Consider the following 144,179-nt stretch of genomic DNA (forward strand, 5'->3'; position numbering starts at 1 on the left):
GTAACTAAGTGGGAAAAATTAGAGGGAGACAAACCACGAGAGACTCCTAACTCTGGGAAACAAACAAAGGGTTGTGGAAGGTGAGGTGGGTGGGGGATGGGGTAATGGGTGATGGGCACTGAGGAGAGCACTTGATGGGATGAGCCCTGGGTGTTATATTATACGTTGGCAAATCAAACTTCAATAAAAAAAAAATGAAAAAAAAAAAACCCTCTTTCTTGCCTAGTTTTGAGAAATGTCAACCAGTGCGTTCAAAGAGCACCATCTTGTTAGATCTCACCACCCTAAGTTCTAAGGAGGAGTAAATAGTTGACTTCTTTCCCCCTTTTCCCACTGTCCCATGTCTGTCCTCTGCTGGCTCCTCAGAGTGGCAGCAGGACACAGCACAAAGACGTCGTCCTGGGCGCCACATCTCAGTGAACCTACAGCCATTGAGTTCACGATGCACGATTTTGTGATAATGAAAGACAAAATGTGACAAACGACTGTAAGGCGCATCCTAATTACCAGGATCCTAAAGTGTCAAAAAAAAAAAAAAAAAAGACCCCTGTATTCTTGGACTTTCAGGCAAAGGGCAAGGACCGCAAGGACCGCAAGCACAGCACAGATCTTTATTTATTTTTTATTTTTTTATTTTTATAAATTTATTTTTTATTGGTGTTCAATTTGCCAGCATACAGAATAACACCCAGTGCTCATCCCGTCAAGTGCCCCCCTCAGCGCCCGTCACCCAGTCCCCCCACCCCCGCCCTCCTCCCCTTCCACCACCCCTAGTTCGTTTCCCAGAGTTAGCAGTCTTTATGTTCTGTCTCCCTTTCTGATATTTCCCACACATTTCTCCTCCCTTCCCCTCTATTCCCTTTCACTATTATCTATATTCCCCAAATGAATGAGACCATATAATGTTTGTCCTTCTCCGATTGACTTACTTCACTCAGCATAATACCCTCCAGTTCCATCCACGTCGAAGCAAATGGTGGGTATTGGTCATTTCTAATGGCTGAGGAATATTCCCTTGTATACATAAACCACATCCTCTTTATCCATTCATCTTTCGATGGACACCGAGGCTCCTTCCACAGTTTGGCTGTTGTGGCCATTGCTGCTAGAAACATCGGGGTGCAGGTGTCCCGGCGCTTCACTGCATCTGCATCTCTGGGGTAAATCCCCAGCAGGGCAACCGCTGGGTCGCAGGGCAGGTCTATCTCTAGCTCTTCGAGGACCCTCAGCTTCCCAGAGTGGCTGCCCCAGGTCACGGTCCCACCAACAGCAGCACATCTTCCCAAGGGCACACGTGTGGCTCCCGGGGTCGCCTCAGCAGCCCCCCAGGACGGCGGTCGCCGGGTCCCCGAGCCCCCGGGGAGGGCGGGGCGTCCCGGGCGCGACCTGCCCCACACGCGGAGGCCGCCTGCGCAGCCCGCCCCTCGCTGAGTTTCGCTTTCGGTTCTGCGGGAAACGAAAGCTGCGCGGCCGCAGGGGGCGGGGCGGGGCGGGGCGGGCGGGGGCGCGGGCGCGGGCTCGAGCTGCGCCGGGAACGCAGGACCCCGTCCGGCCGTGCGCTCCCAGCGGCGTCTTGGCGAGCTCGCTGCAGGCAGGAGCAGAGAAGGCTTTTTCGAGGCTCCCTAGCATCGAACTTCGAAGCGGAGGTTTGGCTGTCTCGTGGAACTTGAGGCAAGTTGGGCGCTAAATTCTCATCCAGACAAGTCGTTAAAATTGTTCTGTAATTTGCCTTTTCCCTCTCAACAGTATACGATGGACCTCTTTTCATAGCAAAACATAGATACATCAACCTCATTTAGAAAAATTGGTACATGATACTTATTTAAACAATTCATAGACATTAGGTTGTTTCCAGTTTTTATTGGTATAGATGATGCAGCAGTGGATATCATTTTATGTACACATTCATGTGAATATACAAATATATTTGTGAAAAATTCCTAGAGGTGGAATTGCTCAGTCAGCGGGTGTATATATTGAGAAATTTGAAAGATTTTGTCAAAATGTGCAAATCAGAGTATTTTAATCTTGATCTTCCTCCAACCTCTTTGCCTTTTTTTTCCTGGAAGAGAACTAAATTTAGATCTATTGAAACATAAAACTTCATTCCATAACTCTTGAAAATATGGGTTTCAGAGTGTTGGAAAATTAAAGCAGTAGCTTTAACTGCATATTTTATAGCAGTGAGGTAGTTATACTTTGAAATTACTCCAGAAAAACAAAGCAGTTATTTTCTTAGTATTTTATTTAAAATTTTTAGAGGGGGGAAGGGGCATTGGAAGAGAGAGAGAAAATCTTAAGCGGGCTCCACCCTGAGTGCAGAGCCCAAGGGGGGGGGGGGGGCTCAATCTCAGGACCCTGCAATCCTGACCTGAGCCAAGATCAAGCCAAGATCACCTTAACCAACTGAGCCACCTGGGTGCCCCTTAAATAAGACAAATGTTTAAAAACATTTCTTTATAGTGTTATGTGGTGGCAGAGTGAGGTGGGGAGGAGGTTTAGATCTAGATACCTAGGCTATCTAATGTGTTCATAGGAACAAAATAAGTAGGAGGGAGTAGGAGAGCAGTTCCATCTTGATTTATGGAGCACTATCAAAGAACTTTAAAAAAAGTTTTTTTTTTCCTTTTTCACTATTAATAATGTGTTGTGCTTTTGGCACTTTTACACAATGATGGGCTTGCAAAGGGGAAATACTTAACATGTACACAGCCTCAAAGAAGATAAATCCTAATGCCTTCCACATGAGTTGATTCTTTTGGAGAGAGTAGTCTCAAGATTCATTCCGTCTTATTTGGGATTTCATCTGGTGTGCTCTAAGCGGTGTACACAGCACATCACCACTACTCAAGAAGCAAAACACATGATTAAGGATAAGGCCTAAATTTGTTGTTGCCATGATGATTTGGATTTGGAAGACTGTGATATGGTTTGTATCATGTCATAGGCATGTTAATTTTGTTCCTTTTAGGCCATTTAAAGACAGTCAGTTTTCCTGACTGGAGAGCCTAGTTGTGGTGAAGAGCCCAGCCCAGGTAGAGACCCAGACCACTCAGTTTTCCTGCATCACATTTTTTTGATGTTTCTTGGAAGACTGATTGATTCTGTGGCCACAGTGATGGTGGACTTAGACCTGCTTCTATCATTCACATCTCCTACTTATTTTAAGGATAAAAATTTGAGGGAGGTTGGGGGCCAAATTAGTTTAGTTCTTTGAAACCAAAAAGCATTTAAAAAATAATGGACTGTATTTAGAGCAATTTGAGGTTCACAGCAAAGTTGAACAAAGTTGGGAGGTACAGAGTTCCCACAGATCATTCCCTCCCTCTGCCACATCGAGACCATTATTAACACCTGGCACCAGAGTGATACATTTGCTGCAATTAATGAGCCTACGGTGACACCATCATTATCACCAAAAGTTCATACTTTACAACATGGTTCACTCTTGGTGTCATATGGGTTTTGACAAATGTATAATGACGAGTATCTACCATTATAGTATCATACAGAATAATTTCACTGCCCTAAAAATCCTATGTTGGAGCAAACTTTTTGAGTCAGGGCTTGAGTTTAAAAATTCAGTTTCCTTGAAATAAAACCATCTTTTTTTCTCTGGTTGATGCTTCTTGCCACCTTCTTAGTTCAACCGCATGTTCTCTGATCACTCTGCCTTTCTCCAACCTTCTTAGACCTCTAGGTTTCATTTTCCTTCCTTTTGTAGCCACACCTACCTGTTTCCCCTCTATGATCAGCTCTGACGATTGCCCTTTTGGAATCTGACCTGCCAGCTTACCCAAATGATACTCTTCACTGGGTTTTACTGCTATATTGGGCTGACATAAATAGTTTTGAGGGCTTAGTGGAGTATAGAACAATGTCTCTGGAAAACACAGGCTGGTCCTGTTCTACTCTGTTTCATCAGATTTCCCTCAGTGTGGTCTTAGAATCCTATTTCTTGCTCAAGGAATTGCCAGCTGCCATCATTTCTTTCTTAGTTTAAACCCTTCAGGATGAGCCTTATAAGACTATGAGACTATTTTTTATTTATTTAATTTATTAAGGGACTATTTATTTTTTAATATTTTTTATTTTTTTAAAAGATTTTATTTATTCACGAGACACACACACACAGACACAGAGGCAGAGACACAGGCAGAGGGGGAAGCAGGCTCCCTGTGGGGAGCCCAATGCGGAATTTGATCCCAGGACTTCGGGGCTACATCCTGAGCTGGAGGCAGATGCTCAACCATTGAGCCACCTAGGCGTCCCTTTAATTTTTTTTTTGTTTTGAGTAATCTCTGCACCCAACATGAGGCTTGAATTTACAACCCCAAGGTCAGGAGTCCCATGCTCTACTGACTGAGCCAGCCAGGTGAAGAGACTATTAAGACTGCTTATGACTGTTGAAAATAAATGCCAAGTAAAAGAGGTCATAATCTGGGTCATTTAACTTGATTTATTAATATATGCCAATTATATGTTTAGGTGTTTTCCAATTTCAGATTTTCACGTTTGCTTTACATTTTGTAAAAGAATTAAGAAAAAGAAATTCTAACAATTCTTCTCATTCTTAACTTGTTAATTTTTTGGAATTTGGAATAGGAACACTATTGCCAAAAAGTTCCTTTAAGAGATATTAAATCTGTCCCCTAAATGAATTATTGCTTATTTTAAAATTGCATATTAATTAATTACAAGAAGTTTGGAAATTAAGAGAAATAATTTTTTAAAAATGATTTGTAATCCCACCAGTGAGAATCACTTTTAATGACATTTTTGGCATATTTCATCCAGGCTTTCCTCTCTCTCTTAGTTCTATTTATGTTTAAAAAATTAAGTTAATACCATGTGATTTTTTTAATAATTTCTTTTTTATTCAGTGAAATATTAGTCATTTTCCCATCTTTCTTAGTCTAAAATGATTTTAATGTCACTATAGTATTTCATTTTATTAGTGTGTCATAATTTACTTAACTTTTATTGTTGAATTTTTTTTTTCTTTTGGCCAATGTAAGTAGTGCTTTAGCTCTTAGATTTGAAAGCATCCTTTTATTTTTTTTGTCAGTTGACAACAACAAAAAAAATCCCCCTTTGAAATATCATCTAATGTTAATTAAGGAGGAACAAAAAGATATTTAAAAGAACAGACAAAATGGTAATAGAGTGATTTCACTCTCCTAAATGCTGCTTTTCCTCATCAGTGTTTCATTTTATTTGTAAAACGCGTAAGGAAAATAGGCCATAAAAATGAATCTCTTAAATAGATCTTTATATGTATCTCTGATTATTTTTTATTTATTAAGTTTTTATTTTAATTTCAGTATAATTGACATAGTGTTTTATATTACTTTCAGGTGTACAATATAGTGATTCAGTAATTCCATACATTATCCACTGCTCATCACAAACAAGTGCACTCCTTAATCCCCATCACCTATTCCACCCATCAACTATTTTCTTAATCAGTATTAATTGGTACTCTTTCAGCTACAAGTAACAGGAAGCTTTTCCTTTCTTCCTTTTATTTTTTTAAGAGTTTATTTATATATGTTCATGAGAGACAGAGAAAGGCAGAGATATAGGCGGAGGGAGAAGCAGGCTCCCCGCAGGAAGTCTGATGTAGGTCTCAGTCCTGGGACTCTGGGATCACGTCCTGAGCCAAAAGCAGACGCTCAACCACTGAGCCACCCCGGTGCCCCAGAAAGCTTTTTCAAAGTAATTTTATTTTATTTTTAAAGTTTTTGTTTATTTATTCATGAGAGACAGAGGCAGAACATAGGCCAAGAGAGAAGCACACTCCAGGGAGCCCGATGTGGAACTCTATCCCAAGACTACAGGATTATTCTCTGGGCTGAAGGCAACCACTGAGCTGCCCAGGCTTCCCGCAAAGCAATTTTAAAAACAGCTGAGGAGGGGCACCTGGTGGCTGAGTCAGTTAAGTGTTTGCCTTCAGCTCAAATCATGACCCTGGGGTCCTGAGATCGAGTCCTGGGTCAGGCTCCTTGCTCAGTGGGGAGTCTGCTGCTTCTTCTCCCTTTGGCCCTCCCCCTGCTTGTGTTGAAGTGTTCTTTCTCTCAAATGAATGAATTAATGAATGAATTAATGAATGAATAAAATGTTAACAAAACAAAAACCAAATCAGCAGAGGAGAGCCTGAGTGGAGAAATTTGGTGGGGGGGCAGCTTGAGGGCTTCTCTTGGCCTCAGAATTCTGTCTCAGATTCTTTCCCATCTCTTGGTTCTGTTTCCTGTTAGTGGCTCTTCTTTGGCTGGTGGATTTTCTTTCTTTTGTAGGAAGGATGATCTGATTTATGTTTTCCCAGCTCAGAATGCCATCTGACAAGTCTAAGGGTTGATGATGATCAGCTCTGATTAGATCACATGACCATTGCTAAAACAGCCACTCAGGACACCATGAGGGCAGACCTGGATCATATTTGAGCCAGAGAGTGGGTGTGAGCAGTTGGGATGAGCTCTACCTAATCATCAAAGTATGAAAATGGAGATATTTTTTATTTTTATTTTTATTTTTTTATATGATAAATGTATTTTTTATTGGTGTTCAGTTTGCCCACATACAGAATAACACCCAGTGCTCATCCCCTCAAGTGCCCACCTCAGTGCCCATCACCCATTCACCCCCACCTCCCACCCTCCTCCCCTTCCACCACCCCTAGTTCGTTTCCCAGAGTTAGGAGTCTTTATGTTCTGTCTCCCTTTTGGATATTTCCCACACATTTCTTCTCCCTTCCCTTATATTCCTTTTCACTATTATTTATATTCCCCAAATGAATGAGAACATATAATGTTTGTCCTTCTCCGATTGACTTACTTCACTCAGCATAATACCCTCCAGTTCCATCCACGTTGAAGCAAATGGTGGGTATTTGTCGTTTCTAATGGCTGAGGAATATTCCATTGTATACATAAACCACATCTTCTTTATCCATTCATCTTTTTTTTTTTTAAAAGAAAAGGTGATTTTGCTACCTAAAGGCGGGGCAGTGGGCTGGCAGAAATGACAGGTGTTGACTGATCATTGTTGAGGTTGTAATACATGTTGCCAAATTTGTGTCAAGGCTGGCTGTAGCAGCTTTTACTCCCAATGGCAGAGTGTGGAATACTTGTAAAATGGGTAAGTATGGAAAGTTGGTTGGTACCGCTAGACCTGCATCCAAAAGCTTTGTATCTTCCATATCTTTACAAATAAGCAACATGAGGTTTTCACTAATGACTTCCTTAAATGCAAATAAAACAACCAGGAAATCATGCACTTTTAGAGAAACTAACACAGAACAATTTTCATGTAACTAATTAAAAGGTTGTCATCTGGCATTGAATCCTGTATGTCACTGGTCAACCCTTGACATCCTAAGCTTCTTTAGTACTTGCTGTCTAGAACATTTTCTAAAGCTTTAAGGCATATGTACATAGCCAGAAATCTTGTCGAACTGCAGATTCAATTCCATAGGCCTGAGTGGGGACTAACAAATGCTTTTTAATAGACTGCCAGAAAATGCTGATGTTGCTGGTCCGGAGACCTGCTTTTCTTTTCTCTTTAAAAAAATTTTAATTTAAATTCAATTTAGGGGAATCCCTGGGTGGCTTGGCAGTTTGGTGTCTGCCTTCGGCCCAGGGCGTGATCCTGGAGTCCCACATTGGGCTCCCTGCATGGAGCCTGCTTCTCCCTTTGCCTGTGTTTCTGTCTCTCTCTCTCTCTCTCTCTCTCTCTGTCTCTCATGAATAAATAGATAAATAAAAAATCTTTAAAAAATGAATTCAATTTAGTTAACAAATACTATATAATTAGTTTCAGTGGTAGAGGTTAGTGATTCATCAGTTGCTTATAACATCCAATGTTCATTACATTAAGTGCCCTCCTAATGCCTATGACCCAATTACCCCATCCTCCCCCACCTCCCCTCCAGCAGCCCTCAGTTTGTTTCCTATAGTTAAGAGTCTCTCATGTTTTTTTTCCCTTTCTGTTTTTATCTTATTTTTCCTTCCCTTCCCCAATGTTCATTTGTTCTATTTCTTAAATTCCACATATGAGTGAAATCAGATGGTATTTGTCTTTCTCTGACTGACTTATTTTGCTTAGCATAATACCCTCTAGTTCTATCCATGTTGATGTAAATGGTAAGTATTCATTTTTAGTGGCTGAGTAATATTCCATTATATATCTATATATCTATTTCTATTTCTATTTCTATATCATCTATCTCACTTCTTCTTTTTCCAGTCATCTGTTGATGGATATTTCAGCTCTTCCCATAGTTTGGCCATTGTAGACATTGTTGCTATAAACATTGTGGTGCATATGCACCTTCAAATCAATGTTTGTATCCTTTGGATAAATACCCAGTAGTACAATTGCTGGGTCAGAGGGTAGCTCTATTTTTAACTTTTTGAGGAACCTCCACACTGTTTTTCCAGAGTGGCTGCACCAGTTTGCATTCTCACCAACAGTGTAAGACGGTTCCCCTTCACATCCTTACCAACATCTGTTGTTTCCAGAGTTGTTCACTTTAGCTGTTCTGAGAGGCCTGAGGGGTATCTCACTGTGGTTTTGATATGTATTTCTCTGATGGGAAGTGATACGGAGCATTTTTCATGTGTCTGTTGGCCATGTGTAGGTCTGCTCTGGAGAAATATCTGTCCAGGTCTTCTGCCCATTTCTTGACTGTAATTTTTGTTTTTTGGGTGTTGAGTTTGATAAGTTCTTTATAGATTTTGGATACTAGCCCTTTGTCTGATTTGTCACTTGCAAATATCTTCTCCCATTCTGTAGGTTGCCTTTTAGTTTTTTCACCTGTTTCCTTTGTTGTGCTGAAGCTTTTTATCTTGACGAAGTCCCAATAGTTCATTTTTCCTTTTGTTTTTCTTGCCTTTAGACACATCTTCCAAAAAGTTGCTGCAGCTGAGGTCAAAAAGGTTGTTTCCTGTGTTCTCCTGTACGATTTTGATGGATTTCTATTTTACATTTAGATCTTTCATCCATTTTAAGTTTATTTTTGTGTATGGTGTAAGAAAGTGGTCCAGTTTCATTCTTCTGCATGTTGCCGTCCACTTTTCCCAACACCATTAGTTGAAGAGACTTTTTTTCCATTGGACATTCTTTCCTTCTCTGTTGAATATTACTTGACTATAGAGTTGAGGGTCCATTTCTGGGTTCTCTATTCTGTTTCATTGATCTATGTGTATGTGTTTGTGCCAGTACCACACTGTCTTGATGACCACAGCCTTGTAAAGTAGCTATATTATGATATGATATGATGTGATATGAGAACATTGTGATACCCAGGTTTGGTATTCTTTCTCACCATCGCTCTGGCTATTTGGAATCTTTTCTGGTTCTAAACAAATCTTAAGATTATTTGTGAAGGAAGCTCATGGTATTTTTTTTAAAGATTTATTTATTTATTTATTTATTTATTTATTTATTTATTTATGATAGACATAGAGAGAGAGAGAGAGGCAGAGACACAGGAGGAGGGAGAAGCAGGCTCCATGCTGGGAGCCCGATGCAGGACTCGATCCTGGGACTCCAGGATCGCGCCCTGGGCCAAAGGCAGGCGCTAAACCGCTGAAGCTCATGGTATTTTGATAGGGATTGCATTGAATGTGTAAATTGCTCTGGGTAGCATAGACATTTTCACAATATTTATTCTTCCAATCCGTGAACATAAAGTGTTTTCCATTTCTTTGTATCTTCAATTTATTTCATAAGCTTTTTGTAGTTTTTAGAGTATAGATCCTTTACCTCTTTGGTTAGGTTTATTCCTGGGTGTCTTACAGATTTTGGCACAATTGAAAATGGGATCGATTCCTTAATTTCTCTTTCTTTAGCCTCATTGTTAGTGTACAGAAATGCAATTGATTTCTGTGCTTTGATTTTATATCCTGCCACATTGCTGAATTGCTGTAAGAGTTCTAGCAATTTTAGGGTGGAGTCTTTTGGGTTCTCCATACACAGCATCTTGTCACCTCTGAAGAGTCAGAGTTTAACTTCTTCTTTGCCATTTGGACATACCGTTTATTGCTTTTTGTTGTCTGACGCTGAGGAAGGACTTCTAGTACTATGTTGAACAACAGTGGTGAGAGTGCATATCCCTGTTGTGTTCCTGACCTTAGGGAAAAAGGTCTCAGTTTTTCCCTATTGAGAATGATACTCGCTGTGGGCTTTTCATATGGCTTTTAAGGTATTGAGGTATGTTCTCTCTATCCCTACACTTTGAAGAGTTTTTAATCAGGAATGGATGCTATATTTGTCAAATGCTTTTTCTGCATCGAGAGGATTATATGGTTCTTGTCTTCTATTAATGTGATCTATCATATTGATTGATTTGTGAATTTTGAACCACTTTTGCAATCCAGAAATAAATCCCACTTGGTCTTGGTGAATAATCCTTTTAATGTACTGTTGGATCCTATTGGCTAATATCTTGGTGAGTATATATATATATTTTTTTAATAATAAATTTATTTTTTTATTGGTGTTCAGTTTGTCAACATACAGAATAACACCCAGTGCTCATTCCGTCAAGTGCCCCCCTCAGTGCCCGTCACCCATTCACCCCCACCCCCCACCTCCTCCCCATCCACCACCCCTAGTTTGTTTCCCAGAGTTAGGAGTCTTTATGTTCTGTCTTCCTTTCTGATATTTCCTACCCATTTCTTCTCCCTTCCCTTCTATTCCCTTTCACTATTATTTATATTCCCCAAATGAATGAGACCATATAATGTTTGTCTTTCTCCGATTGACTTATTTCACTCAGCATAATACCCCCCAGTTCCATCCACGTTGAAGCAAATGGTGGGTATTTGTCATTTCTAATGGCTGAGTAGTATTCCATTGTATACATAAACCACATCTTCTTTATCCATTTTTCTTTCGATGGACACCGAGGCTCCTTCCAGTTTGGTTATTGTGGACATTGCTGCTATGAACATTGGGGTGCAGGTGTCCTGGCGTTTCATTACATCTGTATCTTTGGGGTAAATCCCCAACAGTGCAATTGCTGGGTCGTAGAGCAGGTCTATTTTTAACATTTTGAGGAACCTCCACACAGTTTTCCAGAGTGGCTGCACCATTTCACATTCCCACCAACAGTGTAAGAGGGTTCCCTTTTCTCCGCATCCTCTTCTTGGTGAGTATTTTGACATCCATGTTAATCAGGGACATTGGTATCTAATTTTCCTTTTTGATAGGGTCTTTTAAAAAATTTATTTATTCATGAGAGACATAGAGAGAGAGGCAGAGACACAGGCAGAGGGAGAAGCAGACTCCTTGCAGGGAGCCCGAAATGGGACTTGATCCTGGGTCCCCAGGATCCCACCCTGGGCCAAAGGTGGCGACACTAAACCGCTGAGTCACCAAGGCTGCCTTTGATAGGGTCTATTTATTTATTTATTTATTTATTATTTTTAAGTTGGCTTTGCTTTTATTTTATTTTTTTTTATAAATGTATTTTTTATTGGTGTTCAATTTGCCAACATATAGAATAACACCCAGTGCTCATCCCGTCAGGCGCCCACCTCAGTGTCTGTCACCCAGTCACCCCCACCCCCGCCAACCTCCCCTTCGACCACCCCTAGTTCGTTTTGATAGGGTCTTTTAAAAAATTATTTCAAATATGTTTGTTGGAATTCGAGTACACATTTCAACAGAGCTTATAATTTGATAGCATATTTATACACACACCTTTATCAATTTCCTATTGTTCTGTGGTCTACTCTTAATACTAAAACAATATTGATCTGTTATAGACGCAGATACATATTGAAGCTGCCAAGATGGTGTCTTTCACTGAAGAGGAATTTATCAAGACACTTGAATGGGGAAATTCATAAATGATCTACTTTATAATTAAAGTATACAGACTAAGGTCTGGGCAGCCCAGGTGGCTCAGCGATGTAGCGCCGCCTTTAGCCCAGGGCATGATCCTGGAGACCTGGGATCGAGTCCCATGTCGGGCTCCTTGCATGGAGCCTGCTTCTGCCTCTGCCTGTGTCTCTGCCTCTCTCTCTCTCTCATGAATAAATAAATAAAATCTTAAAAAAAAGTATACAGACTAAGGTCTGTATAACTATGTGACCCATATACATTTTATTTAAAGTTATAATGATTTATTTTTACTCTTTATAAGTAAGGAAGATAGTTGGTGAAAAGCAAATGAAATCAAAGCAACTCTGGAGAAATCCCTGTTTAGATTTAGGGGATACAGAATTGACATGTAATTATTAAAGGAAATATTTTGTAAAATAATAAGAATTTACTTTTGGTTCTTTCTTGTGACCCACCTGCCCTTTATGTTCTAGATATTCAGCTTTAGTTCATAAATGATAGTTTGTGTGATAGAAATTCTGTTAAGTTCTTATTGACAATAAAGCCCTTTGAAATTCCTCAGTCTTAACATTCTCTTTCTTTATAGTATAAAGAAAAAGATACTTTGGCCAAATATGGGAAGTAAGGTTCCTTTTTTTTTTTTTTTTAGCATGTTGAGTTTCTTTTCTTTTTTTTTTTTTTGTATATTTTTTTATTGGAGTTTGATTTGCCAACATATAGCATAACACCCAGTGCTCATCCCACCAAGTGTCCCCCCCCAGTGCCCATCACCCAGTCACCCCCACCCCCCGCCCACCTCCCTTTCTACCACCCCTAGTTCATTTCCCAGAGTTAGGTGTCTCTCATGTTCTGTTACCCTCTCTGATATTTCCCACTCATTTTCTCTCCTTTCCCCTTTATTCCAGGAGTAAGGTTCCTAAAACACAAATACTTATGGAGCTATAGTCTGAATGAAGATGCAGGAGAAGCTCTAAGCAGCACAAGTTGTATGGAGAAATTAGTTTCCTGGGTTTGGCCCATAATGTATTTTTATATATGGAGGTTGTGATGTGGTATGGAACTCAGATCTTCAAATTATCAGTACAAGAGTTTGACTAAAATCAATTTTGCAGCTAAAAATATTCTGTAATTTTTAAAATCAGAAAGCAAATATTTTCTTATAATTGTTTACAAATCATGAATTACAGAGATGCTTTTAGAAAATCCAAATAGATTACATTTCAGTGATAGTGAATCCATAAAACGAAAGTTATAGTGACATCTAGCGGTAAAAACAATCCATGTTTTACCAATTTTTTGTGTGTTTTTTTATTGGAGTTCGATTTGCCAACATATAGCATAACACCCAGTGCTCATCCCGTCAAGTGCCCCGCTCAGTGCAGGGAACCTGACGTGGGACTCGATCCCGGGTCTCCAGGATCATGCCCTGGGCCAAAGGCGGGGCTAAATTGCTGAGCTACCCAGGCTGCCACCAAATCTTGATGGTATCACTTGTCTTCACAAATTCCATTCCTTTTTCTAAATTCTTCACCAAGCATATTGATATCATTCTCTTTTTTTTTATTTATTTTATTTATTTTTTTTTCATTCTCTTTTTTAAATACCCCTGAAGGGAGATATCCTAGTAATTTTGTAGCATGTTCTCTAAGAAGTTTTAGTCTTCTTTAATAATTCCATTAATGCATCCTTGTCTTCTTTGCTACAACTGCAATTCTTCCAGTTCATGTTGTTTGTAAGGGACTGGTTGTGACGTTCTTCAGTGAGTTTTTTCACAGACCTCCTATGTTCTAGTTGCTTCATTCTTTATTTCTGAGCATTCATCAGTTCTATCTGATCATCCTCAGCAAGCTTAGCAAGCATAGCCTTTCAAAAAGTTTACTCTTCCTTTTTGGCAGCCTGGAGAACTAGTTCCTTCATGGCCATTTATTCTATAAAATTTTGCTTCAACTTCTTTTGCTTTCTCAATTTCTCTTCTGCTTTCTCTTTTAGTTTCATCTTATGTATTTCAGCTTGTTCTTTCTGGTATAATTCTTGTCTCACTTGTTCCAAATCTTCACGTTGCCACAGCATGTCTTCCAGTTTCTGAGTCAGCATATTCTGAAGCTGTAGCCTTTTTCCCTCGTTTTCTTGAACTTTTGCCATCCAATCTTCTTTCTTTCTTTTTTTAATTTATTTTTATTTATTTTTATTTTTTTAATTCTTGTTTATTTATGATAGTCATACACAGAGAGAGGCAGAGACACAGGCAGAGGGAGAAGCAGGCTCCATGCACCGGGAGCCCGACGTGGGATTTGATCCCGGGTCTCCAGGACCGCGCCCTGGGCCAAAGGCAGGCGCTAAACCGCGGCGCCATCCAGGGATCCCTCTTTTTTTTTTATTTTTTTATTTTTTTTAGATTTTATTTATTAATTCATGAGAGACAGACATAGGGAGAGAGAGGCAGAGACACAGGCAGAGGGAGAAGCGGGCCCCATGCAGGGAGCCCAATATGGGACTTGATCCCAGGTCTCCAGGATCAGGCCGTGGGCTGAAAGCAGCGCTAAACTGCTGAGCCACCCGGGCTGAGCCACCCGGGCTGCCCATCCGATCTTCTTCACTTTGTTGCTGCATGTTGGCAAATTCTATGATTTTTCTGTTTTTTTCTTCCATCTCATCACACTTCTTCCTTCTTCTTTCTGAAACTCTTCTATGTACCTTTGAGTTACATTCATTTTGTCTAACTTTTGTTGTCTTTCCAATTGATCTTCTTCATAGATTTTCCAAACAATTTCATCAATCATGAGTGTCTCTTTCAGGAACTGCTCATACACTTCCTGCTTTCTCTTTTCTTGTTCTTCAAGTTGTTTCTCTAAGGCCAGATAATACCGTGTTTTTACTTTATTTCTTTTGTCCTCTGCATCAGTCTCTTCCTTTATTGTTCTCTTATGTTATTCCATCATGGTTTTGGCTATTTCAGCACACTGTTTCATTTGCTCATATTTAATGGTATCCTTCTCTGCAATCTGAGCTGCCCTTTCTTTATTCATGTAAGCTGCTTTTAATTTTTTCTTCAATTCTCTGAGCTTAATACTGTTTTCTCTTACTTGTCGCCTCATCTTTTTATCTGTTAGACTATCATGTTTTAGTTTTGCCAATTTCATAGCCAATTTTTCTTCTTGTTCAAGCTGGAGTTCCTCAGTCTTTTGTTTTCTTCTGCCTTTTGAATGGCCTCTTCCATATCCAACTCAAATTGTTCATTCTGTAATAATCTGAGGAATCTTTGTGCTCCACGCAGTCATCATTTTCATTCTGCATCACCTGGCCCCTGACATTATTCTATATCTTTCTTAGTGATTACAATTGTTTGCAGTGATTTATATCTACTGATTTCTGATGCCTTTCACTGAAGCTCAAAGTTTACCTTCTAGAAGCCATCCTGGCAGAGGAAAATTCCCCTCTCGGGCTCTAGTGGCCACCATCTCCCACTGCAAAAGCTGTGGTGGACCTCCTTTTTGGTAGGGTCTTTGTTTGGTTTTGAGGCCAGAGTAACACTGGCCTCAAAGAACAAGTTTGGAAGTTTTCTTTCCATTTCTATATTTTGAAATAGCCTCCATAGAATAGGTATTAGTTGTTCTTTAAATGTTTGGTGGAATTCCTTTGGGAAGCTATCTGGCCCTGGACTCTTGTTTCTTGGGAGGTTTTTGATGACTGCTTCAATTTCCTTGATGGTTATTGGTCTGTTCAGGTTGTCTATTTCTTCCTGTTTCAGTTTTGGTAATTTGTAGGTTTCCAAGAATGCATCCATTTCTTCCCATTCCTGCCTAATTTGTTGGCATATAGTTACTCATAATACGTTTAAAAAATTTTTGTATTTCCTTGGTGTTGGTTGTGATCTCTCCTCTTTCATTCGTGATTTTATTAATTTGAGTCTTTTTTTCTCTTTAATAAGTCTGGGTAGGGGTTTATCTATCTAATTAATTCTTTCAGTGAACCAGCTCCTACTTTCATTGATCTGTTCTACTGTTCTTCTGGTCTTTATTTCATTGAGTTCTGCTCAATCTTTATTATCTCTCTTCTTCTGCTTGGTTGAGGCTTTATTTGCTGCGCCACCCAGGGATCCCCCAATAATGTATTATTATTTATGTGTTTCTTTACTTTGGTTATTAATTGGCTGATATGATTGGCTGCTCCCATATTAGGAGCGTAAATCTTTATAATTGTTAGGTGTTCTTGTTGGATAGACCCTGTAAGTATGATATAGTATCCTTCTTCATCTATTACTACAGTCTTTGATTTAAAAACTAATTTAGGGATCCCTGGATAGCTCGGTGGTTTAGCACCTGCCTTCGGCTCAGGGTGTGATCCTGAAGTCCCAGGATCAAGTCCCACATCGAGCTCCCTGCATGGAGCCCGCTTCTCCCAATGCCTGTGTCTCTGCCTCTCTCTCTCTCTCTCTCTCTCTCTCTCTCTGTGTCTCTCATGAATAAATAAATAAAATCTTTAAAAAAATAAAATAAAATAAAAACTAATTTATCTGATGTGAGGATTACTACCTCAGCTTTCTTTTGAGGTCCATTTGCATGGTAAATGGTTCTCCACTCCCTCATTTTCAGTCTGAAGGTGTCTTGAGGTCTAAAATGAGTTTTTTGAGATACCATAAAGATGAGTCTTGCTTTTTCATCCAATCTGATATCCTGTGTCTTTTGACCGGAGCATTTGGCCCATTCAAATTTATTGTAACTATTGAAAGATAGGAATTTAGAGCCATTGTATTACCTGTACAGTCCCTGTTTCTGCAGACTGTCTCTGTTTCTTTGGGCTCCCTCTTCACTTACAGGATCCCCCTTCATATTTCTTACAGAGCTGGGTTGGTAGTCACATACTCTTTCGGTTTCTGTCTGTCCTGAAAGCTCTTTTCTCTCCTTCCACTAGGAATGACAAACTTGCTGGTTAAAGTATTCTTTGCTCCATATTTTTCTCATTTAGTGCCCTGAATATATCATGCCAGCCCTTTCTGTCCTGACAGGTCTGTGAGGATAGGTCTTCTGTCAATCTAATATTTTTCCTCGTATATTAAGAGTCTCTTGTCTTGAGTTGCTTTCAGGATTTTCTCTTTATCTGAAATTTGCAAGCTTCACTATTATGTCTGGGTGTTGATCAATTTTTGTTGGTTTTGGGAGATGTCCTCTCTAGCTCTTGGAAGTGAATGCCTGTTTCCTTCTCCAGATTGGGGAAGTTCTCATCTGTGATTTGCTCAAATATACCTTCTGGTCCTCTTTCTCTCTGCAGCCTCAGGAATTCCAATAATATGGAATTATTATTGTTTTTCTAACTAACACATTTCTTGGAGCCTCTCTTCATGGACTCTTAGTTATTTTTTTCAGTTTCCTTCCTTTTCATCAACTTGTCCTCTAAGTCACTTATTCTCTCTTCTGCTTCATTTACCCTAGCTGTTAGAGCATCTAGCTTAGATTGCATTTCATAGGTTTTTAAAAATATTTCAGCCTGATTAGATCTCATTTCTGCACTAAGACATTCTCTAGAGTCTTATATGATTATTTTCAAGCCCAACTGGTAACTTTATAATTGTAATCCTGATTCCATATCCAACATTTTACTTGGTTTCATATCCATTAGATTTGTGGAAGAGAGTATTACCTCTGGTTTTTTCTTAAAATTGTGGTGAATTCTACCTTCTAGTCATTTTCTCCAGTGCAGAATGATGTACAAGTGAGCAGAGTCAAAAATATCAACCATCACCCAAGCAAAATGCACACTAGACAGTTCTGAAGATGGTAAGGACCAGAAAATAAAATAAAAAAATACAAGTAAAAAGAAAAACAAATAAAAATGGGGGAAATAGTGGGGGAGAGAATATAATGTCACAGAGTGGACCAAAACAGTGATCCCCTTGATTGAGTGTATTTTGGTCCATTTGTTAGAAGGTACTAAATTCCAAAATTATAAAAAAAACCAAAACTTATATAGAAAGACAACACCACAAAAAAGAAAAGAAAGAGAAAAATGCAGGGAAGTGTGGAGAGAGAGAATATAATCTCACAGAGTGGACCAAAATGATCCAATTGGTTCTGAGTGTATTTTTAGTCTGTTTGTTAGAAAGTACTAAATTCCAAAATTATATTAAAAAAGCAATATATACATATATATATATATAAAATTAAAATTGAATATGGTGAAAAGTTAGCCAGAAATGAATCTATGGGGGATCCCTGGGTGGCGCAGCGGTTTGGCGCCTGCCTTTGGCCCAGGGCGCGATCCTGGAGACCCGGGATCGAGTCCCACGTCGGGCTCCTGGTACGTGGAGCCTGCTTCTCCCTCTGCTTGTGTCTCTGCCTCATTCTCTCTCTCTCTCTGTGACTATCACAAATAAATAAAAATTAAAAAAAAAAGAAATGAATCTATGTATAACATGTAATTGTGAAATATCAAAGTTAAAAAAGAAGAAAACTTAAAACTGAAGAATTGATAATACACTAAACTGAGATGAGAGAAAAGAAAAAAATATTGGAAAATTTTAACCTGAAATATAAACACATCATAAGAGAGAAACCTTGATTTCTACATACTATTTTCCCTCAGTCCTGGAGTTTTCCAGCGAGGCTTTGTCAGTAAACTTGTTGTTTGCCTGTTCTTCCAGCTGGTCTTCTGGGGGAGGGGCTTACTGGGCTGATTCTCAGGTGTCTGTGCCTGGGTGGAGATGCCCCTGCCCCTTGCTAAGTGGCTGGGCTCAGTGTATGCAGTTTGCCATGTGAGGTCTTTGTTCCTGGAGTCTTTTGGACCTCTTTTTTTTTAAATAATAAATTTATTTTTTATTGGTGTTCAATTTGCCAACATACAGAATAACACCCAGTGCTCATCCCGTCAAGTGCCCCCCTCAGTGCCCGTCACCCAGTCACCCCCACCCCCCACCCTCCTCCCCTTCCACCACCCCTAGTTCGTTTCTTTTGGGCCTCTTTTGAAAGTGAAAGGAAAAAGAAAAAAAATGCCATGTGCCAAACTATAGACTCCTATCGTGTCCACCCACTCAGATCCTGGGGGAGGGGGCAGGCGGGGGACACTGATTTGTGCAATTTGCAGAGCCCTAGTGGGGCTTTTGCCTGCTTGTATGCACACCTTTCCCACCCCTCCCAGCGAAAGTGGAGGATCACCCTGCTTCTGTCCATTGCAGGGCTCTTGGATGGAAAGTGTTTACCCCGACAGTGTGTGCCGGCTCTGCCTCTCCCAGAGAAAGGTGCTGTGTTCCAGTCCTTTGTAGGGATCCAGCACAGAGAGTGGTCACCTGATCCCTTGGCAGTTAGTGGTTTATGGCACAAGAAGCTGAGCCTTCTCCCAGACTTACTGACCTAAACCCATTTCCTGCTCCAGTGCTTGGGAACTCTGCTGGCTCAGGCACCCCTGTTCTTTCTGTGGCTCCAGGGATATTGAGACCCACCCTGTCCAACCTGCAATTCTGCCCCACTTCACCACTGAGCACCTTTCAGGCAGGGAGATAACTCACAGGAGCAGATTTCTACAGGTCCTGATTTTGAGCTCCAGGGCTGCATCATTTTTCTGTGGCGGCTTACAATGGCTCCCTCCCCCACCGTTTGTCTTCTGATATATCCCCTCCATTTCTCTTCTCCTCAGTCCTACCTTGCAAAAAGTGGGCACTTTTATATTTGTAAAGTTTCAGCCATTCTTTTCTTATATCTCAGGTTGAATTCATGTGTTCATGATGGCTTGATAGTTATCTAGCTAAATTGAGGGGACTAGCTGAAATGAGGACCCCTACAATTCCACCATCTTGGCTCCTCTCTATTATATGTTGTTTAATGTGTGCTCACTTTTATTTACTTGGTATACTGCTTGGCAGTCTTTCTTCACCTCATTTCCACCTGGATATTCTTTACATATTCCACTAGGGGACAGTGCCTACATACCCAAACTTAGTTTGGCTTAATTTTTTCCACTAGAACACACTACATTAAGAGCTTTGTGAACAGCACATCTGCCTTTCAGGACTCCTCATCATAATCAACTAAAACTCAGTGTTGTTGGGGAAAGTACACAAAGTGACTTGTCATAAGTTCAGATTTGTCATCAGTTGTGTTAATTCTGCCTTAACTGCTTGAGCTGTGGTATAAATTCTGTGCAGAGGGAATGATTCTTTCAGGCCTGTGTTAGACCATGTCTTCCTCAGACCATTAGCCTTGACTCCAAGTTCCAATTAATTACTTAATTAATAATAAAACCTTTAGGAAGCCTCCTCACCCCCAAACAAGACTGTTGCTAGCAATAACATGCTCTCCACTGGTCTCATCTGTCTTCCTCCCCATCACAGGTCAGTCACATCTGATCCTTGCAGTTTTCATTATTTATCTAAAAAACTTTATCATACACATATACATTGATTCCTAAACAACATAGTTTGAATATATTTTGAGTTTGAATATATTTTGACTCCTTGAATTTGAATATATTTTGACTTATTATGTTTCTAAGAGTCACCATATTATGACATGTACTGTAGTTCATTCATATGCAACTGATGAATATTATTTCATTGTATAACTTTATTACAGCATTGAATTGAAAGCTTGGATTTTTCCCCCCATGTTTTTAAAAAATATTTATTTATTCATGAGGAAGAGAGAGAGAGAGGCAGAGACATAGGCAGAGGGAGAAGTGGGCTCCATGCAGGGAGCCTGACGTGGGACTCGATCCCAGGTCTCTAGGATCAGGCCCTGGGCTGAAGGCAGTGCTAAACCGCTGAGCCACCAGGGCTGCCCTCCCCCATGTTTTTGCTATTATAAACAGTACTGCTAAGAACTTTCTTTTATATGTCTGCAGGGACATGTAAGAATTTATTTTTTTTATTTTTATTTTTTATTTATTTTTTTCATGTAAGAATTTCTTTTGGAATTTTTTGGTTGAAGTTAAGTGAATGTTTAACCTTAGAAGATGATACCAAATTGTTTTCCCACGTGATTGTACCATTTTGCATGCCTTCCCTGATAGTATATAAACGATCCTATTTATTCACATCCTCTCCAACACTTGGTTCAGTCAGAATTCTTCATTGTTGCCAATTGAATAGTATAAAATGGTATCTCATTGTGGTCGTGATTTGCGTTTCCCTGACTACTAGTGGCCAGTTACTTTTTATAAAAATTAAAATTTTGGAATTTTTACATTTTATTCTAATCCTGGTTTGGATTTACTTATGCAAATCTGCTTATATGATCCTTTGTACACTTTTCCCCATATTCTCTTCTCCAACCACTGATCTTTGTATATCACCTGCTTTGCCTCAGGATGCCCCTTATTTCAAACTATACCCTTTCTTCTTTAATAAACCTAATTCAAGACTCACTTTTTTCCAGAAAGCCTGTCCTTGTAAACATCGGTGAACTTAGGTTATTTCATTTAACCCTTGGGTTCTGATGGGTTGCTCACACCCCACTGGTTGGTGTATAAACTGGTACAAGGTATTTAGCAACATATATTAAGAATCTCAAACATTGTATACTTCAACCTTGTAATTACATTGCTTTTTAAAATTTAAATTCAATTATCATTAGTTTCAGATGTAGTGTTCAATAATTTATTAGTTGTGTATAACACCCAGTGCTCATCACACACATGCCCTTGAGGGTTAATACCCATTACCCAATTATCCTATTGTAATTAAATTTCTAAAGATTTTTATTTATTTATTCATGAGAGACAGAAAGAGGCAGAGACACAGGCAGAGTGAGAAGCAGGCTCCATGTAGGGAGCCCAATGTGGGACTCGATCCTGGGACTCCAAGATCACACCTCGGGCCAAAGGCAGGTGCCAAACGGCTGAGCCACCCAGGAATCCCCTATAATTACATTTCTAAGCATCTGTCCTAAACCTTGATAAAATGTCTGGTTGTTTCTGATGATCAGAATAGTTAGAGGGCTGCAGATTTACTTGCATGGAAAGAGGGGAACAAATAAGGAAATCTTGCATGTATGCCCCTGGGTAGACACGTAGAGAAGACAGGATAGTTTATGCTTCCCAACTTAGACCTGGGCACAGAACTGAAAGCTCTGGACAGAGAGCAGCTGCAGGCAGAGGGTGAAGCCCTTTCAGAAGGAATTTGGTGAAATCGAAGGGCACAGGGCAGTGGGAGGACCTGGGCATGTATCCCACTTCCACATCAAGCCCCTACTTGGAAATAGGAAGGAACCTTAATTCACTGATTGTTTTACCTTGCATTGCCTTGCAGGTATAGTGGAAATTCGGGAGTGGGCAGAGGTAGGGTACAGTGGTTGTCACCTTGTTCCAAAACACATAAGAGACTCCTCTTAAGATTCCAAAATATGCCTGGGAGCATTTATGGGTGGTTGAAGTCTGTGTTGTCAGGAGAAAGTAAAAGAGTAGGGGGGAATTTGGGTTACGTGGTTAATATGACCTCATTTATAGCTAAGTTTTGTTGTGTTAGTTTGCATGAAAAAACATCAAATAGGTAGAAAAAAGTTTCATGCCTAAAAATGTTCACCAAAGTGTATTTGTTATAATTGTAAAATATTGAAAAAGAACCAGAATACTCCACAATGTTTTATTGTTGTATCAGTCATCAAAAGGTATTTATGAAGAGCTTGGGAAAATTCATGTTATAATGTGAAATGAGAAAAAAAGTAAAATATCAGCCATGTAAAACATATTTAGGAAAAAGGACACCTAGGGGGCTCAGTTGGTTAAACATCCAACTCTTGATTTCGGCTCAGGTCACAGTCTCAGTGTCATGAGATCAAGCCCCGAGTGGGATTCTGTGCTGAATGTGGAGCCTGCTTGGGATTCTGTCTCCCTCTCCCTGTATTCCTCACCTGTTCTCTCTCTCACACACACACACAAAAATACATAAGAAAAAAGACTTGGTGCATACCAAGTAGTAGTTATCCTCAGATCCTAGGATAATGAATGATGTAAGTTTTCTTCATTTTATGTTTCTGAATTTTACAAATATTCTTTATAAGTTAGCATTATCTGAAAAATAACAACCTTAAAAATTGTAATAAAAATTAATATATATATATGTATATTTCTTTCCTTGGTGGAAAACCTTATATATGTATAAGGGGACTGTCTTCTCTAGGAACAACAGTGATTTCTCTCTGCAGCTGCCATGGTAATTCTCCAGAATACATAATTCAGTGGGACACATTTGAATGCTTCCACTTGAATTAAAATGAGTATCTAGAGGGGATCAGAAGCTTCGGGTTTGGAAGGTAAACAACAGATCTCAGCCTCCACCCATCATTCAGTTCTTTTCTACACTCTCTTTCAAGGGCTTGCCTAGCCTCTGCTTACATACAAATTACTGCTTCTGGAGTTGGCTTGCCAGCTGTGAGAAAGTTCTTTATTTTGAAATGAAATCTATTTCTTTTTTTAAAATTTTTTATTTTATTTTATTTTATTTTATTTTATTTATTTATGATAGGCACACAGTGAGAGAGAGAGAGAGGCAGAGACACAGGCAGAGGGAGAAGCAGGCTCCATGCACTGGGAGCCCGACGTGGGTTTCAATCCCGGGTCTCCAGGATCGCGCCCTGGGCCAAAGGCAGGCGCTAAACCTCTGCGCCACCCAGGGATCCCTGAAATCTATTTCTTAATAGTTTTCATACATCAGGTCATTTGACCTCCCCCACCCTCATGCCCCAAAGACAAGAAATATAATTAAATCTAATCGTGTCTCTTCCACATGATAGTATTTTCGATATTTGAAAACAGTTCTTTGTTCCATATAGATCCTTATTCATGTATGTGTTCATTCGTTCATTATTCATTCACTCATTCAGTGGTTATTTATTGAATTCCCACTATGCTCTGTGCAAAGTGTAATGGTAGCAATTGAAGATACACATTCCCTGCCTTCCAGATGTTCACAGTTTAGGGTCTCAGGTCAGATGCTGAAACTCTGAGATGTGTATGCAGGAGGTTTACTGGGGAGTACCCTTGGGAACAACAATTTGGAGAGGTGAGAAAAGCAGGGATGGGCAGAGGGAGGAGTTGTCCTGGCAGATACTTGCATCAGAGGCCTTAGCTGATCTTAAGGGGCTGGATGGCCCCTCAGAGCTATATCACCTTGAGGCAAGGTGATAAGACTTTTATACTCTCTATTGTCCAGTCACAGGATAGGGATACATTTCTTCTCAAGGGTAAATTACTGGACAGGGATTCAGTGGGGAGCTGTCAACCAGTGCTGCCTGAGAAATCATGTCTGCCCTGCAGGAAGAGTCTGAGTGGTGCACCACTCTCCAGTACTCCTCCAGCTATGGAGACATAGCTGTTCCCCACAGTAGAATATGGCAAACCAATTATTTGAAGAGCTCTGAGTACAAAGTGCACGGACACATAGACAATGTGGAGGCTCAGCTGAGGAGCCAGGACAGGTTTCCCAGGAAGTCAAGGGTATGGTTAGCAAGGAGAATGCCTGTGAGCAAACCTTTAAGTGGTAGAATTGACAGTCCTTAATGATTGGGCCTGGGGGTGAGAAGAAAAGAGATACCCAGGTTTCTGGTCTGGACCCCCTTGGTGAATGTTGTGCTATTTGCCAGAGTAGAGAACCTACGGGAAAAAGCATATGGCTGTCTGCTCTGAAGAAGAAAAAAAACGGAAACATGTGGGAGAGGTAAGGAATGTATAGTTTAGTTTTCAGTTTTAACCCTAGAGTTTTATAAGCCGAACATTTCTTTCCCTTTAAGATTTATCTTTTTGTTTTTTAATTTTATTGGTTAACATACAGTGCAATATTGGTTTCTTGGAATAGAATTCAGTGATTCATCACTTACATATAACACCCAGTGCTCATCACAAGTGCCCTATTTATTTATTTTTAAATTTTTACTTAAATTCAATTTAATTTATTTTTATTTAAATTCAATATACTTAACATATAGTATATTATTAGTTTCAGAGTAGAATTCAGTGATTCATCAGTTGCATATAACACCCAGTGCTCATTCTTTTTGTAATTTTTATTTATTTTTATTATTTTATTATTTTTTTAATTGGAGTTCAATTTGCCAGCATATAGCATATCACCCAGTGCTCATCCTTTCAAGTGCTCCCCTCAGTGCCTGTCACCCAGTCACCCCAACCCCCCCGCCCACCTCCCTTTCCACTACCCCTTGGTCGTTTCCCAGAGTTAGGAGTCTCTCATGTTCTGTCATCCTCCCAGTGCTCATTCCATCACGTGCTTCCTTCATGCTTATCACCCAGTTACCCCATCTCCTTAACCCCCTCCCCTCCAGCAACCTTCAATGTGTTTCCTGTAGTTAAGAATCTTTTATGTTTGCCCTTTCTGTTTCTAACTTATTTTTCCTTCCCTTCCCCTATGTTTTGTTTCTTAAATTCCACATATGATACATATTTGTCTTTATCGGACAGATAAAACCCTCTAGTTCCATCCACGGCATTGCAGGTAAGTGCCTTGTTTAATGCCTATCCCCCCATCTAGCCCATCCTCCACAAACCTCCCTCCATCAACCCTCAGATTGATCCTTTTTTTAAAAAAGATTTTACTTATGTATTCATGAGAGACAGAGAGAGAGAGAGAGAGAGAGGCAGAGACATAGGCAGAGGGAGAAGCAGGCTCCCCGCAGGAAACCCGATGTGGGACCTGATCCCAGGACCCTGGGATGATGCCCCGAGGTAAAGGCAGAGATGCTCAACCGCTGAGCCACCCAGGTGTCCCTGAAGGAGACTTTTTGAAATGGAATTTTATGCATTGTCTGGACAGACTGAGATTGGGAGAAGTGAGTTTTACAAGTACACTGGTATAACATTGAGATTTAGCTCTTCTCTCTTAAAATGCCAAAGTTTTCTTGCATTGGTAGTCTACTCTTGAGAAGAGATTGTGAGCAGAGAAGAAAAGACAATATTTTTATTCCTTTACCTGCCCAGAACAGCAAGGTTTTTATATTCATTTTTATCTGGTCTTTATCTACGTAAGAGAGTGAGAACTTCTCAATAGTAAAGGAGCTACATTTGGTGACAACTCTATAATATCCTGTAGAATCTCCTAGGGCCAACTTGGCGAAGCAGATACTGATGTTTTCAGTTTTGTAATGATCCATGATCCTTTGTAGGCACGTGTCTTGAAACCTTCTGAGGTGTTGGTTGGTTGGTTGGTTGGTTGGTTGGTTGGTTGGTTGGTTTGGCTGGCTGGCTGGCTGTTTGCTTGTTCGTTCATTCATTCATTGATTTTCAGCAGATTCCCAGAAAGTCAAGTTCTAACTACATATATTAGTCAATAGACCCTCAGTTTGTTCTTTATTGGTAAGAGTCACTTATGGCTTGTTCCCCTCTCTCCTTTTTTTCCCTCTGTCCCCTTCCCATATGTTCATCTATTTTCTTTCTTAAATTCCACACGAGTGAGATCATACATTTTTGTCTTTCTCTGAATGACTTATTTCACTTAGCATAATATGTTTTGCCTCCATCCACGTGACTTGTCTCTTTGGAATCAGAACTGATCACATGGATATGCTTTCCTTCTCCCTTATTCTTACCTAGCTGTGGTGTGTTTTCACAGAGCTCCCACCAAAGCTGACTCAGGTGAACTCTTCCTGGAAGTGTGCAGTCCTGAAGACAAGCCGGGCAGCCAGTAGCCTGGGGATTTTGGAGTGATCACTAATGGGTCAGGTGTTGGGGTTCCTGAGGTAACTTGCCAGTGCATCCTGGCTGAGTCTCAGCATTTCTCAGCAGAACCCACTGAAAATAAGGAAGAGAACAATATGAAGAGGAAGAAGGAGCAGCGAAGGGAGTGCCTCAGCGCCTGGGACTGTCCTCATGGTCATTAGATCCCTCACATTTTTCTCTTTTTGGCTGTATAGAAATACTTTGCTCACCTACTGTATTCTGAACCAGTAGAGCTTTGTGGTTAATGACTCCTGATTTCATGTGCCTCCATTTCTGCATCTGTAAAGTGGGCATAATCCTAGTACTGAGTACATAAGGTTGTTGGGAGGGGTAAATGAAATAATCTGTGGAAAGTGCCTCAAATTAATGCTTGGCATATAGTGGCACTCAGCATTAGTTCCTGCCTTTACTGTTGCACCTGTGTGCTAGTGTGTCTAGAGGTTCTTCTGCTGATTCAGGAGCCAAAATCTGTGAATATTTACTGTCCCTGGATTTTTTTTTTATCTTAATACCCTATCTCATATACACAAAAATCCTTTCCTCAGGAACTCTGAGTTTAGTGGTTTTACCTCCCTCTTAAATTACTCACTTTGTGAGGTCAGATGACCCCAAGTTGGGTTGGGAAAGGAGACTTCAGAGAAATGCTATCTTTTGGTTTTCTCACATCTTCATAAATTCCTTTTGGCTTCCAGCCTCTGGAGGTGAGCTTAGATTAGTGAATCTCTCCCAGAGTTTTCTTCCCCTGATATTTTTCAACTGGTGGGGACTAGGTAGGATCCTGTTCACTGGAGTCTGAACTCTAGTTCAGACTAGAGTCATATATGCCCATTCTGACTCAACTCTATAAGGAACAGCTTGAGTGGGAGGAACTCATAATGCTCCCAGTTATACTTTCTGTAGTTTCTTTCTTTCTCTTTGCTTTTATAACAATTGCTTGTACTATTCATTTGACATTGCATAATACTTTCTTGTGACAGCTCTCTTTTCCTAATGAACTATCAAAAGTTTTACTACTAGTTTGCTTTTCAGAGTCCCATGCTTTATCCCTCCTCTCCAATTTGGTTGCAAGCTCTTTAGTGAAGTCTTTGTACCTCTGAGAGAATTTTGTGGGATTTCATGTCCTTGTTAGATCTTAGAAAGACATTTGATTTTTGTTAAATTGCTTAGCTTGATCTTGTCCTCAGTATTTTTTTCTCTTTTCTATATAGGCCCTGTTGGTTTACACAACATTGGACAGACCTGCTGTCTTAACTCCTTGATTCAGATATTAATTATGAATGTGGGATTCACCAAGATATTGAAGAGGTAAGACTATTATTCAGGCTGATAAGCATATATATTACTGTACATTTTCACATATATAATTTTTAAGAGATTTTATTTATTCATGAGAGACACAGAGAGAGAGAGAGAGAGAGGCAGAGACATAGGCAGTGAGAGAAGCAAGCTCCATGCAGGGAGCCTGATGTGGGACTCGATCCTGGGTCTCCAGGATCACACCCTAAACCTAAGGCAGGTGCTAAATCGCTGAGTCACCCAGGGATCCCCCACATATATAATCTTTCGCAGTGACTTGTACTTTTTTTATATAAATTTATTTTTTTGGTGTTTAATTTTCCAACATACAGAATAATACCCAGTGCTCATCCCATCAAGTGCCCCCCTCAGTGCCCGCCACCCAGTCACCCCCACGCCACCCCCACCTCCCCTTCTACCACCCCTAGTTCGTTTCCCAGAGTTAGGAGTCTCTCATGTTCTGTCTCCCTTTCTGATATTTCCCACTAATTTTTCTCCTTTCCCCTTTATTCCCTTTCACTATTTTTTATATTCCCCAAATGAATAGACCATATAATGTTTGTCCTTCTCCGATTGACTTATTTCACTCAGCATAATACCCTCCAGTTCCATCCACGTTGAAGCAAATGGTGGGTATTTGTCATTTCTAATGGCTGAGTAATATTCCATTGTATACATAAACCACATCTTCTTTATCCATTCATCTTTAGATGGACACCGAGGCTCCTTCCACAGTTTGGCTGTTGTGGACATTGCTGCTATAAACATCGGGGTGCAGGTGTCCTGGCGTTTCTTTGCATCTGTATCTTTGGGGTAAATCCCCAACAGTGCAATTGCTGGGTCGTAGGGCAGATCTATTTTTGACTCTTTGAGGAACCTCCACACAGTTTTCCAGAGTGGCTGCCCCAGTTCACATTCCCAGCAACAGTGCAAGAGGGTTCCCCTTTCTCCACATCCTCTCCAACATTTGTGGTTTCCTGCCTTGTTAATTTGCCCCATTCTCACTGGTGTGGGGTGGTATCTCATTGTGGTTTGGATTTGTATTTCCCTGATGGCAAGGGATGCGGAGCATTTTCTCATGTGCGTGTTGGCCATGTCTATGTCTTCCTCTGGGAGATTTCTGTTCATGTCTTTTGCCCATTTCATGATTGGATTGTTTGTTTCTTTGGTGTTGAGTTTAATCAGTTCTTTATAGATTTTGGAAACTAGCCCTTTATCTGATCGGTCATTTGGAAATATCTTCTCCCATTCTGTAGGTTGTCTTTGAGTTTTGTTGACTGTATCCTTTGCTGTACAAAAGCTTCTTATCTTGATGAAGTCCCAATAGTTCATTTTTGCTTTTGTTTCTTTTGCATTTGTGGATGTATCTTGCAAGAAGTTACTGTGGCCGAGTTCAAAAAGGGTGTTGCCTGTGTTCTCCTCTAGGATTTTGATGGAATCTTGTCTCACATTTAGATCTTTCATCCATTTTGAGATTATCTTTGTGTATGGTGCAAGAGAGTGGTCTAGTTTCATTCTTCTGCATGTGGATGTTCAATTTTCCCAGCACCATTTATTGAAGAGACTGTCTTTCTTCCAGTGGATAGTCTTTCCTCCTTTGTCGAATATTAGTTGACCGTAAAGTTGAGGGTCCACTTCTGGGTTCTCTATTCTGTTCCATTGATCTATGTGTCTTTTTTTGTGCCAGTACCACACTGTCTTGATGACCACAGCTTTGTAGTACAACCTGAAATCTGGCATTGTAATGCCCTCAGCTGTTTTCTTTTTTAATATTCCCCTGGCTATTCGGGTCTTTTTTGCTTCCACACAAATCTTAGATGATTTGTCCAACTCTCTGAAGAGAGAAAGTCCATGGTATTTTGATAGGACTTGCATTAAATGTGTAAATTGCCCTGGGTAACATTGACATTTTCACAATATTAATTCTGCCAATCCATGAACATGGAATATTTTTCCATCTCTGTGTGTCTTCCTCAATTTCTTTCAGAAGTGTTATATAGTTTTTAGGGTATAGATCCTAACCTCTTTGGTTAGGTTTATTTCTAGGTATCTTATGCTTTTGGGTGCAGTTGTAAATGGGATTGACTCCTTAATTTCTCTTTCTTCAGTCTCATTGTTAGTGTATAGAAATTCCACTGATTTCTGGGCATTGATTTTGTATCCTGCCACACTGCCACATTGCTGTATGAGTTCTAGCAATCTTGAGGCGGAGTCTTTTGGGTTTTCTATGTACAGTATCATGTCATTGGCGAAGAGGGAGAGTTTGACTTCTTCTTTGCCTTTTTGAATGCCTTTTATTTCTTTTCTGTCTGATTGCTGAGGCTAGGACTTCTAGTACTCTGTTGAATAGCAGTGGTGAGAGTGGACATCCCTGGCATGCTCCTGTTCTTAGGGGAAAGGCTCTCAGTTTTTTCCCTTTGAGAATATTTGCTGTGGGCTTTTCGTAGATAGCTTTTAAGATGCTGAGGAGTGTTCCCTCTATCCCTACACTCCCAAGAGTTTTGATTGGGAATGGATGCTGTATTTTGTCAAATGCTTTTTCTGCATCTTTTGAGAGGATCATATGGTTCTTGTTTTTTCTCTTGCTGATATAATCCATCACATTGAATGTTTTACGAGTGTTGAACCGTCTTAGCATCCCAGGGATAAATCCCACTTGGTCATGGTGAATAATCTTCTTAACGTACTGTTGGATCCTATCTTGTTGATAATTTTTGCATCCATGTTCATCATGGTCTAGAATTCTCCTTTTTGGTGGGGTCTTTGTCTAGTTTGGATAAGGTGATGCTGGCCTCATTAAACGAGCTTGGAAGTATTCCATCTCTTTCTATCTTTCAGAACAGCTTTAGTAGAATAGGTATTGTTTCCTATTAAATGTTTGATTGTATTGCCCTGGGAAGTCATCCTGCTCTGGACTTTTGTGTCTTGGGAGGTTTTTGCTGACTGCCCCAATATCCTCCCTGGTTATTGGCATGTTCAGGTTTTCTGTTTCTTCCTTTTCCAGTTTTGGTAGTTTGTGGTTTACCAGAAATACATCCACTTCTAGATTGCCTAATTTATTGGTGTTTAGCTGCTCATATTTTGTGTTTAAAATCGGTTGTATTTCCTTGGTATTGGTTTTGATCTCTCTATTTCATTCATGGTTTTATTAATTTGAGTCTTTCCCTTTTCTTTTTAATAAGGCTGGCTAATGGTTCATCTATCTTGTTAATTTTTTCAAGGAACCAAGTCCTGGTTTTGTTCATCTTTTCTGCAGTTCTTCTGGTCTCTATTTCATTGAGTTCTGCTTGAATCTTTATTATCTGTCTTCTTCTGCTTGGTGTAGATTTTAGTTGCTCTTCTTTCTCCAGTTCCTTTAAGTGAGAGGTTAGCTCTGTATTTGAGTTCTTTCCAATTTTTTGAGGGGAGCTTGTATTGCCATGTATTTCCCTCTTAGGCCTGCTCTTGCTGTATCCCAAGGATTTTGAACAGTTGTATCTTCATTTTCATTAGTTTCTATGAATCTTTTTAATTCTTCTCTAATTTCCTGGTTGACCCTTTCATCTTTTAGTAGGATGCCCTGTCCCCTTCACGTGTTTGAGTTTCTTCCAAATTTCTTCTTGTGATTGAGTTCTAGTTTCAAAGCATTGTGGTCTGAAAATATGCAGGGGACAATCCCACTCTTTTGGTATTGGTTTAGACCTGATATGTGACCCAGTATGTGGTCTATTCTGGATAAAGTTTTTCCATGTGCACTTGAGAAGAATGTGTATTCAGTTTCATTTGGATGGAAAGTTCTTTATATAGCTCTGAAATCCATCTGGTCTGGTGTATCATTTAAAGTTTCTTTGGTGATATTGAGCTTAGAAGATCTGTCATTTCCAGAAAGTGCCATTTTGAAGTCTCCTACTATTTGTGTACGTATGTAGGAGACTACTTATGTAGTAAGTAGTCTAAGTATGTCTTTACTTTGGTTATTAATTGATTGATATACTTGTTAGCTCCCACATTAGAGGCATAAATATTCATGAATGTTAGGTTCTTGTTGGATAACCCATTAAGTATGATATAGTGTCCCTCTTCATCTCTTACTACAGTCTTTGGGATAAACTTTAGTTTATCTGATAGAGGATTGCTACCTCTGCTTTCTTTGAGGACCATTTGAATGGTAAATGGTTCTCCAATCTTTCGTTTTCAGGCTGTAGGTGTCCTTCTGTCTAAAATGAGTGTCTTGTAGACAGCAAATGGATGGATCTTGCTCTTTCTTCCAGTCCGAAACCCTGAGTCTTTTGATGAGATCATTTAGCTCATTTACGTTCAGAGTAAATATTGAAAGATATGAATTTGGTGCCATCATAATACCTATTCATTCCCTGTTTTTGTGGATTATTTCTTTGGACTTCCTCTTTCTTTTACAGAGTCACCCTTAATATTTCTTGCAGAGCTGGTTTAGTGGTCACATATTCTTTCAGTTTCTGCCTATCTCGGAAGCTCTTTATCTCTCCTTCTATTCTGAATGAGAGCCTTGCTGGACAGAGTATTCTTGGATGCATGTTCTTCTCATTTAGGACCCTGAATATATCCTGCCAGCCCTTCTGGCCTGCCCGGTCTCTGTGGAGAGGTCTGCTGTTAATCTAATATATCTCCCCATACAAGTTAGGGATCTCTTGTCTCTTGCTGCCTTAAGGATATTCTCTTTATCTTTGGAATTTGCAAGTGTCACTATTAAATGTTGAGGTGTTGAATGGTTTTTATTGATTTTCGGTGTGTGGGAGTACCTCTCTATCTCCTGGGTCTGAATGCCTGTTTCCTTTCCCAAATTAGGGAAGTTTGAGCTATGATTCGTTCAAATATGCTTTCTGGGCCTCTGGGCCTTTTGGCGCTCTCTGGAACAGCAATTATACATAAATTCTTCCTTCTGAGGCTATCATTTATTTCCCTTAACCTTTCCTCATGGTCTTTTGTTTTTCTTTTTTTTTAATCTCAGCTTCCTTCCTTGCCATCAACTTATCTTCTATGTCACTCACTCTTTCTTCTACCTCATTAACCCTCGTCATTAGTAGGACATCCAGCTTGGATTGCATCTCATTTAATTCATTTTTAACTTTGGCCTGATTAGATCTAAATTCTGCAGTCATGAAGTCTCTTGAATCCTTTATGTTTTTTTTCCAGAGCTACCAGGAGCTTTATAATTGTGTTTTTGAATTGGTTTTCTGACATCGACTTTTAATCCAAGTTCTATAACTCTGTTGCAGAGAGTGCTGTTTCTAATTCTTTCTTTTGTGGCGAGTTCTTACTTCTAGTCATTTTGCTCAGTGCTGAGTATGAGTGGGCTGACTCCAGAGTATCAACCATGACCTAAGTAAATTTTCACCCTTGATGATTTTGATGAGGTCAGAGACCAGAAATTGAAAACAAAGATCAGAACAAAATTAAACAAAAGGACCACTAAAGCAAAAAACAAATTTTAAAACAATTTTAAAGTAGTAAGTAATAAAAGGCCAAGAATCCCAAAGAAGAAGAAAAAAAGAAAAGAAAAAAAGAAGAGAAATAAGCAAAAGTAAAGAGAAAAAAGAGGAAAAAGAAAGGAGAAGGAAGAAAAAGGGTGGGGGACTGGGAGATGGTGGTGGTGACGAAGTTGTAGTGGAGGGAGAATATAATCTACCTGAGGGGTCCTAGATGGTGATCCTTTGGTTCTGAGTATGTTAATTTCTGTATGTTGGAAGATGCTCAGTCCCAAATTTATGTAAACCAGCAATACTTGTAGAAAGCCCCAACATTGACCACCAAAACATAAATGAGATAAAAGAAGAGGGCAGGATGGGAATGAAGAGAGAATATAGTCTCACAGAATGAACCAGCATGGTATTCCACTTGGACTGGGTGCATGCTGGTCATGTTTTAGAAGGTATTAACTTCTTCCATTGTAGAACAAAATGAGGCAGAGGAAACAAAAAACAAAACAAAACAAAACTTATCTTTATATCCTCCCCAAAATAAGTTGATTATGGTGAAGGGAATTTAGAAGTGTAAAATATATCTAAGACCTGTAATTGTAGAAATATGGAAGTCAAAAAGGAAGAAACTTAAAAATGAAGAAGTGGTGAAATATTGTAGTTAAGGTGGGAAAAGAGAAAAAAATATTGGAAACTTTTAGTCTGATATAAAAATGAGATGTGATGGAAAAAAGGAAAATATTTTTAAAAATTTTTTAAAAAGGAGGGGGTACCCTTTGGTTCTATATACTATAAATACCTGGAATTCCCCTGGAGCTTTCCAGCGCTGCTTGGTCAAGAATTTGTTCTTCCCCTGTCCCTCCAGCTGGTCTTCTGGGGGTGGGTCTGCTGTGCTGACTCTCAGGCGTGTGTACCTGGGGAGATGCCCCCACCACCTGCTGGATGCTGGGCTCAGTGGGAGCTGTTTACCCTGTGAGGCCTCTGTTCCCTGGGCCTCCGCCCCTCCCAGGCACCAGGTGACACCAGGAGGAACAACAACACTGGCGGCGGCCAACACTGACTCCAACTCTGGGGTCAGCTTCCCCAGTAACCACCCGCAGTCTCCCAGTCCACACTGGCCTAGATGCTCCCAGGGTGGGGGCACTGACCTGTACATCTTGGGGCACCTGGCAGCAGGAGAGTCCTCGCTGTTTTGTGCCCTCCCCACCTCCACCTGTACGCGGGGAGCTCAGGATGGTGAGCTTTGTCCCCTGGAGCCCTGGGATCCGGGGCCTGCGCTGCTGGAATCGCGCTCCGGGGCTGTGGCTCCTGAAAGCAACAGGGTGCAGACCCCTCGGTCTGGAGCCCCCACCTGACCGACTGGCTTCTTCCTGATGCCCCGCTGGGTGCATGCCCAGCCCTTTACTGAGATTGGCCCGTGCTTTCCTTGGGCGCACTTCCTCTAGTAGTGGCTCCAGGAGACTGGAGGCTTCACTTCCTCCTCCTGTGGTTCTGCCCAATTTCCCTGCTGAGCTTTTCTGTCAGGGAAGAATCCCGTTCGGATTTTTAAAGTTTCCACTTCTCTGGGGCTGGGCTTTCCTGTCCCGGAGGTTCTCGCGGGGCCCCTCTCCCACTTGATTCTTTTTTATTTTCTTTTTTTCCCCGCCTTCCTACCTTGTTAGGAGCGAAAACCCTTCTCTCTGTAGCATTCGACTATTCTCTCTCTAAATCTCAGGTTGAATTCCTAGGTGTCCAGGATGGTTTGGAAGTTATCTAGGTGAGTTTGGGCCAGGTGAGGTGAAGCCCCTATTCCACCATCTTTCCCCCAGACCTGATTGTTCTTTTTAAACTCTTGTCTCTGTGGTAAGGATCTCACTGTTGTCTTTCATTCTTCTCTCAAGCCCAGTGAGTATCCTTATAATTGTTACTTTACATTTTCCCTCAGGTGTGTTACTTATATCTGTTTCACTTAGATCTCTGGCATGGCCTTATCATGTTCTGCATTTGGGATAAATTCCCCTGCCTTCCCATTGTGTCTAAGTCTCTGCCTGCTTCTTTATGTTAGAAAATCCAGCTGTGTCTCCTCTTCCTGGAAGTAATGGCCTAAAGAAGGGATGTCAGATAGTGTCAAGGCATGCTGCTTCAGGGAGTGTCTCCTATGTGTGCTGCATGTTCTCTTCTGTTGTGTTTTGGCTGATATGTCCTTCAGGCCAGTTGTTTGAAGAGGTCTCTTTGTCTGCTGTAGGCAGTGTTTTGTCCCTGGCCTGAATTTTAATAGATTGTGAATTCAAACTAGGTGTGCCCTGGTCTGCTTGTGAAATGAGACCTGTCACCACCTCCCCCACAACTGAGGTCCTGCAGGACTCTCTAGTTGGGAAGTGTGGTATGGGATTTGTACTGGTCTTTTGGGTGAGGGGATCACCACATTGGGATACAGGCAAGTATGACTGGAGTGACGGAATATGGGGCTTATTGTAGGTAAGTTAGGCAGCCAGTGTTGTCACTGTGCTGCTTCCCACAGGTGGCTGTGTGTTTATGCTGAGGGGCAGGGGAGTGAAATGGTGCCACCTGGCTCTTTCATTCCTGGATGGTGTCTCTGTGCATGCTGTCTCTCAGGGACGTGCTTTGAGAAGAGCAAATACTCTTCCTCTTCCCACTGTATGCCCCATTAGGTCACTGTTTCAATGCTGTCTTCCACCAGGTTGTTTCCTGCCTTCTTTCCAGGAACAGCATAGTGAATTCCAGGCTCTAGCCCAGCCAAACCCTCTGATTTTTAAAATTTCAAGCTTTAAGTCCTGCTGATTGCAAGAACTCATGAAATTCTGCTCCTCTCCTTTTCTAAGCCAATAGCTTTGGGGAAATGTTCTCTTTGTGTGTTCTCCTGTGTGTTCCTCTCTATTTCTCCCCTTCCCCATCCCCTCTGCAGCACCTGCAGTCTGTTTCTCTCCAAAATCGCATCTCTGCACTTCCTGTATTCTTTTCTACCTTTAGTTATGGAGTTTGTTCTGTCTTCAGGTCAGATTTTGAGATGATCCAATAGTTATCTAGTTGTGTTCCTAATTGTGTTCTCCCTTTGAATTGCACGGGCAACTGAGAGATGCCTATTATTGGGCAAATCATTTTCAAAATAAACTGACATTACTTCATGTTTTCTTTTATTGCCAGAGCCTAGATCAGTATTTGCCTTTTCACTTTGGAGTACTTCAGCCTGGACATTTAGTGGTATGGCCACTTTGCTGTGGACCTAGGACTTCTTATCTGCCCTTCATTTAAGTGTGATTGTTGGGCAGAGTAGGGAGAGGGGTGAGGTAACAGTTGTCTGATTCTCCTCTTGAGAGGATATTCTGTATAGCCAATTTGCTAATATGGTGCCTCTCAACTTTATTTATTTATTTATTTATTTATTTATTTATTTATTTATTTATTTTTGACTTGAGAGTGAAATAGAGAGAGAGAGCATGAGGGGGTGAGGGGTAGAAGAAGAAGCAGACTCCCCACTGAGCAGGGAGCCTGATGTGGGGCTTGATTCCAGGACTCTGGGATCTTAACTTGAGCCGAAGGCAGAAACTTAACCAACTCAGCCACCAAAGTGCCCCTTATCTATACATTTAAATCATCTGGTAAACTTAAATATTCTGATAACTGGGCCCCACCATTGGAAATTTTGATTTAAAAAAAATTCTGATTTAGTTTGTCTGCAGAGTGGCCTGGGCATGGAGAGTTTCGAAAGTTCTCCCAAGTGATTCCAGTATGCAGCTCACATTGAGAACTCTGGGAATAAGGAGGTTCATGGATGTGCTTATTTGGCAGGATAACGGTACCAAGAGGAACAGAAGAGCAGAGGAGAAGTGTCCCCTTCCAATTGCTCTTGCTACTGGAGAGGATGCAGGACAGCCGTCAGAAAGCAGTGCAACCTATGGAGCTTGCCTACTGTCTCCAGAAGTACAATGTTCCAAGTAAGACAGCCCTCTCAGTTCTGAGAGACAGGGAGAGGGAGGAGGCTGGGGAGAGGGAACAGGGGGAGAGGGAGTGCCTCAAAGAATAGGTCAGGAGCTGTTCCCTCCTCTTCTTTGTTTTGGAGAGGTTTGTGAAGGGGTAGGTATTAATTCCTTAAATATTTGGTAGAATTAAGACCCCTGAACACCAATAAAAATAAATTTATTATTAAAAAAAATAAGACCCCTGGACCTGGGCTTTTCTTTGTAGGATGTTTCAAAATGACAAATTTCCTTTTTGCAGTTAGTTGAAAAACTGAACTCCTTAGGCAATTTCTTATGAGGCAAGTGTAGCAGTGATGAACTCCCTCAGCAGTTGTCTGGAAAAGCCTTATGTATTTTTCATTTCTGAAGTAAAGTTTTCTAGATTGGCAGTTTTTTCTTTTATCATTTTGAATATGGCATTCCATTGTCTCCTGGACTGTCAGGTTTGTGCTGAGAAATACACAGATTGCCTTATGGGAGGGGAGTTCCCTTGTAAGTGATAAACTCCCTTTCTCTTACTGATTTTAAGATTTCTCTTTGTCTTTGATTTTAAAAGCTTTACTATTGATGTGTCTTGGAGAATACTCATTTGAGTTGAATATGTTTAGGGAACTAAGAGCTTCATGAACTTTTTTTTTTATAAATTTATTTTTTATTGGTGTTCAATTTGCCAACATATAGAATAACACCCAGTGCTCATCCCATCAAGTGCCCCACTCAGTGCCCATCACCCAGTCACCCCCACCTCCCGCCCCCCTCCCCTTCCACCACCCGTAGTTCGTTTCCCAGAGTTAGGAGTCTCTGATGTCCTGTTTCCCTTTCTGATACTTCCCACTCATTTTTCTCCTTTCCCCTTTATTCCCTTTCACTATTTTTTATATTCCCCAAATGAATGAGACCATATAATGTTTGTCCTTTTCTAATTGACGTATTTCACTCAGCATAATACCCTCCAGTTCCATCCACGTCGAAGCAAATGGTGGGTATTTGTCGTTTCTATTGGCTAATATTCCATTGTATACATAAACCACATCTTCTTTATCCATTCATCTTTTGATGGACACCGAGGCTCCTTCTACAGTTTGGCTATTGTGGACATGCTTCAAGAACTTTGATGTCTAAATCTCTCCCCAAATTTGGGAGATACCAAGGCCGGCCGGCCTGCCTTCCTTCCTTCCTTCCTTCCTTCCTTCCTTCCTTCCTTTTTCTTTCCTTCCTTCCTTTTTCTTTCTTTCCTTTTAAAATTTTATTTACATTAAATTAATTAACATATAGTATATTATTATTTTCAGAGGTAGAGTTCAGTGATTCATCAGTTGTATATAACATGTAGTGCTCATTACATCATGTGCCCTCCTTATAACCCATCACCCAGTTACCCAATCTCCCCACCCACCTCCCCTCCAGCAACCCTCAGTTTATTTCCTAGATTTAAGACTCTCTTATGGTTTGTTGCCCTCTGATTTTGTCTTGTTTTTTTTCCCTTCCCTTCCCCTATGCTCCTCTGTTTCTTAAATTCCAAATATGAGTGAGATCATATATTTGTCTTTCTCTGGTTGACTTATTTCTATTAGCATGATATTCTCTAGTTGTGTCCATGTCATTGCAAATGGCATGATTTCATTTTTTGATGGCTGAGTAATATTCCATTCCATATATATCCATTCATCTGCCGATGGACACCTAGGCTCTTTCTGTAGTTTGGCTATTGTAGACATTCCTGCTATAAACATTGAGGTGCAGGTGCCCCTTTGGATCCCTATGTTTGTGTTCTTTGGGTAAATACCTAGTAGTGCAATTGCTGGGTCATAGGGTAGCTCTATTTTTAACTCTTTGAGGGACCTCCATACTGTTTCCCAGAGTGGCTGCACCAGCTTGCATTCCCACCAACAGTGCAAGAGGGTTCCCCTTTCTCCACATCCTCACCAATGTTTGTTGTTTCCTGATTTGTTAATTTTAGCCATTCTGACTGGTGTGAAGTGGTATCTCATTTGGTTTTGACTTGTATTCCCTGATGCTGAATGATGCTGAACATTCTTTGACATGTCTCTTGGCCATTTGTGTCTACTTTGGAGAAATGTATGTTCATGTCTTCTGATTTCCTTGCCAGATTTTTTGTGTTTTGGGTGTTAAGTTTGATAAGTTCTTTATAGATCTTGGATACTAGCCCTTTATCTGATATGCCATTTGCAAATATCTTCTCCCATTCTGTAGGTTCTCTTTTGGTTTTGTCTACTCTTTCCTTTGCTGTGCAGAAGCTCTTTATCTTGATGAGTTCAAATAGTTCCTTTATGCCTTTGTTTCCCTTGCTTTTAGAGATGAGTCTAGCAAGAAGTTGCTGTGGCTGAGGTCAAAGAAGTCCCTGCCTTTATTCTCTTCTATGTTTTATTCTTGTCTCACATTACGTCTTTCATCATTTTGAGCTTATCTTTGTGTCGGTGTTATCTTTGTGTAAGAGAATGGTCCAGTTTCATTCTTCTGCATGAGGCTGTCCAGTCTTCCCAACACCATTTGCTTAACAGACTTTTTTCCATTGAATATTCTTTCCTGCTTTGTCAGAGATTATTTGACCACAGAGTTGAGGATCCATTTCTAGATTCTCTATTCTGTTCCATTGATCTATATGTCTGTTTTGTGCCAGTACCACACTGCCTTGACCATCACAGCTTTGTAATACAGCTTGAAATCTGGCATTGCGATGCCCTTGGCATCGGTTTTCTTTTTCAATATTCCTCTGACTATTCAGTCTTTTCTGATTCCATACAAACCTTAAAGATTATTTGTTCCAACTCTGTAAAGAAAGACCATGGTATTTTGATAGGGATTGCATTGAACCTGTAACTTGCCCTGGGTAGCATAGACATTTCCACAATATTTAGTCTTCCAATCCATGAGCATGAAATGTTTTCCATTTCTTTGTATCTTCCTCAATTTCTTTCATAAGATTTCGTAGTTTTTAGAGTATAAATCCTTTACCTCTTTGGTTAGGTTTATTCCTAGGTGTCTTATGGATTTTGGTGCAGTTGAAAATGGGATCAATTCCTTAATTTCTCTTTCTTCAGCCTCATTGTTAGTATACAGAAATGCCACTGATTTCAGTGCATTGATTTTGTATCCTGCCATGTTGCTGAATTGCTGTATGAATTCTAGCAATTTTGGGGTGGAGACTTTTGGGTTTTCCACATACAGTATCATGTCATCTGTGAAGAGTGAGAGTTTGACTTTTTCTTTGCCAATTTGCCTTTTCCTTCTTTTTGTTGTCTGATTGCTGAGGCTTGGACTTTTAATATTATGTTGATGTTTTACATGTTGGCCATTCTGATAGGTTTGTAGAGGTGTCTCATTATTTTAACTTGTGATTTGTCATTGACATATGCCAAGCCCTGCTTCTTATGCTTATTTTCCATTTGTATATATCTTTTTTGGTGAAGTGTCTATTCAGGTTTCTTATCCATTTTATAATTAGGTTGGTTTTTATGTTTTATTGTTGAATTTGAAGAGGTTTTTTGTATATTTGGATAACAATCCTTTATCAGGCTTTTTTTAAATAATAAATTTATTTTTTATTGGTGTTCAATTTGCCAACATACAGAATAACACCCAGTGCTCATCCCGTCAAGTGCCCCCCTCAGTGCCTGTCACCCATTCATCCCCACCCCCCGCCCTCCTCCCCTTCCACCACCCCTAGTTCGTTTCCCAAAGTTAGGAGTCTTTATGTTCTATCAGGCCTTTTACAAATATTTCTTCTCAGTCCGTGACTTGTCTTCTCATGTTCTTGACAGTATCCTTCACAGAGCAGAAATGTTTAATTTTAATGAAGTTCAGTATATCGCTTCTTTTTTTTTAATTTTTATTTATTTATGATAGTCACAGAGAGAGAGAGAGAGGCAGAGACACAGGCAGAGGGAGAAGCAGGCTCCATGCACCAGAAGCCCGACGTGGGACTCGATCCCGGATCTCCAGGATCGCGCCCTGGGCCAAAGGCAGGCGCTAAACCGCTGCGCCACCCAGGGATCCCAGTATATCGCTTCTTTCTTTTATTGCTTGTACATTGGAGTTTTAGCCAAAAAGTATCTAAAATGTAATCACAAAACAGAAGGTCTTCTAGATTTTTCTCCTGTATTATATTAGGACTTTTGTAGTTTTGCATTTTACATTTAAGTCTATTATACATTTTGAATTTGTGTTCTTGAAGGATGTAAAGTCTGTGTATAGATTCATTTGTTTGCATGTAGATATTCAGGATTGCAGCACCATTTGGTGAAAAACTATCTTTGTTCTATTGTATTGCCTTTGCTACTTTGTCAAAGAGCAGTGAATGTTGTTTATGTTGGTGTATTCCTGGGATCTCTGTTTTATTCCTTTGATCCCACATTGTTTTAGTTACTGACACTTTATTCTAAGTTCAGAATTAGTTCTTTGACTTTGTTTTTTCCTTCAATATTGTGTCTTCTATTCTGTGATTGCCTCTCCAAATAAACTTTATAATCACTTTGTTAATATCCACAGAATAACTTGCTGGGATCTTGATTGGAATTGCATTGAGTGCATAGATCAAGTTGGAAAGAACTGGCATCTTGACAATATTGAGTTCTCTTATCCATGAACATGGGAAATCTCTCCTTTTATGTAATTCTTCTGATTTCTGTCATTAGAGTTTGTAGTTTTTCATATATAGATCTTGTACACATTTGGTTAGATTTATAACTCAGTATTTCATTTTCATGGGTTCTAATGTTAACAATATTGTGCCTTTTTTAATGTTTTTTTTTATTGGAGTTCAATTTGCCAACATATACCATAACACCCAATGCTCATCCCACCAAGTGCCTCCCTCAGTGCCCATCACCCAGTCACCCCAAATTGCCACCACCTCCCTTTCCACTACCCCTTGTTCATTTCCCAGAGTTAGATGTCTCTCATGTTTTGTCACCCTCACTGATATTTTCACTCATTTTATCTCCTTTCCCTTTATTCCCCTTCCAATATTGTGCTTTTAATTGAAAATTCCTCTGTTCATTGCTGATAATATAGGAAAGTGATTAACCTTTATATATTGGTCTATATATACATATATATATTTCATAAATATATATATATTTCATTTATATATATATTTGAGAACTGGTATAATTTGTTCCATAAATGTTTGGTAGAATTAATTACTGAGCCCGTTGGATGCTCTGTTTATTGGTCCTCATTCATTTTTATTTTTATTCTTCAGACTGTATGGTTTCAGTTGACTTGTTTTCAAAGTTTGATAATTCTTTTTTCATCAGCTCAAATCTGCTATTGACCACCTCTTGCAAACTCTTCATTTCTGTCATTGTATTCTTCAGCTCAAGAATTTCTATTTTGATTCTTTTAAATAATTTTTTTTCTTTATTGATATTCTGCATTTGGTGAGACATTGTTTCATACTTTAGTTATTTTGATATGGTTTTATTTAGTTCTTTTGAACATATAATGATAATCTAAAGTCTAGTGAGACTAACATCTGGGTCTTCTCAATGACAGTTTCTACTGATTGTTTCCTGTGTGTGGGGGGGGGGACCATACTTTTTTGTTTTATTGTGTCTTGTAATTTTCTGTTAAAAACTAAACATTTTGGACAACAGTGGCAACAGTGGAAATCAGAAACCCCCACGATGGAGTTGTTGCTATTATTTTTGTCATTGCTATTGTTTAGTGACTCTCCTGGACTAATTTTGTAAAGGTTATGTTCCCTATAGTGTGTGGCCACTAAAGATTTTGTCTGGTTAGCTTAATGTCACCTAATGATTGGTCAGAGATTTTTTAAAAATGCTTTGAACCAGTGAGTCTTCCAGTCTTTGATGAGGAACTGTGTGTCTAGTGGGGCTTACCTTCAAAGCTCAGGCTGTTTGTGACACTTTTAGCCTGCCTTTCTTGCTTGCATAGGGCGTCAATATTAGCCAAATATGAGAGACTTAGACCTTCTCAGGTCTTACTGAGGCATGCAAAAGGCCTTCTAGATCACCAGAAATATGTCAGAACTTCTAGAAGTTCCCTATGGACATCTCAGTTCCCACAACCATCTTTTAAGTTTCAGCCAGATTCTTTTTTTGTCCCAACTGGTATTACAGCCTTAGGCAGTCACAATATTAATTATCATTGACTTTTTTCCACAAATACTCTGGGGATAGGGCTCAAAGCTTTGAGTTGGGTCAAATAATGACAAACTTCTTCAAATGGGGCTTTTCCATGAAGCTGCAAGACAGGTCAAATAATAAAAATGTTTTCAGTATGGGGCTTTTTGAGGAACTGCAGCCCCAGTCTACTCATTTTTCTGGTCACAAGGCTTCTGGTTAACAGTTTTCATGATGGCAAGTTTTCTTGTTTTCAAGGCTACTACAGAGCTGGGAAGAAGGAAATGGAAATTGGCCAGGTTGAAAAGCCTCAAATCCTGTTCTTCTTACTTAGGTTCTGCAGTGTTTGTTGAATAAATATTCCTAGGATTTTTGTAAACCTTTAGGTAATTTTCAGAGTTCTGAAAAATTGATTTTGACATTTTTTTTGCCAGCATTTTCATTGCTTTTTTGGAGGAGTAGATTTATAGAGATCCTCACTCACTCCACCATTCCAGTTGTATTCTCGCTTTTACATAACTTTTCATAATAGTTTATATACCTTAGGGAATTTTTCTTATTCTTTGAATTAAGACTTAATGGATACTTGTCCACTAGAACATGAACCTAGAATATAGGTTTCTTGGGGACAGTGACTTTCTCTAGCAATTGCAATGCCTTGCACATAGCAGGTGTTAAGTAAATTATGGGTTGGGCAAATATCCCTATATTTTTTATTTTTTTAGTTTTAAAAAAGATTTTATTTACTTATTCATGAAAGACACACAGAGAGAAGCAGAGACATAGGTAGAGAGAGAAGCAGGCTCTCTGTGGGGAGCCTGATATGGGATTCGATCCCAGAACTCTGGGATCATGACCTGAACTGAAAGCAGATGCCCAACCACTGAGCCACCCAGGTGCGCCATCCATTTATTTTTTTTAATAATAAATTTATTTTTTATTGGTGTTCAATTTGCCAACATACAGAATAACACCCTTTATTTTTTAGATGAATCAGGACTCTTGGCTCTGGTATGGTCAGATGAGGCAAAATGTCTTCATATGACAAGGTGATCTAACTTACTTTATGTTCAGTGTTGGCTCTGTGGTAGGTAGCCTTCTGCAAATAATTCCTGGAGACAGCATAGTTCAATCCTAGTTCCACTCTGTTTGTCTTTAGGTTTTGGGATTGTTACCTTTAAATATGAATTAATTGGGCAGCCCCGGTAGCTCAGTGGTTTAGCGCCGCCTGCAGCCCACGGCATGATCTGGAGACCCTGGATCGCGTCCCACGTCGGGCTCTCTGCATGGAGCCTGCTTCTCCCTCTGCCTGTGTCTCTGCCTCTCTCTCTCTCTCTCTGCATCTCTATGAATAGATAAATAAAACCTTTAAAAAAATAAATATGAATTAATTAATTCATTCAGCTCATATTTAGTATGTGCCAGGTATTGTGCTGGTTCTGTAGATAAGGGTATAAGGCTGATGATAGAGTCTTTGTATCAATGAAGCTTTAGTTTAGCGAAGAGAAAGGCCAAAACAAGAGTAAAATAAAGCAAAATGAAATCCAAAAGCATTAAGTACAAACTGTGGTATCATGAAGGAAGTAATAAAATGGTGTTGAGATAGATGATATGAATATTTAATACATTTACAGGAACTACCTTTTCTTGCAATATCTTTGCATGTTGGCAGACATCCATCTTTTTGTAAAATAGTCCTCAGTGTGTTTTTCATGTTCTTTGTCGTCCTATGTTTCTTTTCAATGACAGAAATTCATTTACATCTGTCTTTTGGGCTTACATTTATTTATATAACATATGGAGAATTCACTGCTTGCTTCCTGTTTCCTCTTAGCCAGCATCAACACTGAGATGGTTCTTTCCTTTCCTGTTCTCCTAGATACCTTTGGGGAAGACCTGGGTCAGATATGAGTTTTGGGGAACTGCTCAATTTCTGGGGAATTAAAAAGAGATTAAATAAAGGTACAGAGAAACAAGTGGCCACTAGAGTCCAATTAGAGTGCTAGCTTGGCTTGGAATAGGAGAGAATCCACTAATGAATGTTGTTTTTATCTGGCTAGGTCCCCCAGTAGAGGCCAGTAGGCATGGGTCACCAGTCAGTGGAAAGGAAACTTCTGTGATGCAGTTGGACTGGATTTTAAGTTTTAACAGGAGTTCTAAAAAATAAATAACAAGCTTATTTTTCATTTTTAGTGCCTAACTAAAGCAGGGATGGCTAGGAGAGGACAAAGTGATGAGTGTTCATGTACATCTAGGTAGCTATGGCACAAGGGTATGCATGAAAAATGTCCCTGGTGATCTCACTGATCGGGCTGTTATTTTTCTCTTTGGCCAGTGTTTGTCCAGCATGATGCTGCTCAACTCTACCTCACAGTTTGGAACCTAATTAAGGACCAAATCACAGATGTGGACTTGGTGAGATACTAGAATCAGAGAACTCAGAAGTTTAAGATGCTGTTCATTTAGCTCATTCAGCAATCATTAATATAATGTATAGAGAGGATTAAAAGAGAAATCCACATAAAATGCTTATCACAATTCTATATTACTATTACTGTTATTACTTTGCTCCTTTTCAAAGAGCAAAGAACATCAGTGGCTGCCATTTTTGGAGCTTCTGTCTGCTGGCTACCATTTCTGGAAATTGACCTGACCTGGTTTGTTTATGGCTCTGTACCCTTCTTTCCTCTCACCTCCTCTCTTTTAACAGGTAGAGAGGCTGAAGGCTCTGTATACAATTCGGGTGAAGGAGTCCTTGGTTTGCCTTGAATGTACTGTGGAGAGGAGCAGAAACAGTAGCATGCTGACCCTCCCCCTTCCTCTTTTTGATATGGACTCAAAACCTCTGAAAACACTGGTGAGGGATTTTTCTTGGTTAATTTGCTGTTTCCATACACCCAGTGCTGCCAATGTGCCCTTGCTTCTTTAATCACTGTTGCCTTTTAAAAAGTAATTTCTATTTCCTTTGCACAGTTCTAAGTTTCTCCTTTGATTTGGTGGAAATAAAATTTGTTTCCTTTTACTTCCTTTCCTCATACTGCTACCTTAGCAAGTGCTCCCTTCTATTTTTCCTTCCAATCAGTAGGTACTTTGGGGGATCCTGCCACATGCACTACACTGGGCCAGGTGTTAAGAGGGTACATGGAAAGAACCAGAAAGAAAACTTAAATTTTTATCTGTAGGGTGAGGGGATGTACTCTAGATGGTTAATATCCTCTCTGCTTTTTCTTTGATCTCTTGGGACAGGAGGATGCCCTTCGATGTTTCTTCCAGCCCAGGGAGTTATCAGACAAAAGCAAATGCTTCTGTGAGAAATGTGGGAAGAAGACTTGTGGGAAACAGGTACTCACTGTCTGAAACCAGAAGCTTCCCTAATCTGGGGTTGCCTTAAGTGGATTTCATGATAGAGTCTTCAGAGGCCTTGAGGGTCCCATGTGTTGGTTGAGGGAGGAAGTATGTATCAGGCTAATATCTGGAATCTGGGGCCTCTGACTTTCAGAGGCCCATCACTGAGAGGGGCAGAGCGTTTTAAAAGATAAGAGAAGGTCCAAGATGAGGAGGCAGAGTTTTACATGCAAGGTTAGACTGACTCTCTAGAGCAGACTCTGTGGTTCCCCTGGGCTCTGGTTCCTGTGCAGAACACTAGGGCTACTCATGCCTTCTGTGGGAGAGCTCAACAGATTCAGCAGAAGGGGGCCCTTAACTCTGTATTATATCATTCCGATCCTTTTTGGGGAAGAAGAACACACCATTGGCCCTGATATTTCTCTAAACCTACCTATTTCAAGTGCCTTAGGGTTTCATCTCCACAGTAATTTTGCTTTTTCAGGTCTTGAAGCTGACCCATTTACCTCAGACCTTGACAATCCACCTCTTGCGGTTCTCCATCAGGAATTCACGGACAGAAAAAATCTGCCACTCGCTCTATTTCCCACAGAGCTTGGATTTAAGTCAGGTCCTTCTGATGGAGGAAGACCTCTATGATGCTGAGGAACAGGTGAGAAACTCCTTAATTCCCCTCTGTCCTCCATCTCTTCAGATCCTTTGCTTGATTTTGCCTCTCTTCCCCTAAGGTGCTTGAAGTCACCTGCTCAACAGAGCACTTTTGGACATCTCATCTGTGTTATTATAGCATCTCATAAATCATGGCCTCTATTGGCTGTGCTTGGGGTACATACAGGGAGGAAAACTCACCAGCAGCTGCTTGGTGTGATTCATAAAACATATTCATATGCTCAAGAAACATTTATTTTTTTAAACAGTATTTTAATGATGGAAATCTATGTTTTCTTGAATAACAGTGATGGGTTGTTATCACCATACTACTATCACCAACATTTGCTGTTTGCAGCTGCTTTTCTTTTAAGATTCAAAAGGCCGGGATGCCTGGGTGGCTCACCAGTTTGGTGCCTGCCTTCGGCCCAGGGCATGATCCTAGAGTCCTGGGATCAAGTCCCACGTTGGGCTCTCTGCATGGAGCCTGCTTCTCCCTCTGCCTGTGTCTCTGCCTCTCTCTCTCTGTCTCTCATGAATAAATAAATAAAATATTTTTTAAAAAAGATCCAAAAGGCTTTGGTTAATGGACATCTGGGCCCTTTCCACAGTTTGGCTATTGTGGACATTACTGCTATAAACACTGGGGTGCAGGTGCCAGATGAATGGATAAAGAAGATGTGGTATATATACAATGCGATATTACTCAGCCACCAAAAAAAAAAAAAAAAAAAGAGAGAGAGAGATCTTGCCATTTGCAACGATGCGGATGGAACTAGAGGGTATTATGCTAAGTGAAATAAGTCAATCAGAGAAAGATAATTATATAATCTCAATCATATGTAGAATTTAAGAAACAAAACAGAGGATCATGGAGGAAGGGAGAGAGAAAGAAAGTAAGATGAAATCAGAGAGGGAGACAAACCATAAGAGACTCTTAACTCTAGGAAACAAAGTGAGGGTTGCTGGAGGGGAGGTGGGTAGGGGTATGGGATAACTGGGTGACAAGCATGAAGGAGGCATGTGATGTGATGAACCTGGGTGTTATATGCAACTGATGAATCACTAAATTTCTACCTCTGAAACTAATAATAATACACTATATGTTAATTAATTTAATTTAAATTAAAAATCAAAAAACCTTATTTCTAAATATTGGGTTTTATTCATATCCCTCACAGCACTGAGGAAGGGAAGGAGCCCATAATTCAGGACCTTCAGCTTAAATAAGACATATAATATGTATATATACATAAGTAAGCACAACATCTTGGGTTCTAAACACAGTACCAACCTAACTTTCTTCTTAAAACAGCTGATGCCCACTTTGAGGATCGTAACAAAAGAGCCAGTTCACTAGGTCAAATTCAATCAAAATAAAGTTGAATTTAGTTGTCCTGAGCTAATAACTTACTGGGAAATTCTGAGAAAAAATATGACATAAATATATTTTCTTAGGTTTGAAATGCTACATTTAGTAAATTCTGTATTAATGTATTTAAATTATGTATTTATGTATATTAATTATATATTAATATATATTCTGTATATATATACATGTATATAAATACAGAATTTAGTTAATACATTAATACAGAATTTACTAAATGTAGCATTTAGCATATATATATATATATACACACACACACACACACAGTATTCATGCTCTAGAACCATAGTATTTTTAAAATGAGGCCTACGACATACATGAAAAATGCTCAGCATCACTTAGCATCAGGGAGATATAAGTCAAAACCACAATGACATACCACTTCACACCAGTCAGAATGGCTAAAATGATAAAGTCAGGAAACAACAGATATTGGTGAGGATAAGAGGAAAGGGAACCTTCTTACACTGTTGGTGGGAATGCAACCTGGGCAGCCATTCTAGGAAACAGTATGGAAGTATGGAGGTTCCTCAGAAAGTTAAAAATAGAGCTACCCTATGACCTAGCAATTGCACTGCTGGTATTTAGCCAAAGGACACAAACATAGTGATCCAAAGGGATACTTGCACCTCAATGTTTATAGCCGCAATGTCCACAATAGCCAAACAATGGAAAGAGCCCAGATGTCCACCAACAGATGAATGGATAAAGAGATGGGATGTATGTATATCCACGCAATGGAATATTACTCAGCCATCAAAAAAATTGAAATCTTGCCATTTGCAATGACATGGATGGAACTAGAGGGTACTATACTAAGCAAAATAAGTCAATGAGAGAAAGAACAATTATCATATGATATCACTCATAATGTGGAATTTAAGAAACAAAATATCAGTGAGGGTAACAGAACATGAGAGACACCTAACTCTGGGAAACGAACAAGGGGTAGTGGAAAGGGAGGTGGGTGGAGGGTGACTAGGTGATGGGCATTGAGGGGGGCACTTGACAGGATGAGCACTGGGTGTTATGATATATGTTAGCAAATTGAACTCCAATAAAAAATATATAGAAAAGTAAATTAATTAATAAATTTAAAAAAGAAAGCAGAGGAGCACAGAAAGGAGGGAAAAACAAAACATAATTAGAGAAGGAGACAAACCATAGAGAGTGTTAAATCTAGGAAACAGAGGGCTGCTGGAGGGGAGGTGGGTGTGAGGGTGATGGGGTAACTGGGTGATGGGCAGTAAGGAGGGCACATGATGTAATGAGCACTGGGTATTATATGCAACTGAACTCTACATCTGAAACATATAGTGTAATAACAGATTATATGTTAATTAAATGAACTCAAATTAAGAAAATAAAATAAACAGTAAAAATTGAGACCTAATAATATGTTCCTATATGACACAGTTTCTTCACCTATTCAGTGCATATCTGTCCTTTGAGTTTTTCTTATTTCTACTTCTGCACTGTGAAGTATATCTTAATGAAATAATCTTTTAAAAATTCTTTAAATTCCAATTAAATTATTTAAATATAAATTCAGTGTAGTTAACATAGTATATTATTACTTTCGGGGTAGAATTTAGTGATTCATGAGTTGCATTTAACACCCAGTGCTCATTACATCACATGTCCTTCTAATGCCCTCACCCAATTATCCCATCCCCTCACCCATCTTCCCTCCAGAAAACCTCAGTTTGTTTCCTGGAATTAGGTGTCTCTTATGATTTGCCTGCTTATTTTTATCTTATTTTATTTTTCCTTCCCTTCCCCTCTGTTCTTCTGGATGTAACTAGAGCGTATTATGCTAACCAACCAAAATAAATCAGTCAGAGAAAAACAAATGCCATATGATTTCACTCATATGTGGAATTTAAAAAACAGATGAAATAATATCCTAAATTTTTTTCCACTTAAAAAAACATGGTTATAGACAATTTGAATATATATCAAAGTTGTGAGGAATTCTACAATGAATTCCCATGTCCATCAAGCAGCTTAAACCATTATCAAAACCCATTGCCAATCTCTCTTGCCAACATCCTCATCCTCTTTCTCCAACCCCCTATTGGATTATTTTGAACCAAGTCCTGGTCACTGTGCTCTTTCATTTGAAGTATTTCATCATGTATTTCTAAAGAATGAGATTTCTTTTTTCTAAATGTAACCAATTCTATCATATAATTTTTTATCAAGTTTTTAATTTTTAATTCCAGTATAGTTAACGTAGTGATATATTAATTTATGATGTATGATATAGTGATCTAACAATTCTGTACATTACTCAGGGCTCATTGTAATAAGTGTACTCTTAATCCCCATTACCTATTTCACCCGTCCCCACTCACCCACCTCTCCCGCTGGTGACCATATGTTTGTTCTCTATAGTTAAGAGTGTATTTCTTGGTTTGTCTCTCCCCTTTTCTCCTTATTTGTTTTGTTTCTTAAATTCGACACATAAGTGAAATCATACAGCATTTTTCTTTCTCTGACTGACTTATTTCACTTGGCGTTATACTCTCTGGCTCTATATATATTGTTGCAAATGGCAAGATTTCATTCCTTTTTATGGCTGAGGAATACTCACAGTGTGTGTGTGTGTGTGTGTGTGTGTGTGTGTACACCACATCTTTACCATTCATCAAAGGATGGATCCTAGGGCTGCTTCTATATCTTGGCCATTGTAAATAATGTTGCTATAAACATTGGGGTGCATATATCCCATTGAATTAGTGTTTGTGTATTTTTGGGGGTGAGTACCCAGTAATGTGATGACTGGATCATAGAATAGTTCCATTTTTAGCCTTTTGGGAGACCTCCATACTGTTTTTCCACAGTGGCTGTACCAGTTTTCACTCCCACCAACAGTGCATGTCCTACTTCCTTAATATCATTGATGCCCAGTCAATATTTAGATTTCTGTGCCCAATAGATTGGTTTGTTTAAATATAGATCCCAACAAGGGCTACACTTGCATTTGTTTGTTTCCATCCTTTCTTCCTCTTCTCTTTCCCTCCTTTCCTCTCTTCATACCTGCTTTTCTTTCTTCTTCTTTTACCTTAAGTTTCTCTCCCTTCCTTTTCTTGCCCTTGCAATTTATTTGGTTGAAGGTTTTTATATATATCCAGAATTTGCTGACAGGTGTTATTTAACATGTACCTTTATCCTTGTATTTCTTGTAAACAGATCTAGATATTGCCCTGCATTAAAAAAATCTAGCATAAAGTTCCCAAGTGAAAATAGAGGATAATTTGAGCTCTCCTTTTTGGGTAACTTAGCTTCATTTGCACTACACTCACCAACCCCTGTCTCCCTCACTGATTGCATTTCAAAGTCGCAGGTTAGGGACAATATTTGACTATGTTCAGATAGAAGAATAAAGTATTCCTGACTAATGTGGAGATCCTGCTAACAATCAGTCAAAACTCTGTCTCTCCTACCACTATTCCCTTTTCACAGAAAATTCTCTCCCATCTGAAATTTGAGGAAGTAGAATGACTTACTGCCAAATTTAACGGATACTTTCTTTACTTGATCTTTTTGTAATATTCTGTTATTGATCCTACTTTCCTTCAAAATCTACTCTAGGGTTTCCTCTTAGGGTTTCTTACTACATTGCTGGATCCTTTCCTGCCCATCCTTTTATTGGTATTTAGTTTTTTTTATTTATGAGAGAGAGTGAGAGAGGCAGAGACATAGGCAGAACTCGATCCCGGGTCCCGGGACCATGACCTGAACCAAAGGCAGCTGACCCAACCAATGAGCCACCAGGGGTCCCGGTATTTAGTTTTTTAAAAAAATTGTATTTATCCACTCATGAGAGACGCACACAGAGAGACACACACACACACACACACACACACACAGGCAGAGGGCGAAACAGGCTCCATGCAGGGAGCCTGACATGGGACTCAATCCCGGGTCTCCAGGATCAGGCCCTGAGCTGAAGGCAGTGCTAAACCACTGAGCCACCCAGGCTGCCCATAGTATTTATTTTTATTTTTATTTTTTTTAAATAATAAACTTATTTTTTAAAGGTGTTCAATTTGCCAACATACAGAATAACACCTAGTGCTCATCCAGTCAAGTGCCCCCCTAAGTGCCTGCCACCCATTCACCCCCACCGCCCGCCCTCCTCCCCTTCCACCACCCCTAGTTCGTTTCCCAGAGTTAGGAGTCTTCCATGTTCTGTCTCCTTTTCTGATATTTCCTACCCATTTCTTCTCCCTTCCCCTCTATTCCATTTCACTATCATTTATATTCCCCAAATGAATGAGAACATATAATGTTTGTCCTTCTCCGATTGACTTACTTCACTCAGCATAATACCCTCTAGTTCCGTCCACGTCGAAGCAAATGGTGGGTATTTGTCATTTCTAATGGCTGAGGAATATTCCATTGTATACATAAACCACATCTTCTGTATCCATTCATCTTTCGATGGACACCGAGGCTCCTTCCACAGTTTGGCTGTTGTGGACATTGCTGCTAGAAACATCCGGGTGCAGGTGTCCCGGTGTTTCACTACATCTGTATCTTTGGGGTAAATCCCCAGCAGTGCAATTGCTGGGTCGTAGGGCAGATGTATTTTTAACTCTTTGAGGAACCTCCACACAGCCTTCCAGATTGGCTGCACCAGTTCACATTCTCACCAACAGTGCAAGAGGGTTCCCTTTTCTCCGCATCCTCTCCATTTGTGGTTTCCTGCCTTGTTAATTTTCCCCATTCTCACTGGTGTGAGGTGGTATCTCATTGTGGTTTTGATTTGTATTTCCCTGATGGCAAGTGATATAGAGCATTTTCTCATGTGCTTGTTGCCATGTCTATGTCTTCCTCTGTGAGACTTCTGTTCTAGCAGAACACTTCTTCTTTGCCCATTTGAATGCCTTTTAATGTCTTTTTGTTGCCTGATTGCTGAGGCTAGGACTTCCAATACTATGTTGAATAGCGGTGGTGAGAGTGGACATCACAGTCTTATTCCTGATATTAGGGGAAAGGCTCCCAGTGCTTCCCCATAGAGAATGATATTTGCTGTGGGCTTTTCATAGATGGCTTTTAAGATGTTGAGGAACGTTCCCTCTATCCCTATACTCTCAAGAGTTTGATCAGGAATGGATGCTGTATTTTGTCAAATGCTTTCTCTGCATCAATTGAGAGGATCATATGGTTCTTGGTTTTTCTCTTGCTGATATGATGAATCACATTGATTGTTTTACGAGTGTTGAACCAGCCTTGTGTCCCAGGAATAAATCCTACTTGGTCATCGTGAATAATCTTCTTAATATACTGTTGGATCCTATTGGCTAGTATCTTGTTGAGAATTTTTGCATCCATGTTCATCAGGGATGTTGGTCTATAATTCTCCTTTTTGGTGGGGTCTTTGTCTGGTTTTCGAATTAAGGTGATGCTGGCCTCATAGAACGAATTTGGAAGTACTCCATCTCTTTCTATCTTTCCAAACAGCTTTAGTAGAATAAGTATGGTTTCTTCTTTAAACGTTTGATAGAATTCCCCAGGGAAGTCATCTGGCCCTGGACTTTTGTGTCTTGGGAGGTTTTTGATGACTGCTTCAATTTCCTCCCTGGTTATTGGCCTGTTCAGGTTTTCTATTTCTTCCTGTTCCAGTTTTGGTAGTTTGTGGCTTTCCAGGAATGCGTCCATGTCTTCTAGATTGCCTGATTTATTGGTGTATAGCTGTTCATAATATGTTTTTTAAATCGTTTTTTATTTCCTTGGTGTTGGTAGTGATCTCTCCTTTCTCATTCATGATTTTATTAATTTGAGTCTCCTCTCTCTTCTTTTAATAAGGGTGGCTAATGGTTTATCTATCTTATTAATTCTTTCAAAGAAGCAACTCCTGATTCTGTTGATCTGTTCCACAGTTCTTCTGGTCTCGATTTCGTTGAGGTCTGCTCGAATTTTAATTAACTCTCTTCTTCTGCTGGGTGTGGGGTCAATCTGCTGTTTATTCTCTAGCTCCTTTATGTGTAAGGTTAGCTTTTGTATTTGAGTTCTTTCCAGTTTTTGGATGGATGCTTGTATTGCGATGTATTTCCCCCTTAGGACTGCTTTTGCTGCATCCCAAAGATTTTGAACGGTTGTATCTTCGTTCTCATTAGTTTCCATGAATCTTTAATTCTTCCTTAATTTCCTGGGTGACCCTTTCATCTTTTAGCAGGATGATCCTTAACCTCCACGTGTTTGAGGTCCTTCCAAACTTCTTGTTGTGATTTAGTTCTAATTTCAAGGCATTATGGTCTGAGAATATGCAGGGGACGATCCCAATCTTTTGGTATAGGTTCAGACCCGATTTGTGACCTAGTATGTGGTCTATTCTGGAGAAAGTTCCATGTGCACTTGAGAAGAATGTGAATTCAGTTGAGTTTGGATGTAAATTCGTATAGATATCTATGAAATCCGTCTGGTCCAGTGTATCATTTAAAGCTCTCGTTTCTTTGGAGATGTTGTGCTTAGAAGACCTATCGAGTGTAGAAAGCACTAGATTGAAGTCACCAAGTGTAAGTGTATTATTATCTAAGTATGTCTTAATTTTGGTTATTAATTGATTGATTTATTTGGCAGCTCCCACATTCCGGGCATATATATTGATGATTGTTAAGTCCTCTTGTTGGATAGATCCTTTAAGTATGAGATAGTGTCCCTCTTCATCTCTCACTACAGTTCGGGGTAAATTTTAGTTTATCTGATATAAGGATGGCTACCCCTGCTTTCTTTTGAGGACCATTTGAATGGTAAATGGTTCTCCAACCTTTTATTTTCAGGCTGTAGGTGTCCTTCTGTCTAAAATGAGTCTCTTGTAGACAGCAAATAGATGGATCCTGCTTTTTTATCCAGTCTGACACCCTGCGCCTTTTGATGGGGTCATTAAGCCCATTCATGCTCAGAGTTACTATTGAAAGATATGAGTTTAGGGTCATCATGATATCTGTTCAGTCCCTGTTTTTGTGGATTGTTCCATTGGACTTCTACTTAAAGGGGAATTTTAAGAGTACCCCTTCTTGCAGAGCTGGTTTGGAGGTCACATATTATTTAGTTCCTGCCTGTCTTGGAAGCTCTTTATCTCTCCTTCTATTCTGAATGAGAGCCTTGCTGGATAAAATATTCTTGGCTGCATGTTTTTCTCATTTAGGACCCTGAATATATTCAGCCCTTTCTGGCCTGCCAGGTCTCTGTGGAGAGGTCCGCTGTTAACCTAGTACTCCTCCCCATATAAGTTAGGTTTTCTTGTCTCTTGCTGCTTTAAGGATCTTCTCTTTATCTTTGGAATTTGCAAGCTTAGCTATTAAATGTTGAGGTGCTGAACGGTTTTTATTGATTTTAGGGAGAGATCTCTCTATTTCCTGGATCTGAATGCCTGTTTCCCTTCCCAGATTCCAAAAGTGGTAATTAGTTTTACTTTCATTCTTTCTGGGGAGACAGAACATGAGAGACTCCTAACTGTGGGAAATGAAGTAGGGGTGGTGGAAGGGCAGGTGGGTGGCAGGTGGGGGTGACTGGGTGATGGCCCTGAGGGAGGCATTTGATGGGATGAGCACTGGGTGTTATTCTATATGTTGGCAAATTGAATACCAATAAAAAATAAATTTATATAAAAAACAAAAAAAATCATTCTTTCTGTTTTCCATTGTCCAAATTTTCATCTCATTAATTCTTGTGGTTTCAACAGTCATTTCAAACTGAAGACTTCCAAATCTGTATCTCTTGTCCAGGTATTACACTTGAGCTCCAGACCAATGTATTCACCTCCTACCAAATGTTGTCATATAGTCCCCAAGTTCATTATGTTCACTCCTAAATAGCTCTGTTCCAATTTAACTTTACAGCACCAATATGTTCCTAATTTTTAAGCCAGTGATGCCTCCTACTTGCCCTCTGCCCAATATCCATTCATTTACAAAGTATTTTTGGTTATTTATCCCTAGTTTTTTTTTTTTTTTTTAAATGTTTATTTATTTATGATAGTCACACAGAGAGAGAGAGAGAGAGAGAGGCAGAGACATAGGCAGAGAGAGAAGCAGGCTCCATGCACCGGGAGCCTGACGTGGGATTCGATCCCGGGTCTCCAGGATCGCGCCCTAGGCCAAAGGCAGGCGCCAAACCGCTGCGCCACCCAGGGATCCCTATCCCTAGTTTTACACAAATTTGTCCCTTCATCTCCACCTTTATTCTCGTTTTCTTAGTATAGAGTGAGGATTAAGAGCTTGGACTTTGAAGTCAGGCCCAGGCTGGAATCCCACCTCTTCTATTTATAAGCTATGACCTTTGTGTAATTTACTTTATCTCCCTGAGCTTAGATTTCACCTTTGTAAAATAAGATTTATATTAGCACCCATCTTACATGATTGTTGTGAATACTGAATGAAGTAATTCATATAAAGACGTAGCTAAATGCATAGTGAATGCCAAGAGTTGGCTAATAATGATGAGGTTAAGAACGATTATTATTATTTAATGATTACTACTGATGGTAAGTATCTAGGCTATCACCATTTCTTCTCTGAACTGTTGCAGTGCTCTAACTTACCTCATTTGTCTCACATGACTTTTCATTCCATTTTTCAAGCCATGTTATTCTGGTGTTTTCCTCAAGCACACATCTGATGATGTTCCTTCTCTGCTTAAACCCATCTGATAACACTCAGTCACTCTAATTCTCATTCAAAAGTCACTAAATTCTATTCCTGAAACTAATATTACACTCTATGTTAACTAACTGGAATTTAAAAAAATGAAACTACAAAAAAATAAAGTTCCAATTATTGACTTGACGTTTGTAGCTTCATCTCCTGTGAGTTCCCAACACCACCTCTGACTTCCACTTTCTCAGCATGCTGTGTTTTGCCATGCTGCCAAGTCTTTGCAATTTTTAGGTCCATTTGAGTATCCCTCGTATCTATAATTTGTCTGCTAGCCTTGTTCATCCTTTGGGATCAATTCAAGCATATCTTCTCTGGGGAGCTTTCCCCAGGTGATTGTTCCTTCTCCTTTTCGGGGGCATGGCAATAGAATTGTGGCTTAATTAATTGTGAAATTCTTGAGTTCAAGGACTATTTTCTAGCACCCTTGAAGTACCAGTGCCTGGTACAGAGTAGGTATTAAATAAATATGTGATGAAATAATGTTTCTTTATTCTAGACTATGGTTAGAAAAGGAGGGATGATGGTGCATAATACTGTGCCTTATGTCCTTCCAGCTTGGAAGACAATATGAACTCTTTGCTGTGGTTGCCCATGTGGGAGCAGCTGACTTTGGTCATTACTGTGCCTATATCCAGAATTCTGTGGATGGAAAATGGTTCTGCTTCAATGATTCCAATGTTTCTTGGGTGAGAATGTTGTCCAAAATTTCATTTTTTCCTGGGTTAGCCACCTCTAATAAATTCTGAGCCCAGGACTAGATGTGTTCTCAAGGTCAGGCCCCATTGTGAGCCAGTTATTTCTGTGCATGGGGCCTTTAAAAACAAGTCCTTTTCTTTATGAAAAGCTTTTTAAACTAAAGCATAGTTGGCACAATATTACATTCGTTCCAGGTGTACAATATAATGATTCAACAAGTTCATACATTATGCTGTGCTCACTGGAGGTATAGCTACCATCTGTTCCCATACAATGCTATCACAGCATCACTGACTACATTCCTTACGCTGTGCCTTTTTCTTTATGAGAGAGAGAGAGAGCGAATGCGAGTAAGTGGGGGTGAGAGAGGGGCAGAGGGAGAGAATCCCAAGCAGGTTCCATGCTCAGTGCAGAGCCCTGACATGGTCTCAATCTTATGACCCTGAGTTCATGACCTGAGCCAAAATCAGGTTGAATGCTCAACTGAGCAATGCAGGTGCCCTATGCTGTGCCTTTTATTCCTGTGACTTACTCATTCCATAACGGGAAGCCTGTATCTTCCAATCCCCTTCACATTTTTCCCATCCCCACTCCCCACCCTTCTGGCAACCGTTGGTTTGTTATATTTATAGGTATGATTCTGCTTAAAGTCCTTTTCGGCATGAAGTCCCCATCTAGCATATAGCCCTGTGAGAGTCCACGTAGCACAGTATCCAGGTTTTTGGTGTTCTAGCTTCATGCTCTGTGGGAAAGAAAGAAGAGTTAGATATATGCAAAAACCAAGCACAATCAAGTTTAAATGGAGAGACCAAGGATATTAAAAGCAGCTTTATAAACATGGCATCCTGACACTGGATGATCCAGGTCTTGGGAGGTACTAGGGGTGGGGTTGTTTGGGTGACTGAGGAAGGGTAAATGGTAGCACCCTGTACTCTCTGGGTGCTTAACATATGTCAGCTGGATGCTTCACTTCATCTATTTGTGTACTTCCAGGTATCCTGGGAAGACATCCAGTGTACTTATGGAAATCATAACTACCGCTGGTAAGAGAAGTGTTTGTGTGATGGAAGCCCAATGAGTTCACACAGGGTTCTTTTTTTTAAAGATTTTATTTATTTATTCACGAGAGACACACACAGAGAGAAGCAGAGACATAGGCAGAGGGAGAAGTAGGCTCTCCACTGGGAGCCGGGATCACACCCTGAGCCAAAGGCATATGCTCAACTGCTGAGCCACCCAGGCATCCTGTACACAAGGTTCTTATTGCTGTATGAAACTCTCATGGATTCAGCTGCCACTTATATTTGGAAAACTCCCCAGTGACTGCTTAGCCTCCTCTCTCATTACATATCTCACCAAACCATGCATTTTTCACAATTTAGATTCCAATAATACTAAAGTATAAGTAGTGCTTCAAATGTCATGTCGTCTATGGCTTTCACATGCAGTTCCTACTCTGTTTTGCCCTCTCCTAATTTATTATTGAAGCAAACTCCCACTCATGCTATATCTCTGTTGATGGCTTCTCCTACTCTGTAGAGCCTTTGTCGATTGACTCCAGAAGATTTTTAGGGGCTTTTCATATGCTTGCCCTGCACTTTAAGCATACTTCCTTTATAGCAAGGACCACCCTGTTTGTAATTGTTTGTTTATATAACTTTTATAACAGGCCATGTATTTGGGAGCAAGGGTCATTCTTTTCTTTTTCTTTGCCTGGTACAGTGGCTTGCATTTAGTAAGTAGCTATAAGTACATCTTTAAAAATCAACAACTGGGATCCCTGGGTGGCGCAGCGGTTTAGCGCCTGCCTTTGGCCCAGGGCGCGATCCTGGAGACCCAGGATCGAATCCCACGTCGGGCTCCTGGTGCATGGAGCCTGCTTCTCCCTCTGCCTATGTCTCTGCCTCTCTCTCTCTCTCTCTCTGTGTGTGACTATCATAAATAAATAAAAATTAAAAAAAAATTTTTTAAAAATCAACAACTGCAGAGGGCAGGTAGAGAAAAAAAGCTGGATGAAGGTCTTTTAAAATTTTTATTTAAATTCATTAATTTAAATAGTGTATTATTATATCCAGAGGTAGAGTTCAGTGATTCATCCGTTGTATATAACATGTGCTCATTACATCATGTGCCCTCCTTATAGCCTATCTGTCACCAGTTACCCGATTCCCCGACCCACCTCCCCTCCAGCAACTCTCAGTTTGTTTCTTAGATTTAGACTTATGGTTTGTCTCCCTCTCTGATTTCGTCTTGTTTTATTTTTCTCTCCCTTCCTCTAGATACTATTTTGTTTCTTAAATTCCACATATGAGTGAAATCATATGGTATTTATCTTTTTCTTACCATTTTGCTTAGCATAATACCCTCTGGTTTTCTATACATGCCATTGCAAAAGATTTCAGTTTTTTTTTTTATGGAAGAGTACTATTGCATTATATATCTATATCTGTGTCTATCTACCTATATATTTATCACATCCTCCTTATCCATTCACCTGTCAAAAGACATCTGGGCTTTTTGTATAGTTTGGTTATTGTGGACATTGTGCTTTAAACATTGGGGTGCAGGTGCCCCTTCAAATCACTATATTTGTGTCCTTTGGCTAAATACCCAGTAGTACAATTGTTGGGTCATAGAGTAGCTCTGTTTTTAACTTCTTGAGGAACCTTCACACGGTTTTCCAAAGTGGCTGCACTAGCTTGCATTCTCACCAACAGTGTAAGAGGGTTCTCTTTTCTCTGCATTTTCACCAACATCTGTTGTTTTATGACTTGTTAATTTTAGCCATTCTCACTGGTGTGAAGTGGTTTCTCTTTGTGGTTTTGATTTGTATTTCCCCGATGCTGAGTAATGCTGAGTATTATTTTCATGTGTCTGTTGGCCATGTGTAGGTCTTCGTTAGAGAAATGTCTGTTCATGTCTTCTACCCATTTCTTGACTGGATTATTTGTTCTTTGGGTGTTGAGTTTGAGAAGTTCTTTATAGATCTTGGATGCTAGTCTTTTATCTGATACGTCATTTGCAAATATCTTCTCCTATCTTCCAACTATTCAGTAGGTTGTCTGTTGCTTTTGTCTACTCTTTACTTTGCTGTGCAGAAGCTTTTTATCTTGAAATTCCAGTGGCTCATTTTTGCCTGTTTCCCTTGTCTTTGGAGAGGAGTCTAGCAAGAAGTTGCTGTGGCCAAAGTCAAAGAGGTTGTTGCCTGTGTTCTCCTTAGGATTTTGGTGGATTCCTGTCTCACATTCAGGTCTTTCATCCAGTTTGAGTTTATTTTTATGTGTAGTATAAGAAAATGGTCCAGGGGTCCCTGGGTGGCGCAGCGGTTTGGCACCTGCCTTTGGTCCAGGGCGCGATCCTGGAGACCCGGGATCGAATCCCACGTCGGGCTCCCGGTGCATGGAGCCTGCTTCTCCCTCTGCCTGTGTCTCTGCCTCTCTCTCTCTCTCTGTGACTATAAAGAAAGAAAGAAAGAAAGAGAGAGAGAGAGAGAGAAAGAAAGAAAGAGAAAGAAAGAAAAAGAAAGAAAGAAAGAAAGAAAGAAAGAAAGAAAGAAAGAAAGAAAAAGGAAGGAAGGAAGGAAAGAAAGAGAAAGAAAGAAAGAAAGAAAGAAAGAAAAGGGAAAAAAAGAAAAGAAAAGAAAAGAAAGAAAAGAAAAAGAAAGAAAATGGTCCAGTTTCATTCCTCTGCATGTGGCTGTCCAATTTTCTCAACACCATTTGGTGAAGAGATTGTCTTTTTTCCATTGGATATTCTTCTCTGCTTTGTCAATGATTAGTTGAACATTCAGTTGAGAGTCCACTCTGGATTCTCTGTCCTGTTTCATTGGTGTATGTGTCTGTTTTTGGGTAGGTACTATACTGTCTTGATGATTACAGCTTTGTAATACAGCTTGAAGTCCAGAATAGTGATGCTACTAGCTTTAGTCTTTTTCAACATTCCTTTAGCTATTTGGGGTCATTTCTGGTACCACACAAATTTTATTTTTATTTTATTTTATTTTATTATTATTTTTTAAATTCTTAAAAAAATATATATTGTATATTTTTTATTGGAGTTTGATTTGCCAACATATAGTATAACACCCAGTGCTCACCCCGTCAAGTGCCCCCCTCAGTGCCCATCACCCAGTCACCCCATCCCCCTACCCACCTCCCCTTCCACAACCCCTTGTTCATTTCCCAGAGTTAGGAGTCTCTCATGTTTTGTCTCCCTCTCTGATATTTCCCACTCATTTTCTCTCCTTTCCACTATAATCCCTTTCACTATTTTTTATATTCCCCGTATCAACGAAACCATATAATGTTTATCCTTCTCCGATTTACTTACTGCACTCAGCATAATACCCTCTAGTTCCATCCATGTTGAAGTAAATGGTGGGTATTTGTTGTTTCTAATGGCTGAGTAATACAAATTTTAGAATTATTTGTTCCAGCTCTGAAAAATGTTGATGGTGTTTTGATAGGGATTTCATTGAACATGTAGATTGTTTTGTGTAGCATAGACATTTTAACAATATTTGTTCTTCCAACCCATGAGCGTGGAATATTTTTCCATGTCTTTGTGTCTTTATCAATTTCTTTCATGAATATTCTATAGTTTTTGGAGTAAGATCCTTTCCCTCATTGGTTAGGTTTTTTTTCTAGGTATCTTGTGGGTTTTGATGCATTTGAAAATGGGATAGATTCCTTGATTTCTCTTTCTTCTGCCTCATTGTTAGTGTATAGAAGAAATGCAACTGATTTCTGTGCATTGATTTTATATCCTTCCCCATTGTTGAATTGCTGTATGAGTTCTAGCAATTTTGGATGCTGTCTTTTGGGTTTTCTACATAGAGTATCATGTCATCTGCAAAGAGTGGAATTTGACTTTTTCTTTTCCAGTTTGAATGCCTTTTCTTTATTTTTTTAATCTGATTTCTGAGGCTAGGGCTTCCAGTACTATGTTCAACAAAAATGGTGGGAGTGGGCATCTCTGTTGTATTCCTGACCTTAGTGGAAAAGCTCTTAGTTTTTCCACATTGAGAATTATATTCACTGTGGGCTTTTCATAAATGGCTTTTATGATATTGAGGTGTGTTCCCTCTACCCTAACAATGTGGAGAGTTTTAATAAAGAAATTGTTTTTTTCTTTGAAACACTTTGAAACAATTGTCAATTGTTTTTTCTGCATCTATTGAGAGGATAATATGGTTATTGTCCTTTCTTTTATTAATGTGGTGTATCACATTGATTGATTTGCAGATGTTGAACCATCCTTGTATCCTAGGAATAAATTCCATTTGTTCTGGTGAATAATCCTTTTAATATACATTTATTGGCTAGTATCTTGGTAAGTATTTTGACATTAATGTTTGTCAGACATATTGGTCTGTAATTCTCCTTTTTGATAGGGTCTTTGTGTCTGGTTTTGGGGTCAAGGTAATGCTGGCCTCATAGAATGAGTTTGGAAATTGTTTTCCATTTCTATTTTTTGAAACAACTTCAGAATAATAGGTATTAGCTGTTCTTTAACTGTTTGGTAGAATTCCCCTGGGAAGCCATCTGTCCCTGGACTCTTGTTTCTTGGTAGGGGTTTGATGATTGCTTCAAATTCCTTGATGGTTATTGGTCTGTTCAGGTTTTCTATTTTTTCCTGTTTCAGTTTTGATAATTTGTAGGTTTCCAGCAATGCATCCATTTCTTCCAGATTGCCTAATTTGTTGGTGTATAGTTGCTCACAATATGTTCGTATAATTGTTTGTATTTCTTTGGTGGTTGTTGTGATCTCTCTTCTTTCATTCATGATTTTATTGATTTGGGGCCTTTCTCTCTTTGTTTTTTGATAAGTCTGGCTAGGGGTTTATCCATCTTGTTAAATCTGTCAAAGAACCAGCTCTTACTTTCATTGATCTGTTCTATTTTTCTTTTGGTTTCTATATCACTGATTTCTGTTCTAATCTTTATTATTTCTCTTATGCTTGATGTAGGCTTTATTTGCTGTTATTTATCCAGCTCCTTTAGATGTAAGGTTAGGTTGTATATTTGAGACCTTTCTTGTTTCTTGAGAAATGCTTCTATTGCTATATACTTCCCTCTAGGACCACCTTTGCTGCATCAAAAAGGTTTTCATTTCCTTGTTTCCATGCGTTAAAAAAATATTCTTTAATTTCTTGGTCAACCCATTCCTAATCTTTTGTAAGATGCTCTTTAATCTCCAGGCATTTGTTTTCTTTCAAATTTTCTCTTGTGATTGAGTTCAAATTATAAAGCATTGTGGTCTGAAAATATGCAGGGAATAATCCCAATATTTGGTACTGGTTGAGACCTGATTTGTGACCCAATTTGTGATTTATTATGGAGAATATTCCATGTGCACTGGAGAAGAATATGTATTCTGTTGCTTTAGGATGGAATGCTCTGAACGTACCTGTGAAGTTTATCTGGTACAGTGTGTTATTCAAAGCCCTTGTTTCCTTTTGATCTCCTTAGATGATATCCCCATTGCTGTGAGTGAGATGTTAAAGTCCTCGGCTATTAATGCATTATTACCAATATGCTTCTTTAAATTTGTTATGAATTGATTTATATATGTGGCTACTCCCAAGTTACGGGATAAATATTTACAATTGTTAGATCCTCTTTTGGATAGGCCCTTTTATTATGATATAGTGTTCTTCTTCATATCTTTTTTTATAATAATAAATTTATTTTTTATTGGTGTTCAATTTGCCAACATACAGAATAACACCCAGTGCTCATCCCGTCAAGTGCCCCCATCAGTGCCCGTCACCATTCACCCCCAACCCCCGCCCTCCTCCCCTTCCACCACCCCTAGTTCGTTTCCCAGATTTAGGAGTCTTCTATGTTCTGTCTCCTTTCTGATATTTCCTTTTTTTTTAATAAATTAATTTTTATTGGTGTTCAATTTACCAACATACAGAATAACAGCCAGTGCTCATCCTGTCAAGTGCCCCCCTCAGTACCCATCACCCATTAATCCCCACCACCTGCCCTCCTCCCCTTCCACCACCCCTAGTTCGTTTCCCAGAATTAGGAGTCTTTATGTTCTGTCTCCCTTTCTGATATTTCCCACACATTTCTTCTCCCTTCCTTTATATTCCCTTTCACTACTATTTATATTCCCCAAATGCATGAGAACATACACTGTTTGTCCTTCTCCGATTGACTTACTTCACTCAGCACAATACCCTCCAGTTCCATCCACGTTGAAGCAAATGGTGGGTATTTGTTGTTTCTAATGGCTGAGTAATATCCCATTGTATACATAAACCACATCCTCTTTATCCATTCATCCTTCGATGGACACCGAGGCTCCTTCCACAGTTTGGCTATTGTGGCCATTGCTGCTCTGAACATCGGGGTGCAGGTGTCCCGGCGTTTCATTGCATCTGAATCATTGGGGTAAATCCCCAACAGTGCAATTGCTGGGTCGTAGGGCAGGTCTATTTTTGACTCTTTGAGGAACCTCCACACAGTTTTCCAGAGTGGCTGCACCAGTTCACATTCCCACCAAGAGTGCAAGAGGGTTCCCCTTTTTCCACATCCTCTCCAACATTTGTGGTTTCCTGCCTTGTTAATTTTCCCCATTCTCACTGGTGTGAGGTGGTATCTCATTGTGGTTTGGATTTGTATTTCCCTGATGGCAAGGGATGCGGAGCATTTTCTCATGTGTGTGTTGGCCATGTCTATGTCTTCCTCTGGGAGATTTCTGTTCATGTCTTTTGCCCATTTCATGATTGGATTGTTTGTTTCTTTGGTGTTGAGTTTAATCAGTTCTTTATAGATCTTGGAAACTAGCCCTTTATCTGATATGTCATTTGGAAATATCTTCTCCCATTCTGTAGGTTGTCTTTTAGTTTTGTTGACTGTATCCTTTGCTGTGCAAAAGCTTCTTATCTTGATGAAGTCCCAATAGTTCATTTTGCTTTTGTTTCTTTTGCCTTCGTGGATGTATCTTGCAAGAAGTTACTGTGGCTTGGTTCAAAAAGGGTGTTGCCTGTGTTCTCCTCTAGGATTTTGATGGAATCTTGTCTCACATTTAGATCTTTCATCCATTTTGAGATTATCTTTGTGTATGGTGCAAGAGAGTGGTCTAGTTTCATTCTTCTGCATGTGGATGTTCAATTTTCCCAGCACCATTTATTGAAGAGACTGTCTTTCTTCCAGTGGATAGTCTTTCCTCCTTTGTCGAATATTAGTTGACCATAAAATTGATGGTCCACTTCTGGATTCTCTATTCTGTTCCATTGATCTATGTGTCTTTTTTTGTGCCAGTACCACACTGTCTTGATGACCACAGCTTTGTAGTACAACCTGAAATCTGGCATTGTGATGCCCCCAGCTATAGTTTTCTTTTTTTCTTTTTTTTTATTGGTGTTCAATTTACTAACATACAGAATAACCCCCAGTGCCCGTCACCCATTCACTCCCACCCCCCGCCCTCCTCCCCTTCCAACACCCCTAGTTCGTTTCCCAGAGTTAGCAGTCTTTACGTTCTGTCTCCCTTTCTGATATTTCCCAAACATTTCTTCCCCCTTCCCTTATATTCCCTTTCACTATTATTTATATTCCCCAAATGAATGAGAACATATAATGTTTGTCCTTCTCCGACTGGCTTACTTCACTCAGCATAATACCCTCCAGTTCCATCCACGTTGAAGCAAATGGTGGGTATTTGTCATTTCTAATCGCTGAGTAATATTCCATTGTATACATAAACCACATCTTCTTTATCCATTCATCTTTCGTTGGACACCGAGGTTCCTTCCACAGTTTGGCTATCGTAGCCATTGCTGCTATAAACATCGGGGTGCAGGTGTCCCGGCGTTTCACTGCATCTGTATCTTTGGGGTAAATCCCCAGCAGTGCAATTGCTGGGTCGTAGGGCAGGTATATTTTTAACTGTTTGAGGAACCTCCACACAGTTTTCCAGAGTGGCTGCACCAGTTCACATTCCCACCAACAGTGTATGAGGGTTCCCTTTTCTCCACATCCTCTCCAACATTTGTTGTTTCCTGCCTTGTTAATTTTCCCCATTCTCACTGGTGTGAGGTGGTATCTCATTGTGGTTTTGATTTGTATTTCCCTGATGGCAAGTGATGCAGAGCATTTTCTCATGTGCATGTTGGCCATGTCTATGTCTTCCTCTGTGAGATTTCTGTTCATGTCTGTTGCCTATAGTTTTCTTTTTTAAAATTCCCCTGGTTATTCAGGGTCTTTTCTGATTCCACACAAATCTTGAAATAATTTGTTCTAACTCTCTGAAGAAAGTCCATGGTATTTTTTAAAATTTTTATTTATTTATGATAGTCACACACAGGGAGAGAGAGGCAGAGACACAGGCAGAGGGAGAAGCAGGCTCCATGCACTGGGAGCCTGACGTGAGATTTGATCCCGGGTCTCCAGGATCGCGCACTGGGCCAAAGGCAGGCGCCAAACCCCTGCACCACCCAGGGATCCCAAGTCCATGGTATTTTGATAGGGATTGCATTAAACGTGTAATTTTCCCTGGGTAACATTGACATTTTCACAGTATTAATTCTGCCAGTCCATGAGCATGGAATATTTTTCCATCTCTTTGTGTCTTCCTCAATTTCTTTCAGAAGTGTTCTATAGTTTTGAGGGTATAGATCCTTTACCTCTTTGGTGAGGTTTATTCCTAGGTATCTTATGCTTTTGGGTGCAATTGTAAATGGGATTGACTCCTTAATTTCTCTTTCTTCAGTCTCATTGTTAGTGTTTAGAAATGCCACTGACTTCTGGGCATTGATTTTGTATCCTGCCACACTGCCAAATTGCTGTATGAGTTCTAGCAATCTTGGGGTGGAGTCTTTTGGATTTTCTATGTAGAGTATCATGTCATCGGTGAAGAGGGAGAGTTTGACTTCTTCTTTGCCCATTTGAATGCCTTTAATGTCTTTTTGTTACCTGATTGCTGAGGCTAGGACTTGTAGTACTATGTTGAATAGCAGTGGTGAGAGTGGACATCCCTGTCTTGTTCCTGATCTTAGGGGAAAGGCTCCCAGTGCTTCCCCATTGAGAATGATATTTGCTGTGGGCTTTACGTAGATGGCTTTTAAGATGTTGAGGAATGTTCCTTCTATCCCTACACTCTCAAGAGTTTTGATCAGGAATGGATGCTGCATTTTGTCAAATGCTTTCTCTGCATCAATTGAGAGGATCATATGGTTTTTGGTTTTTCTCTTGCTGATATGATGAATCACATTGATTGTTTTAGGAATGTTGAACTAGTAGCCTTGCGTCCCGGGGATGAATCCTACTTGGTCATGGTGAATAATCTTCTTAATGTATGTTGTATCCTATTGGCTAGTATCTTGTTGAGAATTTTTGCATCCATGTTCATCAGGGATATTGGTCTATAATTCTCCTTTTTGGTGGGATCTTTGTCTGGTTTTGGAATTAAGGTGATGCTGGCCTCATAGGACTAGTTTGGAAGTATTCCATCTCTTTCTATCTTTCCAAACAGCGTTAGTAGAATAGGTATGGTTTCTTCTTTAAACATTTGATAGAATTCCCCAGGGAAGTCATCTGGCCCTGGACTTTTGTGTCTTGGGAGCTTTTTGATGACTGCTTCAATTTCCTCCCTGGTTATTGGCATGTTCAGGTTTTCTATTTCTTCCAGTTCCAGTTTTGGTAGTTTGTGGCTTTCCAGAAATGTGTCCATATCTCTAGATTGTCTAATTTATTGGTGCATAGCTGTTCATAATGTGTTTTTAAAATCGTTTGTATTCCTTCATGTTGGTAGTGAACTCTCCTTTCTCATTCATGATTTTGTTAATTTGAGTCTTCTCTGTCTTCTGTTTAATAAGGCTGGCTAATGGTTTATCTATCTTATTAATTCTTTCAAAGAACTAATTCCTGGTTTTGTTGATCTGTTCCACAGTTTTTCTGGTCTCTATTTCATTGAGTTCTGCTCAAATCTTTATTAACTCTGTTTTTCTGCTGGGTGTAGGATCTATTTGCTGTTTTTTCTTTAGCTCCTTTAGGTGTAAGGTTAGCTTTTGTATTTGAGTTCTTTCCAGTTTTTGAATGGATGCTTGTATTGCGATGTATTTCCCCCTCAGGACTGCTTTTGCTGTATCCCAAAGATTTTCAATGGTTGTATCTTCATTCTCAATAGTTTCCATGAATCTTTTTAATTCTTCCTTATTTTCCTGGTTGACTCTTTCATCTTTTAGCAAGATGGTCCTTAACCTCCACGTGTTTGAAATCCTTCCAAACTTCTTGTTGTGATTTAGTTCTAATTTCAAGGTGTTATGGTCGGTCTGAGAATATGCAGGGGAAGATCCCAATCTTTTGGTATTGGTTCAGATCTGATTTGTGACCCAGTATGTTGTCTATTCTGGGGAAAGTTCCATGTGCACTTGAGAAGAATGTGTATTCAGTTGCGTTTGGATGTAAAGTTCGATAGATATCTGTGAAATCCACCTGATCCAGTGTATCATTTAAAGCTCTTGTTTCTTGGAGACATTGTGCTTAGAAGACCTATCGAGGGTAGAAAGCACTAGATTGAAGTCTCCTACTATTAGTGTATTATTATCTAAGTATGTCTTAACTTTGGTTATTAATTGATATATTTGGCAGCTCCCACATTCGGGGCATATATATTGAGGATTGTTAAGTCCTCTTGTTGGATAGATCCTTTAAGTATGAGATAGTGTCCCTCTTCATCTCTCACTACAATCTTCAGGGTAAATTTTAGTTTATCTGATATAAGGATGGCTACCCCTGCTTTCTTTTGAGGACCATTTGAATGGTAAATGGTTCTCCAACCTTTTATTTTCAGGCTGTAGGTGTCCTTCTGTCTAAAATGAGTCTCTTGTAGACAGCAAATAGATGGGTCCTGCTTTTTTATCCAGTCTGATACCCTGCGCCAATGATGGGGTCATTAAGCACGTTTACGCTCAGAGTTACTATTGAAAGATATGAGTTTAGTGTTATCATGATATCTATTCAGTCCCTGTTTTTGTGGATTGTTCCATTGGACTTCCTCTTTCTATTACAGAATCCCCCTTAGTATTTCTTGCACAGCTGGCTTCGTGGTCACATATTCTTTCAGTTTCTGCCTATCTTGGAAGCTCTTTATCTCTCCTTCTATTCTGAATGAGAGCCTTGCTAGATAAAGTATCCTTGGCTGCAGGTTTTTCTCATTAAGGACCCTGAATATATTTTGCCAGCCCTTTCTGGCCTACCAGGTCTCTGTGGGGAGGTCTGCTGTTAATCTAATATTTCTCCCCATAAAATTTAGATATTTCTTGTCTCTTGCTGCTTTAAGGATCTTCCCTTTTTCTTTTGAATTTGCAAGTTTCACTATTAAATGTCGAGGTTTTTAGTGGTTTTTATTGATTTTAGGGGGGGATCGCTCTATTTCCTGGATATGAATGCCTGTTTCCCTCTCTAAATTAGGGAAGTTGTGAGCTCTGATTTGTTAAAATACATATTCTGGACTTCTGTCCATTTCAGCACCCTCGGGAACCCGAATTATTATTACTTTTTTAAATAAATTATTTTTTTATTGGTGTTCAATTTAACAACATACAGAATAACACCCAGTGCTCATCCCGTCAAGTGCCCCCCTCAGTGCCCATCACCCATTCACCCCCATCCCCCGCCCTCCTCCCCTTCCACCACCCCTAGTTCATTTCCCAGAGTTAGGAGTCTTTATGTTCTGTCTCCCTTTCTGATATTTCCACACATTTCTTCTCCCTTCCCTTCTATTCCCTTTCACTATTATTTATATTCCCCAAATGAATGAGAACATACACTGTCCTTCTCTGATTGACTTACTTCACTCAGCATAATACCCTCCAGTTCCATCCACGTTGAAGCAAATGGTGGGTATTTGTCGTTTCTAATGGCTGAGGAATATTCCCTTGTATACATAAACCACATCCTCTTTATCCATTCATCCTTCGATGGACACCGAGGCTCCTTCCACAGTTTGGCTATTGTGGCCATTGCTGCTCTGAACATCGGGGTGCAGGTGTCCCGGCGTTTCATTGCATCTGAATAATTGGGGTAAATCCCCAACAGTGCAATTGCTGGGTCGTAGGGCAGATCTATTTTTGACTCTTTGAGGAACCTCCACACAGTTTTCCAGAGTGGCTGCACCAGTTCACATTCCCACCAAGAGTGCAAGAGGGTTCCCCTTTTTCCACATCCTCTCCAACATTTGTGGTTTCCTGCCTTGTTAATTTTCCCCATTCTCACTGGTGTGAGGTGGTATCTCATTGTGGTTTGGATTTGTATTTCCCTGATGGCAAGGGATGCAGATCATTTTCTATGTGCATGTTGGCCATGTTGATGTCTTCCTCTGTGAGATTTCTCTTCATGTCTTTTGCCCATTTCATGATTGGATTGTTTGTTTCTTTGGTGTTGAGTTTAATCAGTTCTTTATAGATCTTGGAAACTAGCCCTTTATCTGATACGTCATTTGCAAATATCTTCTCCCATTCTGTAGGTTGTCTTTTAGTTTTGTTGACTGTACCCTTTGCTGTACAAAAGCTTCTTATCTTGATGAATTCCCAATAGTTCATTTTTGCTTTTGTTTCTTTTGCATTCGTGGATGAATCTTGCAAGAAGTTACTGTGGCTGAGTTCAAAAAGGGTGTTGCCTATGTTCTCCTCTAGGATTTTGATGGAATCTTGTCTCACATTTAGATCTTTCATCCATTTTGAGTTTATCTTTGTGTATGGTGAAAGAGAGTGGTCTCATTTCATTCTTCTGCATGTGGATGTCCAATTTTCCCAGTACCATTTATTGAAGAGACTGTCTTTCTTCCAATGGATAGTCTTTCCTCCTTTATCGAATATTAGTTGACCATAAAGTTGAGGGTCCACTTCTGGGTTCTCTATTCTGTTCCATTGATCTATGTGTCTGTTTTTGTGCCAGCGGAACCTCAATTAAAAGTAGATTTTTCCTTCTGAGGCTGTCATTTATTTCCCTTAACCTATCCTCATGATCTTTTCATTGTTTTTCTTTTTTCCTCAGTTTCCCTCCTTGACATCAACTTGTCTTCTGTGTCACTCACTCGTTCTTCTACCTCGTTAACCCTCGTCATTAGGACTTCTAGTTTGGATTGCATGTCATTTAAAATTTTTATTTATTTATTTACTATTGTCATACAGAGAGAGAAAGAGAGAGAGAGGCAGAGACACAGGCAGAGGGAGAAGCAGGCTCCATGCACTGGGAGCCCGACGTGGGATTCGATCCCGGGTCTCCAGGATCGCGCCCTGAGCCAAAGGCAGGTGCTATACCGCTGCGCCACCCAGGGATCCCTGGATTGCATCTCATTTAATTGATTTTTAATTTCTGCCTGATTAGATCTAAATTCTGCAATCTTGTAGTCTCTTGAATCCTTATGCTTTTTTCTAGAGCCACCAGTCGCTTTATAATAGTTCTTCTGAATTGGCTTTCTGACATTGAATTGTAATCCAAATTTTGTAACTCTGTTGGAGAAAGGACTGTTTCTGATTCTTTCTTTTGAGGTGAATTTTTCTTTGTAGTCATTTTGCTCAATGCAGAGTGGCCAAAAACAAGTTGTACTTGATAGAAGGGCAAACTCTTCTCACTGTAGCATTCCAGCTGTTCTCTCTTTAGATCTCAGGTCGAATTCATAGGTTTTCAGAATGATTTGAAAGTTGTCTAGGTAATTTGGTGGGGACAGGTGACTTGGGGAATCCTACTTTTCCGCCATCTTGCCACCTACTCCCGGAGGTGCCTTTGGATCTAAAATGTGTCTCTTACACACAGCATATGAATGGATCTTGCTTGTTTTATTTTTTTAACCCAATCTGATATCCTATGTCTTTTGGTGGAGCATTTAGTCCACTTCTATTTAGATTAATTACTGAAAGACATAAATTTCGTGCCATCGTTTTTTTAAATTTCATTTTATTGGAGTTCAATTTGCCAACATATAGCATAATACCCAGTGCTCATCCCATCAAGTATCCCGCTCAGTGCCCATCACCCACTCACCCCCACCCCCCGCCCACCTCCCTTTCCACCACCCCTTGTTCGTTTCCCAGAGTTAGGAGTCTCTCATATTCGGTCTCCCTCTCTAATATTTCCCATTCATTTTCTCTCCTTTCCCCTTTATTCCCTTTAGCTATTTTTTATATTCCCCCAAATGAATGAGACCATATGTTTGTCTTTCTCCGATTGACATATTTCACTTAGTATAACCCTCCAGTTCCATCCATGTCGAAGCAAATGGTGGGTATTTGTCATTTCTAATGGCTGAGTAATATTCCATTGTATACATAGACCACATCTCTTTATCCATTCATCTTTCAATGGACACCAAGGCTCCTTCCACAATTTAGTGCCATTGTATTACCTGTAAAATTGCTGCTTCTGTAGATTGTTTCTGTTCCTTTCTTATCTGTGTTACTTTTAGGCTCTCTCTTTCTGAAAGGATCCCCTTTAATATTTCTTGCAAGACTGGTTTAGTGATCCAAATTCTTTTAGCATACGTTTGTCCTGCAAAATCTTTATCTCTCCTTGTATTCTGAATGACAGCCTTGCTGGATAAAGTATTCTCAGCTGCATATTTTTCCCATTTAACAAGTTGAATTTATCATGCCAGTCCTTTCTGGCTTGCCAGGTCTCTGTGGATAAGTCTGCTGTCAGCCTTATGTTTCTATCCTTGTAGATTAAGGACGTTTTGTCCTGAGCTGCTTTCAAGAGTTTCCGTTTGTCTTTGAAATATTCAAGCTTCAGTATTGTATTTCGAGGTGTTGATCTGTTTTTATTGATTTTGGTTCTCTGTGTCTCCTGCAGAATACTTGTTTCCTTCTCTAGATTAGAGAAGTTCTCAGCTATAATTTTGCTCAAATAAACTGTCTGCCCTCCCTCTTTCTTCTTTCTCTGGCATGCCAAATATTCTCATATTATTTCACTTTGTGGTGTTACTTATCTCTTGAATTCTCTCCTTCATGATCCAGTAGTTATTTCTCTCTCTTTTTCTCATTTATTAAATTTTCCATCATTTTGTTCTGTATCAGTGACTTTCTCTTCTGCCTCCTTTATCCTAGCAGTTAGAGCCTCCATTTTAAAAAAATCACATCTCAGTTATATCTTTTTTATTTCAACCTGATTAATATTTAGTTTTTTTGTTTCTCCAGAAAGGGGTTCTCCATTGTCTTCTATGCTTTTTTCAAGTCCTGCTAGTATTTTTGTAGTCATTGTCTTGAATTCTAGTTCTGACATCTTACTTATATCCATACTGAATAAGTCCCTAGCTCTTGTTCTCTCTCTCTCTCTCTCTCTCTTTTTTTTTTTTTGGTTGAGTCCTTCTTTTGTCATTGTGTCCGGAGAAGAATAGATGAAAGACAGCACAAAGGATAAAAATGGCAACAATCCAGAAATATATACACTAAACAGCTAAGAAGAGATCAACTAAGAAGCTACAGAAAAGAAGAAAAAAAGGAATAAAATCACACAGAAGGTGAACAAAACAGAGCAATAAATTAGATCCTGCATGTATTTTGATCTATTAGAAAAACTAAATCCCAGAATTGTAAAGAAAGAAAAACTTATGTGTATACAAAAATAAAATTGAATACAGTGAAAGGAAGCCAAAAATTAAAAATAGATATATAAAACATAAATTAAAAAAGGAGTTGCTAAAATAAGAAATCAGTTGGAATGGAAAAAAATTTAAATGAAAAACTAAATCATGAGAAAGAAACATGCTTAGTGCTGGAATTCTGCAGTTCTCTATGATCAGTAAACTTGGTATTATCCAGATGTTCTTACCAATATTCTAGAGCCTGTTGCATTGATTCTCATGTATCTTTGCTTGGGCAGTATTGCGCTCCCTTTGCCAAGGGAACCATGCTCAGTATAATCAGCTCTCAATTGCTCTCTGTGGCTTTTGTTCCCTGAAGGCTTTGAGCACCAATTTGAGGGATGAAAATAAAAATGCTGGTGCCCAAATCTCCAGCCTTGGAGCTGAAAGCTCATGTCCCCCACTCCTCAGTGTGCCCTCAGGGAAAAACAGTTAATCACTCTTGTCTCCCTGGTTTCCTTCCACACTCCAAGCTCACCCAGCCTGTGATGGAACATTTTTATCTCAGGCATGAGACCTTGTTTTGAGTCTCCAACTTTACAAACTCTTGCGGTGGCATGCACCCGCACTGCCTCTCCCATGTCATGGAGGGTGGTCTTGCTGCTGTTCTGCCTCTTGCTGGGCCCCTCCTTGGAGAGTAGTCACCCAACCGTGCAACACTTCATGATTTATGGCAACACCAAACAGAAAACCCACTCCTTGGGCTCACTGTTGGCAGCTGGGTTCCCTGATCCAATGCTTGGGAACTCTTTTGCGCTCAGCCACCCCCATTCTTTTTGTGGCCCTGGGGATCCTGAGACACACTGTTCCACCTAGGATTCTGCCCTCCTTCGCCACCTGAGCACCTTGCAGGCAGGGACGTCCCTCACCAGAGCAGACTTCTAAAGGTTCCAATTTTGCACTCTGCTGCTATTATCACTCTCCAGTATTGTCTTACAGGATTTATCTTCTGATATATCACCTCAGATTCACTTCTCTACACCTCCTACCTTGCAAAGAGTGGTCATTTTTGTATTTGTACATTTGCAGCAATTCTTTTCTTAGATCTCCAGTTGAATTTGCAGATGTTCATAGTGATTTGATAGCTATCTAGATGAATTCCAGGGACCAGGCAAAATTAGGGTCCCCTATTCCTCCGCCATCTTACCTCTCTCCTCCTGGATGAGGTTAAAACAGGGAGACTTTGTAAGTTTTTTTTTAAGTTGAGTTTCTGGGTTAGCAGTGACATTGTATACCAGAGGTGATATTTGAAATGATTTCAGGAGCAGGAGTAGGCCTGATTATGTGAAAAATAATGATGTAGATGAAATTTGTTTTTGAAATCCTCTTATAGTCTTCTGGTTTTTATCTTTTCTTTCTTCTGAACATCTTCCTTAGATGCCCATTCTCTGTCACTTTCTGGTTATCTGTGATCAATTCTCCCTTTATTTAGATCAGTGTTTGGCAAACTTTTTCTGTAAATGGCCAGAGAGTAAATAAGGCTGTATGGGCCATAAAGTCTCTGTTGCAAGTCCTCAACTCTAACCTGTAGCAAGAAGCAGCCACAGACAATACCTCAGTGAATGGGTGTGGCTGTGTTACAGCTAAATTCATTCACAGAAACATGGTGATGTTTGGCTAGTGGGCTGTTGGTTTGTCAACCCCTGACAGAGATGTCACCTAGTAGGAGATTAGTGGCTATTTTTTCAAGTTATCCATTTTCCCCCTCTGAGGTATTGGATAGATGAAGACTTGATCCAACAACCAGAAACTTTTCTGATGCTTGTGCCATCATGAATTAATAAATGGATCCATTGACTATAAATGATTCATCTCTGTTATGCTGATGCATTTTTTTTTCTTTCTAGGCGGGAAACTGCTTACCTTCTGGTTTACATGAAGATTGAGTCCTAATGGATGTACCCTAGACCTTCAGAGACTGACAAAGTTTCATTTTCCTTTCTATCCCTGGATTTGCTGACTCTTTCGAGATTTTGCAGTGAGAAGAAATATCATTTTCAAATTGTGTAAACTTTACATATAATCAGGGGTAATTATCAAATATTCGACAGTGACTTTGCATGGGTCTTGATTGGCCAGAATGGAGACTTCCACCTGTGGACCCCAGTCATATGGCTGGAGCAGGGGCCTGAATGCTGCCTGCTGTGGAAGGCATCAGTTCTTTAGTTAGGGGAGTGCAAGAGTCCACACGCCCCTGGAGGAGGAGAAACCAGGCCAAAAGTGGTAGTGGGAGGCTCTCAGGTGGCAAGGGGCAGTGGTAGGGATGTATTTCTGTATTTTACAGCTAGCGTGACTGTCCTGGTATGTACTGGCAGGATATTACATTTGTTTATGATTTAAAACAATTTTAGAACCCATATCAGTTCTGTGAAAGTCAAGTGTTTTTTAATTGTTATTCATTTATTTGACAAATATGTATTGATCACCTGCTCTCCATAAGATGGTGTGCTAGGCACCAGAGTGAATAAAGGTCTTTTTCTCAGAAGGAGTTTGCAGTTTAATGAGGGGGGAGTGTGATTAAATACATCAAAAAACTTAAGGTCTACAGAATTTAAAGACAGAAAATGCTACAGAAATTCAAAGGACAGTAAAATATTTCTATTGTGGATGGAAAGAGAGATAGGATGGAGGATAATCTGTTCACACGAGTAAACATACTCAATGGCATAGCTTAAAAAGGCAAGGTTCAAGATTCAAAGATTACCCACAAACCTGGCTTCCCTCTACCAAGGAAACAGTGGAGACTGATAAGGCTGGTGGGTAGGTAGCGCTCAGAATGGAGAAGGTCTTAAGTAAGAAGTTTGGATCTAATTTAATAGGTAATGAAGAAGTGTTGAAGGGGTTCAAAGAGGAAAGGAACATATGGTGCTTTTGGCTGTTGGGGGCTGGTGACATGAATTAGAGACAGAGATGGTACTGTGAATGGAAAGGTGTTCATAGTCACTAGAGCCATTTTGAAGAAAGAATGTATGTGGACAGCAAGAGAAAAAGGGCCCAGGCAGGACTCCAGTACCAACCAGGAAGGTGAGGAGGGTAGACATTACTATCCCCATTTTACAAAAGAAGAAATTGAAACATTCAGATGTTTAATGACTTGCTCAAGATTTCATACTTGATAAATGGCAGAGTCAAAACTTCCAACATAAAATGTGGATAATTTATTTTTATTGGCAAAAAGTTAGCAATGCAATAATAAACTCTCAATGTAAAATGTTCAAGCATATAGAAATACATAGAATCTCTTCCTTAGAGCAAACCATTGTTAAACAGGTATATAATTAGCTTCCTAGAACTACCATAACAAGTTATCACAAAATGAGTGGCTTAAAACCACAGGATTTTTTCTCTCTTACAGTTCAGAAAGCTAGAAGTTCAAAGTAAAGTATTGGCAAAGTTGGTTCCTTCCGGCACCTCTGAGGGAGGTTCCATGCTTCTCTCCTAATTTCTGGTGGTTGCCAGTAGGCCTTGTCATTCATTGACTGGTATCTAATGTCACACCATGTCTCCATCTTCACATGGCCTTTTTCCTGTATGTCTTCATATGACCTTTGTATACCAATCATTGCATTGAGGGCCCACCCTAATCCACTGTGACCTCATTTTTACTTAGCTGATTATATCTGTGAAGACTCTGTTTCCATATAAGTTCACATTTTAGAGTTCCAGAAAGACATGAATTTTTGTGAGACACTATATAATGCAGTACAAGGTGTGTATGTCAACAGGCTGTTTTCTATGCATTTGCATACATATATCACTTATATGATTTTTACATAATAAATTATTCATTTAACAGTGCCCTAGAAAATCCTCTTGCAAAAGTTGTGTTTTATTCCATAGATAGAGTATTATATTTTTAGATTCCCATCTATTGGTGAATGTTAAGGGCATTTCAATTTCTTTAGTATTTAAAAAATGCAGAATAAATGACCACCTTTAGACATATTTTTTGTGCATGTATAAATATTTCTGTGGGTACTGAGAAGTGAAATTATTTAGGTCAAGGACATGAGTATCTAGGGCAGCCCGCGTGGCTCAGCGGTTTAGCGCCGCCTTCAGCCCAGGGCCTGATCCTGGTGGGATTGAGTCCCATGTCAGGCTCCCTGCATGGAGCCTGCTTCTCCCTCTGCCTGTGTCTCTGCCTCTCTCTCTCTCTCTTTCTCCCTGTGTCTCTCATGCATGAATAAATAAATACAAATCTTTAAAAAAAGGACATGAGTATCTAAAAATAGTAATAGATACTGCTAAATTGATGCTGATTAACATCAGTTACTTTTGGGCGTCTTTTTTCTTAAAGTAGGCTCCATGCCCAGCAATGGAGACCACCATGGGGCTTGAACTCCTCACACTGAGATCAAGAGCTAAGCTTAGAATAAGAGTCAGATGCTTAACCAACTGAACCATCCAGGTGCTCCTAGGCTTCTTCTTTCCCAAGTTTTTATTTAAATTCCAGTTAACATGAGGAAGAGCCAAGATGGTGGAAGAGTAGGGGTCCTCATTTCAGCTAGTTCCCTCAATTTAGCTAGATGACTATCAAGCTATCTTGAACACATATGAATTCAACTTGAGATGTAAGGAAAGAATGGCTGGAACTCTACAAATAGAGAAGTGCCCACTTTTTGTAAGGTAGGACTGAGAAGAGAAAGGGGAGAGAGAGCCTTTGTAAGCTGCCACAGAAAAGTGATGCAGCCCTGGAGCTCAAAATCAGGACCTATAGAAATCTCCTGTGAGAGATTTCCCTGCCTGAAAGGTGTGCAGTGGTGAAGTGGGGCAGAATTGCAGGTGGGACAATGGGGTCTCAATATCCCAGGAGCCACAGAAAGAACAGGGGTGCCTGATCCAGCATAGTTCCCAAACACTGGAGCAGGAAATGAGTTTAGGTTAGCTAGCTGGGAGGGGGCTCTCAGCATGTTTTTCCATAAATCACAAACTGTTATGTAGGGGATTGAGTGACCACTCTCAGTGTTGGGTCCCTCCAAAGGACTGCAGTGCATCAACACTCTGCCTTTTCCAGGAGTGTTGGAGTTGTACACACTTCATCGGATGAATGCTCTTAGTGCCAGGGCCCTGCAATGGACAGAAAGGAGATGACCCTCTGCTTCCTCAAGGAGGGGCTGAGTGGGTGTTTGCACAAGGGGGCAAAAGCTCTCCTTACCAGAGCCCTGCAAATTGCACAAATCAGTGTTCCTCTGCCTTCTTTCAGGTAGGATCTTGGTGGGTGGCCAACAGGAATCTGCAGAGTCTGGCACACACTCCAATCTTGTAGTTCTGAGTCTAGATCGGGTGCAGCTATTTTTATTTTCACCCTCTAAAGAGGCACAGAAAGCCTTCAGGGGACAAAAGCCATACACACACACACACACACACACAAAAAAAAAAAAAACACTGAGCCCGGCTCCCTGGCAAGTAGTGGTGCAACTCTACCCAGGCACACACACCTGAGAATCAGTGCAGCAGGCCCCTCCCCCAGAGAACCAGCTGGAAGAATAGATGCAAAGCAAGTTTACTGACCAAAAAGGACTGTAAAACTCCAGGGCTAGGGGGAAATAGTATATAGAACTTGAGTTTTTTTCTTATAATTTGTTTACCTTTCAGTTAAAAATATTCCACTTTCTTTTCCCTTTTCAACTAGTTTCTTATCAACTTTTTGTTTTTAAGTTTTTTTTTTAAAAAACTTTCATATTTTACAACTACATGTTATGGATATATTCTTCGTTTTTGGCTTCCTTTCACTGTATTCATTTAAAAAAAATTTTTTATTGGAGTTCAATTTGCCAACATACAGCATAACCCCCAGGGCTCATCCCGCCAAGTGCCCCCCTCCCTTTCACTGTATTCAATTTTATTTTTGTATATATACAGTTTTTTGCTTCCTTTATAATTTTGAATTTTAGTATCTTCTAACACAGAGACCAAAATATATTCAGGACCAACTGGATCACCCTGTTTTGTCCATTCTGTGAGATTATATCCTGCCCTGTGCAGTTTCTTCTTCTTCTTCTTCTTCTTCTTCTTCTTCTTCTTCTTCTTCTTCTTCTTCTTCTTCTTCTTCTTCTTCTTCTTCTTCTTCTTCTTCTTCTTCTTCTTCTTCTTCTTCTTCTTCTTCTTCTTCTTCTTCTTCTTCTTCTTCTTCTTCTTCTTCTTTCTTCTTTCTTCTTCTTTTCTTCTTCTTCTTTTTTGTTTTATCTTTGTCTTTGTCTTTTTTATTTTCCTGTTCCTTACCTCTTCAGATTTATCTAGTGTGCATTTTGCTTAGGGTGTGGTTGATATTTTTTATTCTGTTCACTCATACAGTCCTTCTTCATTAGACAAAATGACTAGACAACAAAAGAAAGAATCAGACCTAATGGATATGGAGTTGAGTAAAATGTCGGAGAAGGAGTTCATAACAATTTTAGTTACAGGTTGGGCTTGAAAAAAAATCATAGGGGGATCCCTGGGTAGCTCAGTGGTTTGGCGCCTGCCTTCGGCCCAGGGCATGATCCTGGAGTCCCAGGATCAAGTCCCAAGTCAGGCTCCCTGCGTGGAGCCTGCTTCTCCCTCTGCCTGTGTCTCTGCCTCTCTCTCTCTCTGTTTCTCTCATGAATAAATAATAAAATAAAATCTTTTAAAAAAGAAAAAAAAATTATAAAACACTTAACGAGAAGAGCACTGGGTGTTATACTATATGTTGGCAAAATGAACTCCAATAAAAAACATACAAAAAAGAAAAAATCATAAAAGACTGTAGAGAATCTTTTCACCCAGAAATGAGATCTAATCATACTGAGATTAAATATACTCTGAGATGCAGTCTAAAATGAATGCTCTAACAGGGTAAATGAGAAGAAGAGAGAATAAGTGACATAGAAGACAAGTTGATGGAAAGGAAGTAAACTGAGGAAAAGAGAGAAAAACAATAACCCATGAGGAGAGGCTCTGAGAGATAATTGATGGTATGAAAAAAATCTGAATTATTGGAATTTATGAGAGTGCAGAGAGAGAGAGAGACAGAGGGCCAGAGGTATACTTGAGCAAATCATAGCTGAGAACTTCCCTAGTCTGGGGAAGCAAGTAGGCATTCATATTCAAGAGGTAGAGAGGACCCCTCCCAAAATCAATAAAAATAGAGCAACACTCTGACATATAATAGTAAAGCTTACAAATTTCAGAGAAAAAAAGAAAATCCTGAAAGAGACAAGATATTCCTAACATACAGAGGAAGAAATATTAGATAAACATAATATTAGATAAAATTAGATGTTCAGGAAATACAATAGCACTAAATTAATTTCTTTCAATAGTTACTCTGAACCTGAAAGGGCTGAATGCTCCAGTCAATAGGCACAAGGTAACAGACAGGATAACAAAGCAAGACCCATCTATATGCTTTCTACAAGAGACTCATTTTTTTTTTTTTTTTTTTTTGTTTTTTGAGACTCATTTTAGACTGAAAGACAACTTAAGACTGAAAATGAGGGGGTGGAGAACTACTTACCATATAAATTGTCCTCAAAAGAAAGTTGGGTGGCAATCCTCTTATCAGATAAATTAGATTTTTTTATCTTCTACATTTCTGATTCTTGTTTTTCTCTTTTGAGATTATATCAATTTTTTTTCTTTTTAAATATTTTGTTAATGTGAAATGCTGCAGCCACTCTGGAAAACTGTGCAGAGGTTCCTCAAAGAGTTAAAAATAGACCTGCCCTACGACCCAGCAATTGCACTGTTGGGGATTTACCCCAAAGATACAGATGCAATGAAACGCAGGACACCTGCACCCTTATTTATTTATTTATTTATTTATTTATTTATTTATTTATTTATTATTTTAATATAAATTATTTTTTTATTGGTGTTCAATTTGCCAACATACAGAATAACACCCAGTGCTCATCCCGTCAAGTGCCCCCGTCAGTGCCCGTCACCCATTCACCCCCACCCCCTGCCCTCTTCCCCTTCCACCACCCCTAGTTCTTTTCCCAGAGTTAGGTGTCTTCATGTTCTGTCTCCGTTTCTGATATTTCCTACTCATTTCTTCTCCCTTCCCTTCTATTCCCTTTCACTATTATTTATATTCCCCAAATGAATGAGAACATATAATGTTTCTCCTTCTCCGATTGACTCATTTCACTCAGCGTAGTACCCTCCAGTTCCATCCACGTTGAAGCAAATGGTGGGTATTTGTCTTTTCTAATGGCTGAGTAATATCCCATTGTATACATAAACCACATCTTCTTTATCCATTCATCTTTCGATGGACACCAAGGCTCCTTCCACAGATTGGCTATTGTGGCCATTGCTGCTAGAAACATCAGGGTGCAGGTGTCCGGTTATTGGCCTGTTCAGGTTTTCTATTTCTTCCTGCTCCAGTTTTGGTAGTTTGTGGCTTTCCAGGAATGTGTCCATTTCTTCTAGATTGCCTAATATATTGGTGTATAGCTGTTCATAATGTTTTTAAAATCGTTTGTATTTCCTTGGTGTTGGTAGTGATCTCTCCTTTCTCATTCATGATTTTATTAATTTGAGTCTTCTCTGTCTTCTGTTTAATAAGGCTGGCTAATGGTTTATCTATGTTTTAATTTTTTCAAAGAACCAACTCCTGGTTTTGTTGATCTGTTCCACAGTTCTTCTGGTCTTGATTTCATTGAGTTCTGCTCGAATCTTTATTAACTCTCTTCTTCTGCTGGGTGTAGGATCTATTTGCTGTTTTTTCTCTAGCTCCTTTAGGTGGAAGGTTAGCTTTTGTATTTGAGTTCTTTACAGTTTTTGGATGGATGCTTGTATTGCGATGTATTTCCCCCTTATGACTGCTTTTGCTGCATCCCAAAGATTTTGAATGGTTGTATCTTCATTCTCATTAGTTTCCATGAATCTTTTTAATTCTTCCTTAATTTCCTGGTTGACCCTTTCATCTTTTAGCAAGATGGTCCTTAACCTCCATGTGTTTGGAGCAGTTCCATGCTCATTGAATGTCACTAGCAAATCGCTGTTTTGAAGTCAGATAATCCTGAGGATAGGGCCAGCCATTACACATGCTTTTCACATCACATCTGCCAGCATCTAACATAGAGATTTTGGAGGCTGCGCCTACAGTCAGGATGCGGGAGGGTCCTGCCATGAGCTCAGCGCTCACGCGTAAGGGTGCCTTTAAGCCTGTTTTCAACGAGCTTCGTTCTCATTGGAGTTACAACCTATCACCATTCTAGGAGAGCAGGATCCATGAATAGCACGGTACTCTACCCTGAGACACGCACTTGTCAGGCCAGCAGCTTGCCTCTTGCCTCTCACGATCTTTTGAAAACATCATACGGGAGGAGGATACCAACTAAATCCGCAGGCACTTAGTGTTGGGGTCCAAGTCCCTGCTCCGCTGTGTCGGGTGCACTTGGACCCAAGCTCGAGTTTGTAAATCAACCCTCGTGTGTTTGCATTGGTGTCGGCTCCTCGGTGGTTTCTCGGATTCGCAATCTTGGGCACAACACAAGGGCCTGCTGTCCTGACCTCCCTTCCAGGGTCACGCTGACCGCCCAGCAGGCCCTCTGTGCCCCAAGCACACAGGCATGTGGATGCGGGGAGGGGAGGAAGTGCCCCGGAACCGGGCCAGCCCCGGCCCCCTGAACAGAGGGAGCACAGACCTCCCAGGTCGCTTTGCACAGACCCTGGTGACCTGAGGCTCCCTGGCTGTCACTCTGTCCCAGCACCTCCTGGCCCGCGGAGCACAGGGTTAGTCCCAGTAAAGTCTGCGGGGTCCTGACCCTGGCATGTGGCCGCCCCTGGAAGGCACGTGGGGATGTCAGCTGTGTGTGCCTGGCGGCGCCCCTGCAGGGGCTGGTTGGGGCCTGGGCGGTGCCCCCTCCTCCTCTCTGGGGGTTTCTCCACGCCCCATGCACAGAGTTCTGGGAGACACAGAAATGGGCTGGCTGTGCATTTTCGCATCACAACACTTTATTGACTTTCTACAGCAAACGGGCTCAGAGCTGAGGGAGCGCGCCTTCCCCTGGGGAGGGAGACCTTTCTGTCCTTTAGGGGAGGGCAAGAATCACATGGGGTGGGGGGGCGGGGGCTGGAGTCCCCACCTGGGAGCATGTGTGGACTCCGTGTGGGGGCGTGTGTCCTGAGGTTTCAGCCTGAGAGACGGTTCTGAGGACGCAGAGCTGACCTGGACCTGCAGCTCATGGGCTCCAGCGCTGGGTCCCCGCAGGGCAGCTGGACCCCGGCCTCGGGCCCCCTGGGGCCCCAGCACCTGGAGGAGCCTGCCTCCTGCTGTGGGTGTTGGTGGGGCCCACCAGCCTCCCCTGCTCTCCCCTCCCTGGGGTGTCCCGGGATCCGCAGGGCTGCCCTAGGTCAGCGACCTGGATCTGTGGGGCACGCCCAGGGCCCAGGAGGCCACATCCAGCTGTGAGAGGGCTGGCTCAGCCCAGGGCTGGAATCCAGGCCTGGCCAGGGCCATGGGGGGCTGGATCCCATTAGTCTTTGCGTTGGGCCTGGGGGGGGCTCAAATCCCCCCAGCCCCCACAGAGCCCACGGCCAGGCCAGCCCAGGTCCCTCTGGGTTAGGGGCTGGTGCCCTGTGCAGGGTGTGCCGCCCTCCAGGAGGGACAGTGGGAGGAGGCAGGGCACAGTGTGTCCTCTGCTCCACCCACCTGCACCCACCCTGTCATGGGCTCCCTGCCTTCCCTCATCCCTGCAACCCCTGGGTACTCTATGGGACACCAGGGCTTCTGATGGGAGCAGGCTGTCCAGAGAACCCCGGGGACGCTGAGCATGTCCCACAGGGGGCAGCTGCACCGTGTCCTTGCTGGGGGCCGATGGTGTGGGAGTGGGGGGGTGGGGCGGATGGTGTGGGGGCAGAGGTATGATGGTGGTGGAGTGTGGGGGATGGTGTAGGGGGGATGGTGTAGGGGTATAGAGTGGGTGGGATTGTGTGGGGGTGTGAGGGGGATGGTGTAGGGGGATGGTATGGAGGCGATGCCATGGGGGATGATGATGTAGGGGGATGGTGTGGGTGTGGGGAATGAGGGGGATGGCATGGGGGGCCTGCGGACACAGGGCATCACCTTTCTCTAAGATGCACATGGAGACGTCTACAGACAAAGGCGACCCCAGTCTGGGGTTTGCTGTGACACCTGCCCCTGGGGCCCTGTGTGGTCAGTGCAGGGCCCTGGCTGGACCGGGGGCATTATCTGGGGGTCATCATACTATGTATGTTTACAAATTGCAAATTGTCTCAAATACAATGCATAGAATTTAGAAATATATAAGTATATAAATATATAAATATATAAATAAAGTGTGTGGGTGTCACCCTGACCCGTCCGACCTTCATCGGATCGATGTGTGTCCTGCTCCAGCCACGGCCATGCCACCTGGCCCCCAGGTCCCCTTACTGCCCCCCACGACCCCCACCCCAGCCCCCTGCTTCTCAGGGGGCTGTCCCTCACCCCTTTGGGGTTCAGCTCACATGGCAAACCCTGGAGGCCCCATCCTAGTGACCTCCTCATCCCCGAGACCCCGGGGGTGGGGGTACGGGGGTCATCCCCAGCACCCTACCAGGCAGCAGTGTGTTGTTGACTGCTGTTGCTCCCCCTGGCCTCGGAAGCCCTGTGTTCCCTACCCAGAAGCCCCCAGGCCTCCCGCGGGGCCCCGAACCCCCCTGGCCCAGCAGCCTCACCCGACTCCATAGCAGTCCCAAAACATGGTGTGGCTGCCGAACGTCCTGTTGATGTCCAGGTCTACCTGCGTGATGTCCCTGGAGGAGACCAGGGCCTCCTCCTTCATTTCCACTGGGAAACCCAGGGAGGAGGAGCCGGCATCTGACACAGACCCCGACCTGTCACCAGCTGTCATCCTGGGCAGGGAGCCCTGGGGTCACCATGGGAGTGTGTCCTGCTGAAACCTCCTTCCTTCCCCTGGGAGGCCAGGGACGGTGGGAGTGCCCACCATGCCCATGGGACATGTGTGAGGGCCTGTGCCCAGCTGTTGTGGGCTGGGAGGTGACTGAGGGTCAGCCTGGGTGGGAGGGGACAGGGGGGTCAGCCCAGGTGGGGAGGGGACATGGGGGTGTTGCGCCCAAGATTGCGAATCCGAGAAACCACTAAGGAGCCAACACCGATTCAAACACAGGAGGGTTGATTTACAAACTCGAGCTTGGGTCCAAGTCTACCCGACACACCTCTCAGAGGGAAGTTCCCTTGGACACTGCGTTCCACTTACTTCTCATGTATGGAAGTTCGTATGTAGCACCAATTATGAGAGGAATTCCTCAGAAATCGCTGGATTGAGCTTAGAGACAGTAGTCTTGTGGGTCTGCACCTTCCACTTACCTCTCACACTACTTCTGTCACGCATCGACCCTAGGCCTCTTAGGAGCGAAGACATGCAGTCAGGATGTGGCAGGTACAGGCTATAAGCTCAACTCTCAGAAGTGTGTTTGCCTTGGGGGCAGATGTCTGCTCGCCACTCATTTATGGGAGTTAGAACCTAGCTACACTCTAATTGAACAAGGCTGTTGGAAATCGCTGTATTGGACTCAGATACACGGGAGTACAGGCCTGACACTTCCACAGGCTTTTCACACAACCTCTTCCAGCACCTCGCTTAAGGATGATAGGAGCTATGTCTACAGGCAGTCAGGATGCGGGAGGGTCCTGCCCTGAGCTCAGCTCTCACAAGGAGGCATCCCTAGAAGCCAGCTTTCTACTAGCTGCGTTCTTATGACTGTGGTGTCCTTCTAACCTAACCTATACTTGGTCGCTCCAGTCCCCAACTGGGCCTCAGCTGGACCTGGTTCCTCTGGTACTTAGCTTGGCCTCACCTGGACCAGGTGACTGTGTTCCCACCTGGGCCTCAACTGGTCTTATGACTTTTGTCCCCACCTGGGCCTCACCCAGACCAGGTGACTCTGTTCCACCTGGGCCTCACCTGCACCTGGTGAATCTGGTCCCCTCCTGGGTATCACCTGGACCTGGTGACTGGTCCTCATGTGCACCTCACCTGGACCTGGTGACTCTTGTACCCACCTGGGCATCATCGGGATAGGGTTACTCTGTTTCCCAAGTGAGACTCTGGAACATTTAACTTTGGTCCTCACCTGTACCTGGTGACTCTGGTTCCCACATGAACCTCAACTGGAACTTGTGTCTCTGCTGTTCTTCTAGCCTCACCTGTACCTGGTGGCTCCAGTCCCCCGCCTTCCCCCGGGCCTCACCTGGATTTGGTGACTCTGGTCCTCAGCTTGGTTGCACCTGGACCTGGTGACTGTGGTCCCCACCTGGGCCTCACCCAGACCTGCTGACTCTGGTTCCCACCTGGGCCTCTCCTGTACCTGGTGATCTGGTTCTCACATGGATCACACCTAGACCTGGTGACCATGTTGTCCTTCTAGACTCACCTTTAACTGGTAATTATGGTCTCCACCTGGGCCTCACCTGGACCTGGTGACTGTGGTCCCCACTTGGTCCTCAAGTGGACCTGGTGACTCTGGTCCCGAGGTGAGCATCACTGGGACAAGGTTATTCTGTTCCCCACCTGCGACTCACCTCGACCTGGTAACTCTGGTCCTTCACTGGGCCTCACCTGGAACTGGTGATTCTGGTCTACACCTGAGACTCACCTGGATCTGGTGATTGTGGTCCCCACCTGGGCCTCACCTGGCCCTGTTGACTCTGGTCCTCAACTGGGCATAATTGGGACCCAGTTACTGTGTTCCACAACTGGGCCTCTCCTGAACCAGGTGACTCTGGTCCCCCTCTGTGTCTCACTGTGACCTGGTGACTATGAACCCCACTTTGGCCTGATTTGGACCTGCTGACTCTGGTTGCCACCTGTGCCTCACCTCGAACTGTTGACTCTGATTCTTTCAAGGGCCTCACCTGTACATGGTGATTCTGGTCCCCACCTGGGCCTCACCTGGACGTGGTGACTGTTGTCACCACCTGGGACTCACCTAGACCTGGTTACTGTGTTCCAGACCTGGGCCTCACGTAGACCTGGTGACCATGGTCCCCAGCCGGCCTCACTCGGACCTGTTGCCTCAGGTCCCCACCTGGGCCTCATGTGTACCTGGTAACTCTGGTCCTCACCTGGGCCTCACCTGGACCTGATAACTCTGGTCCAGAGACTCTGGACCTCTCCTGGACCTGGTGACTCTCTTTCCAACATGGACCTCACCTGGATCTGGTGACTCAGGTCCTCAGTTTGGCCTCACCTGGACCTGGTGAATCTCGTCCCCACCTAGGCCTCACCCAGACCTGGTGACTCTTGTTCCCAGCTATGCCTCAACTCAACCTGATGAATCTGGTCCTCACATGGGCCTCACATGGACCTGGGACTCAGCTGGATATAGTGGCTCTGGTTCCCACATGGGGCTCACCTGATACTGGTGACTGTGGTCTCTTTCTATGCCTCACCAGGACCTGGTGATTCTGATCCCCATCTGGGCCTCGCATGGCCCTAGTGACTCTGGTCCTCACCTAGGCATCATTGGGACCTGGATCCTCTATTCCACACCTGGGCCTCACTTTGACCGGGGACCTCTGTTCCCACTCGGGGCCTCACCCTTACCTGGTGACTCTGGTCCCCACCTGGGCTTCACTTGGACCTGCTGAATCTGGTCCTTACCTGGTCCTCACCCTGACCTGGTGACTCTGGTCATCACCTGGGTCTCCCCTGGACTTGGTGAATCTTGTCACTACCTGGACCTAACCTGGACCTCATGACTGTGGTCCCCACCTGGGCCTCACCTGGACCTGGTGACTCTCGTTCCCACATGAACCACACCTGGACCTGGTGACTGTGGTGTCCTTCTAGCCTCACATTTCCCTGGTGACTCTGGTCCCCACCACGGCCTCACCTGGATCTGGTGACTCTGGCCTGCAGGTTGGCCTCACCTGGACCTGGTGAGTGTGGTTGCCACCTGGGCCTCACCCGTATCTGGTGACTTAGGTCCCAACATGGGCCTCACTTGGACCTGGTGAATCTGGTCCTTACCTGGTCCTCACCCGGACCTGGTGACTCTGGTCACCACCTGGGCCTCACCTGGACCTGGTGAATCTGGTCCCCATCTGGGCCTCACCTGGACCTGATTGCTGTGGACTCCTTCTTGGCCTCACCTGGAACTGGTGACTCTGGTCCTCACCTGGGCATCATTGGGACCTGGTTACTCTGTTCCACACCTGAGCCTAACCTGGACATGATGACTCTGGAACCCCTCTGGATGTCACCTGGACCAGGTGATTCTGGTACCCCTCTGGGCCTCAACCAGACCTGGTGACTCTGGTCCTCAACTGGGCCTCACCTGGACCTAGTGAATATGCTCCCCACCTGGGCCTCATCTGGACCTGGTGACTCTGGTCCCTACCTGGGCATCATCGGGACATGTTTACTCTATTCCCCACTGGGCCTCACCTGGATCTGGTGGCTCTAGTTCCCACATCAGGTTCACCTGGACATGGTGACTGTGGTCCCCTTCTTGGCCTCACCTGAACCCGGTGACTCTGATCACCATCTGGGCCCCACCTTGACTTGGTCACTCTGGTCCTCACCTGGGTGTCATTGGGACCTAGTTAATCTGTACGACACCTGGGCCTCACCTGGACCAGCGGATTCTGGTCCCCTTCTGGGCCACTCCTTGACCTGGTGACTCTGGTCCCCTCCTGGGCCTCACCTGGACTGGGTGACTCTGGTTTGCACATGGACCTCACCTGGAGCTGGTACCTGTGGTGTCCTTCTGGCCTCACCTGGACATGGTGACTCTGGTCCCCATCTGGGCCTCACCTGGCCCTGGTGACACTGGTCCTCAGCTTGGCCTCACCTGGACCTGCTGAGTGTGGTTGCCACCTGGGTCTCACCCGGACCTGGCGACTCTGGTCCCCACCGGGGCCTCCCCTGGATCTGGTGAATCTGGTCCTTACCTGTTCCTTACCCAGACCTGGTGACTCTGGTCACCACTTGTGCCTCACCTGGTCTTGGTGAATCTGGTCCCCACCTGGGCTTCACCTGGACCTGGTGACTGTGGTCCCCACCTGGGCCGCAAATGGACCTGGTGGCTCTGGTTCCCACATGGGGCTCACCTGGACCTGGGTCCTGTGGTCTCCTTCTAGGCCTCACCTGGACCTGGTGACTCTGATCCTCATCTGGGCCTCACCTGTACTTGGTGACTCTGGTCCCCTCTTGTGCCTCCGCTGGACCTGTTGACTCTGGTCCTCAGTTTTGTCTCACCTGGACCTGGAGATTGTGTCCCCACCTGGGCCTCACCCAGACCTTGTGACTTTGGTCCAAACCTGGGCCTTACCTGGAGTTGGCGAATCTGGTCCCCACCTGGAATTCACCTGGACCTGGTGAATCTGGTTGCCACCTGGGTCTCACCTGGACCTGGTGCCTCTGGGCTCCACCTGGGCCTCAACCTGGACCTGGTCTTTTTGGTCCCCACCTGAGCCTCATCTGGTCCTGGTGGCTCTGGGTCCCACATGGGGCTCACCTGTACCTGCTGACTGTGGTCCTCACTTGGTCCTCACCCAGACCTGGTGACTGGTATGTGAGGAGTCTGCTCCAGATTCACCCTCTCCATCTACCCCTCCCCACTGCACCCTATCTCAAGTAAATCTTCTGAAAATTAACATCAAGACATGTAGCATCTTTATCCCCTCTTCAGAGGTGCCTTCATATGTGTAATGTCCATTTTAATGCCTTTCATGGACCCACCGTGAGTCCCATCCGAAACCCCTTTTCTTTGATATTATTGAAGTACAGTCAACACACAATGTTACAGTAGTTTCAGGGCTATGGCTTAGTGATTTGACAATTCTGTGCATACTCAGATCTCCCCATGAGAAGTGTCATCACCATCTGTCCCCATACAAAGTTGTCACAGTAGTACTGACTCTATTGCCTAGGCTGTACTTTCTCAATATCTGTGACTTATTTATTTGAGAACCAGATGCTTATAGCTCTTAATGTTCTTTTTTTTAAAAAATTATTTATTTATGATAGTCACACAGGGAGAGAGAGAGGCAGAGACACAGGCAGAGGGAGAAACAGGCTACATGCACTGGGAGCCTGACGTGGGATTTGATCCCAGGCCACCCAGGGATCCCGCTCTTAATATTCTTCATCTATTTTGCCCATCTTCCACCGGCGTCCCCTCTGGCTATCAGTCACCATGATCCATCACATTAACGAGAGAAAGGACATGGAGCAGCCCCGGGGAGCTCAGCGGTTTAGCGCCTGCCTTTGGCCCAGGGCGTGATCCTGGATTCCTAGGATTGAGTCCCATGTCGGGTTCCCTACTTGGAGCCTGCTTCTCCCTCTGTCTATGTCTCTGACTGTGTCTCTGCCTCTGTCTCTCTGTCTCTCTCTCTTGCTCTCTCGCTCTCTGTCTCTCATGGGTAAATAAATAAAATCTTAAAAACAAAAACAAGAGAAAGGACAAAGGCATACAATCCTCTCAAGAGTTGCAGAAAAAGCATTTGACAAAATACAACATAAAAAGCATAGCGGGTTTTTTAATTTTTTTTTTTTTGGCATAGTGGGTTTTGAGGAAACGTATATCAACAGAATAAAGGCTGTGTAGGAAGGCCCGCAGCTGACATCATCCTCAAGAGTGAAAACTTGAAATCGTCTCCCCTAAGAGCAGGAACAAGCCAAGGAAGTCCTACCGTAGTCAACAGACAGGAAACAGAAAAGGTTCCACACCTGTATGGGGGGCGTCAAACTGTCCCTATTTGCTGAAGATGTGGCATTAGAAACAGGAAACCCGAGAGACTCCACCAAAAACTGTTAGAACTAATGAGTGAATTCAGTCAAGTTGTGGGACACAAAATGAACAGAGCTCAGTAGCCTTGCTGTGTCCCGACAATGAGCACTCAGAAAGGAAATTAAGGACATACTCCCTTATCAGGAGCATCCAAAAGAACAAAATAATTAGACTGAACCAAGGGAGTGCAAGACTTGTACACTGAAAATTACAAGACTTTGGGAGGACATCCTGGGCTTGTGGGGTTGGAGCCTTCATCTTGTTAAAATGTCCACAGTTCCAGAAGCCACCCGCAGTTCCAATGTCATTCCTATCAAAATCATGGTGGCCGATTTTAGAAATAGAAAAAGCACTCGTAACATTCGTCCGTCCCCACAAATGACCCTGGACAGCAAATCAGTATAGGAGAAGCAGGACAGAGCTGGATGCAGGACGTTCCTATTTCATTTTTTTAAACCTTTATTTTTTTATTATTTTTTTTAAATAATACATTTATTTTTTATTGGTGTTCAATTTACCAACATAGAGAATAAAACCCAGTGCTCATCCTGTCAAGTGCCCCCCACAGTGCCTGTCACCCATTTACCCCCACCCCCCACCCTCCTCCCCTTCCACCACCCCTAGTTCATTTCCCAGAGTTACGAGTCTTTATGTTCTGTCTCCCTTTCTGATATTTCCCACACATTTCTTCTCCCTTCCCTTATATTCCCTTTCACTATTATTTATATTCCCCAAATGAATGAGAACATACAATGTTTGTCCTTCTCCAATTGACTTACTTCACTCAGCATAATACCCTCCAGTTCCATCCCCGTTGAAGCAAATGGTGGGTATTTGTCGTTTCTAATGGCTGAGTAATATTCCCTTGTATACATAAACCACATCTTCTTTATCCATTCATCTTTCGATGACACCGAGGCTCCTTCCACAGTCTGGCTGTTGTGGACATTGCTGCTATGAACATCGGGGTGCAGGTGTCCCGGCGTTTCATTGCATCTGAATCTTTGGGGTAAATCCCCAACAGTGCAATTGCCGGGTCGTAGGGCAGATCTATTTTTAACTCTTTGAGGAACCTCCACACATTTTTCCAGTGGCTGCACCAGTTCACATTCCCACCAACAGTGCAAGAGGGTTCCCTTTTCTCCGCATCCTCTCCAACATTTCTTGTTTCCTGCCTTGTTAATTTTCCCCATTCTCACTGGTGTGAGGTGGTATCTCATTTTGGTTTTGATTTGTATTTCCCTGATGGCAAGTAATGTGGAGCATTTTCTCATGTGCTTGTTGGCCATGTCTATGTCTTCGTCTGTGAGATTTCTGTTCATGTCTTTTGCCCATTTCATGATTGGATTGTTTGTTTCTTTGGTGTTGAGTTTAATCAGTTCTTTATAGATCTTGGAAACTAGCCCTTTATCTGATACGTCATTTGCAAATATTTCTCCAGGATAAGAAGAAATGGTGTTGGGAAAACCAGGCAGCCACATGCAGAAGAATGAAACTGGACCACTTTCTTACAACATATATATAAAAAATAAATTCAAAATGGATTAAAGACCTAAATGTGAGACTTGAAACCATAAAAAGAAGAAAAGATAGGCAGCAACGTCTTTGACATTGGCCATTGGACCTTCTTTCTAGGTATGCCTCTGAGGCGAGGGAAACAAAAGCAAAAATACTATTGGGACTTCATCAAATTGAAAAGCTTCTGCAAAATGAAGGAAACAACCAAAGCTCAAAGGCAACATACAAAATGAGAGGAGATATTTGTAAACAACACATCCAATAGTTAGTATCCAAAATACATAAAGCAAATATAAATCTCAGCATCCTAAACACAAATTATCCAACTGCAGATGGGCAGAAGACATGAATGGACTTTGTCTCTGACAAGACATCCAGATGGCCGCCAGACACACGGAAAGACACTCAGCGTCACCCATCATCTGGGAAATGCAAACCAAAACCACAATGAGATGTCACCTGACAGCTGTCAGAATGGCTAAAATTAACAACACAAGAAACAACAGGTGTTGGTGAGGCTATGGAGAAGGGGGAGCCCCCTTAAACTCCTGGTGGGCATGCGAACAGGTGCAGCCACTGTGGAAAACAGTGTGGAGGGTCCTCAAGAAGTTAAAAGTAGAGCTACCCTACGATTCCAAAATTGCACAGCTAGGTATTTACCCCGAGGATATAAAAGTAGTTTAGTAGATTCGAAGAGGGACACGCAGCCCGGTGTTGGTAGCAGCATTACCAACAACAGCCAAATGTGGATACAGCCCAGATGTCCATCGACAGATAAATGGGCAGAGATGATGTGGTAAATATACACACTGCAACATCACTCGGTCATCAGAAGGGATGAAATGAAGCCATTGAAAATGACGTGGGAGAAGTGGAAAGGACTTATGCTAAATGAACTCAGTCAGTCAGAGAAAGACAGATACCAAATACCATACAATTGCATTCACATGTGAATTGTAAGAAACCAAACAAACTGGCAAAGGGGCGGAGGGGGGGGGATGAGAGAAGCAAACCAAGAAACACACTCTTAACCACAGAGAATAAACTAATAAATACCAGAGGAAGGTGGGGGGGATGGGGAGCCAGGCGATGTGGATAGTGGAGGGCACCTGTGACCAGTACCAGGCGTTGTATCCAAGGGTTGAATCACTATGTGGTAAACCTGAAACTGTATCATACTGTGTTTACAAACAGGAATTCAAGTAAAACTTTAAAATAATAATTAGTAGTATTGATGAAACATGTGCACACAAGAGATAAAATCAGAAAGGCAACTGAAAATCCAAATAAAGAGTATTTAGAGCCACAAATCCCCTCCTTAGCTCAGCCCAGGAAAAGCCTGCCATGTCTATTCTCACCCCAGCAGAAGCCTGGATTTTGATTCTCTGAGGAGGCCACTGACTTGGTGGAGTCAGGCTATCTTTGAACCCAAAACCTAAATAGAGTGCATAAAACTAAACTGCCGAATATACTAGGAGTCCCAGTGCAGGCACATGCCAAGACCCAAACTCTAACCATACACAGACATAACCCTAACCCTACACTTAAGCCTAATGTTAACCTAAACCTTAAACAAGACCTATCACTAATCGAAAACCAAACACAAACCCCAAGACCTAAACACATTCACTGAACCTTCCTGCCAACCCTCACCCTAACTCCTAAACCTATTCTAAACCCTTAACCCTGACCCCTACCTTAAATCTAACCCTAACCCTAACCTTAACTTAATGTACTCAAAGCCTATTCCTAACCTTAACCTGTACCCTAACCCTAACCCTCTAATACTAATCCTATTTCATACCCCAAACTGTATCCTAACCCGTACCCTAAAACTAACCCCTAACCCACTCCCTAACCCTATCTCTTACCCTTTTCCAAAACCGTACCCTGACCCTGACCTGACCCTAATCCTAACCCCTAACCAAACACTAACCCTAAGCCTAGCCCTAACCGCTATCCTAACCCTAACCCTCGCCCTAACCCTAAAACTAGCCCTAACTTTAACCCTAACCCCTAACCCTAACCCCTAACCCTAACTCACACCCTAACCCCTAACCCTAACTGCAAACCTAGCCCAATCCTAACTCTAACCATAACCCAAACCCCAACTCCTAACCTCCTGCCCTAATCCCTAAACTCTAAACCCTAACACTAACTCTAACTCCTGTCCCTATCCCAAACCCCCATCCTAACTCCTAACCACTGACCCTTACCCTTATCTCTCACCCTAACCTCTAATCCGTAACCATAAGCATAGTCACTAACCCCTAACATCTAACCTAAGCCTAACCACCAACTGCCTCCCCTCCCCTGAGGGGACCCCACTCATTCTACCCATTCACTTACCCTGTGGTTCTGAGGAGTCCCTTCTGACATGGACGTGGCCCCCAACTGCGCCTCCAGAGTCCTCCAGAGTCCTCCAGGGGGTCCTGAGAGAGCCGGGCTCCTGTGAGTGTGGACGTGGCCTCACGTGTTCCAGAGTCATAGTCAGCGGGTCCTGAGGACGCCGGGTCTCCAGTCACCGTGGACTATGCCTCACATCCTCCGGAAGCCTCACAGCAGGTCCTCAGGAGGCCGGGGGGCTCCTGTCAGCCTGGACATGGCCCCACGTGCCCCTGAAAACTCACCGCAGGTCCTGAGGAGGCTGTGGGATCCTGTCAGCATGGACGTGGCCCCAAATCTTCCCAAACCTTCACAGTGGGTCCTGAGGAGGCCCGGGACTCCTGTCAGTGTGGATGCGGCACCCACATTTTTCTTAGGCCTCACCACAGGCCCTGACAAAGCTGGGGTCTTCTGTCCGCATGGACGCATCCCCATATTTCCCGAAGTCTACACCGGGGGTCCTGAGGAAGTCAGCGTCCTGTTGTGTGAGCGTCGCACCACGTCGCCCCGAAGCGTCACCGCGGGTTCTGAGGAGGCCGGGGCTCCTGTCACCGTGGATGCGGCCCCCAGCTTCCAGAAGCCTCCACTTATGTCCTGAGGGGTCTGGGAGCTCCTGGGGCCCGGGAGCTCCTGCCAGAGTGGACGCGGGAGGGGCCTGGGGCTCCTGCCTGAGTGGACGCGGCCCCTCGTCCTCCTCAGGCCTCCCCAGCGCAGACGGGCTCCTGTTAGTGCAGGCGGACGAAGCCTACTGCACATGCGCGCCCCCTGGGCGGGGCCTGGGCTCGGGCGCCCCCTGCGGGACGCTCAGGCACTGCAGGAGGCCATGCAGGAGGTGGCGACCCCGCGCCCCGGCCGTACCTGCCTCCTTCCAGGCTCCAGCTAAGGCCTGTGAGCTTCGGAAACGTCTCACTGAAACAGGGCCCAACACCCGGCTTCCCCAGAAATACTTAAGGACAATGAATGGAGCCGACAGGACGCAAAATGAAATGTGGACCAGACTTTTACCACGTCCTGCAAAAGCACTCAATCCTCTTCCACTGTGGGTGGGACCGGGGGCTGGTGCAGCCGCCCTGGAAACAGTGTTGAGGCTCCTCAGGAAGTTACAAATAGAACCGCCCTGCAACCAGCAGGTGCACGGCCTGGAGCTCACTCCAAAGATACAGATGCAGTGAGACTCGGGACACCTGCACCCCAATGTCCACAGCAGCCGGGTCCACAGTAGCCACACTGTGGGAGGAGCCTCGGTGCCTTCAGACAGATGATGGATAAAGAGGATGGGAGATAGATGATGGTCCTAGATGATAGATAGTTAGATGATAGGAATGGTACTCAGCTATCAAAGAGAAGGAAATCTTGCCATTTGCAATGACGTGGATAGAACTAGAGGGATCATGTTAAGTGAAATAAGTCAGTCAGGAAAGAAAATGACCGTGTGGTGTCATTCATAGGTGAAATTAAAGAAGCAAAGCAGATGGGCATCTGTGAAGGGAAGGAAAAACAAATAAGATGAAAACAGAGATGGAGGAAAAAGAGACTCTATCACAGGAAACAAACTGAGGGTCGCTGGAGGGGAGGGGAGTGGAGGGACAGGGTAAATGGTAGAGGGGCATGAAGGAGGGCACATGATGTCATGAGCCCTGGTGTTATCTCCAACTGAATTGGAGATAACAACTCCAACTGAATTCTACCTCTGAATGTATAATACACTATACTGTTAATTAATTGGGTTTAAATTATATTAAGTTTAAAAAATCAGTTGACTGTATCGGAGTGCATTTTCTTCCAGGCTCTCTATTCTGCTCTTTCAGCTTATGCCAGAACCACAGCCCTGTGGGTTTGGTTTGTTTAAGTAGGCTCCATGCCTCGTCCACAGTTCAGCACAGGGCTAGAACTCATGACCCCGAGATAAAGACCAGGGGTGAGGTCAGGAGTCGGATGATAACCAACGGAGCCAGCCGGGGCCCGAGAACCACACTGCTTTCTCCTGTGTCTCTGTGACATCCTTTGAAATAGGAAAGTGGAGGGAGGGGCAAGATGGCGGAAGAGTAGGGTCCCCAAGTCACCTGTCCCCAACAAATTACCTAGATAACCTTAAAATCATCCTGAAAATCTACGAATTCGGCCTGAGATTTAAAGAGAGACCAGCTGGAATGCTACAGTGAGAAAAGTTCGCGCTTCTATCAAGGTAGGAAGACGGGGAAAAAGAAATAAAGAAACAAAAGGCATCCAAGGGGAGGGGCCCCAAGAGGAGCCGGGCTGAGGCCCGGGCGAGTGTCCCCAGGACAGGAGAGCCCCGTCCCTGAGAAGCAGGAGCTGCACCGACCTTCCCTGGCGGAAAGGCCTTGCAGGGAGTTAGAGCAGGACCCCAGGAGCGCGGGGATGCCCTCGGGCTCCCTGGGACACTAACAGACACCTGCACGCCCAGGAGAGTGCGCCATACCCCGCGGCCGAGCTCCCTAAAAGACGCGCACGGCTGGACCCGGAGCAGTTCGGAGGGGCTCGGGGGCGGCTTCACGGAGGGGGCTGCACGACTGGGAGCGCGAATCCAACAGCGCAGGCCCCGGAGCACAGGGCGCCGGGACACAGCCCAGGATCCGGCCTCCCCCGGGACAGGCAGAGGCCGGAAGGGCCCAGGACAGCAAGGACACTCCTGCCCGGAGCTGAGCAGATCAGCGGCCCCGCCCCGGAGCCTCCAGGCCCTGCAGACGGAGAGCTCAGTAGTTACTGTGGGAGCTGAATCCAGGGCTCCAGACCTGCTGCCGCCACTGGGGTTGTTCCTCCTGGGGCCTCACGGGTTAAACAACCCCCACTGAGACCTGCACCAGGCAGGGGGCAGAGCAGCTCCCCCAAGTGCTAACACCTGAAAATCAGCACAACAGGCCCCTCCCCCAGAATACCAGCTAGACGGACAAGTTCCAGGGGAAGTCAAGGGACTTAAAGTATACAGAATCAGAAGATACTGCCCCGTGTTTTTTTTTCTTTTTTTTTTTTGCTTTTTGATTTCTGTTTGCTTCCCCCACCCTTTTTTCCTTTTCACTCTTTTTCTTTCTCTTTTTCTTCTCTTTTTTTCCTTTTTTTCTTCCTTTTTTCTTTTTCTCCTTTTCCCAATACAACTTGTTTTTGGCCATTCTGCACTGAGCAAAATGACTAGAAGGAAAACCTCACCTCAAAAGAAAGAATCAGAAACAGTCCTCTCTCCCACACAGTTCCAAAATCTGGATTACAATTCAATGTCAGAAAGCCAATTCAGAAGCACTATTATACAGCTCCTGGTGGCTCTAGAAAAAAGCATAAAGGATTCAAGAGACTTCATGACTGCAGAATTTAGATCCAATCAGGCAGAAATTAAAAATCAATTGAATGAGATGCAATCCAAACTAGAAGTCCTAACGACGAGGGTTAACGAGGTGGAAGAACGAGTGAGTGACACAGAAGACAAGTTGATGGCAAAGAGGAAAACTGATCAAAAAAGAGACAGACAATTAAAAGACCATGAGGTTAGATTAAGGGAAATAAACGACAGCCTGAGGAAGCAAAACCTACGTTTAATTGGGGTTCCCGAGGGCGCCGAAAGGGCCAGAGGGCCAGAATATGTATTTGACCAAATCATAGCTGAAAACTTTCCTAATCTGGTAAGGGAAACAGGCATTCAGATCCAGGAAATAGAGAGATTCCCCCCTAAAATCAATAAAAACCATTCAACACCTCGACATCTAATAGTAAAGCTTGCAAATTCCAAAGATAAAGAGAAGATCCTTAAAGCAGCAAGAGACAAGAAATCCCTGACTTTTATGGGGAGGAGTATTAGGGTAACAGCAGACCTCTCCACAGAGACCTGGCAGGCCAGAAAGGGCTGGCAGGATATATTCAGGGTCCTAAATGAGAAGAACATGCAACCAAGAATACTTTATCCAGCAAGGCTCTCATTCAAAATGGAAGGAGAGATAAAGAGCTTCCAAGACAGGCAGCAACTGAAAGAATATGTAACCTCCAAACCAGCTCTGCAAGAAATTTTAAGGGGGACTCTTAAAATTCCCCTTTAGAAGAAGTTCAGTGGAACAATCCACAAAAACAAAGACTGAATAGATATCATGATGACCCTAAACTCATATCTTTCGATAGTAACTCTGAAACTGAACGGGCTTAATGACCCCATCAAAAGGCGCAGAGTTTCAGACTGGATAAAAAAGCAGGACGCATCTATTTGCTGTCTACAAGAGACTCATTTTAGACAGAAGGACACCTACAGCCTGAAAATAAAAGGTTGGAGAACCATTTACCATTCAAATGGTCCTCAAAAGAAAGCAGGGGTAGCCATCCTTATATCAGATAAACTAAAATTTACCCCGAAGACTGTAGTGAGAGATGAAGAGGGACACTATCTCATACTTAAAGGATCTATCCAACAAGAGGACTTAACAATCCTCAATATATATGCCCCGAATGTGGGAGCTGCCAAATATTTAAAACAATTAATAATCAAAGTGAAGAAATACTTAGATAATAATACACTTATACTTGGTGACTTCAATCTAGCTCTTTCTACCCTCGATAGGTCTTCTAAGCACAACATCTCCAAAGAAACGAGAGCTTTAAATGATACACTGGACCAGATGGATTTCACAGATATCTACAGAACTTTACATCCAAACTCAACTGAATACACATTCTTCTCAAGTGCACATGGAACTTTCTCCAGAATAGACCACATACTAGGTCACAAATCGGGTCTGAACCTATACCAAAAGATTGGGATCGTCCCCTGCATATTCTCAGACCATAATGCCTTGAAATTAGAACTAAATCACAACAAGAAGTTTGGAAGGACCTCAAACACGTGGAGGTTAAGGACCATCCTGCTAAAAGATGAAAGGGTCACCCAGGAAATTAAGGAAGAATTAAAAAGATTCATGGAAACTAATGAGAATGAAGATACAACCATTCAAAATCTTTGGGATGTAGCAAAAGCAGTCCTGAGGGGGAAATACATCGCAATACAAGCATCCATTCAAAAACTGGAAAGAACTCAAATACAAAAGCTAACCTTACACATAAAGGAGCTAGAGAATAAACAGCAGATTGACCCCACGCCCAGCAGAAGAAGATAGTTAATTAAAATTCGAGCAGACCTCAACGAAATCGAGACCAGAAGAACTGTGGAACAGATCAACAGAACCAGGAGTTGCTTCTTTGAAAGAATTAATAAGATAGATAAACCATTAGCCACCCTTATTAAAAAGAAGAGAGAGGAGACTCAAATTAATAAAATCATGAATGAGAAAGGAGAGATCACTACCAACACCAAGGAAATACAAACGATTTAAAAAACATATTATGAACTGCTATACGCCAATAAATGAGGCAATCTAGAAGAAATGGATGCATTCCTGGAAAGCCACAAACTACCAAAACTGGAACAGGAAGAAATAGAAAACCTGAACAGGCCAATAACCAGGGAGGAAATTGAAGCAGTCATCAAAAACCTCCCAAGACACAAGAGTCCAGGGCCAGATGGCTTCCCAGGGGAAATTCTATCAAATATTTAAAGAAGAAACCATACCTATCCTACTAAAGCTGTTTGGAAAGATAGAAAGAGATGGAGTACTTCCAAATTTGTTCTATGAGGCCAGCATCACCTTAATTCGAAAACCAAAGACCCCACCAAAAAGGAGAATTACAGACCAATATCCCTGATGAACATGGATGCAAAAATTCTCAACAAGATACTGGCTGATAGGATCCAACAGAACATTAAGAAAATTATTCACCTTGACCAAGTAGAATTTATCCCCGTGACACAAGGCTGGTTCAACACTCATAAAACAATCAATGTGATTAATCATATCAGTAAGAGAAAAACCAAGAACCATATGATCCTCTCATTGGATGCAGAGAAAGCATTTGAGAAAATACAGCATCCATTCCTGATCAAAACTCTTCAGAGTGTAGGGATAGAGGGAACTTTCCTCGACATCTTAAAAGCCATCTACGAAAAGACCACAGCAAATATCATTCTCTACGGGGAAGCACTGGGAGCCTTTCCCCTAAGATCAGGAACAAGACGGATGTCCACTCTCACCACTGCTATTCAACATAGTATTGGAAGTCCTAGCCTCAGCAATCAGACAACAAAAAGACATTAAAGGCATTCAAATTGGCAAAGAAGAAGTCAAACTCTCCCTCTTCGCCAATGACATGATACTCTATGTAGAAAACCCAAAAGCTTCCACCCCAAGATTGCTAGAACTCATACAGCAATTTGGTATCGTGGCAGGATACAAAATCAATGCCCAGAAATCAGTGGCATTTCTATACACTAACAATGAGGCTGAAGAAAGAGAAACTAAGGAGTCAACCCCATTTACAATTGCACCCAAAAGCATAAGATACCTAGGAATAAACCTAACCAAAGAGGTAAAGGATCTAAACCCTCAAAACTATAGAACTCTTCTGAAAGAAATTGAGGAAGACACAAAGAGATGGAAAAATATTCCATGCTCATGGATTGGCAGAATTAATATTGTGAAAATGTCAATGTTACCCAGGGCAATATACACGTTTAATGCAATCCCTATCAAAATACCATGGACTTTCTTCAGAGAGTTAGAACAAATTATTTTAAGATTTGTGTGGAATCAGAAAAGACCCCGAATAGCCAGGGGAATTTTAAAAAAGAAAACCATATCTGGGGGCATCACAATGCCAGATTTCAGGTTGTACTACAAAACTGTGGTCATCAAGACAGTGTGGTACTGGCACAAAAACAGACACATAGATCAGTGGAACAGAATAGAGAATCCAGAAGTGGACCCTCAACTTTATGGGCAACTAATATTCGATAAAGGAGGAAAGACTATCCATTGGAAGAAAGACAGTCTCTTCAATAAATGGTGCTGGGAAAATTGGACATGCACATGCAGAAGAATGAAACTAGACCACTCTCTTTCACCATACACAAAGATAAACTCAAAATGGATGAAAGATCTAAATGTGAGACAAGATTCCATCAAAATCCTAGAGAAGAACACAGGCAACACCCTTTTTGAACTCGGCCATAGTAACTTCTTGCAAGATACATCCACGAAGGCAAAAGAAACAAAAGCAAAAATGAACTATTGGGACTTCATCAAGATAAGAAGCTTTTGCACAGCAAAGGATACAGTCAACAAAACTCAAAGACAACCTACAGAATGGGAGAAGATATTTGCAAATGACATATCAGATAAAGGGCTAGTTTCCAAGATCTATAAAGAACTTCTTAAACTCAACACCAAAGAAACAAACAATCCAATCATGAAATGGGCAAAAGACATGAACAGAAATCTCACAGAGGAAGACATAGACATGGCCAACATGCACATGAGAAAATGCTCTGCATCACTTGCCATCAGGGAAATACAAATGAAAACTACAATGAGATACCACCTCACACCAGTGAGAATGGGGAAAATTAACAAGGCAGGAAACAGCAAATGTTGGAGAGGATGCAGAGAAAAGGGAACCCTCTTACACTGTTGGTGGGAATGTGAACTGGTGCAGCCACTCTGGAAAACTGTGTGGAGGTTCCTCAAACAGTTAAAAATAGACCTGCCCTACGACCCAGCAATTGCACTGTTGGGGATTTACCCCAAAGATACAAATGCAATGAAACGCCGGGACACCTGCACCCCGATGTTTCTAGCAGCAATGGCCACGATAGCCAAACTGTGGAAGGAGCCTCGGTGTCCAACGAAAGATGAATGGATAAAGAAGATGTGGTTTATGTATACAATGGAATATTACTCAGCTATTAGAAATGACAAATACCCACCATTTGCTTCAACGTGGATGGAACTGGAGGGTATTATGCTGAGTGAAGTAAGTCAGTCGGAGAAGGACAAACATTATATGTTCTCATTCATTTGGGGAATATAAATAATAGTGAAAGGGAAAATAAGGGAAGGGAGAAGAAATGTGTGGGAAATATCAGAAAGGGAGACAGAACGTAAAGACTGCTAACTCTGGGAAACGAACTAGGGGTGGTAGAAGGGGAGGAGGGCGGGGGGTGGGAGTGAATGGGTGACGGGCACTGGGTGTTATTCTGTATGTTAGTAAATTGAACACCAATAAAAAAATAAAAAAAAACAAAAAAACAAAAAGAAACGAATCAAAAACCATCGAATCAAAACGAAAATAATCGAATCGAAAAGAATCGAATCGAATCGAAAAGGATCGAATCGAAACGTATTGAATAGAAAAGAATCAAATCAAATCGAAAAGAATCAAATCAAATCGAAAAGAATAAAATCTAATAAAAAAGAATTGAATTGAATTAAAATATCGAATCGAATGGAAAAGAATCGAATCGAATCGAAAAGAATTGAATGGAAAAGAATCGAATTGAATCGAATCGAATCGAATCCAAAAGAATCGAATTGAATAAAAAAAATCGAATTGAACCGAAAAGAATAAAATAGAATCTAAAAGAACCGAATCAAATCAAATCGGAAAGAATTGAATTGAAATCAATCTAATCGAATAGATTCAAATCGAATTGAATCGAATCAAAAAGAATCGAATTGAATCGAACAGAATCGATTTGAATGGAAAAAATCGAATTGAATCGAATCTAAAAGAATCGAATTAAAAAAATCGATTTGAATGGAATCAAATAGAATCGAATCGAATCAAAATGATTTGAAAAGAAAGGAATTCGAATTGAAAACACTCGAATCAAAAGATTCGAATCAAATCAAATCGAAACGAAAAGAATCGAATCGAATCGAAAAGAAATGAATCGAAAACTAATATACCGAAACGAAAAAAATCATATCAAATCGAAATGAATCGAATCGAATCGAATCGATCGAAAGGGATCGAATTGATTCGAAATGAATAAAAAAGAGTCGAATCTAATGGAAAAGAATCAAACCGAATCGAATCGAATCGAAAATAATCGATACAAATCAAATAAAAAAGAATCGAAAAGAAAAAAATCGAATCGAGTCGAAAAGAATCAAATCGAATCAAAAAGAATTGAATCGAATTGAACCGAAAATCGAATCGAATCGAATCGAATTGAAAATAATTGAATTGAAGAGTTTCAAATCGAATTGAATTGAATAGAAAAGAATCATATTTAATCGAAACGAAAAGAATCAAACCCAAATGAATCGAGTCAAAAGGAGTGGAATCGAAAAGAATCAAATCGTTTAGAAAAAAACGAATCGAATTGAATCGAATCGAACCGAAAATAATCGATTTGAATCGAATTAAAAGAATAGAAAAATTGAATCGAAGAGAATCGAATCGAATCGACAAGGATCAAATCGAATAGAAAAGAATCTAATCGAATCGATTTGAAAAGAAAGAAATTCGAATCGAAAAGACTCGAATCGAAAAGACTCGAATCGAATGGAATAAAAAAAAATCGAATCTAAATGCACCGAATCAAAAGAATCGAATCGGATGGAAGTGAAAATAATCGAATCGAATTGAATCAAATGAAAAAGAATCGAATCGAATCGAAAAGAATCGAATCGAATGGATTCAAAATGAAAGGAATTCAAATCAAAAACAAAAAGAAAGATTCTAATCGAATCGAAAAGAATCAAATCGAATCGAAAAGAAACGAATAGAAAACTATCGAATCGAAACGAAAAAATCGAATCGAATCGAATCAAATCAAAAAAGATTGAATCGAATTGAATCGAAAAGAATTGAATCGAATTGAATTGAAAAGAATCGAATCAAATCGAAAAGGATCGAATTGAATTGTATCAAATAGAAAAGAATCAAATCGAATCGAATCGAAAAGACGAAAAAATCTAATAAAAAACAATTGAATCGAATCGAAAATATCGAATCGAATGGAAAGACTCGAATCGAATCGAAAAATATTGAATGGGAAAAAATCGAATCGAATCGAAAAGAATCGAATCGAATCGAAAAGGATCGAATCGAATCAAATCGAATAGAAAAGAATCGAAACAAATTGAAAAGAATCGAATCGAATTGAATTGAAAAGAATCAAATCGAAAAGCATCAAATCGACGAATTGAAAAAAATCAAATTGAAAAGAAACTAATTGAATCGAATCGATTTGAAAAGCATAGAATCAATTCGAAAAGAATCGAATCGAAACTAATCGAATCCAAATGAATCGAATCAAAGAGTCGATCGAAAAGAATCGAATATATTCGAAAAAAACGAATCGAATCGAATTGAAAAGAATTGAAAAGAATCGAATCGAATTGAAAGTAATTGAATAGAATCGAAAAGAATCGAATCGAATCAAATTGATTCGAAAGAATCGAATCGAATCGAATTGAAATGAATCAAATCAAATCGAAAAGAATCGAATTGAAAATAATCGAAAAAATCTAATAAAAAAGAATCGAATCGAATCGAAAAGAATTGAATGGAAAAGAATCGAAACGAATTGAACCGAAAGGAATTGAATCGAATAGAAAAGAATCGAATCTAATCGAATCGAAAAAAATCGAAAAGAATAGAAAAGTATTGATTCGAATCGAAAAGAATCAACTCGAATTGAATCGAAAAGAATCAAATTGAATTAAAAAATCGAATTGAACCGAAAAGAATCGAATCGAATCGAATCGAAGAACCGAATTGAATCAAATCGAAAAGAATCAAATTGAAAAGAATCTAATCGAATAGATTCAAATCGATTTGAATCGAATCGAAAAGAACCGAATCGAAATGAAAACAATCGAATCGAATAAAAAAATCGAATTGAATCGAATCTAAAAGAATTGAATCGAAAAATCGATTCGAATGGAATCAAAAAGAATCGAATCGAATGAAATCGATTCGAAAAGAAAGGAATTCGAATCGAAATGACTCGAATCAAAAACAATCAAATCGAATCGAAAAAAATCGAATCGAATCGCACCGAATCAAAAGAATCGAATCGAATGGAAGTGAAAAGAATCGAATAGAAAAGAATCAAATCAAATCAAATCAAATTGAATCGAAAAGAATCGAATTGATTAGAAAAGAATCAAATCGAAAAGAATCAAATCGAATCGAAAAGAATCAAATCGAAAAGACGCAAATAGAATAGATTCAAATAGAATCAAATCGAATTGAAAAGAATCAAATCGATAGGGGGAGGAGCAAGATGGCGGAAGAGCAGGGTCTCCAAATCACCTGTCTCCACCAAACTACCTAGAAAACCTTCAAATTATCCTGAAAATCTATGAATTCGGCCTGAGATTTAAAGAGAGACCAGCTGCAATGCTACAGTGAGAAGAGTTCGCGCTTCTATCAAGGTAGGAAGACGGGGAAAAAGGAATAAAGGAACAAAAGGCCTCCAGGGGGAGGGGCCCCGCGAGGAGCCGGGCTGAGGCCGGGGCGAGTGTCCCCAGGACAGGAGAGCCCTGTCCTAGAGGAGCAGAAGCTGCACCGACCTTCCCGGGCGGAAAGGGGCTCGCAGGGAGTTGGAGCAGGACCCAGGAGTGCGGGGATGCCCTCGGGCTCCCGGGGACAGTAACAGCAACTGCGCGCCCAGGAGAGTGCGCCGAGCTCCCTAAGGGCTGCAGCGCGCACGGAGGGACCCGGAGCAGCTGAAGGGGCTCGGGCGGCGGCTCCGCGGAGGGGGTTGCACGGCCCCGGGAGCAGCTCGGCCGGGCTCGGGCAGAGGAAGAGGCTCCGTGCAGAGGGGCCTGCGCGGTTCCAGGAGCAGCTCGGAGGGGCTCGGGCGGCAGCTCCGCGGAGGGGGCTGCGGGCCGAGAGCGCGAATCCACCAGCACAGGCTCCGGAGCACAGGGCGCCGGGACACAGCCCAGGATCCCGCCTCCCCCGGGACAGGCAGAGGCCGGGAGGGCCCAGGACAGCAAGGACGCTCCTGCCCCAGCTGAGCAGATCCGCGGCCCCGCCCGGAGCCTCCAGGCCCTGCAGACGGAGTTCCTGCCGGAGCTGAATCCAGGTTTCCAGAGCTGCCCCGCCACTGGGGCTGTTCCTCCTGCGGCCTCACGGGGTAAACAACCCCCACTGAGCCCTGCACCAGGCAGGGGCACAGCAGCTCCCCCAACTGCTAACACCTGAAAATCGGCACAACAGGCCCCTCCCCCAGAAGATCAGCTAGACTGACAACTTCCAGGAGAAGCCAAGGGTCTTAAAGAACACAGAATCAGAAGATACTCCCCGGTGGTTCTTTTTTTTGTTTTGTTTTGTTTTGTTTTGTTTTTGTTTTGTTTTGCTTTTTGATTTGTTTCCTTCCCCACCCCCTTTTTTTCTCCTTTCTTTTTCTTTCTCTTTTTCTTCTTTTTTTTTCCGTTTTTTTTTCTCTTTTTCTTCCCTTTTTTTTCTTCTCTTTCTCTTTTCTTTCCTTCTTTCTCTCCTCTCTTTTTCTCTTTTTCCCAATACAATTTGCTTTTGGCCACTCTGCACTGAGCAAAATGACTAGAAGGAAAACCTCACCTCAAAAGAAAGAATCAGAAACAGTCCTCTCTCCCACAGAGTTACAAAATCTGGATTACAATTCAATGTCAGAAAGCCAATTCAGAAGCACTATTATACAGCTACTGGTGGCTCTAGAAAAAAGTATAAAGGACTCAAGAGACTTCATGACTGCAGAATTTAGAGCTAATCAGGCAGAAATTAAAAATCAATTGAATGAGATGCAATCCAAACTAGAAGTCCTAATGACGAGGGTTAACGAGGTGGAAGAACGAGTGAGTGACCTAGAAGACAAGTTGATAGCAAAGAGGGAAACTGAGGAAAAAAGAGACAAACAATTAAAAGACCATGAAGATAGATTAAGGGAAATAAACGACAGCCTGAGGAAGAAAAACCTACGTTTAATTGGGGTTCCCGAGGGCGCCGAAAGGGACAGAGGGCCAGAATATGTATTTGAACAAATTCTAGCTGAAAACTTTCCTAATCTGGGAAGGGAAACAGGCATTCAGATCCAGGAAATAGAGAGATCCCCCCCTAAAATCAATAAAAACCGTTCAACACCTCGACATTTAATTGTGAAGCTTGCAAATTCCAAAGATAAGGAGAAGATCCTTAAAGCAGCAAGAGACAAGAAATCCCTGACTTTTATGGGGAGGAGTATTAGGGTAACAGCAGACCTCTCCACAGAGACCTGGCAGGCCAGAAAGGGCTGGCAGGATATATTCAGGGTCCTAAATGAGAAGAACATGCAACCAAGAATACTTTATCCAGCAAGGCTCTCATTCAAAATGGAAGGAGAGATAAAGAGCTTCCAAGACAGGCAGCAACTAAAAGAATATGTGACCTCCAAACCAGCTCTGCAAGAAATTTTAAGGGGGACTCTTAAAATTCCCCTTTAAGAAGAAGTTCAGTGGAATAGTCCACAAAAACAAAGACTGAATAGATATCATGATGACACTAAACTCATATCTCTCAATAGTAACTCTGAATGTGAACGGGCTTAATGACCCCATCAAAAGGCGCAGGGTTTCAGACTGGATAAAAAAGCAGGACGCATCTATTTGCTGTCTACAAGAGACTCATTTTAGACAGAAGGACACCTACAGCCTGAAAATAAAAGGTTGGAGAACCATTTACCATTCGAATGGTCCTCAAAAGAAAGCAGGGGTAGCCATCCTTATATCAGATAAACTAAAATTTACCCCAAAGACTGTAGTGAGAGATGAAGAGGGACACTATATCATACTTAAAGGATCTATCCAACAAGAGGACTTAACAATCCTCAATATATATGCTCCGAATGTGGGAGCTGCCAAATATATAAATCAATTATTAACCAAAGTGAAGAAATACTTAGATAATAATACACTTATACTTGGTGACTTCAATCTAGCTCTTTCTATACTCGATAGGTCTTCTAAGCAAAACATCTCCAAAGAAACGAGAGCTTTAAATGATACACTGGACCAGATGGATTTCACAGATATCTACAGAACTTTACATCCAAACTCAACTGAATACACATTCTTCTCAAGCGCACATGGAACTTTCTCCAGAATAGACCACATATTGGGTCACAAATCGGGTCTGAACTGATACCAAAAGATTGGGATTGTCCCCTGCATATTCTCAGACCATAATGCCTTGAAATTAGAACTAAATCACAACAAGAAGTTTGGAAGGACCTCAAACACGTGGAGGTTAAGGACCATCCTGCTAAAAGATAAAAGGGTCAACCAGGAAATTAAGGAAGAATTAAAAAGATTCATGGAAACTAATGAGAATGAAGATACAACTGTTCAAAATCTTTGGGATGCAGCAAAAGCAGTCCTAAGGGGGAAATACATCGCAATACAAGCATCCATTCAAAAACAGGAAAGAACTCAAATACAAAAGCTCACCTTACACATAAAGGAGCTAGAGAAAAAACAGTAAATAGATCCTACACCCAAGAGAAGAAGGGAGTTAATAAAGATTCGAGCAGAACTCAACGAAATCGAGACCAGAAGAACTGTGGAACAGATCAACAAAACCAGGAGTTGGTTCTTTGAAAGAATTAACAAGATAGATAAACCATTAGCCAGCCTTATTAAAAAGAAGAGAGAGAAGACTCAAATTAATAAAATCATGAATGAGAAAGGAGAGATCACTACCAACACCAAGGAAATACAAACGATTTTAAAAACATATTATGAACAGCTATACGCCAATAAATTAGGCAATCTGGAAGAAATGGACGCATTCCTGGAAAGCCACAAACTACCAAAACTGGAACAGGAAGAAATAGAAAACCTGAACAGACCAATAACCAGGGAAGAAATTGAAGCAGTCATCAAAAACCTCCCAAGACACAAGAGTCCAGGGCCAGATGGCTTCCCAGGGGAATTTTATCAAACGTTTAAAGAAGAAACCATACCTATTCTCCTAAAGCTGTTTGGAAAGATAGAAAGAGATGGAGTACTTCCAAATTCGTTCTATGAAGCCAGCATCACCTTAATTCCAAAGCCAGACAAAGACCCCGCCAAAAAGGAGAATTACAGACCAATATCCCTGATGAACATGGATGCAAAAATTCTCAACAAGATACTGGCCAATAGGATCCAACAGTACATTAAGAAAATTATTCACCATGACCAAGTAGGATTTATCCCTGGGACACAAGGCTGGTTCAACACCCGTAAAACAATCAATGTGATTCATCATATCAGCAAGAGAAGAACCAAGAACCATATGATCCTCTCATTGGATGCAGAGAAAGCATTTGACAAAATACAGCATCCATTCCTGATCAAAACTCTTCAGAGTGTAGGGATAGAGGGAACATTCCTAGACATCTTAAAAGCCATCTATGAAAAGCCCACAGCAAATATCATTCTCAATGGGGAAGCACTAGGAGCCTTTCCCCTAAGATCAGGAACAAGACAGGGATGTCCACTCTCACCACTGCTGTTCAACATAGTACTGGAAGTCCTAGCCTCAGCAATCAGACAACAAAAAGACATTAAAGGCATTCAAATTGGCAAAGAAGAAGTCAAACTCTCCCTCTTCGCCGATGACATGATACTCTACATAGAAAACCCAAAAGTCTCCACCCCAAGATTGCTAGAACTCATACAGCAATTCGGTAGCGTGGCAGGATACAAAATCAATGCCCAGAAGTCAGTGGCATTTCTATACACTAACAATGAGACTGAAGAAAGAGAAATTAAGGAGTCAATCCCATTTACAATTGCACCCAAAAGCATAAGATACCTAGGAATAAACCTCACCAAAGATGTAAAGGATCTATACCCTCAAAACTATAGAACACTTCTGAAAGAAATTGAGGAAGACACAAAGAGATGGAAAAATATTCCATGCTCATGGATTGGCAGAATTAATATTGTGAAAATGTCAATGTTACCCAGGGCAATATACACGTTTAATGCAATCCCTATCAAAATACCATGGACTTTCTTCAGAGAGTTAGAACAAATTATTTTAAGATTTGTGTGGAATCAGAAAAGACCCCGAATAGCCAGGGGAATTTTAAAAAAGAAAACCATATCTGGGGGCATCACAATGCCAGATTTCAGGTTGTACTACAAAGCTGTGGTCATCAAGACAGTGTGGTACTGGCACAAAAAAAGACACATAGATCAATGGAACAGAATAGAGAATCCAGAAGTGGACCATCAATTTTATGGTCAACTAATATTCGACAAAGGAGGAAAGACTATCCATTGGAAGAAAGACAGTCTCTTCAATAAATGGTGCTGGGAAAATTGGACATCCACATGCAGAAGAATGAAACTAGACCACTCTCTTTCACCATACACAAAGATAAACTCAAAATGGATGAAAGATCTAAATGTGAGACAAGATTCCATCAAAATCCTAGAGAAGAACACAGGCAACACCCTTTTTGAACTCGGCCATAGTAACTTCTTGCAAGATACATCCACGAAGGCAAAAGAAACAAAAGCAAAAATGAACTATTGGGACTTCATCAAGATAAGAAGCTTTTGCACAGCAAAGGATACAGTCAACAAAACTCAAAGACAACCTACAGAATGGGAGAAGATATTTGCAAATGACATATCAGATAAAGGGCTAGTTTCCAAGATCTATAAAGAACTTCTTAAACTCAACACCAAAGAAACAAACAATCCAATCATGAAATGGGCAAAAGACATGAACAGAAATCTCACAGAGGAAGACATAGACATGGCCAACATGCATATGAGAAAATGCTCTGCATCACTTGCCATCAGGGAAATACAAATGAAAACTACAATGAGATACCACCTCACACCAGTGAGAATGGGGAAAATTAACAAGGCAGGAAACAGCAAATGTTGGAGAGGATGCAGAGAAAAGGGAACCCTCTTACACTGTTGGTTGGAATGTGAACTGGTGCAGCCACTCTGGAAAACTGTGTGGAGGTTCCTCAAACAGTTAAAAATAGACCTGCCCTACGACCCAGCAATTGCACTGTTGGGGATTTACCCCAAAGATACAAATGCAATGAAACGCCGGGACACCTGCACCCCGATGTTTCTAGCAGCAATGGCCACGATAGCCAAACTGTGGAAGGAGCCTCGGTGTCCAACGAAAGATGAATGGATAAAGAAGATGTGGTTTATGTATACAATGGAATATTACTCAGCTATTAGAAATGACAAATACCCACCATTTGCTTCAACGTGGATGGAACTGGAGGGTATTATGCTGAGTGAAGTAAGTCAGTCGGAGAAGGACAAACATTATATGTTCTCATTCATTTGGGGAATATAAATAATAGTGGAAGGGAGAAGAAATGTGTGGGAAATATCAGAAAGGGAGACAGAACGTAAAGACTGCTAACTCTGGGAAACGAACTAGGGGTGGTAGAAGGGGAGGAGGGCGGGGGGTGGGAGTGAATGGGTGACGGGCACTGGGTGTTATTCTGTATGTTAGTAAATTGAACACCAATAAAAAAAAAGAAAAAAAAAAAGAAAAGAATCAAATCGAAATCGAAAAAGATCAAATTGAATCGAATAGAATAGAATCAAATCTAATCAAAAAGAATCCAATCGAACTAAATCGAAAAAAATCAAATCGAATCGAATGAAATAAAAAAGAATTATATCGAATCGAATCGATCTGAAAATAATTGAATCGAAAAGAATTGAATCGAATAGATTCAAATTGAATCGAATCGAATGAAAATAATCGAATTGAATTGGAAAGAATCGAATCGAATCGAAATGAATCGAATCGAAAAGAATCGAATCGAAAAAAATCGAATCGAATTGAATCGATTAGAAAAGAATGGAATCAAATCGAAAAGAATCGAATCGAAAGGAATCGAATCGAATCGAAATGAATCGAATCCAAAAGAATTGAAACGAAAAGAGTCGATCGAAAACAATCGAATCGATTAGAAAAAAACGAATTGAAAAGAATTGAATCAAATTGAAAGGAATCCAATTGAATCAAAAAGAATCGAATCGAATCAAATAGATTCGAAAAAATAGAATTGAATTGAATTGAAAAGAATTGATTTGAATCGAAAAGAATCGAATCGAATCGAAAAGAATTGAATCGAATCAAATCGAAAAAATCAAACTGAATTGCACCTAATCAAAAGAATCAAATCGAATGGAAGTGAAAAGAATCAAAACGAATCGAATCGAAAAGAATTTAATCGAATCGATTCTAAAGGAAAGGAATTCGAATCGAAAAGACTCGAATCGAAAGATTCGAATCAAATTGAATCGAAACAAACAGAATCGAATCTAATAGAATCGAAAACTATCATATCGAAACGAACAACATCGTATCGAATCGAAATAAATCGAATCGAATCAATCGAATCGAAAACGATCGAATCGACTCGCAACGAGTCAGAGTCGAATTGAATCGAAGAGCATCTAATCGAATCGAATCGAAAATAATAGAAACAAATCAAATAAAAAAGAATCGAATAGAAAAAATCAAATCGAATCGAAAAGAATCAAATCGAATCGAAAAGAATTGAATCAAAACGAACTGAAAACAATCGAATCGAATCGAATCGAAAAGAATTGAATCGAAGAGTTTCGAATCGAATCGAATTTAATCGAAAAGAATCTGATTGAATCGAAAAGATTCGAATAGAATCGAAAAGAAACGAATCAAAAAGAATCGAATTGAATCGATTAAAAAAGAATCGTATCTAATCGAATCAAAAAGAATCGAATCCAAATGAATCGAGTCGAAAGGAGTGGAATCGAAAAGAATCGAATCGTTTCAAAAAATGTATCGAATTGAATCGAATCGAATAGAAAATAATCGAATCGAATTGAAAAGAACAGAAAAGAATCGAATAGAAAAGAAAAGAATCAAATCGAATTGAAAAGAATTGAATCAAATTGAATCGAAAAGAATCGAATTGAATCGAACAGAATCAAATCGAAATGAAACTAATCAAATCGAAAAGAATCCAATCCAAAATAATCGAATCAAAGAGTCGAATCTAAAAGAATAGAATCGATTCGAAAAAACCGAATTGATTCGAATCGAATCGCCTCTAAAAGAATCAAATTGAATCAAAAAGAGTCGAATCAAATCGAATCGAAAAGAATCGAATCAAATCGATTCGAAAAGAAGAAATTCGAATCGAAAAGACTCGAATCGAAAAGACGTGAATCGAATCGAATAGAAAAAAATCGAATCGAATCACACCGAATCAAAAGAATCGAATCGAATGGAAGTGAAAATAATCGAATCAAATCGAATCAAATAAAAAAGAATCGAATCGAATTGATTGGAAAAGAAAGGAACTCAAATAAAAAAGACTCGAATAGAAAGATTCGAATTGAATAAAAAAAAATCGAATCGAATCGAATCAAAAAGAAACGAATAGAAAACTATCGAATCAAAATGAAAAAATCGAATCGAATTGAATCGAGAAGAATTGAATCAAAAAGAATCGAATTGAATCGAATCGAAAAGAATCAAATCCAAATGAATCAAATTGAAAAGAGTCGAATCGAAAAGAATCGAATCGATTCGAAAAAGGAACGAATCGAATGGTATCAAATCGAAAATAATCGAATCGAATCAAATCGAAAAGAATAGAAAAGTATCGATTCGAATTGAAAAGAATCGACTCAAATCGAATCGAAAAGAATCTAATCGAATTGAATCGGAAAGAATCGAATTGAATCGGAAAGAATCGAATCGAATTGAAAAGAATCAAATCGAATCGAAAAGAACTGAATCGAATCAAATAGAAAAGAATCGAATTGAAAAGAATAGAATAGAATAGATTCAAATAGTATCGAATCGAATCAAAAAGAATCCAATCGAATGAAATCGAAAAAAATCAAATCGAATCAAATCAAATAGAAAAGAATCGTATTGAATTGATTCGAAACAAAAAGAATTGAAGCGAATAGATTCGAATTGATCGAATCGAATGGAATCGAATAGAAAAGAATTGAATTGAATCGAAAAGAATCAAATCGAAAAGAATCGTATTGAATCGAAAAGAATGAAATCGAATAAAAAAGAATCGAATCGAAAAGGATTGATCGACGAATCAAAAAAGTCGAATCGAAAAGAAACGAATCGAATCGAATCGATTTGAAAAGAATCGAATCAAATCGAAAAGAATCGAATCGAAACGAATTGGATCCAAATGAATCGAATCGAAAAGAGTTGATCGAAAACTATCGAATCAATTTAAAAAAAATGGAATCGAATCGAATTGAAAAGAATCGAAAAGAATCGAATCGAATTGAAAGGAATCAAATCGAATTGAAAAGAATCGAATCGAACCAAATCGATTCGAAAAAATCTAATCAAATCGAATTGAAAAGAATCGATTCGAATCGAAAAGAATCGAATCGAATTGAATTGAAAAAATCAAATCGAATCGCAATGAATCAAAAAAATCAAATCGAATGGAAGTGAAAAGAATCGAATCGAATATAATCTAATTGAAAAAATAGAATCGAATCGATTCTTAAAGAAAGGAATTCGAATCAAAAAGACTCGAATCGAAATATTTGAATCAAATCGAATCAAAACAAGAAGAATCGAATAGAATCGAAAAGAAACGAATCGAAAACTATCATATCGAATCGAAAAAAATCGAAGCGAATCGAATCGAAAATAATCGAAACAAATCAAATAAAGAATCGAATAGAAAAAAATAGAATCGAATCAAAAAGAATAGAATCGAACCTAAAAGAAGTGAATCGAATCGAATCGAAAACAATCGAATAGAATCGAATTGAAAAGAATTGAATCGAAGAGTATCGAATTGAATCGAATTGAATCGAAAAGAATGTAATCGAATCGAAAAGATTCAAATAGAATCGAAAAGAAACGAATCAAAAAGAATCGAATCGAATCGAATCGAAAAGAATTGTATCTAATCGAATCGAAAAGAATTGAATCCAAATGAATAGAGTCAAAAGGAGTGGAATCGAAAAGAATCGAATCGTTTTAAAAAAAACGTATCGGAGTGAATCAAATCGAATCGAAAATAATTGAATCGAATCTAATTGAAAAGAACAGAAAAGAATTGAATTGAATCGAAAAGAATCGATCGAATCGAAAAGAATCAAATCGAATCGAAAGAATCGAATCGAATTGAATCGAAAAGAATCGAATCGAATCGAATCGAACAGAATCGAATAGAAAAGAATCGAATCCAAAATAATCGAATCGAAGAGTCGAATCTAAAAGAATCGAATCGATTCGAAAAAAACCGAATCGATTCGAACGAATCGCCTCAAAAAGAATCGAATCGAATCAAATCGAAAAGAATCAAATCGATTCAAAAAGAATCGAATTGATTCAAAAAGAGAGAAATTCGAATCGAAAACACTCGAATCGAAAAGAATCGAATTGAATAGAATAGAAAAAAATTGAATCGAATCACACCGAATCAAAAGAATCGAATCGGATGGAAGTGAAAAAAATCGAATCAAATCGAATCGAATCAAAAAGAATCGAATTGAATCGAATCAAAAAGAATCGAATCGAATCGATTCGAAAAGAAAGGTATTCAAATCAAAAACACTCGAATAGAAATATTCGAATCGAATTGAATCGAATCGAAAAGAATCGAATCGAATGGAATAGAAAAGAAACGAATAGAAAACTATCGAATTGAAACGAAAAAAATCGAATCGAATCTAAGAGAATCGAATCGAAAAAGATCGAATCTAATCGAATATAAGAATCGAATCATATTGAAAAGAATCTAATTGAATTGAAAAGGATCGAATCGAATTGTATTGAATAGAAAAGAATCAAATCAAATCGAAAAGAATCGAATCAAATCGAAAAGGTTCGAATGGAATCAAATCAAATAGAAAAGATTCGGATCGAATTGAAAAGAATCGAATCGAATTGAATCGAAAAGAATCAAATTAAATCGAAATGAATCAAATTGAATCAAAAAGAATCGAATCGAAAATAATCGAATCCAAATGAATCGAATCAAAAAGAGTTGAATCGAAAAAAATCGAATCGATTCGGAAAAAACGAATCGAATCGAATCAAAAAGAATCGAATCGAATCGAAAAGAATCGAATCGAATTGAAAAGAATCGAATCCAAATGAATCAAATTGAAAAAAGTCGAATCGAAAAGAATAGAATCAATTCGAAAAACGAACGAATCGAATGGAATGGAATAAAAAATAATCGAATCGAATCGAATAGAAAAGAATAGAAAAGTATCGCTTCTAAAAGAAAGGAATTCGAATCGAAAAGACTCGAATCGAAAGATTCGAATCAAATCAAATCAAAAGAAGAATAAAATCTAACAGAATCGAAAAGAAACGAACTGAAAACTATCATATCAAAACGAAAAAAATCATAACGAATAAAAAAAATCGAATCAAATCAAATAAAAAAGAAACAAATAAAAAACTACGAATCGAAACAAAAAAATGGAATCGAAAAGAATCGAATCAAATCGAAAAGGATCGAATCGAAAAGAAACGAATCCAAAATAATCGAATCGAAGAGTCGAATCGAAAGAATCAAATCGATTAAAAAAAACCGAATTGATTCGAATCGAATCGAATCAAATAAAAAAGAATTGAATCGAATTGAAAAGAATCAAATCAAATCGAAAAGAATCAAATCAAATCGATTCGAAAAGAAAGAAATTCGAATTGAAAAGACTCGAATCGAAAAGAATCGAATCGAATCGAATAGAAAAGAAACGAATAGAAAACTATTGAATCGAAATGAAAAAAATCGAATTGAATCGAATCGAATCGAAAAAGATGGAATCGAATCGAATATAAGAATCGAATCGAATTGAAAAGAATCGAACCGAATCGAAAAGGATCAAATCGAATTGTATCGAATAGAAAAGAATCAAATCAAATCGAAAAGGATCGAATCGAACTGAAAAGGACCGAATCGAATCAAATCGAATAGAGAAGAATCGGTCCGAATCGAAAACAATCGAATCGACAAGAATCAAATTGAAAAGAATCGAATCGAATAGAAAAGAATCGAATAGAAAAGAATCGAATCGATGCATCGAAAAGAATTGAATCGCATCGAATCAAAACGAATCGAATCCAAATAAATTGAATCAAAAAGAGTCGATCGAAAAGAATCGAATTGATTGGAAAAAAACGAATTGAATAGAATTGAATCGAATCGAGAATAATCGAATCGAATCAAATCGAATCGAAATTGAATTGAAAACAATCGTAAAGAATCGAATCTAATCGAATCGAAAATAATCGAACTGAATCAAATCAAATCGAAAAGAATAGAATCGAATAGAATCGAATCTAAAAGAATCGAATTGAATCGAATCGAAAAGGATTGAATCGAATTGTATCGAATAGAAAAGAATCAAATCAAATCGAAAAGAATCGAATCGAATTGAATCGAAAAGATGCATGTACCTGGTAACTCTGGTCCTCACCTGGGCCTCATCTGGACCTGGTGACTCTGTCCCACCTGGAATTCACCTGGATCTGGTGACTCTGGTCCCCACCTGGACCTCTCCTGGTCCTGGTAACTCTCTTTCCAACATGGACCTCACCTGGATCTGGTGATTCTGGTCCTCAGTTTGGACTCACCTGGACCTGGTGACTCTCGTTCCCACTTTGACCTAACTCAGACCTGGTGAATCTTGTCCCCACCTAGGCCTCACCCAGAACTGGTGACCTTTGTCCCCAGCTATGCCTCAATTCAACCTGATGAATCTGGTCCTCACGTGGGCCTCACATGGACCTGGGCCTCAGCTGGATATAGTGGCTCTGGATCGGACATGGGGCTCAGCTGACACTGGTGACTGTGGTCTCCTTCTATGCCTCACCAGGACCTGGTGATTCTGGTCTGCACCTTAGTCTACTCAATCTGGCGACTGTGGTCCCCACCTGGGCATCATCAGGACATGGTTACTCTATTCCCCACTGGGACTCACCTGGACCTGGTAACTCTGGTCATCATTTTGGCAACTTCTGTACCAGGTGACTCTGCCCCCACCTGGGCCTCACCTGGAACTGGTGACTCTGGTCCTCTTAATGGCCTCACCTGACCTGGTGACTGTGGTTCCCACCTGGGTAGCATCAGGACATGGTTACACTGTTCCCGAACAGGGACCCACCAGGACCTGTTAAATCTGGTCTTCACCTGGGCCACACCTGGACATGGTGACATAGTTCCCACCTGGGTCTCACCTGGACCTGGTGAGTCTGATCCCCACCTGGGCCTCACCTGTAACTGGTGACTCTCCTTCCCACATGGACCTCAAGAGGAACTGGTGACTGCAGTGTTTCTAACTTCTTATGTACCTGGTGACTCTGGTCCCCACCAGGGCCTCACCGGGACCTGGTGAGTGTGGTTGCCACCTGCACCTCACCTGGACCTAGTGACTCTGGTCTGCACCTGAGACTACTCTGGATCTGGCGACTGTGGTCCCCACATGGGCCTCAATTGGACCTAGTGGCTCTGATACCCATCTGGGCCTCACCTGGCCCTGTTGACCATGGTCCTCAAATGGACATAATTGGGACCCGGTTACTGTGTTCCACAACTGGACCTCACCTGGACCAGGTGACTCTGGTCCCCCTCTGGGTCTTACCCTGACCTGGTGACTGTGAACCCCACTTTGGCCTGACTTGGACCTGTTGACTCTGGTTACCACCTGTACCTTACCTCGAACTGTTGACTCTGGTTCTTTCAAGGGCCTCCCCTGTACCTGGTGATCCTGGTACCCAAATGTGCCTAACCGGGACTTGCTGACTGTTGTCACCACCTGGGACTCACCTGGACCTCGTTACTGTGTTCCACACCTGGGCCTCATGTAGACTTGTTGACCATGGTCCCCAGCTGGCCTCACATGGTCCTGTTGCCTCTGGTCCCAACCTAGGCCTCACGTGTAACTCGTAACTCTGGTCCTCACCTGGGCCTCATCTGGATCTGGTGACTCTGGTCCCCACCTGGACTTCACCTGGATCTGGTGACTCTGGTCCCCACCTGGAGCTCTCCTGGACCTGGTGACTCTCTTTCCAACATGGACCTCACCTGAAGCTGGTGAATCTGGTCCTCAGTTTGGCCTCACCTGGACCTGGTGATTCTAGTCCCCACTTTGACCTAACTCAGACCTGCTGAATCTTGTCCCCACCTAGGCCTCACCCAGACCTGGTGACTCTTGTCCCCAGCTATGCCTCAATTCGACCTGATGAATCTGGTCCTCACGTGGGCCTCACATGGACCTGGGACTCAGCGGGATACAGTGGCTCTGTTTCCCACATGGGGCTCACCTGATACTGGTGACTGTGGTCTCCTTCTATGCCTCACCAGGACGTGGTGATTCTGATCCCCATCTGGACCTTGCATGGCCCTAGACTCTGGTCCTCACCTAGGCATCATGGGACCTGGATACTCTATTCAACACGTGGGCCTCACTTTGACCGGGGACCTCTGGTCCCACTCTGGGCCTCAAACTAAACTGGTTACTCTGTTTCCCACTCTGGGGCTCATCCTTAGCTGGCGACTCTGGTCCCCCCCGGGCTTCATTTGGACCTGGTGAATCTGGTCCTTACCTGGTCCTCACCTGGACCTGGTAACTCTGGTCACTACCTGGGTCTCACCTGGACTTGGTGAATCTTGTTGCCACCTGGGCCTCACCTGGACCTTGTGACTGTGGTCCACACCTGGACCTCATCTGGATCTGGTCACTCTGTTTCCCATACTGGGCTCCCGGACCTGTTTCCTGTGGTCTCCTTCTGGCCTCACCTGGAACAAAACGACTCTGATCCATATTTGGGCTTCACCTGGACCTGGTGATTCTGATCCTTACCTGGGCATCATTGGGACCTGGTTACTCTCTTCTATACCTGGGCCTCACCTGGACCTGATGACTCTGGTCACCATCTGAACCTCACCCTAACCTGGTGACTGTGGTACCACCTGGACCTCACCTGGGCGAGGTGACTGGTTCCCACAGGGACCTCACCTGGACCTGGTGAATCTGGTCCTCACATGGCCATCATGGGACCTGGATACTCAGTTCTACATCGGGGCCTCACCTGGACACTGTGAATCTCGTCCCCTTCTGGGCCTCAACCTGACGTAGTGACTCTGGTCCCCACCTGGATATCACCTGGACCTGGTGACTCTGGTCCCTACCTGGGCATCATCGTGACATGGTTCCTCAATTCCCTACTCGGACTCACCTGGACCTGGTAACTCTGGTCCTCACTTTGGCCTCTTCTGTACCAGGTGACTCTGGCCCCACCTGAGCCTCACCTGGAACGTGTGACTCTGATCCTCAGCAGCATGCCTGGAATGCACCTATCCACTAGCTGCGTTCTTATGGTCGTGAGAATGTAGCTACATTGTAAGTCAGGAGGTTCCATGTATACCGCTCTACTGCACCTAGAGACACAAGCATTGAAGCCTGCAGCTAGCTCCTTTTGTCCTATGAGCTTCTACCAACACATCTAGTGAGGATGTTCAAAATTCCATCTGAAGGCCGTGTGGAACTGTGAGGGACTGGGGGTGAGCTCAAGTCTCAGAAGAAAGTACCCTTTGGACATTGCATTCCACTAGCTTCTCATGTATGGAACTTAGTATGTAGCACCAATCCTAGAGAGCAGTTCCTCACATATCTCTGGATTGGGCTTGGAGAAACTAGTCGTGTGGGTCGGCACCTTCCACTAACCTCTCACAACCCTTCTGTCACGATTTGATCCTAGGCCTGATAGGAGCGAAGTGTATCTGCAGTCAGCATGTGGGAGCTACAGGGCATAAGTTCAAGTCTCAGAAGTGTGTATGCTTTACAGGCAGATGTCTGCTAGACAGTTATTGATGGGAGCTAGAACCGAGCTACACACTAATTGAACAAGGACATTGGCAATCGCTGTATTGAACTCAGATACACGTGAGTACAGGCCTGTCACTTCCAAATGGTTTTCACACAACCTCTTCCAGCACCTAACATAAGGATGCTAGGACCTATGTCTAAAGGCAGTCAGGATGCGGGACGGTCCTGCCCTGAGCTCAGCTTTCAAAAGGAGGCATTCCTCGAAGGCAGCTTTCTACTAACTGCGTTCTGATGGCCATGAGAAAGTGGCAGCATTGTAATTCAGGATGTTCCATGAATATCGCTTTACTGCACCTGGAGACACAACCTTGAAGCCTGCAGCTTGCCCCTAGCATGCATGAGCTTCTGACAAACATGTCTATTGAGGAGGTTCGTAACTGTATCTGCAGGCAGTGCGGAAGTGGGAAGGACCACGTGTCAGCTCATCTCCAAGAGGGAATTTCCCCAGAGAGAGAGATTTCAGCTAGTAACTCAGGTATGGAAGTTAGTATGTAGCTCCCATCTGAGGGAGGAATTCCTCAGAAGTTGCTGGATTGAACTAAGACACATTCGCCTCTCGCTAAACTTGCGTCCTGTATCGAACGAAATCCTTTGGAAGTGAAACATGCAGGCGTTCACCATGAGGGAGGTTCAAGTCCTAAGCTCAATCCAAAGTAGTGTGCATGCCTTGGAGGCAGCTGTCCGCTAGGCGCGAAATTGACAAGGCAGACACTTGGTTCTGACGCCGCTACTCTCCCACATACAACGAAATGCTGTGGATGTGGAACATACAGGCAGTCAGAATGGGGAGGTACAAGCCATAAGCTCAACTCTCAGAAGTGTGTATGCTTTGCAGGCCAATGTCTGCTAGACACTGGTCGAGGCGAGGTATAGCCGAGCTACACTCTAATTGAACAAGGACGATGGCAATCGCTGTATTGAACTCAGATACACGTGAGTACAGTCCTGACACTTCCACTTGCATTTCTCCAACCTCTCCCAGCACCTCATGTAAGGATGTTAGCAGCTATGACTATGGGCAGGCAGGATGCAGGAGGGTCCTGCCCTGAGCTCAGCTCTCACAAGAGAGCTTGCCTAGAACCCAGCTTTCAACTAGCAGCATTCTAATGGCCGTGAGACCATAGCAGTCTTCTAACTCAGGGGGTTCGAAGAATACCACTCTACTGCACCTGGAGAGAAGCAAGTACCTTTGGACACTGCGTTCCACTAGCTTCTCATGTATGGAACTTAGTATGTAGCACCAATCTAAGAGAGCAGTTCCTCACATATCTCTGGATTGGGCTTGGAGACAATAGTCATGTGGGCCGGCACCTTACACTAACAGACGGTTAGCATGTGGGAGGTACAAGCCATAAGCTCAATCCAAAGGAGTGTGCATGCCTTGCAGGCAGCTGTCAACTAGGCATGAAATTGACAAGGCAGACACTTGGTTCTCACTCTGCTACTGTCCCGCATAGAACGAAATGCTGTGGAAGAAAACCACACAGGCAGTCAGGATGTGGGAGGTACAGGCCATAAGCTCAACTCTCAGGAGTGTGTATGCTTTGCAGGCAGATGTCTGCTAGACACTTATTCATGGGAGCTAGAACCGAGTTACACTCTAATTGAACAAGGACGTTGGCAATCGCTGTTTTGAACTCAGATACACGTGAGTTCAGCCCTGTCACTTCCACATGCTTTTCACACAACCTCTTCTAGCACCTAACATAAGTATGCTAGAACCTATGTCTACAGGCTGTCAGGATGCAGAAGGTCCCTGCCCTGACCTCAGTCTCACAAGGGAGCATGCCTAGAAGCCAGCTTTCAACTAGCTGCATTCTTATGGCAGTGAGAACGTAGCAGGATTCTAAGTCAGGGTGTTCCAATATTACCACTATACTGCACCTGGAGGTACTGTCCAGGGCTGAATTGTTCCACTTGCATCTCAGTAGCCTCTGACAAACATCTCTGGTGAAGACGTTCTAAACTCAGTCTGCAGGCAGTGTGGAACTGTGAGGAACTGTGTGTGAACTCAACTCTCAGATGTAAGATGCTTTTGGACAAGGCATTCAGCTACCTTCTCATGTATGGAACTTAGTATGTACCACCAGTCTAACACAGGAATTACTCGGAAATCACTGGATTAAACTTGGTGGCACTAGTCTTGTGTGCCAGGACTTTCCACATACCACTCACAACACTTCCGTCACGCATCGAGCCTAGGCCTGTTAGGAGCCAGGTGTACCTGCAGACAGGATGTGGGAGGTACAGGCCATAAGCTCAACTACAGAAGTGTGTATGCCTGGGAGGCAGATGTCTGCTACCCACTTGTACATGGGAGTTAGACCTAGCTACACTCTAATTGAAGAAGCAGTTGGATATCGCTGTATTCAACTCGGATACACGTGAGTACAGGCCTCATGCTTCCACAAGCATTTCTCACAACCTCTCCCAGCACCTAACATAAGGAGGTTAGCAGCTAGGTCTATAGGCAGTCAGGACGCAGGAGGGTCCTGTCTTGAGCTCAACCCTCAAAAGGAAGCATGCCTCAAAGGCACCTTTCCACTAGCTACGTTCTCATGGCTGTGAGAACGTAGCTACATTGCAAGTCAGAAGGTTCCATGTATACCGCTCTACTGCACCTGGAGACACAAGCATTGAAGCCTGCATCTAGCTCCTTGTGTCCCCTGAGCTTCTGACAAACATGTCTAGTGAGGATGTTCAAAATTCCATCTGAAGGCCGTGTGGAACTGTGAGGGACTGGGGGTGAGCTCAAATCTCAGAAGCAAGTACCCTTTGGACATTGCGTTCCACTAGCTTCTCATGTATGGAACTTAGTATATAGCACCAATCTAAGAGAGCAGTTCCTCACATATCTCTGGATTGGGCTTGGAGACACTAGTCGTGTGGCCAGTAACTTCCACTAACCTCTCACAACCCTTCTGTCACACATCGAGCCTAGGCCTGATAAGAGTGAAGTGTACCTGCAGTCAGCATGTGGGAGGTACAGGGCATAAGTTCAACTCTCTGAAGTGTGTATGCTTTGCAGGCAGATGTCTGCTAGACACTTATTCAGAGGAGCTAGAACCGAGTTACACTCTAATTGAACAAGGACGTTGGCAATCGCTGTTTTGAACTCAGATACACGTGAGTTCAGGCCTGTCAATTCCACATGCTTGTCACACAACCTCTTCCATAACCTAACATAAGGATGCTAGGACCTATGTTTATAGGCAGTAAGGGTGTTGGAGGGTCCTGCCCTGATCTCAGCTCTCACAAGGAAGCATGCCTAGATGCCAGCTTTCAATTAGCTTCGTTCCTATGGCAGTGAGAATGTAGCAGTATTCTAATTCAGGAGGTTCCAAGATTACCACTCTACTGCACCTGGAGATACCGTCCAGGTCTGCATTGTTCACTTGCGTCTCAGAAGCCTCTGACAAACGTCTCTGGTGAAGACATTCGAAACTCACTCTGCAGGCAGTTTGAAAATGTGAGGAACTGAGTGTGAGCTCAACTCTCAGAAGTAAGATGCTTTGGACAAGGCGTTCAGCTACCTTCTCACGTATGGAACTTATTTATTTATTTTTTAATTTTTATTTATTTATGATAGTCACAGAGAGAGTGAGGCGCAGAGACACAGGCAGAGGGAGAAGCAGGCTCCATGCACCGGGAGCCCGACGTGGGAATCGATCCCGGGTCTCCAGGATTGCACCCTGGGCCAAAGGCAGGCGCCAAACCGCTGCGCCACCCAGGGATCCCTCACATATGAAACTTAGTATGTACCACCAGTCCAACACAAAAATTACTAGGAAATCGCTGGATTGAGCCTGGAGGCACTAGTCTTGTGTGCCAGGACTTCCCACATACCACTTAAATACTTCAGTCACGCATCGAGCCTAGGCCTGTTAGCAGTGAAGTGTACCTGCAGGCAGGATGTGAGAAGTACAGGCCATAAGCTGAACTCTCAAAAGTCTGTACGCCTGGGAAACAGATGTCTGCTACCCACTCGGACATGGGAGTTAGAAACTAGTACACTCTTTGAAGGCCGTTTGAAATTGCTGTATTCAACTCAGATAATCTTGAGTACAGGCCTGCCACTTCCACATGCAATTTGCCGCCCTCTCCCAGCACCAAAAATAAGGATATTAGCAGTTACGTCTACGGACAGGCAGGATGCGGGAGGGTCCTGACCTGAGCTCAGCTCTCAAAACGAAGCATGCCTAGAACCAGCCTTCTCCTAGCTCATTCTGATGGCCATGAGAACGTAGCAGCATTCTAAGATGGGATGTTCTATGAGTACCGCTCTACTGCACCTGGAGACACAACCATTGAAGCCTGCAGCTGGCCCTTGCGTCCCATGTGCTTCTGACAAACATGTCTAGTGAGGATGTTCGTAACTGCATCTGCAGGCAGTGTGGAACTGGGAAGGACCGCGTGTCAGCTCATCTCGCAGAAGGAAATTCCCCAGAGAGAGAGCTTTGAGCTAGGTACTCAGGTTTGGAAGTTAGTAGGTAGCTCCCATCTGAGGGAGGAAATCCTAAGATGTCGCAGGATTGAACTAAGAGACACTTGCCACTTGCAAAACTTGCGTCCTGTACCGAACGAATACCTTTGGAAGTGAAGCGTACAGGCGGTCAGCATGTGGGAAGTACAAGCCATAAGCTCAATCCAAAGTGGTGTGCATGCCTTGCAGGCATGTGTCCACTAGGCGCAAAATTGACAAGGCATACACTTGGTTTTCACACCACTACTGTCCCCGCATACAACGAAATGCTTTGGAAGTGGAACATACAGGCAGTCAGGATGGGGGAGGTACAGGCCATAAGCTCAACTCACAGGAGTGTGTATGCTTTGCAGACCGATATCTGCTAGACACTTATCGAGGCGAGGTATACCCGAGCTACACTCTAATTGAACAAGGACGTTGGCAATCGCTGTATTGAACTCAGATACACGTGAGTACAGACCTGTCACTTCCACTCACATTTCTCCAACCTCTCCCAACATCTAATATTAGGATGTTAGCAGCTACGGGCAGGCAGGATGCGGGAGGGTCCTGCCCTGAGCTCAGATTTCAAAAGGAGACATGACTCGAAGCCAGCTTTCTACTAACTGCGTTCTGATGGCCATGAGAACGTGGCAGCATTGTAATTCAGGATGTTCCATGAATACCGCTTTACTGCACCTGGAGACACAACCTTGAAGACTCCAGCTTGCCCCCTGCATCCCATGAGCTGCTGACAAATGTCTAGTGAGGATATTTGTAACTGTATCTGCAGGCAGTGTGGAACTGAGAAGTACCATGTTTCAGATCACCTTCAAGAGGGAAGTTCCCCAGAGAGAGAGCTTTCAGCTAGGTACTCTGGTTTGGAAGTTAGTTTGTAGCTCCCATCAGAGACAGGAATTCCTCAGAAGTTGCTGGATTGAACTAAGACACATTTGCATCTCACAAAACTTGCATCCCGTATCGAATGAAATCCTTTGGAAGCGAAGCGTACAGTCCTTCAGCATGTGGGAGGTTCAAGTCCTAAGCTCAATCCAAAGGAGTGTCCATGCCTTGGAAGCAGCTGTCCGCTAGGCACGAAATTGACAAGGTAGACTCTTGGTACTCACTCCGCTACTGTCCCGCATACAACGAAATACTGTGGAAGCGGAACATAGAGGCAGTCAGGATAGGGGAGGTACACGCCATAAGCTCAACTCTCCGAAGTGTGTATGATTTGCAGGCAGATGTCTGCTAGACACTTATCGAGGCAAGGTATACCCGAGGTACCCTCTAATTGAACAAGGACGTTGGCAATCGCTGAATTGAACTCAGACACACGTGAGTACAGTCCTGACACTTCCACTAGCATTTCTCCAACCTCTCCCAGCACTTCACGTAAGGTTGTTAGCAGCTATGACTATGGGAAGGCAGGATGCGGGAGGGTCCTGCCCTGAGCTCAGCTCTCACAAGAGAGCATGCCTAGAAGCCAGCTTTCAACTAGCTGCGTTCTAATGGCCGTGAGACCATAGCAATCTTCGAACGCAGGAGGTTCGAAGAATACCACTCTACTGCACCTGGAGACACCTTCCAGGCCTGCATTATTCCACTTGCATCTCACAAGCTTCTGACAAACGTCTCTGGTGAAGATGTTCAAAACTCATTCTGCAGGCAGTGTGGAACTGTGAGGGACTGGGTTTGAGCTCAACTCTCGGAAGAGAGATGCTTTTGAACTCGGGGTTCAGCTAGCTTTTCGTGTATGGAACTTAGTATGTAGCACCTCTCTAAGACAGGAATTACTAGGAAGTCGCTGGATTGAGCTTGGAGGCACTAGTCTTGTGTACCGGGACTTTCCGCTTACCTCTCACCACACTTCAGTCACGCATCGAGCCTAGGCCTGTTATCAGCGAAGTGTACCTGCAGGCAGGATGTGTGAAGTACAGGCCATAAGCTGAACTCTCAAAAGTGTATACGCCTGGGAGGCAGATGTATGCTACCCACTCATACATGGGATTTAGAAACTAGCTACACTCTTGTAGAAGGCCGTTTGAAATCGCTGTATTCAACTAAGATAATCGTGAGTACAGGCCTGCCACTTCCACATGCATTTTGCTGCCCTCTCCAAGCACCAAACATAAGGATATTAGCAGTTACGTCTACGGACAGGCAGGATGCAGGAGGGTCCTGCCCTGAGCTCAGCTCTCAAATGGAAGCATGCCTGAAGCCAGCTTTCTACTAGCTCCTTCTGATGGCTGTGAGAACGTAGCAGCATTGTAAGGCGGGACTTTCTATGAGTACCGCTCTACTGCACCTGGAGACACAACCATTGAAGCCTGCAGCTGGCTCTTGTATCCCATGTGCTTCTGACCAAGATGTCTACTGAGAATCTTCCTAACTGCATCTGCAGGCACTGTGGAAGTGGGAAGGACCGCGTGTCAGCTCATCTCGCAGAAGGAATTTCCCAGAGAGAGAGTTTTCAGCTACGCACTCAGGTTTGGAAGTTAGTAGGTAGCTCCCATCTGAGGGAGGAAATCCTCAGATGTCGCAGGATTGAACTAAGAGATACTTGCCACTCTCAAAACTTGCATCCCGTATCGAATGAAATCCTTTGGAAGTGAAACCTACAGTGGGTCAGCATGTGGGACGTACAAGGAATAAGCTCAATCCAAAGGAGTGTGAGTGCCTTGGAGGCAGTTGTCCGCTAAGCACGAAATTGACAAGGCAGAAACTTGGTTCTCACTCTGCTACTCTACCGCATACAATGAAATGTTGTGAAAGCAGAACATACAGGCAGTCAGGGTGAGGGATGTACAGGTCATAAGCTCAAAAGCTCTCAGAAGTGTGTATGCTTTGCAGGCCGATGTCTGCTAGACACTTATGGAGGCGAGGTATACCCGAGCTACACTCTCATTGAACAAGGACTTTGGCAATCGCTGTATTGAACTCAGACACATGTGAGTACAGACCTGTCACTTCCACTCACATTTCTCAAACCTCTCCCAGCATCTTCCTTAAGGATGTTAGCAGCTATGACTCTGGGCAGGCAGGATGCTGGAGGGTCCTGCCCTGAGCTCAGCTCTCACAAGAGAGCATGCCTAGAAGCCAGCTTTCAACTAGCTGCGTTCTAATGGCCGTGAGACCATAGCAGTCTTCTAACTCAGGAAGTTCGAAGAATACCACTCTACTGCACCTGGAGACACCTTCCAGGCCTGCATTATTCCACTTGCATCTCACAAGCTTCTGACAAACATCTCTGGTGAAGATGTTCAAAACTCATTCTGCAGGCAGTGTGGAAATGTGAGGGACTGGGTTTGAGCTCAACTCTCGGAAGAGAGATGCTTTTGGACTCGGGGTTCAGCTAGCTTCTCACGAATGGAAGTTAGTATGTAGCACCTAAGACAGGAATTACTAGGAAATCACTGGATTGAGCTTGGAGGTACTATTCCTGTGTGCCGGGAGGTCCACTTATCTCTCACAACACTTCAGTCACGCATCGAACCTAGGCCTCTTAATAGCGAAGTGTACCTGCAGACAGGATGTTGGAAGTACAGGCCATAAGCTCAACTCTCAAAAGTGTGTACGCCTGGGAGGCAGATGTATGCTACACACCCGTACATGGGAGTTATAAACTAGCTACACTCTTTGAAGAAAGCCGTTTGAAATCGCTGTATTCAACTCAGATAATCATGAGTACAGGCCTGACACTTCCACATGCATTTTGCCGTCCTCTCCCAGCACCTAATATAAGGATATTAGCAGTTACGTCTATGTAACTCAGAGACACGTGAGTAGTCCTGACACTTCCACTCGCATTTTTCCAACCTCTCCCAGCACCTAACGTAAGGATGTTAGCAGCTATGATTATGGGCAGGCAGCCTGCGGGAGGGTCCTGCCCTGAGCACCGCTCTCAAAAGGGAGCATGCCTAGAAGCCAGCTTTCTACTAGCTCTTTCTGATTGCCGTGAGAACGTAGCAGCATTGTAAGGGGGGACGTTCCATGAATACCGCTCTACTGAACCTGGAGACAAAACCACTGAAGCCTGGAGCTGGCCCTTGCGTCCTATGAGTTGTCAGAGACAAACATGACTATTGAGGATGTTCGTAACTGCATCTGCAGGCAGTGTGGAACTGGGAAGGACCGTGAGTCAGCTCACCTCGCAGAAGGAAATTACCCTGAGAGAGAGCTTTCAGTTAGGTACTCAAGTTTGGAAGTTAGTATGTAGCTCCCATCTGAGGAAGGAATTCCTCAGAAGTTGCTGGTTGAACTAAGACACATTTGCCTCTCACAAAACTTGCGTCCCTTATTGAGCGAAATCCTTTGGAAGCAAAGCGTACAGGCGGTCTGCATGGGGGAGGTTCAAGTCCTAAGCTCAATCCAAAGGAGTGTGCATGCCAGAAGGCAGCTGTCGGCTAGGCGCGAAATTGCCGAGGCAGACACTTGGTTCTCGCTCTGCTACTCTTCCGCATACAACAAAATGCTGTGGAAGCGGAACGTACAGACAGGATGGGGGAGGTACAGGCCATAAGCTCAACTCACAGGAGTGTGTATGCTTTGCAGGCCGAAGTCTGCTAGACAGTTATCGAGGCGAGGTAAACCCGAACTACACTCTAATGGAACAAGGGCATTGGCAATAGTTGTATTGAACTCAGATACACGTGAGTACAGTCCTGACACTTGCACTCGCATTTCTCCAACCTCTCCCAACACCTAACATAAGGATGTTAGTATCTACGACTACGGCCAGGCAGGATGTGGTAGGGTCCTGGCCTGAGCTCAGCTTTCAAAAGGAGGCATGCCTCGAAGCCAGCTTTCTACCAACTGCGTTCTGATGAACATGAGAACGTGGCAGCCTTGTAATTCAGGATGTTCCAGAATACCGCTTTACTGCACCTGGAGACACAACCTTGAAGCCTGCAGATTGCCCCTTGGGTCCCATGAGCTTCTGACAAACATGTCTAGTGAAAATGTTTCTAACTGTATCTGCAGGCAGTGTGGAACTGGTTAGGACCACATTTCAGCTCATCTCCGAGAGGGAAGTTCCCCAGAGAGAGAGCATTCAGCTAGGTACTCAGGTTAGGAAGTTAGCATGTAGCTCCCATCTGAGGGAGGAATTCCTCAAAAGTTGCTGGATTGATTTAAGACACATTTGCCTCTCACTGAACTTGCGTCTCGTATCGAACGAAATCCTTTGGAAGCGAAGTGTACAGGCGGTCAGCATATGGGAGGTTCAAGTCCTAAGCTCAATCCAAAGGAGTGTGCATGCCTTGGAGGCAGCTGTCCGCTAGGCGCGAAATTGACAAAGCAGACACTTGGTTCTCACTCCGCTACACTCCCGCATAGAACGAAATGCTGAGCAACGGAAAGTACAGGCAGTCAGGAATTGTGGAGGTACAGGACATAAGCTCAACTCTCAGAAAAGTGTATCCTTTGCAGGCCGATCTCTGCTAGACACTTATGGAGGCGAGGTATACCCGAGCCACACTCTCATTGAACAAGGACGTTGGCAATCGCAGTATTGAACTCAAATACACGTGAGTACAGTCCTGTCACTTCCACTCGCATTTCTCAAACCTCTCCCAGCACCTCACATAAGGATATTAGGAGCTATGACTATGGGAAGGCAGGATGCGGGAGGGTCCTGCCCTGAGCTCAGCTCTCACAAGAGAGCATGCCTAGAAGCCAGCTTTCAACTAGCTGCGTTCTAATGGCCCTGAGACCATAGCCGTCTTCTAACTCAGGAGGTTCGAAGAATACCACTCTACTGCACCTGGAGACACCTTCCAGGCCTGCATTATTCCACTTGCATCTCACAAGCTTCTGAGAAACATCTCTGGTGAAGATGTTCAATACTGATTTTGCAGGCAGTGTGGAACTGTGAGGGACTGGGTGTGAGCTCAACTCTCAGAAGAGAGATGCTTTTGGACTCGGGGTTCAGCTAGCTTCTCACGTATGGAACTTAGTATGTAGCACCTGTCTATGACAGGAATTACTAGGAAATCGCTGGATTGAGCTTGGAGGCACTAGTCTTGTGTGCCGGTACTTTCCACTTACCTCTCACCACACTTCAGTCACGCATCGAACCTAGGCCTGTTATCAGCGAAGTGTACCTGCAGGCAAGATGTGGGAAGTACAGGCCATAAGCTCAACTCTCAACAGTGTGTACGACTGGGAGGGAGATTTCTGCTACCCACTCATACATGGGAGTTATTAACTAGCTACACTCTGAAGAAGGCCGTTTGAAATTGCTATATTCAACTCAGATAATCGTGAGTAGAGGACTGACACTTCCACATGCAAATCGAATCGAAACAAAAAGAATCACATCGAATAGAATCGGAAAGAATGAATCGGAAACTATTGTATCAAAACGAAAAAAAATCGAATTGAATCGAATCGAATGGAAAAGGATCGAATCGCATCGAATTGAAAAGAACCGAACCGAATCGAAAATAATTGAAACAAATTAAATAAAAAAGAATCGAATAGAAAAAATCGAATCCATAAGAATTAAATCGAAGAGTTTCGAATCGAATCGAATTGAATTGAAAAGAATCTAATCGAACCAAAAAGATTCGAATGGAATAAAAAAGAAACGAATCAAAAAGAATCGAATCGAATCGAAACAAAAAGAATCGAATCTAATCGAATCGAAAAGAATCGAATCCAAATGAATCTAATCCAAAAGTGTGGAATCAAAAAGAATCGAATTGTTTCAAAAAAAAACGAATCGAATTGAATCGAATAGAAAAGAATTGAATCAAATCGATTCTAAAAGAAAGGAATTCGAATCAAAAAGACTCGAATCGAAAGATTCGAATCAAATCGAATCGAAACAAAAAGAATCGAATCGAATAGAATCAAAAAGAAACTAATTGAAAACTATCATATCGAAAAGAAAAAAATCGTATCGAATCAAAAAATATCGAATCGAATCGAAAAGGATCGAATCAATTCGAAACGAATCAAAAAGAATCAAATCGAATCGAAAAGAATCGTATCGAATCGCATTGAAAATAATCAAAACATATCAAATAAAGAATTGAATAGAAAAAAAGAATCGAATAGAAATAAATCTAATCGAATCGAAAAGAATCGAATCGAATCGAAAAGAATTGAACCGAATCGAATCGAAAACAATGGAATCGAATCCAGTCGAATCGAATCGAAAAGAATTGAATCGAAGAGTTTCGAATCGAATTGAATCGAAAAAAATCTAATCGAACTGAAAAGATTCAAATGGAATCAAAAAGTAACGAATTAAAAAGAATCAAATTGAATCGAATCGAAAAGAAGCGAATCTAATCAAATCAAAAAGAAACGAATCCAAATGAATCGAGTCGAAAGGAGTGGAATCGAAAAGAATTGAACCGTGTAGAAAAAAAACGAATTGAAATGAATTGAATCGAATAGAAAATAATCGAATCGAATCGAATTGAATAAAATAGAAAAGAAATGAATCGAATCGAATCGAAAAGATTCAAATCGAATCGAAAATAATCGAATCAAATTAAATTGAAAAGAATCGAATCGAATCGAAAAGAATCGAATCGAATCGAAAAGAATCGAATCCAAAATAATCGAAATGAATAGCCGAATCGAAAAGAATCGCATTGATTCGAAAAAACTGAATCGAAGAAACTCAAAAGAATCGAATCGAATCGAATCAAAAACAATCGAATCAAATAGAAAAGAATCGAATCAAATCGAATCGAAAAGAATCGAATCAAATCGATTTGAAAAGACATTCGAATCAAAAAGACTCGAATCGAAAAGAATCAAATTGAATCGAATCGCACCGGATCAAAAGAATTGAATCGAATGGAAGTGAAAATAAGCGAATCAAATCGAATCGAATAAAAAAGAATCGAATCGAAAAGAATTGAATCGAATCGATTCGAAAAGAAAGGAATTCAAATTAAAAACATTCAAATAGAAAGATTCAAATCGAATCGAAAAGAAGAGAATCGAATCAAATAGAAAAGAAACGAGTAGAAAAATATCGAATGGAAATGAAAAAAATCGAATCAAATCGAAGGGAACCAAATCTAATCAAAAAAGATCGAATCGAATCGAATATAAGAATCGAATCGAATCGAAAAGGATCGAATCGAAGTGTATCGAATAGAAAAGAATCAAAGCAAAGCGAAAAAAATCGAATCGAATAGAAAATAATCAAATCAAATTGAATCGAAAAGAATCAAATCGAATCGAATCAAATTGAAAAGAATCGAATCAAAGAGATTCGAAAAGAAATTCGAATTGAAGAGACTCGAATCGAAAAGAATCGAATCGAATTGAATAAAAAAAAATCGAATTGAATCGCACCGAATCAAAAGAATCGAATAGATGGAAGTGTAAAGCATTGAATCGAAGTGAAAAGAATCGAATCAAATGGAATAAAAAAGAATTGAATCGAATCGAATAGCATTTTAAAAATCCAATCGCATCGAATCGAAAAGAATCAAATTGAATTGAATCATGTGGAAAAGAAAGGAATTCGAACCGAAAAGACTCGAATCGAAAGATTCGAATCGAATCGAATCCAAAACTATCGAATCGAAATGAAAAAAATGAGTCAAATCGAATCGAAAAGAATTGAATCGAATCGAATAGAAAAGAATCGAAAACATCTAATAAAAAATAATCAAATCAAATCGAATCGAAAATATCAAATTGAATGGAAAGGAATTGAATCGAATCGAAAAGAATCGAATCGAATCGAAAAGAATCGAATCGAATCAAAAAAATCGAATTGAACCGAAAGAATACAATCGAATAGAAAAAAATCGATCGAATAGAAAAGAGCCGAATCGAATCAAATCGAAAAGAATTGAATCGAAAAGAATCTAATCGAATAGATTCAAATCGAATTGAATTGAATCGAAAAGAACCAAATCGAATAGAAATAAATCGAATTCAATCGAACCTAAAAGAATTGAATCGAAAAAAATCGACTCGAATGGAATCAAAAACAATAGAATCGAATCAAATCGATTCGAAAAGAAAGCAATCCGAATCGAAAAGACTTGAATCGAAAATAATTGAATCGAATTGAAAATAATCGAATCCAAATGAATCGAATCAAAAAGACTCGAATCAAAAAGAATCGAATCGATTCGAAAAAAACGAATTGAATCGAATCGAATCGAAAAAAATCGAATCGAAAAAATTGAATTGAATCGAATCGAAAAGAAACAAATCCAAATGAATCAAATCGAAAAGAGTCAAATCGAAAAGAATCGAATCGATTCGAAAAACGGAACGAATCGAATGGAATCGAATCAAAAATAATCAAATTGAATCGAATCGAAAAGTATCGACTCGAATCGAAAAGAATAGACTCTAATTGAATCGAAAAGAATCGAATCGAATCGAATTGATCGAAAAGAATCGAATCGAATTGAATTGAAAAGAATCAAATTGAATCGGAAAGAATCGAATCGAATCGAAAAGAATCGAATCGAATCGAATTGAAAAGAATCAAATTGAAACGAATTTAAAAGAACTGAATCGAATCAAATAGAAAAGAATCAAATTATAAAGAACCGAATAGAATAGATTTAAATCGAATTGAATCGAATCAAAAAGAATCGAATCGAGGATTGAATCTAATCAAATCAAATATAAAAGAAACGAATCAAAATCGAATCAAATTGAAAAGAATCGAGAAAATCAAATAAAAAAGAATCGAATCGAATCGAATAGTGTCGAATCGAATCGATTAGAATCGAATCGAATGAAATCGAAAAGAATTGAATCGAATTGAAAAGAATCGAATCGAATCGATTCGAATCGAAAAGAATCGAATCGAATCAAATTGAAAAAATCGAATCGAATCAAAGAATTGAATCGAATCAAATCGAAGAATAGAATTGATAGGAATCTAATTGAATAGATTCAAATAGAATCGAATCAAAAAGAATTGAATCGAAAAGAATCGAATCAAATCTAATTGAAAAGTATCGAATTGAATTGAAAAAAACGAGTCGAATCTAATCTAAAAGAATCGAATTGAATCGAATCAGATTGAAAAGATCATATTGAATCCAATAGAAAAAAATCGAATCGAATCAAATCGATTCGAAAAGAAAGGAATTCGAATCAAAAAGACTCGAATCGAAAAGAATCGAATCGATTCGAAAAAAATCGAATCGAATCGCACGAAATCAAAAGAATCAAATCGAATGGAAGTGTAAAGAATTGAATCGAATCGAAAAGAATATAGTCATATAATTAAAAAAGAATTGAATCGAATCGAATAGAAAGATTCGAATCGAATCAAATTGAAAACAAATCAAAAACTATCGAATCGAATAGAAAAAAATCGAATCGAATCGCATCAAAAAAAAATCTAATCGAATTGAATTGAAAAGAAACGAATAGAAAACTATCGAATGGAAACGGGAAAAATCGAATCTAATCGAATCGAATCGAAAAGAATCGAATCGAATCAAAAAAGATCGAATCGAATTGAATATAAGAATCGAATCAAATCAAATCGAATCGAAAAGAATTGAAAAAATCTAATAAAAAATCGAATCGAAAATATCGAATGCAATGGAAAACAATCGAATCGAATCGAAAAGAATCTAATCGAATCGAATAGTTTGGTAAAGAAAGGAATTCAAATCAAAAAGACTCGAATCGAAAGATTAGAATCGAATGAATCAAAAATAAAAAATCAAAAACTATCAAAACGAAACAAAAAAAATCGAATCGAATCGAGTCGAAAAGAAATGAATTGAATCGAAAAGGATCGAATCGAATCGTATCGAATAGAAAAGAATCAAATCAAATCGAAAAGAATCGAATCGAATAAAAAAGAATCGAAAAAATCTAATACAAAAGAATCAAACCGAATCAAAAATATCGAATTGAATGGAAAGGAATCGAATCAAAAGTATTGAATGGAAAAGAATCGAATTGAATCAAAAAAATCAAATTGAACCGAAAAGAATAGAATCGAATCGAAAAGAATCGAATCGAATAGAAAAGAACCGAATTAAACCAAATAGAAAAGAATAGAATTGAAAAGAATCTAATTGAATAGATTCAAATCGAATAGAATTGAATCAAAAAGAATCGAATTGAATAAAAAAGAATCGAATCGAAAAAAATCGAATCGAATCAAACCTAAAAGAATCAAATCGAAAAAAATTGATTCGAATGGAATCAAAAAGAATAGAATCGAATCAAATCAACTCGAAAAGAAAGCAATTCGAATCGAAAAGTCTCAAATCAAAAAGAATCGAATCGAAAAAAAAAAAAGAATCGAATCGCATCGAAAAAAATCGAATCAAATTGCTCCGAATCAAAAGAATCGAATCGAATGGAAGTGAAAAGAATCGAATAGAAAAGAATCAATTTGAAAAGAATCTAATCAAATTAAATTGAAACGAAAAGAATCGAATCGAATTGAATCGAAAAGAATCGAATTGAATCGGAAAGAATCGAAGCGAATCGAAAAGAATCAAATCGAATCGAATAGAAAAGAACAGAATCGAATCAAATCGAAAAGAATCGAATCGAATCAAAAAAAAATAGAATCGAAACGCACCGAATCAAAAGAATCATATCGAATGGAAGTAAAAAGAATCGAACCGAATCGAATCAAAAAGAATCGAATCGAATCAATTCTAAAAGAAAGGAATTCGAATCGAAAAGACTTGAATCGAAAGATTCGAATCAAATCGAATCGAAACAAAAAGAAACGAATCGAATAGAATCGAAAAGAAACGAATCAAAAACTATCATATCGAAATGAAAAAATCATATATCGAATGGAAAAAAATCGAATTGAATCGAAAAGGATCGAATCGAGTGGAAATGAATCAAAAAGCATCAAATCGAATTGAAAAGAATCGAATCGAATTGAAAATAATCGAAACAAATCAAATAAAAAGAATCGAATGGAAAAAATCGAAAGAAATCGAAAAGAATCGAATGGAATCGAAAAGAATTGAATCGAATCGAAAAAAATCTAATCGAATCGAATCGAATCAAAAAGAATTGAATCAAAGAGTTTCGAATCGAATCGAATTGAATAAAAAAAAATCGAATCGAATTGAAAAGAATAGAATCGAAGTGGAATCGAAAAGAATCGAATCGATTGGAAAAAACCGAATCGAATTGAATCGAAATGAATTGAAAATAATCGAATCGAATCAATTTGAAAAGAATAGAAAGAATCGAATCGAATCGAAAAGAATCTAATCGAATCGAACCGAAAAGCATCAAATGGAATCGAAAAGAATCGAATCGAAAAGACTCGAATTGAATCAAAAAGGATCGAATTGAAAAGAATCGAATCGAATCGAAAAGAATCGAAGAGTCAAATCAAAAAGAATCGAATTGATTTGAAAAAAAACGAATTGATTCGAACCGAGTCGACGCGAAAAGAATAGAATCGAATCAAAAGAATCAAATCGAATCGAAAAAATTCTAATCGAATCGAATCAAATCGAAAAGCATCGAATTAAATTGATACGAAAAGAAAGAAATTCGAATCAAAGAGACTTGAAGCGAAAAGAATCGAATCGAATCGAATCGAAAATAATTGAATCGAATCGCATCAAATCAAAAGAATCGAATCGAATGGAAGTGAAAATAATCGAATCGAATCGAATCAAATCGAATCGAATCGAAAAGAATAAAATCGAATCGATTAAAAAGGAAAGGAATTCAAATAAACAACACTCCAATAGAAAGATTCGAATTGAATCGAATCGAAAAGAATCAAATCGAATCGAATAGAAAAGAAACGAATAGAAAACTATCGAATGGAAACGAAAAAAATCAAATCGAATCGAATTGAAAAAGATCGAATTGAATCGAATAAAAGAATCGATTCGAATCAAATTGAAAGGAATCGAATCGATTCGAAAAGGATCGAATCGAATTGTATTGAATAGAAAAGAATAAAATCAAATAAAAAATATTCGCATCGAATCGAAAAGGATCAAATTGAAACAAATCGAATACAAAAGAATCAAATCGAATTGAAAAGAATCGAATCGAATTGAATCGAAAAGAATCATATCAAATAGAAAAGAATCAAATCGAATCGAAAAGAATCGAATCAAATCGATTCGAAAACAAAGAAATTCGAATCGAAGAGACTCGAATCAAAAAGAATCGAATCGAATGGAAGTGAAAATAATCGAATCGAATCGAATAAAAAAGAATCAAAACGAATCGAATCGAATCAATTTGAAAAGACAGGAATTCAAATCAAAGACAGTCGAATAGAAAGATTCGAATTGAATCGAATCGAATCAAAAAGAATACAATCGAATTGAATAGAAAAGAAATGAATAGAAAACTATCGAATGGAAACGAAAAAATCGAATTGAATCGAATCAAAGAGAATCGAATCGAATCGAAAAAGGTCAAATCAAATCGAATATAAGAATCGAATTGAAAAGAATCGAATCGAATCGAAAAGGATCGAATCGAATTGTATTGAATAGAAAAGAATCAAATCAAATCGAAAAGAATCGAATCGTATCGAAAAGGATCGAATTGAATCAAATCGAATAGAAAAGAATCGGACCGAATCAAAAAGAATCGAATCGAAAAGAATCAAATCAAATAGAAAAAAATCGAATCGAATAGAAAAGAATCGAATAGAAAATAATCGAACCCAAATGAATCGAATTGAAAAGAGTCACATCGAAAAACATCGTATCGATTAGAAAAAAACGAATCGAATCCAATCGAAAAGAATCGAATTCAATTGAATTGAAAAGATTCGAATCCAAATGAATCGAATCGAACAGTTGAATCAAAAACAATAGAATCGATTCGAAAAGTGAACGAATCAAATGGAATCGAATCAAAAATAATCGAATTGAATCGAAAAGAATAGAAACATATCGATTCTAAAAGAAAGGAATTCGAATCGATAAAACTCGAATCGAAAGATTCGAATCAAATCGAATCGAAACAAAAGAATCGAATAGAATCGAAAAGAAACGAATCAAAAACTATCATATTGAAACGAAAAAAATCGTATTGAATCGAAAAAAATCGAATCGACTCGAAAAGGATCGAATCAATTCGAAATGAATCAAAAAGAATCGAATCGAAAAGAATCGAATCAAATCAAATCGAATCGAATCAAAGAATTCATTCAAAGAGTTTCGAATTGAATCGAATTGAATCGAAAAGAATCTAATCGAATTGAAAAGATTCGAATAGAATCGAAAAGAAACGAATCAAAAAGAATCGAATCCAATCGAAAAGAATAGAATCTAATCGAATCGAAAAGAATCGAATCCAAATAAATCGACTCGAAAGTGGAATCGTAAAGAATCGAATCGATTCGAAAAAAACGAATCGAATTGAATCGAATTGAAAATAATCGAATAGAATCGAATTGAAAAGAATAGAAAAGAATCGAATCGAATTGAATCGAAAAAAATCGGATCGAATCGAAAAGAATCGAATCGAATTGAAAAGAATCGAATCGAAGAGTCAAATCGAAAAGAATCGAATTGATTTTAAAAAATCGAATTGATTCGAATCGAATCGACTCGAAAAGTATCGAAACGAATTGAAAAGAATCTAATCGAATCGAAAAGAATCGAATGGAATTGAATCAAATCGAAAAGAATCGAATCAAATCGATTCGAAAAGAAAGAAATTCGAATAGAAGAGACTCGAATCGAAAAGAATCGAATCAGGGATCCCTGGGTGGCACAGCGGTTTGGCGCCTGCCTTTGGCCCAGGGCGCGATCCTGGAGACCCGGGATCGATTCCCACGTCGGGCTCCCGGTGCATGGAGCCTACTTCTCTCTGCCTGTGTCTCTGCCTCTCTTTCTCTCTCTGTGACTATCATAAATAAATAAAAATTAAAAAAAAATATTTAAAAGAAAAGAATCGAATCGAATCGACAAAAATCGAATCGAATCGCACCGAATCAAAAGAATCGAATCGAATGGAAGTGAAAATAATCGAATCAAATCGAATCGAATCAAATAGAATCAAATCGAATCGAAAAGAATCGAATCGAACCGATTCGAAAAGGAATTCAAATAAAAAACACTCAAATAGAAAGATTCGAATCGAATTGAATCGAATCAAAAAGAACAGAATCGAATCAAATAGAAAAGAAACGAATAGAAAACTATCAAATGGAAATGAAAAAATCGAAACGAATCGAAGAGAATCGAATCGAAAAAGATCGAATCGAACATAAGAATCGAATCGAATCAAATCGAAAAGAATCGAATTGAGGGATCCCTGGGTGGCGCAGCGGTTTGGCGCCTGCCTTTGGCCCAGGGCGCGATCCTGGAGACCCGGGATCGAGTCCCACATCGGGCTCCCTGCATGGAGCCTGCTTCTCCCTCTGCCTGTGTCTCTGCCTCTCTCTCTCTGTGTGTGACTATCATGAATAAATAAATAAAATCTTTAAAAAAAATTTAAAAAAAGGATCGAATTAAATTGTATCGAATAGAAAATAATTAAATCAAATCGAAAAGAATCGAATTGAATCCAAAAAGATCAAATCGAATCAAATTGAATCGAAAAGAATCGAATCGAATCGAAAAGAATCGAATCGAAAATAATCGAATCCAAATGAATCGAATTGAAAAGAGTCGAGTCGAAAAAAATCGAATCGATTCAAAAAAAACGAAACGAATCAAATCGAAAAGAATCGAATCGAAAAGAGTCAAATTGAATCGAATCGAAAAGAATCGAATCCAAATGAATCGAATTGAAGAGTCGAATCAAAAAGAATAGAATCGATTCGAAAAACAAATGAATCGAATGGAATCAAATAAAAAATAATCGAATCAAATCGAATCAAAAAGAATAGAAACGTATTGATTCTAAAAGAAAGGAATTTGAATTGAAAAGACTCAAATCGAAAGATTTGAATCAAATCGAATGGAATCGAATAGAATTGAAAAGAAGGGATCCCTGGGTGTCGCAGCAGTTTGGCGCCTGCCTTTGGCCCAGGGCGCGATCCTGGAGACCCGGGATCGAGTCCCACGTCGGGCTCCTGGGGCATGGAGCCTGCTTCTCCCTCTGCCTATGTCTCTGCCTCATTCTCTCTCTCTGTGACTATCACAAATAAATAAAAATAAAAAAAAAAGAATCGAAAAGAAATGAATCGAAAACAATCATATCAAAACGAAAAAAATCGTACCGAAACGAAAAAAATCGAATCGAATCGAATCAAAAATAAACGAATCAAAAACTACGAATTGAAACAAAAAAATGGAATCGAATCGAAAAGAATCGAATCGAATCGAAAAGGATCAAATCGAAAAGAATCGAATCCCAAATAATCAAATTGACAAGTCGAATCGAAAGAATCGAATTGATTCGAAAAAAAACAAATTGATTCGAATTGACTCGAAAAGAATCGAATTGAATCGAATCAAAAAGATTCGAATCAAATCGAATCAAAAAGAATCGAATCAAATCAAATCGAAAAGAATCAAATCAAATCGATTCGAAAAGAAAGAAATTCGAATCGAAAAGACTTAAATCGAAAATAATCAAATCTAATAGAAAAGAAACGAATAGAAAACTATCGAATCGAAACGAAAAAAATCGAATCGAATCGAATCGAGAAGAATCGAATCAAATATAAGAATCGAATCAAATCGAATCGAAAAAAATCGAATCGAATCGAAAAGGATCGAATCGAATTGTATCGAATAGAAAAGAATCAAATCAAATCTAAAAGGATTGAATCGAAT

The 144,179-nt window shown here is 41.2% G+C and overlaps 1 protein-coding gene and 1 pseudogene across 6 annotated transcripts; one reads left to right on the forward strand and one right to left on the reverse strand.

The window, feature by feature from the left end:
• Positions 1–1,508: 1,508 nt before the first annotated feature.
• Positions 1,509–77,128, forward strand: USP18 (ubiquitin specific peptidase 18). 6 transcript variants are annotated; one of them, XM_077871777.1, is made up of 11 exons: positions 1,510–1,671; positions 26,396–26,655; positions 27,711–27,807; positions 37,023–37,168; positions 45,635–45,714; positions 46,010–46,156; positions 46,546–46,641; positions 47,129–47,296; positions 57,906–58,037; positions 59,041–59,090; positions 76,491–77,128. In XM_077871777.1, exons 2-11 carry the CDS (start codon positions 26,598–26,600, stop codon positions 76,534–76,536), a joined length of 1,020 nt encoding a protein of 339 aa, XP_077727903.1. In that variant the 5' UTR covers positions 1,510–1,671; positions 26,396–26,597; the 3' UTR covers positions 76,537–77,128. The 6 variants fall into 6 exon arrangements, with proteins under 6 accessions (XP_077727908.1, XP_077727909.1, XP_077727903.1 ...); XM_077871780.1 differs by having other exon boundaries at positions 26,396–26,522; XM_077871779.1 differs by having other exon boundaries at positions 26,569–26,655.
• LOC144297695 (meiosis-specific nuclear structural protein 1-like) lies at positions 13,338–15,264 on the reverse strand (annotated as a pseudogene).
• Positions 77,129–144,179: the final 67,051 nt, after the last annotated feature.

The sequence above is a fragment of the Canis aureus genome, chromosome 25 (assembly GCF_053574225.1).
Source record: "Canis aureus isolate CA01 chromosome 25, VMU_Caureus_v.1.0, whole genome shotgun sequence".
NCBI classification, from domain to species: Eukaryota; Metazoa; Chordata; class Mammalia; order Carnivora; family Canidae; genus Canis; species Canis aureus.

Coding starts and splice junctions, on each gene's coding strand:
- USP18 (XM_077871777.1), top strand. CDS start 26,598: ATGAAGAGGAAGAAGGAGCAGCGAAGGGAGTGCCTCAGCGCCTGGGAC. Junction 26,656..27,710: donor CGCCTGGGACTGTCCTCATG/GTCATTAGATCC, acceptor TTTTCTATATAG/GCCCTGTTGGTTTACACAAC. Junction 45,715..46,009: donor AAATCACAGATGTGGACTTG/GTGAGATACTAG, acceptor CTCTTTTAACAG/GTAGAGAGGCTGAAGGCTCT.